At 41.9% G+C, this 144179-nt stretch overlaps 7 protein-coding genes and 2 long non-coding RNA genes across 13 annotated transcripts in view; 5 read left to right on the top strand and 4 right to left on the bottom strand.

Annotated features, from left to right (window-relative positions):
- The window catches only part of cdc25b (cell division cycle 25B), a 7808-nt gene extending 3612 nt beyond the window's left edge, over positions 1–4196 (bottom strand). Inside the window, exons 1-9 of the mRNA XM_056426307.1 lie at positions 3699–4196; positions 3469–3551; positions 2951–3002; positions 1645–1686; positions 1490–1523; positions 1040–1168; positions 604–723; positions 380–508; positions 205–282 (exon numbers count right to left, since the gene is read on the bottom strand). Coding sequence (XP_056282282.1) covers positions 205–282; positions 380–508; positions 604–723; positions 1040–1168; positions 1490–1523; positions 1645–1686; positions 2951–3002; positions 3469–3551; positions 3699–3913 — 882 coding nt within the window. The 5' untranslated portion in view covers positions 3914–4196. The remainder of the gene's footprint in view (positions 1–204; positions 283–379; positions 509–603; positions 724–1039; positions 1169–1489; positions 1524–1644; positions 1687–2950; positions 3003–3468; positions 3552–3698) is intronic.
- Positions 4197–31241: 27045 nt separating this feature from the next.
- noto (notochord homeobox) lies at positions 31242–32231 on the top strand. Its single transcript, XM_056427337.1, has 3 exons — positions 31242–31632; positions 31727–31914; positions 32025–32231. Exons 1-3 carry the CDS (start codon positions 31242–31244, stop codon positions 32229–32231), a joined length of 786 nt encoding a protein of 261 aa, XP_056283312.1.
- Positions 32232–42259: 10028 nt separating this feature from the next.
- Positions 42260–42634, top strand: LOC130201711 (homeobox protein EMX1-like). Its single transcript, XM_056426802.1, has one exon. The coding sequence runs from the start codon at positions 42260–42262 to the stop codon at positions 42632–42634; it is 375 nt and encodes a 124-aa protein (XP_056282777.1).
- Positions 42635–44787: 2153 nt separating this feature from the next.
- Positions 44788–50788, top strand: LOC130201410 (homeobox protein EMX1-like). The gene is given in 4 exon segments (XM_056426410.1): positions 44788–45133; positions 47122–47226; positions 47229–47305; positions 49874–50788. Coding segments are annotated over 4 exon segments (696 nt in total). The 3' UTR covers positions 50042–50788.
- Positions 50731–52685, bottom strand: LOC130201411 (uncharacterized). Its single transcript, XR_008833177.1, has 2 exons — positions 52308–52685; positions 50731–51871 (listed from the first exon to the last, which is right to left on the bottom strand). It is a non-coding gene; the product is annotated as an uncharacterized LOC130201411 (long non-coding RNA).
- A 396-nt stretch (positions 52686–53081) lies between these two features.
- Positions 53082–74241, bottom strand: sfxn5a (sideroflexin 5a). 5 transcript variants are annotated; one of them, XM_056425642.1, is made up of 11 exons: positions 74114–74241; positions 71942–72010; positions 70303–70380; positions 69881–69907; positions 67331–67385; positions 66854–66879; positions 66614–66667; positions 65010–65075; positions 63288–63378; positions 56395–56512; positions 53082–54786 (listed from the first exon to the last, which is right to left on the bottom strand). In XM_056425642.1, exons 1-11 carry the CDS (start codon positions 74159–74161, stop codon positions 54714–54716), a joined length of 705 nt encoding a protein of 234 aa, XP_056281617.1. In that variant the 5' UTR covers positions 74162–74241; the 3' UTR covers positions 53082–54713. The 5 variants fall into 5 exon arrangements, 4 of the variants coding, with proteins under 4 accessions (XP_056281617.1, XP_056281618.1, XP_056281619.1 ...); XR_008833124.1 differs by lacking the exon at positions 53082–54786 and adding an exon at positions 59060–59257 and having other exon boundaries at positions 56424–56512; XM_056425643.1 differs by lacking the exons at positions 71942–72010; positions 74114–74241 and adding an exon at positions 71594–71934.
- A 653-nt stretch (positions 74242–74894) lies between these two features.
- rab11fip5a (RAB11 family interacting protein 5a (class I)) lies at positions 74895–103313 on the bottom strand. The gene is made up of 6 exons (XM_056425641.1): positions 102242–103313; positions 87295–87803; positions 85978–86551; positions 81028–83448; positions 79047–79191; positions 74895–77852 (listed from the first exon to the last, which is right to left on the bottom strand). The coding sequence occupies exons 1-6, from the start codon at positions 102619–102621 to the stop codon at positions 77592–77594; spliced, it is 4290 nt and encodes a 1429-aa protein (XP_056281616.1). The 5' UTR covers positions 102622–103313; the 3' UTR covers positions 74895–77591.
- LOC130201024 (uncharacterized) lies at positions 103102–104699 on the top strand. The gene is made up of 2 exons (XR_008833125.1): positions 103102–103187; positions 104275–104699. It is a non-coding gene; the product is annotated as an uncharacterized LOC130201024 (long non-coding RNA).
- Positions 104700–134030: 29331 nt separating this feature from the next.
- LOC130201710 (G-protein coupled receptor 151) lies at positions 134031–137228 on the top strand. Its single transcript, XM_056426801.1, has 2 exons — positions 134031–134046; positions 135551–137228. Exons 1-2 carry the CDS (start codon positions 134031–134033, stop codon positions 136858–136860), a joined length of 1326 nt encoding a protein of 441 aa, XP_056282776.1. The 3' UTR covers positions 136861–137228.
- Positions 137229–144179: the final 6951 nt, after the last annotated feature.

Below are 144179 nucleotides of genomic sequence, written 5' to 3'. Positions count from 1 at the left end.
AGAGAGGGGCATGATCAAATTCAATAATCCATTTATATTTTGAGATTTTAAAAAACACATGGGCTTTTTAAGGCTTCTAGATTGATGTGAAACGGCGTGGGGGGCGACATTTACGCCAAGGAGCACGATGAAGCAAACTTCTGCTAAAATCTCACGAATAAATTCGCCGCGGATATTTTGTTCCCGAGTAGACGACACACTTACAGAGTCTTCTCCCGAGCCGTCGGTCACCAGCGGGGCCGTGAGCAGGCTCGCCATTCCCATCGGCATCCCAGCGTCGTTCTGCGGGCGACGAGGAAACAAGCGGCGAGTGAGCAGGGAAATTTAAAAAAGACGCACAAGACAGAAACCCCGTTTAACGGACGCGCCGCCGCCTCGCCTCCGTGTTGTCGTCCAGGACGTCCAGAAAGCCGTCGTCCTCGTCGTCGTTCGGAGGGGAGGGGCGCCTCAGAAACATGGGGCTGGAGCTGTAGAAGTCGAGCTGTTGGATCGGCGGAGGCGACGAGAACTGGACAGAAAGACGGGCGGCGCGTTAGCGTCCTTCCAGAAGCGGGCCGAGTGCACACGCTGATCTGAACGCTCGCGCGTCGCCGGTTGGAGTACCATGAGGGCCGGCGCCGAGCTGGGCCGGCAGGCAAACGCGTCCTTGGCCTGACCGCCGTGGAAGAAGCGCACGCGGCACCGCGACACCGGCTTGGTCGGTTTCTTGAATTCAAAGCCCTCCTGAGGACAAGAAGAGCGAATCCAGTCAACTTTTGTTTAAGAAACATTTGTTTACAACATTTAACTGAATAGTTAATCTGCTGCTGATCATCGGTACGCACCATAAACAAACTAAACAATCTTGTCCTGTGTTTAAGCTAATCTCCCTTAAAAAAAAACACCCGATATTGATATCAATATTATACTCGGAATTATTTAGCTGTATAAGGATTGGCTAAACTTTTAAGACAAATGATGCGATGCCTTTTCCACGGTAACAAAAACACGATTTCTGAGCATTAAAATAAGTTCTACGGTTGCCACCGTGTCCACTGACCTCCGGCATGTTTTCCTTGTTGTGGCGCTGAGAAGTGGAGGCCGTCATTTGGGACGGTGGCTGTCCGAATATTCCATAGCGGTGGGAATCCGTTTCCTGTCCTTTCAGAGATGGACTGCAGCTCTGGAGCTGATGAGAGGGGGGAAAGAGAGAGAGAGAGAGAGAGAGAGAGAGAGAGAGAGAGAGAGGAGTCAGCAGAGACTCAGCAACTCTAAACACGTCGTCCTGAAATAGGTTTACACTGGACAATGTTTCAAAATCATTAAATATGAAAAACTCAAGACAAATTCACAGCTTGATGTTCATTTCATTGTGACGCTTAACAGTTGGGATTCTTTATAAACTCTTTTGTATGTCTTATGTTTTATTGACGGCTCTGAACATCATCTCAAGCGTCGACTAAAGTAAGACGTGCAAAGCTGTAATAAAAGTAAACACAAATGTCCTTACTGGCAATGAGCTGATTCTTCTAATGGGCATCCTCCTGTGAGACAGAGGAACGTTTAGAAGAGTACAAAACAAAAAACGGGCAGTCGGGTTGTTTTAGTTAAGGCAATAAAAATACCTGTTAATGATTTCATGTTATTGACAATAGAGCGACTTACTCGTTGACGACTCGTCTCGACTTCTGAATGGCCCTTTCGAATCTAGAGCAGAAAGCATCACAAAAGATTCAAAATTGGCCGAAAAGGTTTCCGATATAAAAAGATTTTAAAAAACAATATTATAAAATAATAAAAAAACAGGGCTGCAACCAATAATTGATCGGTCATCTCATTCAGTCCCTTCAAAACCTTTGTTTGCTAATCCTTCAAAGTCAGAATTGTTAAAATTACTTTCCCGTCCAGGATTTCAGCCTGAACAAAAAGCGACGCGTCTTTTTAATAAAACCTGCCGAGGAGGTCGGAAGGCCCACAATGAAGAACACCGTGTGCACCGCGTGCCCTTAAAGGACAGACACAGAATCTGGAGCTCTATTGGACGAGAGGCAGTTGGTTGAATGCATAGAGGCGGTCTCTGCATTGGAGTGATGCCCACCTGTATGCTAAATGAGTGTGGGGTGGGGTGGGGGGGGGAAGGGATGCAGAGATCAGCTAATCTACCACATGCCTGCTGGAGCCAACGCCGCCAACCCCTTTTCTGCCAGAGCCTTTTGTTTGTCGAGGAGAGAGAGCGTGTCCCATTCAATGCAGACCGGAGGGGGGGGGGCTCCTTTCTATGTCCCCGACGCAGGAGAAACTCAAGCCCCCCCCCTATTCCTATTGATGTAACAGTGCATAGGAAGAGTGTGCCGAAACCCAGAGGGGGTGGCGAGCTATCATTAAACCCGAGCGCATGTCCTCCCCCAACATGGGAAACTCCTAGCAACCGAGCTGGAGGTGAATGAGGTCTCGAGGACCAAATGCTGCTGTAAAAGAAGTCTCACGTCACACAGCGGCAGATGTCTTCAGAGACTCACCCGGTTCAGACTTAATGGGCCACCCAAGATGAGCAGCACTGGGATGTGCTGACAAACTGGCCAAGATCACAAGGTAGACCTGCACGCTAATGTAAATGGTTTTTTTTTAGGTATTGAGATTCCTGGAGTAGAAATGCCGCATTACGGCTCGTCTTCATCGTTTACGCAAATAACTGAACTATGCACACGGATGGAAAATCTGAAGGATTGCCAGTTTAAGGAAAGTTAAGATCACGTGTCCATATCAGTTCATCTTCTTAAGAAGAAAATGAATGAAGTCGCCTTAAAGCCAACATGAGAAACAATAATCCTAAGGATGAGAAATAGTGCTTGGCTCAGCTGAGCCCAAGCAGCAGGGTGGAGGTGGGGGAGGTGGCGTCTGGGTACGCAGAGGGGCACAGCTTCACGAGCCGATCGAGTAGAACAGACACGACCAGGACGGAGCAACTTACGTGTCCTCCATTTCAACAGCGTCCATCGGGCTGGGGGGATCCATGCCGAGGCCTGGAGGAGGAGACGAGTTTCAGGTCAATATCCGCATCCGGTGGGAAAAGTGGCATCAACGGCAAGATGAATACCGAGGGATTAGAGACGAATTAGGTTAAATAGATTTCATTTTACACTTAAGAGTGGTGCGATTCAATTATTCTCATCAGCATTTAATCAATCTTTCATGAAAGTGAAAAATCAATGGATTTCTAAAGCAAACAAACAGCTTCACATAAAGAAAAGACATATTTTTAAATCCTCCAAATTGAGAAGTTGGGAACATGGTAATGTAGATTTTTTTTGTTTAAACAGGGTTTTTTTCTCACTTAGATTATTTTTCTGTACAGAAGAAAAAAACAGAATAGTCTCATAAACACATCTTCAGGACATGACAGGCGATACAACAGATGTGCATCGGGCCCTCGGGCATCAGTCCTAACAGCATCAATTAACTCAGACAATGGGTTTTAAGATGGCTCACCAGCATCAGATGAGACGTCAGAAGCAAATGAGGGATTCTTTTCAAGGGGTGCATGCTTTCTCCTTTTCGGGGTATCGCACAGGCTGTTTGGGGGGGAAAGTATTAATATGGGCATCGGTGTGGACATTAAAACAGACTGTGGAAGAAAAAAATAAACTAAGATTCAACCAATAAAAAATAAGAACAGCAGCTGTAGTTGAAGATCACAAGAAGAAGACAAGTTTCAATACCTTCCGAGTACAGCCAAGCTGTCCAGGTCCAGAGCCAGGTTGGTGACAGGAGACAACACCGCGGCGAGTCCGGGGGAGAAGAGGTCTCTGCAGTGCGCGGTCTTTGTGCTCAACTCCGGCAGAGAGAGCGAGGAAAGCCCGGGGATCCCATCGGGCCTGCGATTCAAAACGGTGCTCACGGGACTGGCGCAGACAAACACGTCGTCCGACTCCATCTTCAGCCGTGCGATGTGTTTAAAATCTCCCGCAGACGGTTCCGCTCTGCGGAGGATTTAGTTTGAAGTTAGCTAGGAGTTTGGAGGGGGGAGAAAAAGGACGCTCCAAACTTCGAGCTAACCCCGGAAGCTAGCATCAAGTTAAGAAAACATTGCCGAAGATCCGAAACACCGGCTTAAAGTGAGTCGGGTGGTTCCGCGTGGAGTACAGATTTGATTCGGTCCTAAGAACGACTAAAGCCACATCGCTTTTGTGTGCGTCAGAGAGCTGCAGCAGAGCGTACTCCCCCTCTGTCAGCCCCCGGTTTCTGAGAAATGAAAAGCTGCAGCAGCTCCGTATTTATGTTCAAAATAGAAGCTCTGGAGCGGCAATCCCTCAGCCAATCAGCGCCGTTGTTACACCCAGCGGACCAATCAGAGCGCGGAACGAGTCTGCGCAGTTGTTCTCTCACCGGATGTGGAGAGGACGGAGGACGTGACACAATCCTTGAAATTCATCTTTCTTCTCAGATGTCTTTTGTTCTCAACTGTGGCCTCCAGTTTTATTATTAACGGATCCTTTAAATTAGAATACATATATTACTGATAAACATACCTGGTTTTTGGACATTAAATCGATTTTAATTAAGCAAATGTGGAGTAAGATTTGGAATGAGATGGTTAAAAGCAGGATAGAGCAAAACATCTCACTTAAGTTACAAAATGGCTGCATTGCAAGTCAAATAAAGACACAAATAAACACCAGTAAATCATCTAAACGGAGGTCACACATGGGAGCTGAAATCAGATTCAGATGTGTTGCATAATTCTGACAGTAGATAGATAGATAGATAGATAGATAGATGGATGGATGGATGGATAGATGGACAGATGGATAGATGGATAGATACTTTATTCATTCCCACAGGGAGAAGATGCAACAATGGTGACTCTAAAGTGAGACATTTAGCAACTGGAGTCCCTGAAAACAGTCATAAAAAGTCACAAACATGTTTTAATTTAAAGAAGGAAACAATATCATCCTCACTGATTCTTCTGGTTTCCAATAACTCTAAACATTGGAAATACATTTTATAAGGAAGGAAACTGAGCAGCTTAGTTTCAGTGTATTTGTGGTTGTTTCTTTGTGTCTTGCTGCTCTTCAGGACTCCATTTTGAACGGTTAAAGCACTCGTCGCTCTGCAAACGGGGGTCAAAACTCCTGTCTATGAAGTCAAACACAAGATTAATGACAAACGGACACAGACATGCCTGTAACTAGTTCAACCAGACTGCTGAGGCAGTTCAAAGCGACACAACCGCACATATGTGACCAGTCAAACACTCCAGTATTCTGCCTGAGGTTCATGCAAGGATCTGGTGTTCATGGTTCTACAACTCTGTGTTTGATTCAAATTCTTCCACTAAGGAGTCCAGGTTTCTCATGCACAGTCCCGGCTGTATTTGCGATGCTAAATGTGCAGTTATACGTCACTCAGAATCTGATAACTTATCATGCAGGCAGCACCCATTTTAGGACAACACCAGTGCTCGAGTGTTCCAACGGGAAGGTATTTCAGATTCTTTTCTCGCTAACCTGGAGCTGTCGGCACGGGGGTGGACCGACCTCTGGCTGGCGGAGGAACCACCTTTCAGGCTTTGTCCGTATTAAGTATCTGCGTGATTTGCATCAGCGATGTAAATGAAGTTTAATGAACTTCCCTGGAGAGGGATGAGCACAGGCCTGGGAGTCCGGGCTCCACACCCCACATCTCAAAAGAAGAGACAAGGGGGGTGACACACATACACATACACACACACACACACACAAACACTCATCCCGAATAAAAACTTCCGCAAACCTCCCGACACCTTGTGTTCCCACCAAACCTGGAATGACGCCCCACCGCCGACCGATTTCCTCTCTACAGAAGCTCACACCAACGGACGTATTTATAAAGAGGAGGCCAGATTCACAATCTGTTGATGCTACCATAAAATACCATAAAAACAAGTGTGAACGATAACAAACTAACTCTCGTATTTCTTCACTCACGGTTTCATTATTATATATAAAGGCACTCAGGGGAAACTCATTCAAAATATGTGCCAGAGTTTCTCTGTTCAGAGTTCTTTAAAAGGAAAACACATTTAAAATGTCATTTATTTAATCCTCCTGTTACCTTTAGGGTCAATTTGACCCCATTCAATGTTTAACGTCGTCGGTGTTCTTTGGGGTCAATTTGACGCCAGGCTGTTTTTCACTGTGTCAAACATATAAGACATATCAACTTTTTTATTTATTTAAAGGGCTATTTAGGTAGTCAACAAACAAACATAAAGTACCTCACACTTAAACTTGGGAAACAATATTAATTCTAATAATTTTCTGGAGGTTTTAATTGCTGGGGTCAAATTGACCCCGAGGGTAAAATATGTCAGTAAATGTGAAGGTAACAGGAGGGTTAAAGAAAACTCAGGCGGAGTTACAACTAAGCTGAATAATAGTTAATCTATAGGAAATTAATCAACAATTTTGATAATCGATTATAATGTTTGAAGCAAAAATGAAATAAATACTCCGGCTCCAGTTCCTCCAATGTCTGGAAATAATATCTTGGGACTGTTGGTCGGACAGAACCACATCCTAAAAGGTCAGCTTGGACCCTAAATATCTAATAACACTAATGATACTAATGTTTGCATTGTTTTATCTATTGTAATGTCTGAGACTATTTGCTCGGCCTGGTCTCCCCAACAGAAAGTAAAAGTAGAACCAATATCATTTTATAAACGTTTGTAAACGCTGCAGTAAAAAGTGCTCCGTGGATAAAGTTTATTACGGCAGTGCGTAAATGACAGAGCCCATCTTATCTTTATTCCTCACACATTGTGCGGCTATCGGCAGGAAGGGTGTCGAGTTGGACTGAGGTAACCTGTAATTGGGACACTCATCGCGGACGCTTCCCCGCCGACGGCATCGACACTCAACAATTTGAGCTGCTTTCAAACAATCCATTTACAGCTGTGAGTAGCTTCAAGGGAGGGAGGGTTTTACACACACACACACACACAGACATAATTGCTGCCTTCTAAGTTGTGTAGGTGTGAATGACCTTTCTTCAAACGCAGAAGCTGGAGATGTTTTGTGAACATTTAAACTGAATTGTCATTAAGTCACTTTCTTAAACTTCTTAGACCATTGCACTGTTTTGCACTGTTTGTTTTGCACTGTTTGTTTTGCACTGTTTGTTTTGTATTGTATTGTATTGTGTTGTAATGTATATTTTGTGTAAGCACACTGAGAGTCACTTTACCAAGTCAAATTCCTTGTTTGTGCAAACTTACTTGGCCAATAAAAACCTGATTCTGATTCTGACTCGTGTTCAGTGTCTCACTCTGAATGTCTTCTTGTCGTCGACGTAGCTGCCTTTTAAAAGCCAGAGTAAGGAAACGATTTACACACAACTTGTTCTTTTGGAGATAGAGACGCAGAAAAGAATAAAGCAGCTTTGAAAACACACATTCAAAGTGCAGGGAGAATTAGTTTCAAGTTTTCCAGATGCAACACGAGAGTGTAAAAAGACGAGTCAAAGTTCTACAATTGAAATGATGTTATGAAAGTAAAGAAGGACAATCAGCTAAGTGGACTTAAATGCTAGAAAAAGCAACTTGTGCTAGTGAGAGCTGCACGGACGAGGACTCAAATCCCAATATTAAACAGCTCAAAGCCTCCGAGCAGCTCAATATAGAAGAATTAAAATGCCTGTCATAAAACTGATTAAGTATAGTAATTAATGAACGTGAGTGAGGGAGTCAATATAACAAGTTGAATTTCTAAAAAATGTTTTATCGTTTTTGGATGCCAAATCTTAATCACTCACTATACCTCTGTAACTACACAAGTACAAGTACCTCGAGGTTGTACTGGAGCAGAGTAATTGAGTAGAAGTACTTCCCACCACTGGGTTAGGGCGGGACAACGGACCGATGGGAGAGCGCTCAAAGAGCAGTTGAGAGAACCCTTACTTGAGCGTTTGCATTTGTGTAATCTGTAAATGGAATGAAGGAAAGGGCCCCCAAACATTCCTGTTGGCTGAAGAAAGTGTGGACACCAAAGCGCAAACCATTACCACATCTTCTGGGACTGTCCCATCATTAAAAACTTTTGAAAGGCGGTACACAATACTTTACAGGACATCTTTCGCGAGGACATTCCTTTGGACTTTAAGATTCTGTACCTTGGAAATGACCTCAAAGTTGGCTGAAAGGGGACAGACACTTGATAAATGCAATGCTTGTGGCCAGTAAAAAGACTATTACCAGAAAAAGGTTATGACTAGAATGTCCTACAATTACATCATGGAGAGACATTATAACAGAGATCTACAGAATGGAGCAGATGACAGCTCATGTTAACCAAAGAACGGAAACATTTCTGAAGCACTGGCAAAAGTGGTGCAACTATGTCGCAGATAAATGACTGTATTTCTTTACTCTATGGAAAATGATTTCTCCCTGATTTATTCATAGTTTTGTTACGATGGTATTGTTTTTGTTTCTTTATTACCTTCGCATCGAAAATGCGGAAGGTTATGTTTTGATCGCCGTGTATTTGTATGCGTGCGTGTTATTCGCATAAGTCAAAAAATATTAAACCGAATCGCATGAAATTTGGTGGGATGATTGGTTATTATCCGGGGACCATTTGATTAGATTTTGGGATCGATCGGCTCAAAGGTCAAGTTCAAGGTCATGAAAAGGTCAAAATCTTCTTTGAATCGCATGCACTTTGGTGGGATGATTGGTTATTATCCGGGGACCATTTGATTAGATTTTGGGATCGATCGGGTCAAAGGTCAAGGCCATGAAAAGGTAAAAATCTTATTTTAAGATTTAAATCTTGTGATATGCGAAGGTATGCGCTCTACCGAGTGCCCGTTCTAGTTACCTTCGCATTGAAAATGCGGAAGGTTATGTTTTGATCGCCGTGTTTTTATTTATTTATTTATTTATTTATTACCTTCGCATTGAAAATGCGGAACGTTATGTTTTGATCGCCGTGTATTTATTTATTTGTATGCGTGTTATTCGCAGAACTCAAAAAGTATTGAACCGAATCGCATGAAATTTGGTGGGATGATTGGTTATTATCCGGGGACCAGTTGATTAGATTTTGGGATCGATCGGGTCAAAGGTCAAAGTAAAAGGTCATGAACAAGTCAAAATCTTCTTGAATCGCATGACATTTGGTGGGATTATTGGTTATTATCCGGGGACCATTTGATTTGATTTTGGGATCAATCGGGTCAAAGGTCAAGGTCAAGGTCATGGAAAGGTCAACATCTTTTTTTTACCATAGCACGATACATTTTTGTCCAATTGGCATGCAACTAATGCCAACATTTTCATAATTCAATGCCCAATCTTGTGAGATGCGAAGGTATGCGCTCTACCGAGTGCCTGTTCTAGTTTGTATATGTGTCTGTTTTTGTTTTTGTTTTTTTACTTCTCTTCATACATAGAATCTGAAAAATTGAAATATGCGTATGTGAGATTCTGAACACTAATAAAATAAAATAAATAATTAAAAAAATTAATTAAAAAAGGAAAGGGCACCCATGGCGAGCGGGGGGGTACCATCGTAATTTTTTTTGAGCAATTAAATATATCTCTTGTTCTGCCTGTTTTGTCATGAAAGGTGCCTAATATTTCTATACTGAAATAATATCGGCATTATTATTATAATAATTATTATAACTGAACTATTATAAACTTTTTTTAGTTGACACTACGTGGCTTTCATTTGTTCACTGCAGAACCGAAAAATAAAGTACTTACAAATACTTTATCTCTGTCTCCGGTCGTGCAATTGGGTCCTACTTCCTAAGTGTCTGAGATCGTAACAGAACGAACTGACCACATTATGGACCCAGCCGACCCAAGAACGCTTCACGCCGCCTGTCGGTACAGGGCGTGACGATTTTTCATCACGAGGAAAAACTGGACAAAGTCAGCCGAAATACAAGAGCTGAGAGGACGCCAGGCCGGGTTCAGGAAGAATTATCTACACAGATGCAACAACTGGTTGCCCAAATGAATAATTTTTCACTCATCAACAGACTGCTCCTCTGGTGACGCCATCCACAGCTGAGAATTTGCCTGTCAATACTCCAGCTGACGACCCAGGTCAGGCTGTTTCCTCCCGTTACGGCTGGCTCTTCCGGAGAGATTTTCCGGAGACTCTTCGAATTGCAGAGCCTTTCTGGTACAGTGTGATCTGCATTTTCAACACAACCCAGCAGCTTTTTATCTGAGCATGGTAAAGTGGCGTTTATTGTGTCTCATTTAACGGGAAGAGCTGCAGCCTGGGCTACTGCAGAATGGTCTAGAGACACCGAACTATGTTACTCATTGGCCGATTTCATAGAGACTATGAGGCGCATTTTGACCACCATCGCCTGCTACGGAGGCCAGCAGAAGACTGTTTCAACACGCCAGCTCAACCGTCAGGTGGTTGATTATGCCATCGAGTTTCGTACAGCAGCAGCGGACAGCGGATGGAATGTTCCGCTCTTCGTGACGCCTTCATGACAGGACTTTCGGAACCGATAAAGGACCAGCTGGCTCCACTGGAGACACCCCGGGATTTGGAATCCTCATCGCTGTGGCCATCCGGATCGATAACCGTCTTCGAAAGAGAGAGGAGCGCCGACGCAACCGAGATGTTATTCCCAGCTTCCAGAATTCGCCTGAGGGTCGCGCCGCCAGCGGAGGATTTCCAGCTCATGTTACCGGACCATCTGAGGACTACACTTCGAATGACTCGTGAACCCATGCAGCTTGGAAGAACCAGGCTTTCTCTGGAGGAGAGGCAGCGCCGCTCACGGAGGGTTGCTGTTTCTACTGCGCCAGCCGGGTCATCAACTCGCTTCATGCCCGGAAAGATCGTGCTCACCAGTCAAAAGGAGGGCGCTGGTGAGCAAGTTTCCGCAGACTTCTCCTCGACCTGTTACTCAGGTAGACATTTGTATTAACAATCAGACCATTGACCAGGGTGTGTTAATAGACTCAGGGGCTGACGAAAGCCTTATAGACTGGGGCCTAGTCAAACAGCTAAAAATATAAACTGTCCCGCTATCTCATCCTGTTAGTGCCAGTGCCTTAGACGGCCGCTTGTTGTTCACAGTTACCCATTGCACTGAGCCCATACAGATTACTATAAATAAGGACCATACCGAGAGCATGCAATTTCATATTTTTGAGTCGACTCAGCACCCGATTATTTTGGGGTTTCCTTGGTTGAAGATCCACAATCCTCACATAGACTGGCCTTCAGGAAAGTTAAGGAATGGGGAGAGGATTGTAAGGGCAGGTGTAAACTTTCGCAACCTGTTAATGCACCAACAGACTCTAGTAGGATCATTATAGATCACCCTGACTATCCTGATCTACACAAGGTACCTTCCTGTTACCATGATTTAAAAGAAGCGTTTAACAAGTCTAAAGCCTTGTCGCTACCTCCTCACCGAGATTTTGACTGTCCCATTGATCTCTTACCGGAGCCGCCATTCCCAAGGGGAGAGCTTTCTCGATTTCGAGACCTGAGAGAACAGCAATGGATGAATACATCTCCACTTCACTCAAAGCAGGGATTATCCGCCCTTCATCGTCTCCAGCCGAGCGGATTCTTTGTGTGGAAAGAAAGACGGGTCTCTGAGACCTTGCATAGACTACAGTCCACTAAATGACATTACGGTGAAGAACCGCTATCCTCTGCCACTCATGTCATCTGCTTTTGAACTGCTTCAACGCTGAAGATATTCACCAAGTTGGATTTAAGAAATGCATATCACTTGGTTAGAATAAAACAAGGGATGAGTGGAAGACTGATTCAACACTCAGAATGGTCACTATGAGTACTTGGTAATGCCTTTTGGACTGTGCAATGCACCGGCTGTTTTTCAAGCTTTTGTGAATGAGGTTTTGGGAATTCTTGAATATTTCAGTGTTTGTGTATCTGGATGACATACTGATTTTCTCCCCAGACGCTTAAATCTCATGTTAACCATGTCCGCCAAGTTTTGCAGAAACTACTGGATAATCAGCTATATGTCAAGGCAGAGAAGTGCGAGTTCCACACAGAAGAGGTGTCTTTCTTAGGATACATAGTCTCACCTAATCATATCCAAATGGATCCCGAAAGTCAGTGCAGTATCCCAGTGGCCCACACCAGACTCCAGGAAAAAGGTTCAGCAGTTCCTAGGATTTGCTAACTTCTATAGGAAGTTTATTAGGAATTTCAGTTCTGTTGCTGCTCCTCTGCATGTTCTGACTTCTAAGGTTCCCTTCAAGTGGACCCCCAGCGGATCTTGCTTTCAAACTTCTCAGAGATAGATTCACATCAGCTCCCATACTCACCATTCCAGATCCCCAGCGCCAGTTTATGGTCGAGGTGGATGCTTCCAATGAGGGAATTGAGGAGTACTGTCTCAACGTTCTGCACAAGACAACAAGATGCATCCATGTGCTTACCTGTCGCGAAGTTGACAACGGCAGAGCGGAATTATGACGGGAAACAAGGAATTGTTAGCTGTAAAGCTGCCCTCAAGGAATGGAGACACTGGCTGGAGGGTGCAGAGCAAACTGTTTTAGTCTGGACAGATCACAAGAATCTAGAATATATTAGTAAGGCTAAGCGTCTCTACTCCCGTCAGGCCGGGTGGACACTTTTCTTTAGTAGATTCAACTTCACTCTCTGTTTTCGGCCCGGGTCACAGAATCAAAACCCGATGCTTTGTCTCGCCTTTACGATCCCAACCACTGCGTAGAGCCCAAGACCATCCTTCCACTTAACCGGTGATCGGAGCCTTTCCTGGCAAGTGGAGCTGGGACGTTAAAGAGGCAAATGTCATGTGAATCCAGCGCCTGTTCGGGGCCTTCACGGCTGATCCTAATCTCTGCAGCTCTGTGTGAGTCGGGGGCTCAAACTCTTCACACGTGATCACCGTCGTCAGCCACAGTTTCAAGATCAGCATCATCTTTTTTACCACGTTGAGATTCAGGGAAATAACTGTGATGTGTACTCTACTTTTTACAATAGAACACATTCGATTTATTACCCATTTTCTTTAGCATTCATAACTCATTTTAATGTGATCTTAAGTGCATATGAGAATGTTATTAAGTTAACCCTCCTGTTACCTTCAAATGTACTAACATCTTTTTCCCTTTTTGACCACAGCAGTTGAAACCTCCAGAAAATTATTAGAATTGATATTGTTTCCCAAGTTTAAGTGTCAGGTACTTCATGTTTGTTTGTTGAAACCTAAATAGCCCTTTAAATAAAAAAAGGTGATATTTCTTATCTGTTTTACACAGTGAAAAACAGCCTGGGCTCAAATTGACCCCAAAGAGCACCGATGCGTAAAAGTTGTGTTCAGGACATTGAAAACATATCATGTGAATTTTATGTTTTCTCGGTTGTCCCCAATAAATTAGGAAAAGTCATGAAATATGAAGCAGAAAAAATTATGTCAATAATTTTTTTTGAGACGTCAAACATTGAATGGGGTCAAATTGTCCCCAAAGGTAAGAGGAGGGCTAAATGTTAATCTAAGTCTAATCTGATGTGTTTGTCATCCATCATAACTCCACCTTTGTCGCATTTCTGAACAGCGTATGCATGGTTAATGAATGACTGATACCAGTATAACACGTAATCATAGTTAACGGCTTGTGAACAAACAAAGTGTGCATTTTTAAAAACTCAGATGTGAGTTTAAGACTATTCTAGTCTAAAGTGAAATCATTTCTATCTTGAGTATAGTGAATTCTTACCTCATGGTCACTTTACACGGTTTCCTTCCAGAGCGGTCAGCAGCGTCTCCAGTTTCATTTATTTTCTTAGCGAGAAAAGAAAAAGAAACAAATAAATACAAACCAAAATAATTCTAACTTATGTCTGCTCACAACTCCACGTCTGACCACATTCAGCTGGATCCAGGTCACAGTGTGTGTAGTACACGTTGTCTTACTGGTAATACTAGCAATACAATTGACAGCATACTGTTATATATTATTTATAAAACAATTCTTGAGAGTTATAAATGTGATTAAAAACGTATTTATATGGAAGATGTATGTGGTAGTATATATAAATATATTTTGTTTTTTATTTTGTTTGTTGTTTCATTCTTTATTTTATATAAATTTTCTGATTTATTTTTATTTCAATTTAGGATAGGAATCTATAAGCATTTTTTGCTTCTACCTATACCTTTTCAGTCTTTCTCTTTTGTATATTATATAGAATAATATAGTATTGTATTTGATTTGATTGACTGAATATAATACACAAACAAACAAACAAATATACTTTGTTCACAGTTGGTACCTGCTTTACATTTGTTTATTTTTTATATATCTCATTTATAGCGGTTCTTTCTATCACCATTCCATATATATATATATATATATACAGGACTGTCTCAGAAAATTAGAATATTGTGATGAAGTTCTTTATTTTCTGTAATGCAATTAAAAACACAAAAATGTCATGCATTCTGGATTCATTACAAATCAACTGAAATATTGCAAGCCTTTTATTCTTTTAATATTGCTGATTATGGCTTACAGCTTAAGAAAACTCAAATATCCTATCTCTAAATATTAGAATATCATGAAAAAGTATACTAGTAGGGTATTAAACAAATCACTTGAATTGTCTAATTAACTCGAAACACCTGCAAGGGTTTCCTGAGCCTTGACAAACACTCAGCTGTTATAAATCTTTTTTTTTACTTGGTCTGAGGAAATATTAAAATTTTATGAGATAGGATTTTAGAGTTTTCTTAAGCTGTAAGCCATAATCAGCAATATTAAAAGAATAAAAGGCTTGCAATATTTCAGTTGATTTGTAATGAATCCAGAATGCATGACATTTTTGTTTTTTTAATTGCATTACAGAAAATAAAGAACTTTATCACAATATTCTAATTTTCTGAGACAGTCCTGTATATATATGACATATGATATGATATGATATGATATTCCTTTATTCGTCCCACAGTGGCAACATTTTAAAGAATCACAGCAGCGGTGCACATCAGAGCATCAATGAAAATAAATAGAAAACACAAAACTAAATACTAAAAACTAAATACTAATACTAATACTAAATATATAGGGGGGAAATAAAGTAAAGTGCTGACAAAAGTAAAGTAAAGTGCTATATATAATATATATATATATATATATATATATATATATATATATATATATATGCTTTTGCAACCCTTTCTGGTTGGATGTCAGATATCAATCTGTGTTTTGTGGTACTGTCACTTCTATACAATGTGAAAATTAAACCTTAAATAATCGTATGATGTTAAAGTAAAAATGTGTTGGTTAAGATAAGTTATTCGGCGGGTTTAAAGAATCCTTTTGTCATGAGTTTATTTTAATGTAAAAAACACATTCTGGTGGACACATGGGATGAACACACGCATTATATTTTCACACAACTAACTAACTAATAATAATAACGTCCAGTGAGATTAGTCAATATTTGAATAAACCAAAGAAACTTAAAACTTCTCAGGAGAATCAATTATTTATATTTTAAGACTTGGTTCATAATGAGTGTGATGTTTGCAGTTTAATGCCTGATACACTGACTTTAAGTCATTCTCACTACTCTATTATATCCGCCTGCTCTTCTTATGTTAATGATTTATGTGTCACTATTTTACTGATGAAATAAAAAAAGAGTTTTGTTCCTGTTCTGAAATACGCCCTTGTGACAGTGACACTTGCCCTTTGTCTGACTGCGAAAAAGAGTGATGGGCACACGTGTGTGTGTGTGTGTGTGTGTGTGTGTGTGTGTGTGTGTTACACACATCTTGCATATTGCATGGAAAGCAGTTGTCAGCGGTTGGGCTGCCCATCTGTCAGAGGCTGAGCTGGGGCCTCATTTAAAAAAAGGATCAGACAGAGAGTTATTAATCATGGAGGAGGTCAGGGATTAAAAATGAATAAGTTCAACAAGTATCAAAGGTAACGTTATTAAATGTTCATCCACTCAGCAATTAGCAGCGCTTGAATATAATATCCTGATTGATTCTTTATTAATACAGCATTAATTCATCATTCCCTGCAGGGGTTAAACATCCGGTTCAGAGGAGTCAGCTGACTGGATGCTTTAGAGCCGATCTGTAAGAGAGTCTCAGCGGAGCGTTTGAGGTCAGGATGTTTCTTCAGGGCATTAAGTTACGATCAAATATAACCTCATAATCATATTTCACAGTGGCTGAAACAATGAACCACCTCCTTGTCTTGTTAGCATCTTTAGATGAGATGAATTTCTTTCATAAAAACATCTATAACGCTCATCAAAAATCCCATGTTTAGTTTTTAGTGTCTCTTTTTATTCTCCCAGGGAGTTAAAGTCTCCATGTTGTCTTGTTCTGTGATTCTGGTCTGCATGTGTGCCTTAAATACATGAAATCACATTTTAAATCATCCTTAAAAGCTTGTTTATTTCCTAAAGGAACAGACCAATGAAAAAATGCAACACATTGCACATTTTCTTCACAGTATTTTTCACCAATGCAACATGTAATACTATATATTATTTCAAAACATTACAAAAAGCCCACAACAACAAAACACAACGCAGCCTATTGTAAATGTCCTGATCTGTTACTGATCTGTAGTTGTGTGACTCCCACCTTAAAGCAGCAACATGCAACATGTTGAGCATCAGGAGAAAACAACGAGATGTAAAGATAGAGTGACGAGGCCGGTTCTGAGTGTAAGGGTTTATTTCACTTGACACTCTTGAAAGCTCGCTGCTGTTAATTAGATTAATTATTTAAAGTAAAATGTATATTTCCTGCAAGATTCATTCACAAATTCTCAGGTATTGTAAATTGAAAAATGCAATAAAAAGTTTGAAAGAGGCGGTGAAGTTTCAAAACATCTACCGTAACACTACAAATGAATATATATGATATTTGATCTTCTTTAACACTAATTCATTCATATGACAGACGTGTGTGACAGCAGCTGACAGTCTTGATAAACGGACTATTTGTAGCATGATGTCACCTGCTGGTCATTTGTGGGACTGCATGTTGGGTACGATATAAATTAGGACTACAACAATGCTGGACTGCAACAATGGTGGTGATTTATTTGTATAAGCTAAAGGAGGTATGAACCCCATCCAGAGGATTTATGGAGAATTACAAGATATTTAGAGATTAATATGTGTTTATTAATATATTTATTAATAAACACATAATAATCTCTAAATATATTTAGCAATATCTAGGTATATCAAGAAGCTCTTAGGTAGATCAAGAAGCTCATCGGTCCATCATAAACTTGCATTCTAATGAAGCATAATGATTGAATTCAAAAGAAATTTTCATAAAAAAATCAAAGACACTGTTTTCTGACCAGAAAGGGCCTATTAATCTCATAATGTGCAGTTATTTGATCTATCGGAGCATAACACATTACAGATATACAGAAATATACAGCATCAAGCATGTCAGTGTGGAAATACACTATACATGTAAAAATATTGATGAATTAAATATTGTGCAGCAAGACAAAATATATGACCGGATGGTGATTTACATTTATTTTTTGGATGCACAATATAAATCCTGCATGCTGTAAATACAATACATACAATCAGTAAATGTATATCTGTTCCGTATCTATTTTGTATGTGTATGTTCCTGTTGCGTTTTCAGTATTAATTATGGAAGCACCATTTGTTTCACTACTTGTGTAGATAGCTGTTATTTATATTTCTGTTGAAGAAGTATGGAGGACTCAAAATGACTTAAGTATAAATAAATAAATGCATGAATAAATATAGGAATAAATAAATAAATGCATAAATAAATGTATAAATAAATAAATACAGGAATGAATAAATATAAGTTATAAATCAACAGGACATCATTAAATAAATATATTTCTACATTTCTGTATTTCTTCATTTATTTATTTATCTATTTCTGTGTCCACATGTATTTCATCATTTATTTATGTGTGACATTTACATGTCCGTATATTCAAATGAGCTGGGGCGGTGGACACATAAATAGAGATATAAATAAATGAAGAAATACAGAAATGTAGAAATACATTTATTTAATGATGTCCTGTTGAGTTATAACTTATATTTATTAATTTCAGTATTTAGTTCTGTATTTATTTCTGTATTTATACATTTATTCTTGTATTTATTTATTTATACATTTATTTAAGCATTCCTGTATTTATTTATTGATTTATACATGTATTTAAGCATTTATTTATTTATTCTTGTATTTATACTTAAGTCATTTTAAGTCCACCATAAATAAGTACACATTCCTTATAAAGGTGATGCTGATTCATGTTGTTCTGCACAATGACCACACGGGGGCGGTGTTGACACTGTTCTGAATGTGTTTATACCTGATCGCTCCCCATCTCCTCATATTCATGACAAGGGAAAAGTTATCAAAAATCGGTGTTATTGAAATGAGTTGTGTGTCAGATTGATCAAATAATCGCCACGTACGTATTTTTCTTGAAAGTGAGGAGATTGTGAACATTCATTTGTCTTTTTGACAGCAGATTTTCTGACACGTCAAAGCAGGAAAAGCTATGACGTCACTAATGATGACCATCTGTCGTGAAAAAGGGTTATATCGGTCTCTTTGTTATGCCATTCCCTCCAGAGCAATCAACTGATATATTAATATGTATTCCAGAATAGTGTGTAATCTGTGCATATTGGTATTTGCACAGTTTGTTCTTTCTATTAAGAAAGAAGAAATAAATTCCATTAATTTGTAGCTGTTTACTGTTTAAAAATAATTGTTTTACGTTTGATTTTCGTAAATATATTTGCCATTGTTGATTTTATATAGATTGATTTTATCATTATAACAATTGTGCTCAATTTAAAAAAATGTGAGCACGAAGACAAAAACAATGTGACTTATTGTTGTCCAGGATTCTCCTCACTCGAAGTGCCTTCCTCTCTCCTCCACCAGATGTCCCCAGATGTTCACCAGATCTCAGCCTGTGTGTGTGGTCTCGTTTGAAGTGCTCAGCTCTTGTTAACACTAAATTAGCCACGGTGTCCCATGTCTTGTTGCATAAGGTAAAGGACGAGGAAGTGAGGTGTAATGTGCCTTTCGGTGGGCTGTCGCCACTAATTGTCTCTCCCAACGCTCAGAGTGCATCACGGCCCGGCCCTGGGAGCGTATCTGTCTTTGTCTGGAGTTTCTCCATGGCGACCGCTGCTTTGATGTGCTGTTCAGCTCAGAGTCACAATAGACAACAACCTGAGGTGCGATGACAGTAAACCTACATCACGACAGGGAGGAGGACCGCTGAGCACGGGCCTCTCTTTCTGCAAAGACATATACTCACACCTCAAGAGCAGCAGCAGATCATGAACAAGCATACAATACAAACAATTGTGTGATTTAAAAAAAAAAGTATTAAAGAAACACCTAAGAGGAACAATAGTAATGTAAACAGACGTTGTGGACAAGAATGAAAGCAGGAATAAAGTTGAATTAACAGGTATTCCCTTACATTTTGAAAACTAGAACTAAGTAGTGAATGCTTCTAAAATGCTGCTTTATATCTTATTGTTTAAAGGATAAATCTTCTCTTGAAACTATCCACACTATGCAAAACATTTAAGAGTAAGGCTGGAGATATGTCATTGTTTACTTCATGGTAAATATTTTTTTAAACCAAAACCAGCACAGGATGTCCTCAAGTCTTCTTCCTTCGAGCTAAAGAGCTCCATTAAAAACACACCTGTGAGCCTCTCTTCTTCACTGGGTGACCTGGTCCTTCATGATCATGATCAGGGTCCCCAAACTTTTTCTTGTGAGGGTCACATCACTTTTCCCTTCTCTGATGGGGGTCAGTTTGTAACAGAAAAAGTTTGACGATCGCAGGGGTGCCTAAATGTAAACATTTATTGTTTTCCAGAAAGCCACATAACCAAATATTAATAACCCTTTCTGGGATCTTCACAGAAAAAAAAGTCAGGAAATAAATAACACTATTTATGACATAAATAATAACCAAATACCCCTCTCTGGGTTCTTCACAGAAAAAAAGTTTATTGAACATTAACAGGTAAAAGTTTAGCTTAGTTTAAGGCAGGATGATGATTTTCCTCAACCTAACTGTTTGTTGTTGTTGTTGTTTTACCGTAAACACAATGAATAGATTAGTGAGACTGTGTTGCACCGGAGCACCAATGGATTCATCCGCCGCTGAAAATAGTCCTCCACTCAATGAGCGATGTGCTAAAAACTAAGTCGTCCAGCTTTTTAGGGACATTATTCCACCTTTTCTGAGAAAGGAAACTATATCATTTGTCATAATTTAAAAAATAATTAAATTCTCTGGAGGACTTAATGGTCTGAAGCCGGCGGACAAGAAGGATGGACTGTTACGTTTGGTCTCTCGTGGCATTTGTTATATTCCATTTCAAATTCAGTTTATTTTGTATCGCCCGATATCACAAATTCCAAATGTGCCAACATAGTAAGTTTTTATGAGCCTATAGAGTAAAAAGATGTTGCAATAATTTATTTGAAGTAAGACATTACTAAATTTGCCGATGACGACACATTACAGTGAAGATAAATTGATGCTATTAGAAAAACCACATTATAAACTGATAACAAATATACTGATTTGTAATCTTTAACATTTGCTTGACATATGAAGATCTAAGGTAACTAGTCATATTTTAAATTAGGAATTATCTCTAAACATAATATAATTATATACACAGTCTGATCTATTCTAAATGTCATATATTTCCATGGTAATTTAAGATATTTATTTACATTTAGAGCTGACATTTTTCCTGTATTTACTTGTGCCTGAGCAACGTTCAATAAAACTGAATTGTGTTTTTATGTTGGTTAAAGAACAAAAAGTCATGCTGTGTCCAGACAAACTCATTTACTTAAAAAAGTTTTTAAAATGTAGACCGATTTCAGTATCAAAGAGACGTTTCGTCTGGATAATATAACAAAGAAATAGACGCTGCAATAGTTATAGGCGAAATAGTTGCTGCTTTGTTTGTTTTTTCACACCAAACAATCATCTTTTGTCATCTAAAATAAATCTCTGAGTAAAAAACATCCCGTAAATCCTCTTCTCTCCCCAGACCGAAGCTGAGACCAACGGTCAGGTTGAATATGCAGGTTTGTCATCATTTTCCTATAAAAGGCCCGGGGAGGTGTGTGCGTGGGGGGTCGAGGAAGTGTGGCAGTAATATAAGCAAACAGAGAATGTGAGGAGAGGAAATGGCCTGTCCTCATAATCACAGCCCGGGAGCAGCAGTGCATTCAGCTCGCAGCGCCGGGGTGCTCGGCCGCTCTCTGTCTCCTTTCAATGCAGCGGAGGCCTGCGAGCGCCGCTTTATGGACAAGCCCCGACACCCACAGGAAGTGTAAACAGAGGTCAAGTGTTAAAGTCCAACCCGCCAATTCTCACCTCCATTAAAGAGGGTTTGAGGGGGTTGAAGGAGGAGGAGGAGGAGGAGGGGGTCTCCACAGAGCCCTCAGAGCACCTGGGAAGGGGCCCCTTTAAAACGCGACAATGATTGGTTTCATAAAGAAGCTTCGACGAATCAGCGAACGTGTGAAATGTCCACAGACGTTTACATTTCATCCATTAATCGAGAAACCGATGGCCGCGTGACCTCGACGCGCGGCGGGTATTAAAAAAAAATAGAACGATGCGTTTTCAAACGAATGCGCCACCGTGTGAGAACGTATTAACTTTCTGCAAAATGATTCATGAAATCTGTCCACAGGCCGACCTTTGACCTTTGACGTTGTCTCACAACAGACTGGCAAACACGACTCCTGTCTCCGATTAGGAATCAAACCATCAACTACGAAACATGTGCATTGCAGATAAATGAGGAAAAAAGGATAGTTGAAAAGAAAATATCATGGGGAAAGAAACTTTTTACACCTTTAATATTTTAGACGTTGTTAGACTTTGACATTTTGTTTAAAATACACTTACTGCCTTTCTTTCTTCAGAGTTAAATGAAAAGGTTGAAACCGCTACATCCATCAGATACATGTGGAGCTGCAAGTGCAAAAGGGGCTTTGTGAAGAAGAAGAACTTCTGGCTCCGACACATAAACACCAAACTAATCAAATGTGCTCCGTCCCAAAGTCACAGAACCCGCCTGAAGGTCAGGAATGGACGCCATTGATCTGGTTTGATCTCTAACAAAACCAAAGTTATAGAACAACACAATGTGGTGGAGCTGACTGGCTGTGGCTTTATTTAGGGACATTGATCCGTTCAGTGGAATCAGTGGGAAAAGCATAATCCACAAAATGTTGAACTCGTCTTTTAAAATGGCAACGGGTTTGAAACGTGGCCTTTCATCCAGATTGTAGATACTCGACTGATATGTCATCCCTGCACGTGAAAAGCCTTCAGAATGTGAAATAACCCTATTTATGATAGGAAAATAATTCTATTTTTTAGTGCAGGAACGTGTTTCTCAGACGCAGGAGAATCCTCAGTCTTCTGTGCCGCGCTCGGCTGTCTGTCCTCCAGCGGTGGACGGATAGCACCACACCGTCCGCCTCTAGTCGGCTTCGTGGCCTCCAGCTGCTGCTTAAAGAATCACGCATGTCCTCCAAGGAGACATGAACGGGTTCCTTTCCGTCTGGAAACCTCCGATGGATTTCACTGGCGAGGACTTATTGAAGAGGCTTTGCCATCTCGGGACCCGAGTGACTCTGAGTGACGGTGATAGTAAGTTCAATATGGAAGATGATGATTTATGATTTATGTTTGTGTTTTTACTTGTCTGATTGTTCGTATAGTTGGATGTTATGTAATTTCTATTCATTCGTTGTTGTTTTTGGTCGTCTGGTGTAACTTGTAAAAACTTTTTAAAAAATGATTGAAAGGAATGTGTAAAATATGTATGTGATGTGTCGGAGAAGATGTGTTTTTACACATCTTTTCCGACTATATCTGGATTAAAACACAGATTAGCACTTCAGTGGCACTTAAATAGCTCTTATTATGGTACTTTTGTAGTTCGACTATCTTGAAGAAATGTTACTTTCTGTATTCTTGTTGTTCTTAGTTTGTACTCTTGGTTGATGCACTTATCGTAAGTCGCTTTGGATAAAAGCGTCTGCTGAATGACATGTAATTTAATGTAGTGTAATGTAATGTAATGTAGTGTAATGTAATGTAGTGTATTGTAATGTAGTGTAATGTAATGTAATGTAGTGTAATGTAATGTAATGTAGTGTAATGTAATGTAGTGTAATGTAATGTAGTTTAATGTAATGTAATGTAATGTAATGTAGTTTAATGTAGTTTAATGTAATGTAATGTAATGTAATTTAATGTGTTTCTCCTGCTCCGTGGAGTTTGTGGTCTATGGAGCGTCAGACGGGTCCAATCCACACGCCGCAGGACATGACCGTCAACAGATACCGCTCAGGGAGGAAGTTAATCCCTCATTAAGTCGGTAATGACACGGACGCTCTGTTCTGTGAGAGGATGGAGGACTCTGGGAACAAGTGGCCCCTGTCAGGCCCCGAGGAGAGCAGCTCGTACAGTAGCGCTTCACCGCGCCGGTGTCGATGCTAATGCTAACGGCGGAGCGGCGGAGGTCCTCCCTTCTGCCACACGTGGAAATGAAAAACACACAGAATCTGCCTAGCGACGCTGCATCGATGCTGGAATTAGTCAGTTCATTTCACTTCTGGACCATTTAGCTGATGGTGTGAATGTACCTGGTTTTAAAGAGAGAGAGAGAGGAGGCTGAGAGGCTCCAGCTAAAGGAGCTTTGACAAGACAGGACAGCAAATCTCACTTTTATCATGATTTATAGAGCTATATTGTGGAATTACTGACAAAGCGTTAACGAGGAGTGGCGTATTGACGTATTAATTGTCTGCCAGCTATTAAATGAGCTTTATCGACTCGGGTTTGAGTTCAAATAACGACTCAGAGGCTTGAAATCAAACATATTCAAGTCTCAAGTTTCAGTTTGGTCACATCCAGAAATGACTGAGAGAATAAAGCTTCATACATGCCTCTCATTGTTTAATTTAAAATATGGATTTAAATATTTTAAGACCAGGTCTATAAAACACAATATTTACACGTGATCAGCACAACGGTCGGCATTGAAGGAAAGGTTTGACGGGACTTGAGACTTGACTTAAATATATATATATATATAAAATATATCATATATTTAACATTGGTATGTTAAAATATGACCTTTATTGTTTTATGTAAATATGTAGGTGTGTGTATTTATGTGCGTGTTTGTGTATGTATGTGTATGTGTGTGTATGTATGTATGTGTGTGTGAATATGTTTGTACACTACCGTTCAAAAGTTTGGGGTCACTTAGAAATGTCTTTATTTTTCAAAGAAAAGCACTGTTTTTTCAATAAAGATAACATTAATCAAAAATACACACTCAACATTGTTAATGTGGTAAATGACTATTCTAGGTGGAAACGTCTGGTTTCTAATGAAATATCTCCAGAGGTGTATAGAGGCCCATTTCCATCAACTATCACTCCAGTGTTCTAATGGTACATTGTGTTTGCTAATCGCCTTAGAAGACTAATGGATGATTAGAAAACCCTTGTGCAATTATGTTAGCACAGCTGAAAACAGTTATGCTGGTGATATAAGCTATACAACTGGCCTTCCTTTGAGCTTGAAGTTTGAAGAACAAAATTAATACTTCAACTATTCATCATTATTTCTAACCTTGTCAATGTCTTGACTATATTTTATATTCAATTTTCAATTCATTTGATAAATAAAAGTGAGTTTTCATAGAAGACACGAAATTGTCTGGATGACCCCAAACTTTTGAACGGTAGTGTATGTGTATGTATATGTATATGTATGTACATGTGTATATGTATATATGTTTATGTATATATATATATATATAGATATATGTATATGGTTCTCTGAAATAAGTTTTTTCGTGAAATCATAGGTTAGGGCTCTTATAAGCTCGACAGCTTCAGCCTCGACCCTTTCGGTCTGCCACTTTCTTCTTTTGTTGAATTTTGATTTTTTTATATTTTGCTGATCGAAATAATCTCAACAAAACTAAACTAAACTAAATATAGCGTACAAACTCTTTTTATTTTTATTTATTTAACCAGGAAATGCCTCATTGAGATTAAAAATCTCCTTTACAAGAGTGTCCTGGCCAAGACAGCAGCAGCAGCACGTCACACAAAGTTTATACAATACAACATAAAACATAAAACAGTGACAGACAATATATAAAACGAAAAACTAAATCACAGCATGAATAAAACCAAAACTAAGTCTCAAGCCAACACAACCCAGCTCACACAGGAGCACATACCGCCGTCATATAAAACATCGACAGCTAGATGAATTTCCTCCAATATTTTCAATCTATTTTAAAACACCTAAGGAGACCGCCCGGAGACCCAGGTCTGTCTGCAGCAAATTCCAAGCCGCAGGAGCAGCAAACTTAAAACCTCTTTTCCCCATTTCCAAACGGACGTGAGGGACGGAGAGCAAGAGGAGGCCTTGAGCAGAGGTCACAGAGCGAAGATGGTAGCTTCCAGGGTTTTCAGCTGAATTAGCGTCCAAAGATACGATGGAAGTACGTGGAGAATAGCCTTATAAATAAGGACATGCCAATGATTTTGTCTCCGGATGGACAGAGGAGTCCAACCAACCCTCGCATACAGGGAGCAATGGTGAGTCAGAGCCTTAAGGTTAGTGATGAACCTCAATGCTCCATGGTAGACAGTATCTAAGGAGTGGAGACATTGAGAAGATGCATGCATATATAAGACATCACCATAATCAATCACAGGCATAAAAGTAGCAGCAACAAGTCTCTTTTTAGCATTAAAAGAAAAGCAAGACTTATTTCGAAAATAGAAACCCAGCCTCACTTTCAACTTCTTAACAAGTTGCTGAATATGAGGTTTAAAAGAGAGAGTCATTAATCAAGAATCCCAGGTATTTATATGATGATACAGACTCAATCACATTGCCCTGAAATGAAATCATAGCTGGAAGGTTTAATGGCTTAGTTTTTGAGTTTGTAAACATCATCAACTTCGTTTTATCAGGATTCAACAATAATTTCAACTCATTAAAAGAGTGTTGCACAGTATCGAAGGCTGTTTGTAAGTGTAAGAGAGCCTGATGCTGTGTAGGAGCAGAGCAGTAAATGACAGGATCGTCTGCATAAAAGTGAAAATTGGCATTTGGCACATTTTGACCGATACTGTTAATATAAATTGTGAATAAAAGTGGTCCAAGGACTGAACCCTGTGGCACACCTTTTATTATATCAAGAGAACTCGAGGTGATGCCTTCAGCCTGTACACACTGTGATCGGTTTGATAAATAATTTTCAAACCAACAGACAGTATGTTTTGACAGTCCAATAGTAAGAAGTCTCTGCTTCATTACTGCATGATCGACATTGTCGAAAGCCTTGGACAAATCAATAAAAAGGGCTGCACAGTGTTGTTTATTGTCCAAAGATTCAATAAAATCATTTACTACCTTTAACGCTGCTGTGGTTGTACTACACATCAAAATGAAAAGACATACTTCACACGCAAAGTATGGAGTTCACCGTGGTCAGGTGTGCGTGTTCAGACATGTTTTAGACCCGTTGTTGCGTCATCAATGGCGAGCCGGACAGGAAGCTCGTTAGAGAACGACAGCGAAGCATCTCACGGATCCTACGATAACGTATTCTTTATTGGAAAAGGGTAACTTGCTTTTTTAAACTAACAAGAATAGGTGTCTCATGTGTTTATGTCCTTTTTTTGGAGTCGTTTGTCTTTGTATGCATCGAGAGCATCGCTTGTGGAGCGAAGCAGCTTCGGGGTCCAGTCAATTCAATTCAATTCAGTTTATTTGTATAGCCCATTTTCACAAATTAGAAATGTGTCTCAGAGTGCTTTACAATCTGTACACATAGACATCCCTGACCTTTGACCTTTGACCTCACATCGGATCAGGAAAAACTCCCAAACAACCCTTCAGGGGGAAAAGGGAAGAACCCTTCAGGAGAGAACAGAGGAGGATCCCTCTCCAGGATGGACAGGTGTCATAGATGTCATGTGACCAGAAGGAATCATTACACACAAATTAAAACACAGCAACAACACAATGAATATGACAGAGTGGATGAAGAGTTGGTAGTCGGCATATTCCACATCAGTCATTTACATCAAATCCAACTTACGCGTGCCGCTGAAGAAGAAGCGACACAACCAAACACAAATACACACACAGCCGAGGCTGAGTGTGTATTGGAGCCAGACGGAGCGTATACCTGGCCTTTTACCGGACTCCCTTTCATAGTCGCGGTGAGGGCCGAGGCCCACGGGTCCCAGTAATGAGCCCTCAGGACCGGCAGCAAGGTGACGGAGGCCGGCCGCTCCCGATCGTCCTGTGAATGGCTTCATAAACTCATTAGCGATGGATGTGCGTGGACAAGAAAGGCCCCGATTACAGTGGCTGTTAAATGTGTCGTCCAGGTGAGAAAACGATCCCCTTTCACCTCAATAATAATAATGATGACAGTGTTTCTTCATGCTTTTGTTTCATTCAATCACGTGTGAGCTGAGCTGGGAGGAGACACAGAACAGAGTTTCTCCTCTCGGATCTCACTGCTCCGTCACATATGCCATAACTCCTATATCAGGGGTCCCCAGACTTCTTCCTGTGGGGGCCACATCACTTTTCCCTTCTCTGATGGGGGTCAGTTTGTGACAGAAAAAGTGTGACGATCGCAGGGGTGCCTAGATGTAAAAAAAACAAAAAACGATTTTCCCAGAAAGCCACATAACCAAATATTAAAAACCCTTTCTGGGATCTTCACAGAAAAAAAGTCAGGAAATAAATAACACTATTTATGAAATAATAAAAATTTAAAAAATCATAATGCGTCTCTGGTATTGTTCAGGGGGCCGGGCCAAATGTGGAGGCGGGCCGTATATCGGCCCGCGGGCCTTAGTTTGGGGACCACTGTCCTATATTAATATAGTTTGGAGCGACCGTCGTTTAGAGATCAGGACTTTGATCTTTAAATCTCCTCACAGGAGCTCCAACATCTTCATTTTTAGAGTTTAGACTTTCCAAACGTGAATCTGATATTTCTTGGGAAATCTTTGCTCGAGATCAAATTAAACTGAAAGGTAATCAAATGTCTTCAGTACAACTTCTAAGACACTTTTTCTATTTCATGTCACCGTTTATTTCTACTCCACCAGATTTCAGAGGGAATCATTTTTACTTTTGACTAAAATCTTCTCTGAAAAGTTCATAAAATAAACTCTCCATTGGTACGTGACGCGATGAGCTCAGAACCACCCAACTGCAACATATTAACGCATCACGTTGCAGTAATATCGTGATTCTATAACAATGCTTCTATTTTTAATACTTGGAGATCGTTGTTCTCATAAGAACGCATTACTTTTTAACAGGACAAGTCACAAAGTGTTTGTATTGTTTTTACTCAAGTGAATGGAATCAAAATCTAAATATTTCCACCACTATCCGCAGGTCTAAATTCATCTGAAACAATACGGTTTATTATTTTTATTCCAGGGGAATGCTTGACATTAAATGAATTATCTGTCAAATCAGTATCATTTTATTTTTTTTGACAACTGTGCAGCTGTCACCGACGAGTTATTTTATCAACACGTACTTCTGCATCACAAAAACCAACACACACAGTAATCTACACAACACACTCTCGTATGTGTGAGAGAATTTGGCCATTTAAAAGTAGAATGTTATGTTTTTAATCTATATTTATCTCCAACCTTTAGTCTTTCTCTTGAGTGATGCTGCCCAAAGTGAAAACAAATCCTCATAAATGACCACTTTGCATGTTGCAGCCAACAGCAGAAACTGAATGAAGTGCCGATGAGCAGTTTCAAGCTGTCGGTGGGGAGGATGGCCCATCGAGCCGTTAGAGAGCAGCCCCTGCAGCCTCTTTCTCCTCGCAGGGCATGACTATGAAAAGAGGACACTCGAGGACAATGGTCCGTGTATTCCTTGTCTGGCTCCAATACACAAGGAGGACCTGATGCCTTCGCTGCAGCATCATTAGAGGACATGCAGGGTGCACTGCCGATATCATGAAAAAGACATGTCAGCGTATTCAGGCGGGATATTGGAGGGGGGGACTTGGCAATAACATTTCCCTCTTTAGTTGTTTTTTCACTTGAAGTGGCGATTAGGGGTTGCAACTCGTGATTATTATCGCTGTTGATGAATTCTTTAGGCTCTAAAATCTTCCAAAAGAAATGTAAAAATTCCCAGAGCTCAACGTGAGGCCTTCAGCGGTCTTGTCAAAACAGTCAAAGGTCAAATCTATTTCTTTATACAAAACAGGCAAATACAACTGGAACCATGTTGACTTGTTGGCTTTTTTTCTTTTTTACTGGAAGGATGAGAAATCAACAGGACAAATTGGTTTATATTCACTCTGAGGCTTTATGTTTTTTGAGTTTTGTTAATTCCAGATTAGTTTCACTTATTTTCTAAACGTGCTTCCCTAAAAAAAAAAAAACGTATTTGTCTTTTATTTATTTATCTTCAAGCTGGTTTGACTCTTCGTTCAACTCGTCATTCAGCTGCAAGCTTTCATCTTAACTTGAGGTTTCAACACTCAATGTGAAGTGAGTGATCTGTGAGCACGGAGGGTTTCTGCAGTGCGCGCCAGCAAACACCGCTGGGTGGTCCGGCCAGGTCGACAAAGTCTGTGTTTGCCCTCACCATTAGACATTCTAGTGTCAGTGAAAGAGGATAAATAAGAGGCTCCGAGGTCAAAGGGACCGGGCGCTTCGCTTCGGTGTTTCAATGTGTTCTAACAGTTACTTAGGGCTCCGCGGAGCCTCTCCGCCACCTCCAAATGATGGAAATGAGGCTGGAAAGTTTGCAGAGCTGGCAATAATCCGAGTTGAAAGAGAGACTGTCTTTGTGTTGCCGTGGTGTAAGAAAGCAAATCACTTCCTTTAAAGAAGCCGCGTCTTCATCTTCAAGCCTTTAATGAGACGCCGATAAAACAAAGGGAGATTATTTCCGGTGCAAAATTGCCTTTTCGTCATAAAAGGTTTTCTTATCCACGTGCCTATAATGAGACTGGCTGTCGTTTAATTCGCGTTGTGTTTATACACAACGTGTTGTTGTCCGGCTTTAGACGGGATTGTTTTAGGGAAATCAGCCGAGAGAGAGAGAGAGAGAGAGAGAGGCATTTCCCAGTCTGACAATCAAAGGATGGGATGGATGGATCAAGCTGTGGATTAACGCGGTTCTTGAGATTAGTGGAGTTGCGGTTTGGGTAAAAACGCACGCACACACACACACACACACACACACACACACACACACACACACACACACACACACACACACACACACACGCACACACACACACACACACACACACACACAAACAGCAGCACCACTCTATCGTCACACCCGACCCGCTGAATCTGACGCCTCAATTACGCACGGCAGTCCTTCCATTTGAAGAGCAACACCGCTGCTGTTAAACAACACACTCTGAACACAGGGCGATTCATGTTGGACAGAAATAAGATGACGAGCTGTTTACAGGAGGGACTCTTGGTTTACAGCAGGTTGATATGATCCTACGTCTTCATTATCCCTAAATTATAAAGGTTGGAAAAAGTTGGAAAGGATACCAACAAATAAGTGGAGTTCAACACAGTATCCTCTCTGTTATTGTCCAGCTTGACGTCGGCCTCCAATCGTTACGCTGCTTAAAGCATCTGTCGGCCAGCCAGAACTTAAAAGGCTCCAAATAGGATGATTTGGTAACATCAAGGCTTTCCCAGCGGTAATGATTACTTTTGGACTTAAGATCCATGCAAGAATTTGTAGCCCAGTAAATCTCCCGAGGTCCCTGCCCCCACGGCTCTTCAAAAGCCTTGTCATTCAAAGGGTTAGGATGTTTGACAATCCCAGCTTGTACTACTCCACCAATTAATTGGATACGTTGTCGGGGATGTTCGTTTCTCTCATCTGCTACTTAGAAAGACAAAGGGTCGATGGGGGGGCTGTTGACACCTCGGTGTCCGGCCGCAGTATAAATGAGGAGCCTCGCGGGAGGAGCAGCATTCACTTTCCTGCTGCACTCCGAGCAACAACTTCATTTCTGCAAAGTTTCGAGATCTTATTTCACCACAAAAAGAAGGAAAAAAATACATTCGTTAGAATGCAGGTGCCGAACAGACCAATTGGAGCTTTCGGATACTCCGTGCGTAATTACGCACCGCCATCGCTGTACCCGCAGTACCAGGGGAGCCAGTGCCCGTTGACAACGAAGCCTCCCAGTGGGAAATCGTTCACCATCGATGCTTTGCTTGCCAAGCCGGAGCGCGCATCCAGCTGCCGGGCGAGTCCGACTCCGTGCGGAGAGAAATACCAACCAGGAGTCCCGGTTCTGCCTCTCACGGGACACGCGGGCTTACCGATGGCAGCAGCACCTTACGGCTACTCTCAAAACATGTTGCACTCTGCGCTCCACGCGCAACCGGGATACTCAGTCTACTGCTGCCCGCCGTTCACGTACCAATCCTCGTGTCGTGGAGCATTTTACGCACACGGTAAACACTATTTACTATTTCCTGGATCTAAATGTCAAAATGAAACTGTTTGCACGTGGCAGTGTGATTAAATGCGTCATCTCTCCTTTTGCAGCTGCAATGTCCAAAGTGAGCGCAGGGCTGCATTCCTTCAAAACTAAAGGTGGCAAGTCGAAACGGATGCGCACCAGCTTCACGAGCGAGCAGCTCTCCCGGCTGGAGAAGGAGTTCGCGCGGCAGCAGTACATGGTGGGATCCGAGCGGTTCCTGCTGGCCTCCGCCCTCCAGCTCACAGAAGCTCAGGTCAGAAACGGAAGAGAGAGGAAAAGGAGTGTGAAAAGAATATGTTATTAACCCCTTGTGTGTCTCTTACTGCAACCGTTCTAACATGCGTGTTGTTTATCTCTCTCCAGGTCAAAGTCTGGTTCCAGAACCGACGCATCAAGTGGCGCAAACAGAGTCTGGAGCAGCAGCAGGCCAAGCTGGCCAAGCTGGGCCTGGCCGTCCCGCTAAAAAGTCCCGGATCTCAAGGCCACGGGGACGAAGGAGATGAGGACGAGGAGTTCTCCGACCTGGACGTGGACATCGACGGGTCCGATGACTCGACTGACCACTGTTGACCGAACACCACTGGACCTTTTGTACATAGTGCTGAGAAAGGAGGCCTGTGTCTCCAACTACGGATATTTAATAGATGTATAGTTATATATTTAAATGTTCTTGCTCTTTGATAAACTCACTTCACCTGTTCAGTTTTTGTGACATATTCAGAAATATATTTTATGACATTAACGCCAACTGTGTCGTGATTATTATCCTTCTCATTCAGCCGAGTGTTAAACGTTAACGGTTACATTTTGTGTTGTAAGACGTCAGAACTCCTCATTTAATATTTGGACATTTTACACTGGAACACAGTTTCTAACATTTCATATTTCTGGTAGTCTGGTGCTCTTTACTGGTTTCACATGAGGCAGGAAAACACGACATCAGGCACTTATGTCCACCAATCGGTTTCGGATTCAGCGACTAATGATGACCGCTCTGAGTTTGTTCAGAAAATATCGAATCAGATCAAATCACTCCAACAAAGTCCAGATGAAGCAGATCAACTTAGATAAACTTTTAACTCATTTATTTTAAAGATGTGCTTTTCTCAAACTTGACATCTGACTCGGGCTCATTTTGTCTTATTTCAGCTTCATTTAGTGCATTTCATGTCCAAGAAAAGTGTTGAAATGAGAAGATCTGGAACCGTCATTCATGGGTATTTGAAGAAAAACAGTTTAGCCTAAATATCAGACCAAAGATATGCGTTGTCCAATCATCATCTAATGAGACTAATTTAACAACTACATTTACATTTCAAGAGCAAGTTTAATTATTAAAGTGAACTAAAAGCACGATGTGTGACTCGATTCTGCTCGCTGAAGACAGGAGTCGGTGATTTAAATAATAACTGAGCGTGAGATATATACGTGTCTAGAAACTGATTTACCATGAGAGATAAACCGGTCTCCTCCCTCATGTATCCCAATCAAACCATCATCGTGCCCTTTGACCTCCTCTTATTGCTCCTCTGATCTGGCGAGGCGTTTCCTCCCCCCGGTTTGATCTAAGTTGGAGTCTGGGACGGACTCGGGTTCCCCTCTGGTTTGAGCTAAACAAATAAATATCCAGCTCAGGGATTATGTGAGGATATGTGTAACCCGGGGTGGTAGGGGTCAGTCTGTCTCGGGGCCGGAGAGCATCTCGCTGTTTAATCTGTTTAAACGGTCACTCCGCCTGTTCTCGACGGACGGGGCTCACACACGCCCTCCCGCCCCCGGCAGGTGTCCCCGTCTCCGCTCTATTGAGCGTCCTCGTCTTTCCTTCCAGGTGGAAGGGGCCTCCCGCCGTCGGCTGAAGCCTGCCTGGCAGACATGAGGGATAAACCGAGAGATCGGGAGGTACACGGCAAACGAGTCCATCAGAGCGGCTAATTGCACCGGTCAACCCGAAAGTCCCGTCCTGTGGAGAACTCTGTCACATCAAACAAAGACATCTGAGCCGTGTGTCCAGCTCTGTAATCCTCACATGTTGTTACATAATAAGTTAGTAAGTGAGTTAGTTTTTGGTAATAAATGTATTATCATTATTTATTTCGGTTTTATTTTGTTGTGAGTGCTGTATTGGTTTGTGTAGATATAAATGTGTACGGATGGGTGTAGGTAAACTGTGTAGAGACTGTGTAGATGTATAAATGAAGGGAAACTGAGAGCCAAACAAGGGGAGGGGTGGGATGGGGAAAAGTTTGTGTAATGTGTTGTCTTGTTTTTGTTGGTGTTGTTTTTTGTTTTGTTTTTCTCATTGTTTTCATCTTATGTTAAAAAAAAAAAAAAACCCCATCATCCTTGTGTGGTGATTTCTACAAGGTTATACATTTGTATATTTTCTTTTTGTAAAATAATATTTTCAGCATAACAAACTGTAAATGCTATTTCACTACGAATATTCTGTAAAAATATTTTTTTGTTTATAAAAAAAAATCTTACAAAATAAATAAATAAATGTATTATCATGGACATTTACCTTCCATTAACTTCTGTAGGCCGTCCCCGGAAGTTAGCATCGCCCTGGTTCCCGTGGCAAAAAAACAATGGGATTTATTTATTGCCCTGTATTTTGTGAGATATGATATTATGTGAGATACAAACCCGTACGATATTTAAACGTTTTGTTTCAGCGAGTTCATTTCTTACAGATGAAACACAACTTTTATGATTTTTGAAGCGTGAATGCAATCTCCAGATGTAAAAAGCCAAAATTAGGCCAGTAAGTTAAAAGCTATAACGACACAGAAGACAAGTCAGCTTGACGATGTTTAGTCGTCTCATTTAGCCACCGTTTTTTTAATATCAAGGGATAAAAAATGACAAGAGGGAGATTTACTGAAGTATTTCAAATCACAGAATAAAGACAATGCTCTTATGGTGAACAACAAATCTTATTTCAGGAAAAAACATTGACTTACTCAAAGAAAACGGACTCATGTCAAGGTTTTACCTCAGGCCCAATTTAGATGAATAAGAGAAACCTAAAGTTACATAAATCTGATGACTAATATTGACAGTCTAGCCTCATTGGAAGGTTGATAGTGAACATATCCAATGAAGTCAGTAAATAGTTGTTCTCCTGTGACCAGCACGAGTCCAACAGGTTCAAACTAAATCAGATCAGATACTGAGAAGATGAAACAAGCCAGAGAGCCTGAAGTGAGTCCGGATCACATTCACGTTCACAGTTTAACTATTACTGCTCGTCGTGTCACATCGGGGACATTTGTCACCGACGGCTGGTGACAGTATCAAAGAGAAGAAGTTTAATAAAATGCTTTTTTTCTCGCCCGCCACCCCCTGCCTGCTCTCTCTCTCCTGGTGTCTCTGCTCGGCCTGATGAGGGCCGAAGCGACGCTGAAGGAGCAGAATTTGTGTAAAAACCCCAGAGAGCCGTTTCTGATGTGATCAGCTCCCCCTCCTCCTCCTCCTCCTCCTCCTCCTCCTCCTCCTCCCCGCTCTCCACACCCCCCAACGTAATCCCATTGAGGGAAAGAAAGAAGCAGCCAGAGGCCTGGGAAAAGCCTGGAGAGTCCTGAGGAAGGGGGGTGATTGGGGGGGGGGGCATCCCAATTAGCACAGGGCACCTTACCGGCTGGAAACAATCCAATGCTGGCTGGGTTTCTTAAGATGCGGCGAAGCTGCTTATGAAAGGGAACTGTTGCATCTTCCTTCGCCTCTTGACTTGTTGCTTTTATTCCTTTGGCAACTTTTTGTTTTGGTGACCGAGACAATATGTTTTAAAATAATTGTTGACGAGTTGATTTATTGTTCCTTCAAGGGAAAGGATGACACAGACGACCATCTCAGCCTCTCCAATGTGAGGATTTCCAGCTTTTCTTTGTACTACAGCAGTGGTCCCCAAACTACGGCCCGCCTCCACATGTGGACCGGCCCCCTGAACAATACCAGAGACGCGTTCCGATTTATTTATTTTTTCACCTGGCCCGCTGCTGTTGAGATTTGCAGTGAGACGCGGAGAAAATGTGAAGTGGTGCTCTTCGCAATAAAACATCTTTGATGGGACGTGTCGAGTCTCGGCCAATCAGCGTTCAGATGTCGACATCGTTTGGGAAGTTAGGTTAGCTTGAATGTTAGTCCGCTACATCTGCTGCTGTCACGCTGCACGGTGTAGCGATACTAACAAAGTACCCATACGTTAAGAGCGATATGATTTTGCATACTTTTAGAATCGATACTTCATTAAAAGAGCGATCAGAGCGCACCGCTCCGTTAAATGCTGTCTGCACGCGCAGCGCTCACAGCGAGTGGCGCATCGCTCAACCCCCCCACCCCCGCCCCCCCGCTGGCCCTCCAGCAGACAAGGGAAACGTTATGTGGCCCTCTCAGGAAAAAGTTTGGGGACCCCTGTACTACAGGAAAGTCACTTGAAGTGGAACGGTCGGCCGAACAAAACAATCCCTTTGTTGACGTCGCCTCGGGCCGCGGGACATTGGGACGGGCTCTTTTTTTCACAGGTTCCTGGCATTCACAAATCAGAATTTTGCAGATTAACGGATACTGAAAATGATTCTGTTGCAGCGAAAGTATTTTCAATGAGGTTGTTCTCTTTTGGTCGGAATTGTGCTGCAATGCTTTAAAGATATATGATTAAATCCATCTGTTGTTGAGCAGTGCAGGCTGTTCTCATGCAGAACGACGTGTTGCCGGCTTGCGTATGAACTGTTATGATGATACGTTAAGTACACTCAAACATGTAAGGCAACATAACCTCAGAGTGCAAACTGTAAACAGCCTTAATAAAGACATAGTATGTTAGCAGAATCCTAAAAACCTGCTGCACACATGGACATTAAGATAAAGAAAAGGGCACATGAGTTATGAAATATTAGTTGTACTATTCTGATAGGTATTTTCACAATTGAAATGTCAAATAATTGTGAAACTTGCCCAATATCATTTCTTGGAATCTAACGTGACACATTCAAACTGCTTGTTTTGTCTAAACTAACAGTGTAAAATGGAATTATGTTCATTTTATACAATAATATCTGGCAAAGTAAAGCAAATCATCCTCATATCCACAAGGCTGCAGCCAGAAGGTTCAGTATTTGTTGTTGAAAAAACAACTGAATGTTTCAGCTCAATAAAAATGTGTTCTTAATGAAATACATTGTCTCTGATAGTTAGCGGAGGATGTTCTCATCTCTTTGTCATCACTCCTGTTGTTTTGATTATTGGCTGTTTCTTTATTTGAATACCTTTAAAACATGTCTCCTCCCTATAGATGTAAATGACCTTCATCACGTGTCTCAGCTCCTGCGAGAAGGTGTGAAAGTTCTCATGGAGAGCAATAACCTCCAGCTCCAATAGGAGAGAGCACTTCATTTGAATAACGCGCGTTTTAGGGGATAGGAGATTGTAAAAAAAAAAAAAAAAAAAATCCTTCTTTGCATTTTATTTGCAAAGCCGAGGGCCCCTCTACTCCATCTAATAGTCATTAGCTTTCATTACAAGCGTTTGAAGTCGAAGCCGCCCTTTGTCTCGCGCTGAAAGGGCCGCACTGGAGGCGCACAATGGCTTCTGACACGGAACTGATCGCAGCAGCCTCGGCAGGTGCGGGGGAAAGGACTCGTTTTCTCCCCGGAAACAGAAGGTCCTGTTCCCGTCGTGTTCAGCGACAGAGAACACCAAGGAGCTACAAATAGAAAACAACTAGAGCGAGGGAACACGTGAAGCGCTGGCTTCCAAACGACGCGTAATTGATCCAACGTGCGTCTTTTACGCACACCGAAATGAAAGGCGGGTAAATCTCAAATATTTCACAACAACTGATACTCAGCAGAATATACGTGTATCTGGATTCCATTTTCTAATAAGAAGCTAAACACACAGCGGTGAATGAAGGCCTTTCCTCGACGTGAACACGTATTTTGTCCCCAGGCCGCGTGTTGAAAGGGGGGTGTTTGTTTATGCTGAGGAGGGGTGCCGGTGTGGAGGGGCGGGGCCCAGTACAGGTGGCTAAACGACTGCACTTCTCGTGCAGGTGGCACAAACTCAGCGACGTGCTACTTTCCCCGTCTCGTTATAATGGGGTGACATTTTCCAAGTATTTAAGTGGGACAGATTAGCTGAACACACAAAGCTAATGCGAAACAAAATGGCCAATTAGTTTATTAATGAACGCGGGAGGTGAGAGGGGAAACCCCGGAGCCGCAGCTGCGGTTCCATCGTCATCGTGGAGGAAGAGGCCAGAAGTTTGTCCACGAGACAAAAAATGAATAAAGTCAGACTTTAAGATTAACGTCGAGCTGATCCCCCATCGAGTTGTGTCGAATCACACCAGTCATGTATCAAATGAAAATAAAAACGGGGCTATTTTTCAAGGAATGTGTATTGAATCAAGTTATATCAACTGATTTGAGCTAACAGATGTTTTAGGTGCATTAATTTAAATTAATTTGCGTAATTCAGTTCAGTGAAGCCTAACTTCCATTTGCAGCTGCTGTGCTTTTTCTGTTTTTCTGGAGAGCTGAGATTGGTTCTAATGTACTCTTACAAAACTACGACTGCAAGTAAACTCACATTTCTGTAACAAATTCAGTGTTTGGGCCATTTTGAGAATGTATGTTTCGGGTTTACGGTTGGATTCACGCTATTAGATGAAGTTCATTAATAAGTATGTATTAACTTATAGTTTTGAGTGTAAGTGAGGTAATACTCTTCATGTATCTCTGGGAACTGGAAGTGAACTAAAAGCCCACTGAGGTCAAAGGTGACCTCTGCAGGAAACCTTTAATCCTATTAGCATGCTCTGACTTCCTTCAACCACTGGATGGCAGCATCGGTTTAAGAACAACAACAGGAACAACAACACCGTGAACTGGTTTAGTAGACTGGGAAGTGATCTCCCACCTCTGTGGAGGAAGTCAATGGAGTATTTTTTCCATAACATTTTTCTCTGATTGAAAGTTTTATTTAGCCACAAACAATGGAAATAAAGATACAGTTTTAAGGTCCCTGGGTCCAGTTGAGTGCCAAGTTATAATGCACTGAGGTGTAATCACGTGTAGAGACACATTTCTAAATATTATAATAAATATACATTTGGGAACGCATATTTAATACTTTCAGAGAGAACAGAATGGTTAAATCCAACGTGTACTATAATTATATTACGACCGTTTGTTTTCATTCAGGCGAGTATTGATCCCATTTTTCTCCATCATTATTAATCAGACAAAAAAACATTATAAGAGCTTCTTGTTTTGGCCACTAGAGGGCAGCACTTGTATTAAATGTGGCGTAGTCCCTCTCTTCCCATAAAAAAATGTGTAGCTATTTGAAACAGACAATTAACCTGTGGAATGTATATCAAATTATATATCGTGGGATCGAAGATTTATTTTTTATTAGAGGAAACTTTAACGACATTTGAAGGACATTTTACAATATATGTTGGTTTGTTGAACTCACTTTTTGTATTATCTATTTCTGACACAATCTCTGGAAGGCAGTATTGACACCAAGTAAATCGTCCTGGTGAAATAAAGTAAATTTAAAATGTAAAGCTTGTTTTTGTCAAATGCAAGTACATAAGTATAGCCTACCAACGTTTTTGGCTTTAATACTTGTTGCGCAAAAACTATTTATTTCCAATGTGTAGTAAACAAGGAGCGGTGGTGAAGTGTCTCTGGCTATACCTCCCACAATGATAAGACACCGTTTTGGTGAATTAATTCTGTTTTATACATATATAAACTGGCCCTGTGTTGCAGAGAACACGTCAAGCACAAAGGAATGTGACTCCAACTCAGACCTGCTCTTTATGGTCTCTGATGTTAACTATTCCCTCTTTTAGTTCCCTTGATTGGCCAATGTGTAACGTGCTCCAACTACTGTAGGAGTGACATAATTAATATATAATCTGAACACATTATGACATCCAGTGTGATACAAAGGGTGTTAAATGAGGATTACGGTCTTCACACGACACTAATAGTCCCAAATCTACTACAATGTTAAACTATTAAGGAATTTCTCTTTTAAAAACAGAATGAACTCGCTTCTCAGTTTCACCTCTGAAGAGCCTGTCGGTCGGACTCTCAGTGACTCTCCTCCGGAGCCTCGGGGGGTAAACAACGACAGTAGCCTTCGGAACAAAGGTGGACTGCTCCGTTTCTGTTAATGCAGAGCGATCTGAACATCTATTAACCAGCCGCGATCAGGGTCAGTGCGTCGGGCCCGCGGGGTTTCATCATTAAGCTCCACCCGCAACTTCGTGCTGTTGCACTCTGGGTAAAAAGAAAAGGGTTTCAATATTTTCTTTGAATCCTGCAATGAAGAGTTTGTGTCCTCACTTTCCCCACAAAGACGTTAGATCTTTATGACAAGCAAGTGGTTTTACACAGGGGTTCTCACATGAATTTTAAAGTTAAGGACACGTGACCTTATAACCAAACATTGTTTTAAACATGAAAATTAAGTTATAAGGTGTGTCTTGAAACAACGTTTGATATCATAAACAAGCGTTTCTAATGAGATGGAATGAGTTGTGTGTGTGTGTATGTGTGTGTCTGTGTAGGTGTGTGTGTGTCTGTGTGTGTACGTGTGTGTGTGTTTGTGTTTCTGTACGTGTGTATCTGTCCAAATGTGTGTGTGTCTGTCTATATGTGTGTGTCTGTGTGTCCGTGTGTGCGTGTCTGTCTGTGTGTGTCTGTGTCTGCGTGTGTATCTGTCCAAATGTGTGTGTGTCTGTCTATATGTGTGTGTCTGTGTGTGGGTGTGTGTGTAGCTTTGGTATTTTGTAACAGTGTGATTGATGCGGACACATATTCCCAGTGAAGCTGCATCGAGGAGTTCATGGCTCACCCAGTAAATAAATAAAGATGTGTGTCTGTCACACAAGATGACAAAAAGCCGATGGAGCCTTTTTCCTGACACCAAGCGCCGCCGCCTTTAGGAGCCTTAAGGAGCTTTTCGGAGCCTTATAGGAGCCTTTAGGAGCCTTTAGGATCCTTAAGGAGCTTTTCGGAGCCTGTATGAGCCTTAAGGAGCCTTTAAGAGCCTTCAGGAGCCTTTAGGATCCTTAAGGAGCCTTTCGGAGCCTTTAGGAGCCTTAAGGAGACTTTAGCTCTAAACGCCTAATCAACAACTTGTTTCACCTCATCATTTCCATCGGTAATGATTTTCTAATGCAACCTCGAAACAAACGAGCGTATTAAGCGGATAATTATTAACCTGGTTAGTGCGCCGTGGGAGCTGAGCTAAGGAAGCCGACGAGCTCCAAACACCATGAAGGCGCCTCTGGCTCTCCACGTCGGTCTGCTGCCGAGCTGTCCTCGCGCAGGAGCCCCACTCGGTCTATGATGTTCATGTTGAAAGCCTAACACAACTAAACTCATCTCAAAACAAGACAAATATTATCCACAACCATTATTATATATTTTTTTATTTGTATTTAATGAATTAGAAAAGCCTATAGTTCTCCTTATTCAAAAAGTATAATCTAAATATCATAATAAAAACCATAGAGGCATATTTAATAACAAATTATTATTATTAATTAGTAATAACTGATTCCTAATTCGAAATATGATGTTGTATTTTTCATATTTTCGTTATTCTGAAACAGCCGTTCAGCATGTTGCATAATGTGCAGACAGCAAGAAATAGAATAAAAAATCATGCGTTCAAAATATAATTAAAGTTGACCAAATGTGCTCTTTGGAAAGGAAATTGTTTGCACCTCGTCACGCGCGGGGATTACATCGATAGTTCAATTTGCACCTTTACCTGTACATGTGCTTTTACACCAATGAACAAATCAATGGCACGTGGAATATAACTGAAATAAGGACCGTGCTATAGAACTGCGCCACGCAGCTGACCTTTGCAGCCTTTCAACGCGCATTTCACACAGAAAGGCCGCGCGTTCCGCACAGATTTTAGCGCATAATCACGAGTTACGACACGTCTAAACGTTATTATGACAACTAAAGCACGAGGCTGTGAAAATAACTCGTTTCCTTGCACGAGACATTTATCCACGTTTCATTTCCCTTCCCATGTGTTATTGTCACAGAGAATTCCTGGATGCTTGAAACGTCACTGAAACAAGTAGAACCCCCCCCCCCCCCCCCATCCGCAGTGTGTTTCCCTGAAGAAAAACGAGATATTACGGCTGAATGGGACACACAATGAGCCATTAATTGGAGGCACACATGTTTTCTCAGCGTGTCTCTGTAACTAAGCTGCCGGGTCTTGTGTGATCTTTGAAGCAGGCACTTGAGGAGACCTATTGGCAGGCGCTCTGGTCCAATCAGCGCCCTCCTCCCTGCGCCACGCTGAAGGTTGGGGGCGCTTTACTTGGTGCGCATACTTGTGCAGAAATCCTCCGAGTGCGCGCAGACTTCATGGATCCGGGTCAATTTGCAGCACCGCTGAGTTTTGAATAGCAGTACCATTGCTTTGGTCGTGATGCATCTCTGAGGGAGATTGCTGTTTGGGTTTTTTTTTTATTGCCAGCGGGGAGGGACAACACAAATCACTTTATTTTTTTTGGGTATTGCTTTTTCCATTTCTATCCAGAGATGATGTTTTCTTCTGCAGGCAAGCGCTGCTTCACGATCGAGTCTCTGGTCGCCAAGGAGAACCCTCTCATGTCGGAGGACCCCATCCGCCCGACGGCTTTAAGTTACTCCAACCCGGCGGCCGACGCCTTAATGAACAGTTACCAGGTTCCGGCGGCCAGGACCCTCTACCAAAGCCCGGATCTGGTGTTCCCGGAGAACCACCCCTCCCTCACCGTGGCGCCCCACCAGCTCGGAGGCTCCCACCACCTTCAGCATCCGCACTTCTTCGGGACGCAGCACCGGGACCCGCTTAACTTCTACCCCTGGGTCCTACGGAACCGGTTTTTCGGACACAGATTTCAAGGTTTTGACATATTTGTTTATTATAAATAACGCTCGTATACCACCTATTTGTGATCTCTGCAATTATTTATGCCAAAATAATCAGACGGAAGAAACAAATGTGAGCATATTCTGCCCATGAAAGGCTGTGAACTATTATCATATGATATAATTTGGTGGACTGCCTGACAAACACGGTTTGATTCAAAATAATCTAACGCAGTTTCATTAAATGTAAAGTGCGCTTCGATATTCCGGTGAGAGGCCAGATACCTGTACATAATAACACGGAAACTATTTCTCAGTTGAACAATAACTTCCAGCCGGATGTCGGCTGCTCTCATATTTCCATCTCGTTCGCCCCGCAGCTCTTCTCTCACAAAGCCGCAGCCGGGAGGAGATAAGCTGGGATGTAGATTGTTCTCGTTGTTCAATACAAGAGAACTCGCCCGAGGTTATGCTCATTTCATTCTAAATAATAATAATAAAAAGAAATCTAGCACGACAGCAGGCTGTAGAGACACGATTGATCAAATCAAGGATAATAATTTGAATATAATAGAAAGATCCTGTCAGGGTATTATAGCAGCAACGGATTTGAACACGGCCTGCAGTGATTTATTTAACAGGCAAACCTCAGTGCAATTGCACACGAATAAAAGCAAATCTATACCGTTTATGGCACTTTATATGGTGTGAGGCAACTTTTATTTTCATATCGCTTTTTATGGCATACAGTTCTGGAAATAAAAAATGTATTTATTGTACAATGAAGAAATAATGGTGCAAATCCATAAAATGCTCTGAACAAATAAACTAATATTATTTATACAATGGTAATTATATGTACATTTACCACAGGGTGGGAGCTGAGCTAAGGAAGCCGACGAGCTCCAAACACCATGAAGGCGCCTCTGGCTCTCCACGTCGGTCTGCTGCCGAGCTGTCCTCGCGCAGGAGCCCCACTCGGTCTATGATGTTCATGTTGAAAGCCTAACACAACTAAACTCATCTCAAAACAAGACAAATATTATCCACAACCATTATTATATATTTTTTTATTTGTATTTAATGAATTAGAAAAGCCTATAGTTCTCCTTATTCAAAAAGTATAATCTAAATATCATAATAAAAACCATAGAGGCATATTTAATAACAAATTATTATTATTAATTAGTAATAACTGATTCCTAATTCGAAATATGATGTTGTATTTTTCATATTTTCGTTATTCTGAAACAGCCGTTCAGCATGTTGCATAATGTGCAGACAGCAAGAAATAGAATAAAAAATCATGCGTTCAAAATATAATTAAAGTTGACCAAATGTGCTCTTTGGAAAGGAAATTGTTTGCACCTCGTCACGCGCGGGGATTACATCGATAGTTCAATTTGCACCTTTACCTGTACATGTGCTTTTACACCAATGAACAAATCAATGGCACGTGGAATATAACTGAAATAAGGACCGTGCTATAGAACTGCGCCACGCAGCTGACCTTTGCAGCCTTTCAACGCGCATTTCACACAGAAAGGCCGCGCGCGTTCCGCACAGATTTTAGCGCATAATCACGAGTTACGACACGTCTAAACGTTATTATGACAACTAAAGCACGAGGCTGTGAAAAGAACTCGTTTCCTTGCACGAGACATTTATCCACGTTTCATTTCCCTTCCCATGTGTTATTGTCACAGAGAATTCCTGGATGCTTGAAACGGCACTGAAACAAGTAGAACCCCCCCCCCCCCCCCCCCATCCGCAGTGTGTTTCCCTGAAGAAAAACGAGATATTACGGCTGAATGGGACACACAATGAGCCATTAATTGGAGGCACACATGTTTTCTCAGCGTGTCTCTGTAACTAAGCTGCCGGGTCTTGTGTGATCTTTGAAGCAGGCACTTGAGGAGACCTATTGGCAGGCGCTCTGGTCCAATCAGCGCCCTCCTCCCTGCGCCACGCTGAAGGTTGGGGGCGCTTTACTTGGTGCGCATACTTGTGCAGAAATCCTCCGAGTGCGCGCAGACTTCATGGATCCGGGTCAATTTGCAGCACCGCTGAGTTTTGAATAGCAGTACCATTGCTTTGGTCGTGATGCATCTCTGAGGGAGATTGCTGTTTGGGTTTTTTTTTTATTGCCAGCGGGGAGGGACAACACAAATCACTTTATTTTTTTTGGGTATTGCTTTTTCCATTTCTATCCAGAGATGATGTTTTCTTCTGCAGGCAAGCGCTGCTTCACGATCGAGTCTCTGGTCGCCAAGGAGAACCCTCTCATGTCGGAGGACCCCATCCGCCCGACGGCTTTAAGTTACTCCAACCCGGCGGCCGACGCCTTAATGAACAGTTACCAGGTTCCGGCGGCCAGGACCCTCTACCAGAGCCCGGACCTGGTGTTCCCGGAGAACCACCCCTCCCTCACCGTGGCGCCCCACCAGCTCGGAGGCTCCCACCACCTTCAGCATCCGCACTTCTTCGGGACGCAGCACCGGGACCCGCTTAACTTCTACCCCTGGGTCCTACGGAACCGGTTTTTCGGACACAGATTTCAAGGTTTTGACATATTTGTTTATTATAAATAACGCTCGTATACCACCTATTTGTGATCTCTGCAATTATTTATGCCAAAATAATCAGACGGAAGAAACAAATGTGAGCATATTCTGCCCATAAAGGCTGTGAACTATTATCATATGATATAATTTGGTGGACTGCCTGACAAACACGGTTTGATTCAAAATAATCTAACGCAGTTTCATTAAATGTAAAGTGCGCTTCGATATTCCGGTGAGAGGCCAGATACCTGTACATAATAACACGGAAACTATTTCTCAGTTGAACAATAACTTCCAGCCGGATGTCGGCTGCTCTCATATTTCCATCTCGTTCGCCCCGCAGCGCTTCTCTCACAAAGCCGCAGCCGGGAGGAGATAAGCTGGGATGTAGATTGTTCTCGTTGTTCAATACAAGAGAACTCGCTTGAGGTTATGCTCATTTCATTCTAAATAATAATAATAAAAGAAATCTAGCGACAGCAGGCTGTAGAGACACGATTGATCAAATCAAGGATAATAATTTGAATATAATAGAAAGATCCTGTCAGGGTATTATAGCAGCAACGGATTTGAACACGGCCTGCAGTGATTTATTTAACAGGCAAACCTCAGTGCAATTGCACACGAATAAAAGCAAATCTATACCGTTTATGGCACTTTATATGGTGTGAGGCAACTTTTATTTTCATATCGCTTTTTATGGCATACAGTTCTGGAAATAAAAAATGTATTTATTGTACAATGAAGAAATAATGGTGCAAATCCATAAAATGCTCTGAACAAATAAACTAATATTATTTATACAATGGTAATTATATGTACATTTACCACAGGGTACATTATTAGTGTATCTCATAATGACTTCTTGTTGCTTGCTGGGCTTATTTGGGATACAAGAGCACAAAAAAGCAAAACATAAATATATAATAAATAATTAGTCTTTAATTAAAACATTAAAGAAATACAAGTTGACTATCAACAGAAAACGAAAACGCTGTTCTTACATTTAGAAATCAGAACGTGCTACCTTAAAATAAACATCTCACAATATTTTCGGTTTCATGTTATATTTCCCCCCACAAAATATAGCATCGGGGTGATATCTAAATACGTTTTCAGTTATTTCGATATCAAATTCTAGTCAATCTTATTTACTATATTTTTTCAGTAAATTTAAATTAAATTAGTAGATTATAAAAAAATGTTATGAATTATATTTTCTGCAAAACTAAAACCGACTCGTCATTTATTTATGTTTAGTCGTAAAAAAAAAAACATTTTAAATTTTTTTTCTACAAGGCTTATAAAATTTGTATTACAAACTATTTTCAATCGTTCTCTGTGCATAATCTATGTTCAATTGTTTTCATATATAGTAAATCTAATTAAAGGGTAAGAGTAACTTTAGACAGAAGCACAATCGTTGCTTTGTTAAAACCATGAACACGAGTGTTTCTATTAATCTACTTACTAGCAAATATTATGATTGTATGATCATTAATAGGCTAATAAGTAGGCTACGTCTACTGGATATAATAATATTAAGAATAATATTTAGAATATTATTAAGAATAATAATATTAAGTGTGATGTGTTTGTATGTTTTATGTTCACTGCATGCACCTATACACAAGAACAAATTCCAGGTATGTGTAAACCTACTTGGCAATAAATACTATTCTGATTCTGATTAAGAATAATAATAATATTATAAATAATAATAATACACCATTTCTAAATAGATTTGAAGTTGTGCTTGACCTTTGCTTTTCATGCCCGTGCTGCTGACCCGCAGCATCATTGGCTCTGCAGAGTGGCGCGGACGACCTCCCGGTGCTCTCGGCCTCTAATACAGCCGTCAACGCTCTCGTGTGACAGCCAGCTCGTGCCGTCCAGATAAAACCAGCTGTGACGATAACGTGTAACGAGTTACCTCTGCCAGCCCCGTCTGACCGCCATGTTGTTTCCCTTCGTCTCCGGTATCAGGTAACGACGTGTCCCAGGACAGCCTGCTCCTCCACGGTCCTTTCGCCCGGAAACCCAAACGCATCCGGACGGCCTTCTCTCCGTCCCAGCTGCTCCGCCTGGAGAGGCCTTCGACAAGAACCACTACGTCGTCGGAGCCGAGAGGAAGCAGCTGGCGAACAGCTTGAGTTTATCAGAAACACAGGTGAGCTGACGTTACTGCTATGGACGTACGTGACAATGAGTAGTGCGTGGTGACGCAGTTAGTTACCGAGCTAATGTTGAAAATATAACTAACTTGACAATGAGTAGTGTTTGGTGACGCAGTTAGTTATGACCGAGCTAACGTTGAAAACGTAACTAACTTTACTCTGAAAGCGCTATGGCCCCCACGGTTGACGGTTTGGGGTTTTAACGTGACTCTTTATTTCGTGGAGAGCAGTTATTTCCATGGCAACAACATTCTCTTCCGCTAAATCCCCAGAATCAAACGTTTGCGTCGTCGCTGCTGATGTCAAATATCGCGATATTTTAGTTTTTTTGCAATAAAACACAAACGATAGCGCAAGAGAACACATTTAGATTTGACTGTATTTTAATGTTGATAAATGTGTTAAATAATTTGAGGATAATTCAAATTTGATTTCGGATTTAAAAAAAGGTTTTTAATCAATATATCCAAATTAAGCAGAGTTCTACCCGAACAATTACATTATTCCCCAAAAGTGGAAATTATAATTTTTAAATAACCTGTGGTTAATTTATGATACTGTGATTTTAAACAATTACAGCCTAATAATCAACTTAAATTCAAAGCAGCAGATAATCTTTTTTTAAATGAATGTTTCAAACTGTTATATCAGAAGGGAAATCTTTTAATTGTTCATTATTTTAGGTGTGCACAAAGAGGCCCAGTGTTTTTAATTATAGCTTAGTTGTCATTTACAAATAAGGAATCATCTAAATGTAGGTTATAAGTTGCCAAACGTGACAGTCGACTACAGCAGTAATGACACAAGTTATTTTAATGAACGGTGTGATATCGTCTACGGCTGTATTGCACCCTTTTTAAATCTATGCAATTTGATTTAAATAGAAAATCCATCCACACAGGCATGGCTGCAGCTTAGTCAGTTAAAGCGCCCCTTAAAAGGTGTTTAATTCAGACATGTTATGGGATAAAGGAGCATAAATGTTATTGATGGTTATGTTTAATGAGTCCACATTATCTGGGTGTCAATTATGCCTAATTGGCAATATAAAGAGAGGTTTCCTGATTCAGCGTGATGGGTAAATGCTGCTTGCAAGTTTTGTGTCAGTCAATAAGAGGCCCTTCAATTATGCACCAATAGCATCATAGCAATTTTAATGACAGTGAACTGAATGTTAAGTATCTCACTCGTTTGTGATTCGCATGGAGACGTGTGGACGAGTAGACCGATCAGGTGACTGAGGCCGTATGAAATGGGCATTATTATTCAATATCACCCTCAGCAGGTGAAGGAAGCGTCAAGCTGTGAGAAAAATAATGGTTGCTAAAGTAATGAAAAGCTGCTGCTGCACTTTTTCTGTGGCTGGTTCCATCTATCGATGTCTTGTTCTTAAAGTCTCCTGCCCCGTGGACAAATTAACAACAACACTCCCACCTCTGGGAACTAACATGAGCGCCTGTGTTGCTATTTAAAAAAATTCATCCTGACCACCAAGCTCATATTCCAAGGTCATACAACATGTTTAGTTTTTACAACAGAATCCTAATAAAAGAGCTTTCTGAGAGCAGTGTGCACGCTGCGATTCATACAGGCAGGAATATTAAACACATGTGGATTGAGACTTTGGTTGTTTTATTAGTTACCATTTAATGTAACGGTAAAAAGGGAAGATTTGATTTTAATAAAACACAATTTGAGAAGAAAAGAGAATATTTACATTGTTTTAAACACCTCTGCCCAGCATCCTTCTTGCTTGACCCCATTCAATCTGGAAAATAAGTTCTTTGGATGATGTTGAAGGCTGATCTGTCACTGTGTCAAACAGCCTATAAGAAATATCAACTTTTAAATACTTAAAGGGCTATTTTGGTAGTCAACAAACACACACACACACACACACACTTACTGTAAACATTATTAATTGTAAATAGTGTGTACTTGTTTTAATTCCTGCTGAGCATTGCCACTTTCATTTCACTGCACACCCTGTGTGTGTATGTGACAAATAAAACATCTTGAATCTTGAATCTTGAATCTTGATTAAAATAAGTGTAACATGAATTGTGAAAGTCATTTTGAAATGACTCTTGATATGACGCCACATTTTATTTGTCGAGTGTCCCACCAACACACAGACATTGTAACTTATCAAAATCACAGGTAGAACTGAAACAATTAGCCAAATAATTGATTAGTTGAATTAAAGAACATGCACGTGTTGTCGTTTCTCTGCATGAATATGTCTGGGGTTTTGAAATCCTGCATGTTGTTGTTGACACAATCCTTCGGCCAAGTTAGACCGAGCGATTTTCTCGATTAATTGAGAAAATACTGAGCAGAGATAATGAAAATAATATCATAAAAAATATGAATGACGGCTCCGTTACAATCAGACATTAAACCGACCGTCTAGAACTAAAGTCACACCGGCGTGACGAGTAAACGTGCACTTTGAGGAAGGGCTACTGCCTCTGTGAAACGACACTACTGTCCTCTTAGCAAGGATCATCACCACCATCATCATCCTCATCATCATTAACCCTGTTGATTTGTCCGTCCAGGTGAAGGTGTGGTTCCAGAACAGGCGGACCAAGTACAAGCGTCAGAAGCTGGAGGAGGAGGGGCCAGACAGCCAGCAGAAGAAGAAGGGAAGCCACCACATCAACAGATGGCGCATGGCCACCAAGCAGCCCGGCTCCGAGGACATCGACGTCACCTCGGAGGACTGAGAACCTCCGGCGCGTCAGAGGACCAACGCTATTTATTATGTAATATTATTAAGTATAACTAGGCACCTTAGAGGAAGGAGTAAATATGTGATCGCCCGCACTTCTCCTCATTGAGGTGCGACACTGGAGAGACAAAGAAGCATCTTATTTAATGACATGCGGATGAGGAGAGATCCGACCGAACGCGAAGGGACCCGACGCCGACCTGCTTCAGTCTGTTTTTTGAAAAACGTTGTACAGAGGCCATGTGTGAAGGTTTTTTTTTTTTTTTTTTCAAAGAGGCTATTTGTTTCATTTGATCTGTTTTTACCGCCCGGTTCGGGTCATCAACGCCTCACAGCTCGCCACCTGTGTACCATAATAATCAAAATGTCTCCTCGATGACGAGATGGCGCCGTCGCACACTTTTGAAAACCACTCGGTGAGTCGGTTGAGCGGGCCGGGGGGGGTTCTGGCCAAGAGGAACAGGAAATGAACCAGGAGATCCAAAATGTGCAGCGTGATTTATTTCTCTCTCCGCCGGTGACTCGACACCCGCTCCGGCGCCTCCGAGCGAAGACGCGGCGCAGAGAGGAGCAGCGTGACGGCGCTCTGGGCGGCGTGGGGCGACGGGCGACCTTTGCGTCCGCTTCAATAATCATGAAGAGCCGAGTGTAGGACAAGATAAAAACATACGAGAACGAAAAACGTCAAGCCCAATGTGTAATTACACAAAGATGTTTTAGAAATAAAAAAATATTTCTCCGACTTTTGTGTAATTCAGGTCTCACTTTGTACACACATGCAGGTTTTTGTATTTATTACAACCCCATTCCAGCTGCAGGTTCCCCTCATTAGTTCCTCCTCCGCATGTGTAAATCAGTGTGAAACATGCGGCCGCCGTGTTTGATTGGAAGGAAAAACTGAGGCCGCCACAAAGAGATCGACGGAAGAACCATTGTTCAGGTCGCTTTACGCTGCGAGACCAGAGAGACAAACGCGTCTGTCGTAGGTTGGGAACCACTGAGGTGTCAGGAATGTTGCAGGACATCTGCACAGGTGTCAGGTGTGTTACCTCTCGGCCAGTATTTGTGCTCTGAATTCCCGCAAAAAGGGGGACACGGAAATGACTCCCATCCAGAGGGGTGAAACCTCTGGTGGGGGGGGGGGGAGAAAGTAAAACAGTTACTATTGTTCAGCGGCTCTTTCACCAAACTGCCTCAGTAATCACCTGTCAGAAGAAACGGAAGGAATCTCCCCGTAAATACCCCGAGGCTTTAGTGATGAGCCCTGACGTCTGACCCCGACGTCTTGTTTTGTAAGCTAAGAGGAACAGAGAGGAACTGAGGGGGTGTGTGTGTGTGTGTGGGGGGGGGGGGGGGGGGGGTGTAGTCTGGCCCTTTTTGTCTTTTTCACAAACATCTGCAGCAGCAAAAGAGGCCACCTTGTTTTGGGTTTCCATGACATCCTATCCTCACTGCAGGTGCAAATACACAGTAAGAGAGATCCCCCTTTGTTGTTGTCCAAATAAACAGCATCAAAAGGTAACCGGTACAGTAGCTCGCTCCCCCCCCCCCCCCCCCGACCTCGGGTTAGGGGGAAGGTCAGCACGATTAACGAGAGCCGCGCCTCTCATTTGCCTGTTAGGAAAACAATTAAAGAGGGAAACTCACGGCCGTCTCCCTAAACGCTGCATCTCCCGAGTCAGCAGAGAGAGAGAGAAGAGAGTTCAGGGATCCGCCGGCAACAAAAACAAGAGTCTCTCCGGAGGAGCAGAGTGCTGCGAGGGGGGGGGGGGGAGGCGTCGCAGAGCAGAACTGAAAGACACCGGACCGGTTGATTACCCGTTTCCTGCGGGATGACAGAAGCATCCTTACTTTTCTTTTTTCTTCACCCCACGCAAACACGACGGATTACATGTGGTTTTTTTGGGTTTGTTGTAAAAACTGCACGGCGAGCGACAAATCATGCAGCGTCGTCGCAGTTGTCACATTGCGTCAGTTTCAGCGAAGCGGCACGCTGAATTACAATTACAGCCTCGTTACTGGCAAAGAAAAGGCATTCCAGATCATCTTCAAGACGACTGACACAACAGTTGGATTCTGCTCCGCGTGGACCGTGGCGGAAATGACCTCATTTGAGGTATTTGCATAGCGTTCTGACACGTGCGAGTGAAACTGCAGTGTGCTCGAGGTCAGAGAAAAGAATGAAACAAATGAAACACATTTATAAATGTTTGAGTGTTTGGCTTTTTTTCAAAATGTATGACAGAAAAAGATCTCCATACCAAACACGATGCTGATGACGAGAGAAGCTGAAGGTCTGGTGTGTGTGGGTCTCCCAGTTTACTCCCAGCATCCTCCACTGGTCCTGCGTGTGGCTTCTTGTCGAATCACCCGGCTGCGTTCCCTCCGCAGATCACACCTCGAGATAATACTCGAAGACAGGAAGTTTATGTAAATCAAGTGCAGATTCATACACAAAGCAGCATTTATAGAATAACAAAATACTTTTAAATATTTGTTTGAATATTGGGATTAGGAACTTAATTCGGACGTTTTCAATACAAAGATACAACAAAGTGTTATTGAATGATTTAAAAAGAGATATATTATGTAATGAAAGCTTTTGATAAGGTACAATATATCATGCAACCTAGGCTTGGTTGTTGGGTTGGCTGTTGCTCTATCTATCTATCTATCTATCTATATACACATATATATATATACTGTATATATATATTGATATATATATAAATATCAATATATATATAAATCAATATATATATATACAGTATATATATATCACATATGTAAATAAATATGTATATATATCACATATTTAAATAAATATATATATATATCACATATGTAAATAAATATATATATATATATCACATATGTAAATAAATATATATATATATATCACACACATCTAAATATATATATATATCACATATATATATTTATATATATATATCACACATATGTAAATATATATATATATTTATGTATATATCACAGGTTGGCAACCTCTTTATTTAATAATAAAACAAGACAAATATCTTTTCATAAAAATACATTTTAGTGATTTATCCTGATTTCATTCACAGTATTTACATAAACAATTCAGATCACAATGACCATCCTGCCGGTTTAAGGGAACTCGCCTCTTTTTCACCAAACACTGATCAATTTGGAGTGTTTTAGCCATTTTGCTTCCATGACAGGTGAAGAGAAAATATCCCCAAAACACTACATTGTCCATTCGTGTCCATCGATCCTAAATTACAAACACCACATTTGCATATTGAAATGTAACGTTTCAGAAAAAATGTCATACAAAAATGATTGTCTTAATGTAAGTAACCGACTGGGGGAGTTTAATGGCGAAATGTACTCGTTCAAATGTAGTGGATGAAGACTTTAAAGGCCATTTTCTCAACAACAACATTCTCAGATTCTCTGAAGATTTCTGCCTCAAACTTTACAGTTTCATTCCTATTTATACTACCGTTCAAAAGTTTGGGGTCACTTAGAAATGTCTTTATTTTTCAAAGAAAAGCACTGTTTGTTCAATAAAGATAACATTAATCAAAAATACACACGATACATTGTTAATGTGGTAAATGACTATTCTAGGTGGAAACATCTGGTTTCTAATGAAATATCTCCAGAGGTGTATAGAGGCCCATTTCCATCAACTATCACTCCAGTGTTCTAATGGTACATTGTGTTTGATCATCGCCTTAGAAGACTAATATCTGATTAGAAAACCCGTGCAATTATGCTAGCACAGCTGAAAACAGTTATGCTGGTGATATAATATATACAACTGGCCTTCCTTTGAGCTTGAAGTTTGAAGAACAAAATTAATACTTCAAATATTAATCATTATTTCTAACCTTGTCAATGTCTTGACTATATTTTCTATTCAATTTTCAATTCATTTGATAAATAAAAGTGAGTTTTCATGGAAGACACGAAATTGTCTGGATGACCCCAAACTTTTGAACGGTAGTGTATATTCAGATATTATTTTTTTTACAAAGGTTTTCATAGATTATTGTGTGATTTATACAATATTGAATTTTTTAAAACATGGAGACAATGGATTCTTTACAAAGATTCCCGACATGAAAAAAAACTTCGACGTGTCAACACAAATTATCACATATTTGATGACATCGTGAATAATTCCATATTCAAAATGTTACATGTCAGAAAACATGTAATTAAAAAAATAATTGCATTAATGAAAGTAATCAACTGGGGAGGTTTCATGGTTGTATCCATTAGTTCAAATATTTACCCTATTTACCTGCAGTCTCCCCTTCATCCACGTATTCTTCCTCTTTGTTCATGTTCATCAGTTCATTGTGAAAGAGAGAGAGAGACAGCATGCAGAGCTGCTCCATACGTCCTTTCAGTGGCTCAGTCTTTGGTATTATTTGTGACAACGGGGATAATTCTTTCTGAGGTGTCAAAAATACATTTTACTGTATCGCAATATGTCATCATGTGTTACTGCTTATTAAACAAGCCGGGCCTTGGCATCAACAACACATCTTCTGCCTTTCTCCGTAAACTTATGCTAACTTTCCACAGCCAAGTTTACCACGGTTCGGTCTCTGGCAGCCTCGGGGCGGTCTGAACCGCGATGAGCGGCGGGGCCCGGGGGCCGCAGAGGTCACTCACAGGCCTTTATTGTACGTCACAATCTTACAATCCGTTGCCGCGGCGATCTCCGGCTCCAGCTGATTCACACTGATCCGGTGGGAATCGAAAGCAGACAGGAAAAAAATAGGTCAACGCCGCAAATAAGAAAGCGCCCGTCGCAAGCGGCGGGAATATTAAATGTGAACACGCTGTACACGAGATGCATCCGGCGAGCATCGACACGAGCCGCGGCTCAAAGATCTGAAACAGTTTCATTTGTAGCTAAGTAATTCTTAAAGGCTTTAAATGTTCTGTATTTACGACTAATGTGCAGAAAGAGCCAATTTGGCAGACGAAGGTCTAATTTGAGATTTGCGTCTCCTAATATTTGAACCGGAGACAGATGGCTGTCGGAGTTGGAGGCAGAATCCTAATCAGACATCTTGGTAGGTGTGAAATGGCGAAGTGGGACAAATTGAGTAGGCAGGGGGTCCAAGGGGAGCAGCGCATTCATGTTGCTTTTTAGGGACTTCTCTCTTCTTTTCGCTTTTTTTCACCTGCTATCTTTGCAAATGTGCAACAAAAAAAAAGGACTTGTGAGAGAAAAAACAGGCCCCTCTGCGGAGCGGGGAGGCAGCTTTTCACAGGACTGTTGGCGACACATATGTCTGAAGTTGTTTTGCCATATGGCTGTCTGAGCTTTCTCCAGTGGTAATTAAATCCTACACATTTTTAAAGCCAGAGCTGGTTGGCTTGTGTCAGCGAGTCATTTGGCAGAGGGAAGACAAAGAGAGAGACGGAGGTAGAAAAAAGAAGAAGAAGAAGAAGACGTAAAAACCCACTCCATGGTGATTTCACGAGAAGAACGACACACTGGAGTTAGATCTTAGCCGGCGAGCCTGAACGCATCACTGAGAGCAGATCATGACAGAGCAGGTTAAGTCTCAGAGGGCCACTGAGCCTCTGAGAGTCACTCTTCTCTTGAGCACGAACATTTGATAAAATCAGAATCCATACTTTCAAATGATTTACCTCAATACTGGTGACACCTACACAGTTAATGAAAGCGCTCAACATAGCGTTTGTGGTTCGGTTGTATCTTAAGGTCACACCAAAAGCGAAACTATTTTTTCGCGCGACCGAATCCCATGAAAAGTCAACGTACAGACGCGTGTGGCTGCGATAGACGTGATATTTTCCCGGGCGGCGCGTTTGGGGCGACGCGATGTGGGCGACGCGTTTTCAGCGGCGCAATTTTCGCCCCGAGTTGAAATATTTCAACTTTGAGGCGTCATCTCGCAACTCGGGCCAATCAGCTCTCGAGTTCTCTCTCGTAGCTGGAAGCGGAAGTCTTCCAGACGTAACAGTGACTTCATCGGTGAAAGTGACCGAGCTGAGTGAGCCTACGGGTGATGTCATCAACCCAAACACGAGGGCGTCAGTGTGTGGGACGTCCACAACAAGTATAAAGCAGAACTAGTGGTGAGTTATTCTGGTGGATGAAGGAAATGATAACGGTCTCTACGGAGACGAGACACGGAGGTAAGCCCCGCCCCTCGCAGAGCATCTCGACGCTCATGGCGAGAACACGGCGAACGGTCGAGCGAGTAAACTCACGCGTTTTGGGCGACGTGAAAAATCGCGTGGCTTTTGGTGTGAACGCACCTTAAGAGGAAAGACACGCTCCTGAGAAAGTGTTTTTTTGGGAGGACGCACCTGGGACATCTGAGGGAAGAGACTGATGGCGAGAGGCAGAGCCAGGCCGAAGGCGGCGAGGCACGCCACGCTGTGGACGGGCAGGACGAGTCCCCGGCGCCGCCGCAGGAGAGGAAGCCTGGCGGGACACGGGAGGAGGAAGAAGAACCATCTTTATTTAGCTTACGCTCAGCAGACGGAGAGGTGTTGTTGTGGTGCTGGCGCCGGTGATGGAATGCATCCTCCACAAAAGGTGTGATGCAGACACCAAGACGACAAAGATATTCAAAAAGCAGGATGTTTTAAATGTTAAAATACAGATCAGCTAATGGGAAGAAACCCTGGCAAAAAGAGAAGTGACAAATCTAGGCAACGTATGCCATCCATTTAGGACAAAATAAAAAAATAAAAAGTGTGTGAAATGTTTTTGTTTTGTCTTGTCTTGTTTTGTTTTCTCTTTGTTTTTATCTTATGTTAAAAAAAAAACATCATCCTTGTGTGGTGTTTCTACAAGGTTATACACTTGTGTATTTTCTTTTTGTAAAATAATATTTTCAGTATAACAAACTGTAAATGCTATTTCACTACAAATATCCTGTAAAAAAATGTGTGTTAATAAAAATAAATCTTTTAAAAAAATATCAAGCACATTATAAAGTGTACACAGTATATTTCCTGTGGATCAGAAAATAATTGGAGAAACTTGGAAAACAAAACAGGTTTGCTGATCAATCGGATTCAATGGTATCTGCTCAGAAACCGTTAGCTTACACCTCTAAGGACAAAGTCTCTTTTCTCTTCATGCAGAGACCATTTAAAACCAGTCAGGCTCACACTTCAGATCGCTGCTTTTATTATCATTCGTTTAGAATCCTACGAGGCCGCTCGCTGTGGCGTTAACTCAAATAATCCCTCATAAATGCATTGAACCAACAGTTTGGACGACACGTCTCCATCAATCGCAGAAGCTGCGTTTTCTAACTAAACACACTTTTTAAAAGAGCCATCTCCGAAAATATATTTTCTCATCTCAGCCCATATTTCCTCCCCGCCCTCCGTAGTATAATCCCCTTTTCAGTGGGACAGTGAACTCAGCAGGAGCTTGAGAAAGAGCCGCTCCATCTCTCCTCCACCAGCGCCGCCTCTCCCCCTAACGAGGAGAGCTACTGCCTAATGAGGGAGCTCATTAACACATATGGCTTCTATGGTTTAATTAGGCTACACACACACACACACACACACACACACGCACACACACACACACAAAAGTCAATGGGAGAAAAGTTGCGAGGTTTGAGAGAGATGAGGGACGGTTTGGGAACAAGTTTGAAAATCAGGTGGAAAAACTTAATATCCAAACAAAATATCCAAAATTAGTGGCACTTTCCTGCCGCGTGGCGACCTGGCCGCCGGCCATCTCCCGGTGGAGGTCTTCCCCGGGTTTAACTGTTTACGTGAACCTCTGACACCGCGACTGAGCCTCGCCGTCGCCACGAGAAGACCAATTAACGGCATATTCCCGGTGACTTGAGCTTCTGCCAAATACGGATATAACCCTACGTTACCGTGGTGACCGTGACACAACACGACATTTATAAACTCAAAAAAGCCGCAGCGGTCGTGTCGGTTCTCCTCTTGGCAATGTGTTCTCCCGACTAAAATAAATGATTCGTCGTGGTTGTATACCGTCGCGTTTCCACGAACGCCACGCGTTAATGTCACGGCAAAGCAAGCATCAAATCTGGTGCTTTCTGAAACTAGTTTTTATCATCGTTTTTTTTCTTTTGTTCAGTTACTATTTAATATTTTTATATTTAATTTAATTTTTACACTGCAGGCATTCGTATTGTATTGTGTATGCATATATGTTGTATATATACATATATATTTTATTTTGTATTTTATATTTTACTTTGTATACTTTGCACAGTCATTGTATTATATTTGTTTGTGTGTGTGTATATATATATATACATATATGTTTCATTTTATATACATACTATATATATACTTCATTTTGTATTTTATATTTTATTCTCGTTAAATTTCCCCTTGGGGATTAATAAAGTATATATCTATCTATCTATCTATTTAGTCCTGCACAGCCAGAATTATCATTTAATTTGGGGTTATTCGAACGTCTAATTAACGTTACTTGTATTATGGTAGAACACCACTACCATTCGAGCATCGGTCTCTTATTCCCGAGTAAATATGCGTTCGCGAAGAGGAACAAATAAACTGTAACGCAGGTTTTTTTTCTAACACTAAACAAAACACCGTGTGAACGAGGTGGGGGTGACGATGAACATGAAAATGCAACGGAAGTCAAGAAAAGCCACGGGGCGTTTCTTTGTCAGCAGCTGAAGAAGCGACTGTTGAGATCTTAGGTTGTTGTTTTTGTTTTCAAGAGTTAACCGTCGAAGAGTTCATGTGCCGACGGAACTTAACGGAAGTATCCGGCCACTCGGAGCGATGCGGAGCGGGGGGGGGGGGGGGGTCACACGGGGAAGCTTTTAGTCTTAAAGCACGTTGGGTCGGCTAAAGTAAGAAACATGGCAGGATTAATAACACTCAAACCGTTAAGAAAATGTCTTATGGAAGTAGAAAAACACGCAACACACGTCACAACAGCGAGGTCTGCTTTTTGGTTATCACGTTTTTGCATTTGAGTGAATTTATGCACCTTGATGAGCTTCAATTAGTATTATTGGCAAAAACAGACATTCCCGTATTTTCCCCGTCCCCTTGTCCTCGCTCCGTTGAGAGCCAGTGATGCCGACGTAGAGGAACGCCGAGCGCAACCCGCCTGCAGCCGCCGGTCCGCCTCACACCGCCTCTCTCCGGCTCCTCTTCCCGCTGCTCTTCCCGCTCAGTCATGCAGCTGCCAGGAAGATCAGTCAGAGCAGGAAGAGGTTCAGTTGCTTGCTCAAGAGCACTGCGGTATAGAAGTGCAGGATTCAGGGCGTACATCCTGAAGAACGTTTTAATCATAATTTATTCAATAATTATTCAAACCTTATTTTGACGGTTTAGAGAAGTTGTGATGTTGCCACACATGCATCTCCTCCGCAGGATCTTAAAGAACCGTTTCATTTGCTCTATCATCAGCTCAAATATATTCTTTGGTCCAATATGTTGATTTAAGACCAAATACCGTCAAAGCAAATGGGTTCAGTGCTAGTTAGCTCGTGTTATCATCATAGCGCTGCGAACATTTTCATATTTCTGCTGTTGCCAGGTTCATAAACACGAGGCAGAGCAGCTTCTGGGGCATTTAGGAGGAAAACTGTCCTCGAGTCAAAGAACGTCACCGAGAAGACGACGACACGGCGACGTCACGGGGTTCAGAACCACAGACGAACGCTACGTCTCCGTGTGTGTGTGTGTGTGTCTGTGTGTGTGGGTCTGTGTTTGTGTGTGTGTTTGTCTTTGTCTGTGTGTGTTTGTCTTTGTGTGTGTGTGTTTGTGTGTGTCTTTGTGTGTGGGTGTTTGTATGTGTGTGTTTGTCTGTGTGTGTGGGTCTGTGTGTGTATGTGTGTGTGTGTGTGTGGTATGTGTGTGTTTGTCTGTGTGTGTATGTGTGTGTTTGTCTGTGTGTGTGGGTCTGTGTGTGTATGTGTGTGTGTGTGTGTGTGGGTATGTGTGTGTGTGTGTTTGTCTTTGTGTGTGTGTGTCTTTGTGTGTGGGTGTGTGTTTGTATGTGTGTGTCTGTGTGTGTATGTGTGTTTGTGTGTGTGTATGTGTGTGTGTGTGTATGTGTGTGTCTGTGTGTATATGTGTGTGTGTGTGTGTCTGAGTGTGTGTGTGTCTGAGTGTGTGTCTGAGTTTGTGTGTGTGTGTGTGTCGGTGTGTGTGTCTGAGTGTGTGTGTGTGTCTGAGTGTGTGTGTATGTGTGTGTATGTGTCTGTGTGTGTGTGTGTGTCTGTGTGTGTGTGTGTGCGTGCGTGCGACTCAAGTCAGTCAAACCAGCCGTCACCGCTGTGACCAGGTGACCGACGGGTCGACCCACAGCCGTCGTTAACAGCCGTGTTGTCGCTCTGTGATTTATTCACGGAGCCAAAGTGAAGCCAAATGTTTGTTCATGTCGACGGAGCTTTCTCCTTGACTCTAATAGGAATAAGAAAAACTCATTTTAGAGAGTTTAGTGGTGGCGCCGCGAGCCTTTTTAATTTAAGACAACAGCGTCGGGAGTTATCTTTACGGGCGGCCGCGGGGCTCGCGGGTCGCTTTGTGAGGGGAATTCAATTGACTGAGCAAATAGCTCTTTTTACCTACAAGGGATTTTTTATTTTTTTATCCAGACCAATTAACAGAGGGACAGATAGTGGGGTTTTAGCGAGGAATAACAAAAACAGATCAAATAAGGGAAAAAAATGATTCTAACTCAATTAATAAAAGGCATCAAAGTAATTATAAAATTGAATCAATTATTGCCAAGTCTGTACAGTTAAATGCCTAAAATCTGACTGCAATTTGTAATTATTTAAAAAAATTACATTTATCCACCGTCTAATTGTCGTCTAATACCTCGTGGTATACTGGGAATGCATTAACGATTTTTTTCACATAATTACGGCATTATGAATAAAAATTAAATCCTGATTATTATCTTCAAACGACAACAAATGATCTCCATAAATGTCTGGCGGAGTGTCTTTCCCTCCGGTTCTACGTGACGGTCTTCATAATCTAATTGAATGACAGGCCGCTGCTTGATTAGGTTATTACAAATAAATCTCGCCTTAAGTAAGCAAACAAAATGAAGCGGGCGAAAATTCAAACAGCGCTTTACTTTTGCTCGCTTCAATTAGCCAATTTAATTACCTTATATGTGGCCCGACCAAAACAACAACAACAACAATGAACGAACATAAATCAGGTAAATGAGGCCTTGACATAGACGCCACTTTAGGGGTAATTATCCAATTTGTTTGCGGCAGCAGAGTTCTAACAAGCAGCCAATTACCAGGCAAAGGCTGAGCTGTAGAAACCTGTTGATTTAATTAAAACAACCACCATGGCAAGAGAGGGGGAGGGGGGGAAAACCATTTAATTATGAGCCGGCAGCATTCTGGGACACGGGTCTATACCCCTGGGTGCGAGTTTGCGGGAGAGTGGCATGAAAATCATCTTTGTGGCTCCACATGTCTGACAAAGGGAGCTCCCAACACGTCTCAGACCCCGCAGACGGGAAGACGGACGGCGAGGAACCCGAAGCTGCGGTTGGCTCTCATGCAGCGATGTGTTATGAGGGAGCAAGACGCACTATATTCATCAACAATCAGGATTCTAATTCAGTTCATTCTGCGTCTAAAGGTTTATATTAGGGCTCCCGTTTTCTTAAAATGTGTCCAACATGAAAACAGGATTTGAAAAGTACAGCAATGATAAGTCTATTATTCAGTTTCATTACACGTACAGCCCTGTGGCCCCGTGGTCCCTGCGACTATAACGAAGGTCCCCAGAGAATAATCAACAGAAGGGATGCCCTGTTCTTCCATTGGGCCACTCCAACGCTTTAATGATGACAAGATACATAAAACCTATTCATGAACAATTTCTTAACCCTCCTGTTGCCTTTAGGGTCAATTTGACCCCATTCAATGTTTAACCCTCCTGTTACCTTTATATTTACTGACATATTTTACCCTTGGGGTCAATTTGACCCCAGCAATTAAAACCTCCAGAAAATTATTAGAATTAATATTGTTTTCCAAGTTTAAGTGTGAGGTACTTTGTGTTTGTTTGTTGACTACCTAAATAGCCCTTTAAATATGTAAAAAAGTTGATATTTCTTATATGTTTGACACAGTGAAAAACAGCCTGGGGTCAAATTGACCCGAAAGAACACCGACGTTAAACATTGAATGGGGTCAAATTGACCCTAAAGGTAACAGGAGGGTTAAACGGTAGCATGCTCCACACATGGAGTACTTGTTAGCACGCTGCTAACAAGCAACCATTACATAATAAACGTTCCTTGAGACTGTGGAGCCAATCTTAATGAAATAGGACACTAACGTTTTTCAGGGTTGTTTAAGCACATAATTCGTCGTCATCATTTTTGCTGATGAAGGTTCTGAGGTGACGGGGAGCTCAGCTTTAACATCATTCTGTTACACGTAAGAGATGTTTGTGTAATATCGTGCTGACCGCGAGTTGCTGAAGCGGTTACATTAGCATCCTGACATATTGGCATGCCGAAGTGCATCGAATTGTTTTTGTGCTCACAAACTAACTCATATTCAGACACTGCATACAATGCAACAAACTAATAGCCAATAGTTCACCTGCTAACCTAAAGCACAGGCTCTAGCATAGTTTGCGTTTCAGCTATAAGATGGTAACATACTTAAAACTAGAACGGGCACTCGGTAGAGCGCATACCTTCGCATATCACAAGATTGGGCATTGAATTATGAACATGTTGGCATTAGTTGCATGCCAATTGGATAAAAATTGACCGCTATGGAAAAAAGAAGATTTTGACCTTTTCATGACCTTGACCTTTGACCCAAAATCTAATCAAATGGTCCCCGGATAATAACCAATCATCCCACCAAATTTCATGCGATTCGGTTTAATACTTTTTGAGTGATGCGAGTAACACGCATACAAATAAATACGCGGCGATCAAAACATAACCTTCCGCATTTTCAATGCGAAGGTAAAAAGTATAATGAAGACATATTGATAAAGTTAAATAATAATAAAAAACTGTTGTATTGACAGGCAGCTTAAACCAGCCACAATGGAGGTTTTATTTTAATCATAGAGCAACTCTGGTCTCCTTATTCAGTGGGTTTCCCATTGTGAACTCAAACATCGACTAATTTAGTTTAAAAGGCCGTTTTGGAAGAGAACTGGGTTTAATCCCCCTCCGTCCCATTAAGGGAGCTCTTTGAACTTACCCACTGCTGGGAAGGGGATGAACCTCTGCACCAAAAGCCTGGTGGTTGGGCTGAAGCGGCCGGCTCTCTGGATTAACACGTTCAACCCGACCTGCAGGCAAACCAGACGCACACCGGCCACCGACCGCATGTTATAAAACCAATAAAACACAAATGGATTACTGTTTGAAAGAGTGTTCCTTCAGCACAGAAGTAAAAAAAAAAACAATAAAAAAAACAAGCACACTTTGTGTCAGGAATGGTACGATGGGGGAAGAAGAGAAGATGAAGCGTGAGATGCAGTCAAAAAGCTCCCAGATAACACGCCGCCATGCTCCTTCAGCCTCCGGCTCTCCCCCGGCCCGGCAGGGGGTCGTCACCAGAGCGGACGTTTAATTGGAGAGCTCCAGCCCCCCCCCCCCCCCCCCACGCCCGTCATTCTGCCCTCCAGACACCCTGTGATTTTTTTTCTCTTCTGTGCTTGTTGACGTTGTCAAGCCTGAGGGCAGCCGCCGGATGAGCGCCCAGCGGGACCAGTAATTGGCTCGGTTTGAGCGCCGTGTCCACACCAAGGGCTGAGTCAGGCAGGTGTGTGAACGTGTGTTACACTCTTTTGACATTCGAGTCTTTGATGACAAAAAAGGTAAAAAAAAGAGGTTCTACTGATAAGGGTATTGTGATGGCTGGTTTTCGAGGGTTTATGCTTGAAATTTGCCATTTTCCTGTCAAATCAAAAGAAATGATTAGGGGTTTGACCTAAATATGTATTCCAGTCAGCAGTTAACCCATTAAACTCTGCACTGAAGCCCAGGTTAATGACTGTGATTCATAATGTGTATTGGGAAAGGGAGGTGAGGTGGACCGTTGGAATAGATCACAACCAAACAGGTGGGCCACAATATCAGATGGTCTTTATATGATTATCATGTAATATCTATATTATCACTTTCTACGAAAAAATAAATTAAATAATAATGCTTTCAGTAAATCCATCTTTAACTTTTTTTTAACGTTTTGTCTCTTTTTTTGGCAAATTAATTGCACTCAGGGTACGAGTGTCGGGAGGTGGAGTGAGAGAAAGTCTGTAACCATAACTGTGTACGTACGATAATTTAAGAGGTACTGGATTATTTACACAATATTATCATAATGTGTATTATTACCATCATATCGATATTTTACTTTATAAATATCACGGTTATACTGCTATATCGAGACACCCCTAATTGCAGGTTTCACAGACTTTGTATGTGGTTCAACTTGCAAACATCCGTCAATGTCAACTCAATGTCAACATCAAGCTGATATATTGGTCTTTCCCTCAAAAGAAAGCATGGATCAACTAGAATGGGCACTCGGTAGAGCGCATACCTTCGCATATCACAAGATTGGGCATTGAATTATGAACATGTTGGCATTAGTTGCATGCCAATTGGATAGAAATTGACCGTGCTATGGTAAAAAGAAGATTTTGACCTTTTCATGACCTTGACCTTGACCTTTGACCCGATCGATCCCAAAATCTAATCAAATGGTCCCCAGATAATAACCAATCATCCCACCGAATTTCATGCGATTCGGTTTAATACTTTTTGTGTTATGCGAGTAACACGCATACAAATAAATAAATAAATAAATACACGGCGATCAAAACATAACCTTCCGCATTTTCAATGCGAAGGTAATAAGTGACTCAGCTATTATTGTGCAATGACATCACAGGCGCAGAAGCTTGAAACTCACAGCAATGGAGACTGCGCTGGTCACTGCTCCGACGTATCCCAGGAAGAATTTGGAAACTGGAGCCGGCTAACGGGAAAAGTGAGTAAAAGTACAATAAGAACACATTTCATGCAGCTCTGTATACAAAATGTAAACGTCAAAATGGGACTGTGTCACGTCACTAATCCAGTTCCTTGGAGGCGTTACGGTTGCTGTAGTTCACACAGGCATTGTGACTCTGGTTTAACCACTGAAAGAGGAGGAGTCAGAAGAAGAGGAGCTTACATGTGCAGTATTACTGTGTGATTAAAGCTGAGACATTCAATTATTTTCAATACAGCAGCAAACAAATCACTTAGGCACGACATAATGTCCTCGTCCGTTCCACACCAAGCCCGCCACCCGACTCCTCAGCTTTCCACTTCATATCCCAGCGAGTCCATGTGTGGATAGTACAAATACTTTAAGCTTAACATTATTTATTTTCCTGAGCCTTTAACTGCGGTCTAAAGTGAATAGATTAGCCAAAAGTATGAAAAATGCGTGTAGTTGATCCGTGAGTTTAATTACCTTCGCATTGAAAATGCGGAAGGTTATGTTTTGATCGCCGTGTATTTATTTATTTGTATGCGTGTTACTCGCATAACTCAAAAAGTATTAAACCGAATCGCATGAAATTTGGTGGGATGATTGGTTATTATCCGGGGAACATTTGCTTAGATTGCGGGATCGATCGGGTCAAAGGTCAAGGTCATGAAAAGGTCAAAATCTTCTTGAATCGCATGAAATTTGGTGGGATGATTGGTTATTGACAAGGTCAACATCTTCTTTTTACCATAGCACGGTCAATTTTTATCCAATTGGCATGCAACTATTGCCAAAATGTTCATAATTCAATGCCCAATCTTGTGATATGCGAAGGTATGCGCTCTACCGAGTGCCCGTTCTAGTTCTTTCTTGTTATTATTGTAGAATTGAGACGGTAGAAGTCTTTGTTTCACAACAGCAGTATTTCTATTTGTTTATTTAAAGGGCCAGTGTGGAGCATTTCGAGAAATGTGTGTTTTTGCTATGTTATAATGAGCCCTTCAGGTCCTCTTCTCAGTCTTCAGCAGTTATTTTTTGGTTTTGCACTCGATGGCTCACGTTGCCGCAGTCTAAAAAAGGAAAGTCGAGTAGACGGGTGTTCAGTTGGTTGCAATCTGCAACCTCACCGCTAGAGGTCGCCAAATCCCACACACTTTACCTTTAATGTAAAACCTCAACCACAATTAAAGGTGTTTAATGTAAAACTAAAATCTTGTACTTTTGTCAAGTAGATAAAAAGTGGATTTTATTATCATTAATCATGTTTATTCTATAATTGCGTCAATGTTAACCCATCGGTTTCTCTTGTGGCATTACTTTGAGAATGTTGTTGTCACTTTTTTGTGTTTTTTTTACAACGGATTGCCAGGAATGTGACACAAACATTGTCTGGCTGGTGAATAATCGAACACTTACAGAAATGTTGATTAATGCGTGTCATTTTTATAAATAATTTAATACCATTACATTAAATTGAAAAGAGGTCTTCATAATTTAACGTCCGACTGAGCTTTACAGGTCAAGAAGTCGGTATTTACCTGCCAGAAGATAGTTGACGCCAATGTTTGATTTGGTAGCAGGAGGCCAACAACCTGCACAAAGATGAAACCCTTAGACGATAAGATTACAAAATACTGATAGACTACTAAAAATAATACAGTGAAGGGAGAGTCTTGGTTTAAAACAATATATTTATGAAAGCATATATGCGTATGTGTGGATAAACTTTAATAAAGTAGTTACAGTGAATATTACGACTGGATTTGAAAAAGCCTTACCACTGGTGTGCCAAATGGGTTGAAACCTGTAAAAAGAAAAGAGTCAATCTTCTCACTGTTAATCATCTTACATTCACAATGTTTGCTTTGAGTTCAGATTTAAAGATCTTTAAAAACACACCGCTCTGGTTCTGTTAAATAGTCTGCACGTGTAAGACGGTAGATATCTACGATCCTGGGACACATACAGAAGGTGGGTCGGGACATATCAAGCCCCCCCCCCCTCCATGACACAAAAAAGGTGCTTTGAGACAGCACCAAAAATACTGCCTTTAGCTTCTCCGGAGAGCCTCGAGTAAGTTCTCCGTCACCGTGGGAGAGAGGTTTTAATCAGCGCCCAGCTGAGTGTGACCTTTTTCCGGGCCCCGAGACAACCTGAAGAGCCCCGTGGAGCTGTGACAGTTCCCAGGGTGAACGCTGCCTCCACGTTGGACCACATAACAAGCCCCCCGAGGCTTCCGCACCAAGCTACTGTACCTGACATCCGAAAGGGCATGAGGATCTTCTCCCCCGTGTCAGGGTGGATGATGGCCTGTAAGAACATGACTCGCATCAGAGGAGCGACCATTTGAGCTGGTTCAGTTCAAATTTTCTAGGAAGAAACGGGGTTCTTACACATTTTGACCAATGGATTTCCAGGACTTTTCCATGACTTTAAACCAAATGTCCATGACCAAACTGAAATCTCGGAATAAACATGAACAATTTTGAAAATGTTGCGTATTGAGAGCGTACGCCGGCTTATATTTTGAGCGTCTTTCTTTCGAAAACATATTAATTATTTCAAACTCTGCGTAAATGAACACGTGATTATAACAACATTTCCATGACTTTTCCAAAACTTTTATGATTTAATTTTTTTCCATGTCTTTTCCAGGCCTGGAAATGACCATTTTAAAATTCCATGACTTTTCCAGGTTTTCCATGACCGTACGAACCCTGAAGAAAGTTGAAAAATGGCCTCATATATTATTTAGTCAAACAACGGTTGCCGACTTACATTAAAAGCCTTTAAAACCTCTTATCCAGATACAGTGCATCTAGATTGCGCGTTGTTCTACTTCATGTTTCTCAAAAGCATTACGACGACTTGTGATCTGGTTCCACTGCTCACATTTAATTATATTTGGATGGTTAATAGTTGAGCTGATGGCGGTGCCCTATTCGTCATGTATGGGCTCCAAATTCGATAACTTCTGGCTCTGCAGACTCGTACGCGTCATTAAAGTCAGGCTACTTCAATATGTGGTGCTTCCCAGCGCAATCCTGAACGTGGTTTCAACAATCACCTTCAATTCCTAGGGCATGCTGGGTGAGATTTGGGTGTATTTATCTGTACTGAGATTTGATGGCTTTAAAAAAAAGAGGAAAAAAGCATTTTTTATGTGTAAGGGCTACTCATTACATGGGCAAATTAAATAAGCTAAAGCTATAATGAGCACAGACCTCCATGTCATACAGTTCAGTTAAAAACATAATTAATGAAATCCTTAAGTTGTATTCATAAACACCAGCTTTATAGCTGTGGCTGGTCACATGTAACTGTAAAAAGTCTTCTGTTGGTCTGACCACCTGCAGCTCACTCAGTGCGGTTACATGATGGTATAATTCGAATCTTGCTTTAGTCGGACTATGATATCTTTTGGGGGATCTGCTATTATCCCAATATACATGGCAGTGAGTAATTCGAATCATTGGCCGAAAGCATGTCATATCCGATACGATAGGTGGCGCTGTTTTCATTACAACTCGTGGTGATACAGCCATTTCCGCTTGACCTCTTCACCACCACCAACAACAACATCAACATTTCGAGAAAGAACCATGAACTTTAGTATGTTCAACTCCTTCAATACATTAAGCATAAATTCTGTCTGCTCTTGGTCCAGAAATGTGTGGTGGCTCTTGTGTTCTCCATAGCGTTGTTTGCAGCGCCGCCCCATAACGCGCACGACGCTGCCGAGGGCACCAAGTCCTGAGGGGGCTCCACAAAATAGGCAACTAATAAAATCCTCATAGTTATAATAATTATAATGCCGATATTATTTCAGTCTAGAAATATTAGGCGCCTTTTAGGCATGTATATCACAAAACAGGCAGAACAAGAGATATATTTAATTGCTCAGCACCCCCGTTAACACTTCTCGGCTCGCATCGCTCTGCCGTGATGCGCGCCGACACATCCGCGCACACAGACCCGATCTCAGGGGGGCATCATGAGGAGTTATGCTTAGGGGCGGGCACCAACATGGTTAGCAGCGGGACTGGTTATTTGTTTGTTTTCTGCCGGCCAGGTTGCCGGCAGTGACAATTTATCGTCTCTTTCGACTTCCGGGTCACGACATGGGAGGGAGGGAGGAGGGCGGCGGGATCTCGAGCATGCGCAAAGACGCAAAGTCCAGTTCCGAATCGAATTCAGAGTTACATGCCGCGAGAGTCGAATTATCAACTGGATCGGATCGAGCTATCCAGGGGTGTTAATCGGACCTAAATCGGACCGCACATAGTCCGACTAAGGTGTTTACATGAAACGGATAATTCGATTTCAGTCCGACTAAGCCAATAATTCGATTGCATGTAAACGCACTCAGTGTCTTTCAAAGCTGCTTATTGCAAATGAGTTAACGCCTGCTTTGTCATTTACATACAGTAAATCCACCAATAAAGGCTTTTTTTGTGGTTTTTGTCCAATCGTCTATTTTTTTAAACTTAAACTAAAAATGTAAATCAATAAAAAAACAATACAAATACTGTCTCGCACAAGGACACTTCCAGATGCGGAGACAGCCGAGGCCAAGGGTCAAACCGCCAAGCTTGTAGTAAAGAAGGACGCAGCCCCCCCCCCCTCTCCCTCTCCCCCCGACATGTAAACAGGTTTGTTTTGACGTAACGTTTAAAGACTGGTGCAAGTTCTGTTGGCCGATTCACTGACGCCATGACAACCAGAGATGACAGCGGACAGTGACCTTGCACGTGTGTGTTAGTGAGAGCGACGCAAAGGGAACGAATAAGAGACAAACGTCTTACCTGCTTTATTTTTTTAGCTTGCCAAAGCTGTGGAGACAAATACACGTCTTTCAATTTGGGAACAAAACTTGAATAAGGTGAGTAAAAGTCAGTTGTCAGTTTCTAACCCAAATAATGTAAAGACTTTAGAAATAGGACTTAAAAACGGCTCTGGATATATATATATATATATATATATATATATATATATATATATATAAATATATATATAAATGATCAGTTATATCCATAAAGCCATAATACAATGATAAGCAACATTTTAAAGTCTACAATGGAAATATTTGGCTGCTTTTAGCTGCCTCGCTCCCCTTGCTTTTCTAACATCTAAACGCTTCACAGGCACCTGGTTCTTGAACCCTTCTGTCGACCAATCAACACGCCGGGAACAATGTCCATGTGCGCTCACGTCTTTGTGTCTTTACCTGAGCGTCTGTCACTCCCGGGGGCAGAGTTCCTCGCTTGAAGCGGTCCAGCAGCTCCACTGACTCCTGCAGCCGTTTCTGATTCGACCAAATAGGTCAAAGTTGAAGTCAGAGCAGGTGAGGGATGTCTTTGCTGGAGGCTTAGGGGTGTTTTTATATCCTCCACTATTCAAGCCACACGGCTCAATGCGTGTTAACCGTGTTTCACAAAAACTTTCATGCTGATTTTCGGTTGACAAATGAGTTTCTTAAAGGGTAATGAGCAGCTTACTGTGGCGTGATCATTGTCTAATGCGGAGCAAAATACAAGATCATGTGGCCCAATTAGTTCTAATGAGCTTGCCATCTCTCTGTATGTGTGTGTGTGTGTGGGTGCGTGCACGTTCCTTTCTCTGCATTTGCGTGCGTGAGTGTTAGGTGTGCACTTTTGCTTGTGCGCACATGAGGTCGTGTGTGTGTGAGCGTGTGTGTGTATGTGTGTGTGTGTGCGAGTGTATGCAGAATCAAGGCCATCCTTGTTCCACTGTCATCATTAGGGGCAAGTTAGGGCTACGCCTGGCCCAGCAGGGTGCAAGGTGTGTGTGTGTGTGTGTGTCAGAGAGCATACACACTCTCCACCCCTCACAGCTGCCCCACATGTCCACACCTCATCACATCCCAGGAGCCACTGCCACTATTACTGTCACCAAAGAGCCCGCTAACAGCTTCATTACCCAGAGCACCAGAGCTCTGATGACTCCACGAGCAAAATGACCAAAACACAACAAAGACCTGGAGAAATATGACGACAGGCTCACCAGAAAGGTCTGACCACAGATGTGGTTTCCAGTTGCAGAGAATCCCTTCGCTTTCATTTTAAGAAAAGTAATTACCAAGTCAAACGCAATGGTTTTCAGGTTTCCTTCTGTTCATTTCTCCTCTGTAAATGTAAAGTGTTGCTTCATTTATCATTATTGTGACGACATTTTTGCCCAGACTTTTTTTCTACCTATATCGATTTAGTAAATCTAGGTTAAATAAAGGTCAAATAAAAATGTAAAAATAAAATAAAATGAATTCCTGGCGGTTACCTCACTACAACACAGAACCTCTGCTCTCGCTGTGGTCGTCAATCAGCAAACCAAAAACGTAAAGTAGTTTGATGACCTGCAGTTTTGCATTGATAGTGCAAAATTGGCAGGAAGTTCATAACAGATTCACTGTTCTCTGCCAGTTTCATCTGAATATCTCAAAGACTAAAAAGCATCTGCATGTATTAATGCGGGCGGTTGTAAAAAAATACACGATTTACCAGTTTCACTCGGGTGCAGACTGCGAAGAGTTTTTCCTGAATTAATCCAAATACAAAAATATTGTTTACGGTCATAATGATCATTTTGGGGCGTGGCTTCGGAAGGATGCCTGAAGGGGCGGGGCTGTCAGTGTTGACTTGGTGACTTTCTTGAGTTGGCTCTAGGCTGGATTATTCTTTTCAATATTTAAAAAAAAAATAGTGCTTAATTTAAAAAATGTCAACATGACCAACCCATGGCTTTATGCCATGCACACAATCCTTCATAACTTGATAGCAACATTTAATTACCCAGTGATAAAAAGATTAAACTATGATTCATCAGATCCATTCTTTAAGTGTGTGTACCTCTGTCACGAAGAGTGTGCTCGGGTCGATCACATCCAGGAAGTGCCTGAACCGACCAAAAAATGTGTTCTAAGAGAAGGAGAAGACAATGCATCAGACAAACAATTTGACATGCCACACGAATATATATACGAGTCCATTACCAAAACATAATGACAAACAAGAAATAAACACATGACATTTAATGCAAATTGTGGTCTTTTAAAGTTTGCTTTAACCCTCCTGTTACCTTTAGGGTCAATTTGACCCCATTCAATGTTTAATGTCGGTGTTCTTTCGGGTCAATTTGACCCCAGGCTGTTTTTCACTGTGTCAAACATATAAGAAATATCAACTTTTTTATATATTTAAAGGGCTATTTAGGTAGTCAACAAACAAACATAAAGTACCTCTCACTTAAACTTGGAAAACAATATTAATTCTAATAATTTTCTGGAGGTTTTAATTGCTGGGGTCAAATTGACCCTGAGGGTAAAATATGTCAGTAAATATAAAGGTAACAGGAGGGTTAAACATTGAATGGGGTCAAATTGACCCGAAGGCAACAGGAGGGTTAAAACGTGAGTCTGGATGAGAATGTTCACAAAATCTTTCTATCTCCAGGTAAAATAGGATGCTCCAATATAGGAAGCCATGTCTGATTTTGGATTGTGTCTTTACGCAGAGCGAGGCAGACGGATTCCAGCTGTCGGCCAGTAAACAGGACATTACAGCGTGCCAGCTGTTTTAACACACCAGGTGGAGCCCCCTCATTAATACCGCAGACAAACTGTTTCCGAGCTACATTTTTTCGAGACCCGAATCTACTCACACCATTTGCAATTAATTTCTGTAATGACTGTGCCAAAAATACCTTTTTCGATCATTTATTCATAACTGAGCATAAGGAATAATTTCGGGAGATACAGCAACACGCCACGCAGCGCTGAGAGGCGCCCGCCATACCTCCCTAACTTGAGTTTAATTACACCAACTGCTAATTTGGATGGAAATCTGGTATCTGAGTCACTGCTGTGCCTTGTGACATGCCGAACATATGGACGGCTGGTAAAAACACGGCATGGGGGAATAGTTTTTTAAAATAGTTTAATTAAATAATTCACCAGTGCAACCGCAACTTGACCAGTTGTAGCCAACATTGGTGAACAGTGGAAGAGCGGGGACACTTTGTACCTGCGCTCCAGGTATAACAGCAGCGCCGGTGGTACACTGAATTCTGTGACCCGTCAAGAGACCTCCTCTGGGCGTATTTAATATTCACTGGTTATCCTACATCCTTTATAAAATCCTATATCAAAGTGATATTGGTCACTCTCATTTACATTATATTTAGTCTAATATTAGTGCTTTCATTATTAATTATATTCTCTCTGAATGAATGTTAGATTTTGAACATGTGTTTAATTTCAAAGTATATATATGCCATATATATATACATTTATATATATATATATATACATATAAGCACTACATTCATATTTTTTCAGAAGAAACTAAAACATATATGCAAACAATTCTCACTTCAAACAATGCAAACTATTAAACCTGCAAAGTTATGTAGCTCCAGCATTTTTTTATGTAGTGTATCTATCATTAGTTTATTATAGCATTTCCAATTTCATTAAGTTATGGCAGTCGATTCAATGTTTGTTAATAAAAAGTATTTATGGGTTGAGAATAACCTTTTTCACAGTAAACATTTGGGCATGCCCAGTTGTATTTAATACTATTAATGATGCTGTATACCACTTAGACTCAGTGGAATAGTTCATTGGGACACTTAACGGTACATACATTGTTTGTTCAATTTCACTTGTGCTTTTTTTCCTGTTATGACAATATTCTGCCTAAAACACTCAAGTAGAGAACAAGTACCTCGAATGTGTACTGAAGTACAGTAAGTTACTGTAGTAGTCACATGTTATGTGAAGAGACTAAAGTAAACCCGAGTCATTACAAGACGACATAACCTACTTGGCCAATACAGATTAAGCCAGTGTGGCCTTCAGGGACAGTTAGGTTATTTAGTTGTTCGCAAAACAGACACATGACTAGGGCTTCACATTCGAGCATGTCAAGATGTCTCCGAGCGGTACCTGAAGTGCGCATAGTGAGTAAAGTTAGCATGTACTTTAATAGATATAACTTTAATCGATATAACAATATAAATACCTGGTCGTAACGACACCTGTCATGCTGGAATGTGACATATTCAGACATGCTGCTGTAAAAAGAAACACAAGAGTGTCCACCAGTCTGTTTCTTCTCTACGACAGAACCACGTTCGCCAACACTTTATGAAACCGCAAGCTGTACAACGGTTCGTTCGACGTTGAGCCGTTGGGCGGCCATGTTGGATTAGGGGTAATGTAGTTTTTTTGGGCTGCATTGCTCAACAGGATGCGGTTTAGCGGACTACACTTCCCAAGAGTAATTGCAATGTTTACGACGTTTTTTACAAGGGAAGTTAACGGGGTGAAAGTGTTAAGCGTCAAGTTTGGAGCACAGCAGGCACAAATGAGACGATTTGAGTTGTAATTTTGTTGGATGCGCTGAAGGAAGAATTTGGGTTTCAAAGAGTATAACATAGCCCTCTAGCGGTGGGTTTGTATTCAAGTCAGACAAAATAAAATGTGCAGGGGTTGGACAAATGAAGCATGGAACTATCTGCAGCATGGCATACCATGATAGCTTGTGGTAATTTTATTTAGGTTAATTTATTTGTAAATTCTGCATGTCTTCTTGGAATATGGGTACTTTCAATGCAAGGGAAGTTTTACATAATGTGATTAAAACCTAACAGCAAATAGACTGTGAAGTAGAATTAACTGTCTGACACATATTATACTCTATCCTGTGTGTGATTCACAGCATTTGTCACAATCACTGTGAGTACTGTGACAGTTCTGCCTGTGAGAGCTTCAGATTCATTCAATAAATAGTTAAACACTACTGCAGATAAATCACTTTAATTGTGTTTTCACATATTAGATGTAAGAAAGATAGCTAGAAAAAAAACGTTTGTTATCACTTTATCAAATGTGTTTCTGTTAGGATGTAGAAAACAGAGAAGTAAGATAATCAGCATCTGTATATCTGTAATTGTTCTACAAATAAGGGAAATAGTTAAACAAACCTAGGCTTTTGGGTACTTTGGAACCAGATATAAAATGGAGCTCACTATTATAAAAAGAACCTTAATGCAAACATCAAAATCCACTGGAAACAAAGAAAGATCACCGTCTGCCCTGTGAAGAAAACACACACACAAACGCCACCCAAAGAATGATCGACAACCAAACATACGGGGGGCAAGAAACACAAAATATTCTTTATTAAATATACAAAATGTGTGAAACAGAATTGCATCACGATTTGTAAACTTTCCAATCTCACATACCACCTTAAGCACATTCCACCGGCTGCATACTCATGGACGAAATACAAACGGTTTGAAATAGAGTGAAAATATAAGACATGGAAGAGGACGCTTATTCTTGCGTGTCGTGAGGGCCGAGTCACATTTAATACGCCTCTGCAGTCATCTATGCGCTTCATATTGCGATCGCGCTGCAGAACAGAGATGACAGGACGGTGTTGTGCGCTTCAAGCTCACTGGCAAACCATCGCTGTGGCGTCGAAGTAGGCCAAGTGCTTCAATCAGAGCGATTAGAAAGTGCAGTACGGTGTAAAGGAGATCCAACAATACCGATATCAACAGACAGGTACAGTAAAGGTATGTTCTGACGATTAAGTAGTGCAAGAACATACACGAACGCTGTTAAAAGTGGCATCATATCAGAATACTGCTCCGCAGGTTAAGTTTCAAGGCTCGTTTCATTTTTTGGCATTTCACAGGAAATCACTGTTACTGCTCATTTTCTATTGGTATGCATACAATTCAGTTTTGTGCAGTGATATAAACAATATCAAAACAAAGCGTCAGAAGAGGTAAAAAATAAAAGAAAAAAAGAAGTGACTCTTAGTGAGCAGATGGCTTTTCTTCAAAACCTGCCTCCAGCCCAACGAGTAAAATGAAGTGCTAGATTTCTTGACAAACGTCAAAACAAAAAAAAATAAGGCAGCGTGTGGCATTTCAACACGGCATATAGATGCTGTAAAATGCGGTATACATCCCTGTGTGACACCTGGAAGCAGCGGCGATGTGCGTGCTCGAGCAGAAGCGGATGTGACACACAGACACCGAGGGAGGGGAGTCGAGAAGACACACACACACACACACACACACACACACACACACACACACACACACACACACACACACACACACACACACACACACACACACACACACACACACACACACACACACACACACACACACACACACACACACACACACACACACACACACACATCCTGTCTTCACCTGATAACACATACAAGGATCAGTTAGCTTATGTGGCTGAGCATTATGGGTAACTTCAAGACATGCTCAAAAAGAACAGAGGAAAAGGCGGGTGGGCGCAAGCAAAAGATAAAACGGCACTTAATCGTGCGTCTGAAAGAAAAACCATTCACTTGCTGGCTAAGAACACTTTTGAACATTCAGACGCTACAGCCAGTCCCCGGTCATGTGCACGCGACGAGGCCGAGCGCCCGCGCCGCTCATTTGGTCTGCAGCTTCCAAAGAAAACGAGTCGGAGCGCTCGGTATTCATTGTGGGAACATTTGTAGAGTTTCAATCCAAAACAACAGAAACGCCCCGAGGAGGAAGCGGTGCCGATCACCGAGGTGACATTCAAGTGCGTCGTTGTGTTAGAGACACACTGGTGGTTTGGCAGCTCGTTTACCTCATTAACCAAACAAAACAGGAAATCTGAACGTCCCCTTGCGCTCTGATCCTTTTGTAAACCAAAAGATTAATCAAGAAAATAATCTGCAGTTTAATTGAAAATGAAAATAACAAAAGTGGCAGACCTTGCGAGAGCGTTGCCGTCTTGTCAACTGAACCCGTCCGCATTACTTTCTACAGCTTGGCTTCCTTCAGAACACGACGATGACATAAGAGCAAATGTTCACTCAATGGCTTCAAGTCCCTGCAAGTTGAGTTTCATGCTGCATTGAAATGAAGCTAAACCTAAGGCTGCCTCGCAGGTATAAAATCAGACTAAACCCTGATGTATGCTGCAGAAATGGCCAGAATTGATGTGAAAGTATGCAATTTGAAGTCAACGGTCTGGACCATGCGAACCCACCCGATGGCTCTCGTTTCCCTACAGAACTGCAACACACGCTCAGCGAGTTGTATATTCAGTGTTGTGGACTGAAACTCTGCCGTTCCTCTCTCCTGTGATAAGGTGATAGAAGTGAGGTGAGGTGAAAGGGAGGAATCGCTGTATTGACAATCAGGATCCATAAGTGGAAGCGTCTCAAAAACCTGAAAACAACCTGAGGACCCGCTACATTCAGAACCGCCCGGAACCAAAGCCTTCCGACGAGGGCGCGCTCTTCAGCACAGTTCAGCATGCCGGCTGGAAAACACCGCCTCGATATCTCTCTCTCTCTCTCGGTGCCGCCGAAATATTTATATGTATCAAAAAGGACAGCAGAGCAGTGAAAAGACCAAAAGAGCTGTTGTGGCGGACGGAGTGGACGGAGCTGAGAAAGCCCCGCCCCCTTCTCTCCGTCACTTTAACTTGGAGCGCACCACCTGCAGGAGAGTGGGCTTCTGCTCCATGATGCGCACCAGCAGCGTGTCAATGTAGTCCTCCAGGTCTTTGACCTGCGGCTTCAGCTTCCGCAGCTCCGCCTCCCGCTTCGCCAGCAGCAGTTTCTGACGCTCAAGCTCCGCCTTCTGCCTCGTCAGGTCGGCCTCCCGCTGCACCAGCAGGGCGACCAGCTCGCGGTGGTTCAGGTGGTAGTACGAGCCCGCCCCCTCCGTGACGGACTGAGGACGGAGACAGACAGGAAGTCAGGAAGACGGGAAGAGGCGTGCACGTGTGACCTAGATAAGAACAGCGTCGTGTCTTTTCATTGAATTCCCCGTTGATTCCAGAGTGTGTCCGCTCAGCCATGGTGGTGTTTGTGTTGTGTAGATACCGTGTAGCTCTCTGAAGCAGGGTTCCAACAGGAAATGCTAAATCGGTCTTAAACTGGGCTGATTTTATTTTTGTAACCTACATTTATTCAGGGAGGAGAAGAGTGACCTTCCACCTCGCTGACCTTGAGGCCATCGTTGCCTTAACCCTCCTGTTACCTGAACATTTACTAACATATTTTACCCTCGGGGTCAATTTGACCCCAGCAATTAAAACCTCCAGAAAATTATTAGAATTAATATTGTTTCCCAAGTTTAAGTGTGAGGTACTTTATGTTTGTTTGTTGACTACAAATAGCCCTTTAAATATATAAAAAAGTTGATTTCTTATATACAGTGAAAAACAGCCTGGGGTCAAATTGACCCCAAAGAACACTGACGTTAAACATTGAATGGGGTCAAATTGACCCGAAAGGTAACGAGGGTTAAATGAAAGTAATGAGTTCATTGTTTTACATTTTGTTGGAATCCAGCAGGTGATTTGGATAACAAGGGAACAAACCCTACATCTTGGATAGCTTTATATTATTATGTTCACTAAATTCACATATAAATGCTGTATTTATTTTGGTGCAATTATAGATGACACCGATATGTTTCAAGTACTTAATGTGGTGAATCACTGCATCCTCAGAGGGAAACAATGCAATTATCAAACTGAAACCAAACTTTGAATCTGCTTAAAATCTCTATAATTCAAATTAAGAGTACACATTTTGAAGTTACGGTTTAAAAAAAGATAAGTGTTGTGAATGTGTTTATGAAACCAAGGCACAATTGGATCTGTCAGCAACTACAAGCTATAGAGTTCAGCTTTTTTGTTTTTACTCCATAATTCTGATTATCCATAAGAAAATAAGTGTTTGATGAACCAGTAGAGTAATTTAAATTATATCGAAGTGCAGGTTGAAATGTTATATATATATATATATATATATATACTCTAAACAAGTCATGAGCATTACATCTCAAAACACATAGTTCCTGTTGTTTGTCTCTGAAGGGCAGTGTTTTTCCTTTTATGGATATAATAACACGGTGCACCTTCTTCCTCTCCGTCTCCTGCTCGGTGAGCTGGCTGACCCTCCCGGGGTGGATGGTGGACTTGAGCTTCTCCAGCACTGACCGGCCCTCCGTCCGCTTCTCCTCAGCCGGTATGGCAGTGGTCAGGGGCTTCACCGGGTGGGGGCTGGAGGGGCGACAACAAGCAGCACACAGAGTACACCGTCAGGTATCCCTCCTCTGTGGCTTTCTGCTTTCACCGAGCAGACTTTCAGGTGAGGTCATGACACCTAGGTGTCGTACTGGAGGTCCACAACTCCCCATTGTCCATCGTCTGTCAGCCAAGGAGGACTTGAATTTACAATTTGCTTCCCTTCAGTCCATGTTTGTATTTGATGAATACCGGAGGGGAAATCAGGGTTTTGTGCAGCAGGTCATTTTCAGAGTTAAATCCTTTAAATTATCATACTTTTAACTAAAATAAAATAAAACATACTTGTGTCGCTGTGGGTGTTAGAAGGCTTGTTTTAATTTACGCACAATATAATAGTTTTAGTGTTACTTAGAATCAGTGTGTATTTGCTTTTAAATGTAATAAAATACCAGCAAACTACAAGCATGTTTTGTCATTAATTAGGTTAAAACTTAGAGATTCCCGACCTTGGGTTGAGGAAGTTTCAGGGGACCGCAAGATAAATCTTAGGGATCTCAAGATGATTAAAATGGATAGAAATACCTTTTTTGACTTTTTTCAAATGTTTTCTTACTTTGTTTGAGAGACATTGGATTTGTTCAGAAGAAACAAATCACTTTTTAGTTAAAAATATGTGAGGCCATAACTTGCCGTGGGGGGGGGGGGGGGGGACATGTATAAGACCCTACTTAATTTCACAAGCTTATAAAGTGTTTTTTTCTTCTGAAAATCACACACAACTCACCCCGTAGTTTCCAGACAGACAAACGAATAGAACCTCAAAGAGCACCTCTACAGAAAATGATGTTTCATAACACAGAAGCAAATGACCCGCCGTCTCACTCTCAAATTCAATTAAATGAATTTGCGTGCTGGACAGTTTTGCCGACAAACGATCAGAAACCAGCTCTTTGTTCAGGTCAACTTGAAGTATTTTCTCAAACTCCAGCTGTACAATAACACAGGAAAGACAGTTTCCTGTGTCAGTGACCTACATTTCACAGGAACATCTATCATCTGGGGTTGGAATGAGTGCAAGTCACTGATGGCAGTGACTTGCACTCATTCCAACCCCAATCTCACATACATCTTTCTTTTTGCCATTTATTCGAGCACAACAGATTGGACCACCAGGGAGACCGGAATGCGACGGATCAACCTTTTTTCAAATCCCCAGAAAGAGTGAAAGGAGGTTAGACAATGTGTTAGAGGCCTCATTAAAAGGAAATATTGGTGAAAATTGAAAGACTTAATTGCATGCGTTGGTGCAATCAAACATGTAGAATTGTGTTAAATGTGTTATTACCCCAAGGTGAAAAGGAAATGCTATCAGTGACACAACAACACCTTCTATGCCTGATTTCAGGTTGAGATTTTGGCAAACAGTGTGGCTGTGTGAGAACACTAGTTGGCCCTGTTGGGAGGGGGCGTGAGTGAGTGAGTGTGTGTGTGTGTGTGTGTGTGTGTGTGTTGGGAGGGAGGGGCTGTGTGGTAGGATTCAGGGCAAAATAATAACTGCTAATTGGCCTGAGGCTCTGTTTCCCTTCCGGTTACCACAGAGCCAGGACACACACAAGACACCTGCACAGAAGTCCTGTTAACACCAGTATGTACTGTGTGTGTGTGTGTGTGTGTCTTAAAGTGATGAAAATGAGACGGTCACACCACAAAGGAGAATCCCCTCGAGAGCCTGTGGCACAGAAGAAAAGCAGGTGGAAGCAGAGCGGCAGAGGCAGACTGAAGAGACGACAGGACAGACATTTCTGGAAGTGCTAAAGAAGTGCTTCCTCTCCACCTTTTTTTTTTTTCACCGAGCAAGTGCAACCTCACCTGTTCTGCTGATTGGCTGCCTGCGGAGGAGGAGGCGTCGTCTCCTGAAGCAATGGCTCTCGCGCCGTGCTGTGTGGTGACCTCGCCGAAGCGTTGGCAAGAGGAGGCAGGGAACATAGCGTGACAGGGGAGCTACTACTTTGAGGAGTTAGACAAGGAGCAAAGGAGGTCAAATAGGGGAGGCGAGGGCCAGGCCCAGTGGAAAAGGACTCCTGTATCGCACCGGGGTCGCTACCAAAGCAGGGCAGGAGGAGGAGTTCGTCGAAGGCGGGAGTCAGAGACCCTTCGGACTGGGAGCGGTGTAGCGAAGCGCTCGGTGGCTCAGGGCGCGTCGGCGGCGCGTCGCCGAAGACACCGCGTCCCTCTGAGCGCTTCCCCAGATCACAGCTCACGTGAGAGTCCGTCAACGCCACGGGGAGTAAATCGAAGTCATCCGCCATCGGGAAAATTGGTTCAAGAGTTGCCGTCTTGCCCTCGGCGCCACAGATGGGTCCTCCAGATTGGCCGGACCGGTTGACTCCTTCGCCGCGTGGTTTCTCGCACGCATCGGCGGAGTCTTCTCGGCCCGCGGCGGCACCGGCGGTCGGACGCGTGTCGTTCAGCTCGCCGCGGAGCGTGGCGCTCGCAGAGTGCAGCGTCTCGTTCGGCTCCGAGCCGCCGGAGCACTCGGACGCCGAGCGAGACTCGCAGGTTTGGTAATCCTGCGAGTCGGCGGTGACATAAAGGCTTTGGGAAAAGCTGCTGGCGCTCCGATCGGACTCTCGGGCGTGCAGTAGCGCGTCGTCGGAGTCTTGATCGGGACCGTTTGCGATGCGACTGGTGTCGAGGAAATCGGCAAAAGGGCCGCGTGGGGAACGCCGGCTCGCATCCCGCCGCCCTAAACGAGTGCTCGCAACGGGCGAGTCCGACGACCTCCGCCGCACATCGGGGGAGGAGGTGATGATGTGTAGCGATGGGTGCGGGGAGTGGAGTTCATCATCTGGAGTCGTAGAAGCCGTCACGTCTGTAGTGTTGCTTACAGACTCGGGGGAATCATTCATCGCGGTCGAGAAATCCGGGAGAAATTCATCGAGGAACTTCTCTCCAATTTCATCGACAGGCTGTAAAGATTCTTCGGATTCTTTGGATTTGGGCTGTTCTGGTAACAAGTGAGCACTTGATGAGTTTGGTGACTGAGTAACAGCGTCCTCACTTGTATCGATCGCCGGCTGCTGATGTGGAAGTGATGGGGGCTGCAGTGCCAGTGAACCCTCTTCATCACCCGCACCGCGCTGAACAACAGTGTGCTGAGCTACATCGGCTGAAGATACATCGGTGGACCTGTCGGTAACGTCCTCTGAGGGCTTTGTGTGCTGTACAACAGATGAATGACATGATTTCTCAAAGCAGAGGATGTTGCTTTCAAAGTTCCGTGCCCCCGCTTCCTCGGAGGAGGATGCCGAGAGTTTGTCTGAATAAGACGAGAGGAAGGAGACAAAATCCTCTTCTGCTTCCGAACTGCCGATACCCGAAAGACTCGGATCCGGGGAGCTGCTGTTGAGCTTTACAAATGAGGAGCGACGGGGGGCCTGATGCATATTAGTGTCGGTTAAATCGTTTGCGTGAGTAGCACCGTTAGCTCGATTCGTCTCGGCGCAAGCGTCCAGTTTTGGCGAGTCGCTCTCAAAGCTCGCGTGCTCCGGGATCGTCTCGAGGAATTGTGCAAATGTGTCGGGATGACACGGGCTGGTCGCCTGGCCGACGGCCTTTTGTATATCGGATGCAAATCCTGCGCGAGGTTGACGCTGCGGCGCGTCGGCGGTCGGATCCGTTCTCGGTCGCGTCGCCGCTCCGTCGTCGCCGCGTTCCAGCGGACGGCCGCTCGGTGCGTTTGGCTGCGTTTTGCAGTCTGTGGTCAGATCCTCAGGAGACTGCAGCCTGCCAGCTGCAAACGCTTGGAAAGACTCGTCCCACTCCGAGAACGGGTCCAGCGTCAAAGTGCGGGGCGACTTCCCGCGGAACGGTTTTTCCCCTTCCGTCGGAACCGGGGGGACAGGTCGTTCCACGGCTTTGCCCTTTGCAACTGTGCCGGCGATGGCGTCCTCTGCGGGCGGGTCGCCGCGAACCGGGGTGGGGTTACCCGCCTGCGGAAAGAGTCGAGCTACAGGGGGCCGCGAACTGGAGAGATAGGGCAGAGGAGGCAGCGGAGGGTTTAGGGCCCGAGCGGTTAGCGCGTGGTCATAGAAAGGGTTGTGCTGGAGGAGAGAGAAGAAAGGGTTGCAGGGGGATATGGGAGGCGGTGAGGTCTGCGAGTGGGAGAAAGGGTTAGTGTGATGCAGCGGGGAAACCAGAGGGGTGAGCTCGACAGGAGGACCCGGTGGGTGGCGGCTGAGTGGTGGGTGGGGGTCAGTGCTGGGCTCTAGTTTAGGTGACATCACCAGGCTGTGAAAGGAAGGGCACACAGTCCTGTTGTTTAGCGTGGAGAGATCACACAGCTCAACCTCTGGTCTGAAGGAGGTTTCTCCGTCTCAAGTCACATCCTGAATCATACATTTTTACAGACTCGTTTGGCTTTCACCCGACACGTTCACAATGTGCGTTCATCTTTATTCCTTTGAACCCCCTTTCAAGTCATGAAATGCCACTCGTGTCGCTTCGTCGTCCGGAAAACACTCGAGAGCGGCGCCACAAGCTGTAAACGCAACTTATATCAGGCCACATATTTTCACCAGGGGTTTCCAATAAAACTAAGTCTTGCCGTCAGAACAATTTGGGAAAAGAATCATTAAATACCGTGAAACCTCTTCACATAGTGGCTTTGATCACACCTTCCGTTCAAACTTCAACAATCAAAGATTGCATAGAAATGATATGAATAAGTCAAACTAGAGAGTAACCAGAACCTACCAACGTCCAGAACTCCCCTCTCTGTGCCTCTTGTGGGTTTTTATTGGCCCACGATGTAATATTTTTGCGAGAAAAAAAGTTGACTGGTGTAATGATTACTTGGTGCTGCTACTTTCCTCAAGGATATAAAAAGGCATGTGGGTGTGTAGGCTGTGGAAATGTATAGTTACAGAGCTAGCAGAAGGGTATCGAGCGTACTATGGTCCAGAATCAGCAGGCGCTTATCGGGCAAATATTGTGTTTACGCCCAGTGTTGTTTCTCTAAACATTACGACACCTGCAGTTCTTTGGTCCTGGTCAGGTACACGATAACATACACTACCGTTCAAAAGTTTGGGGTCACTTAGAAATGTCTTTATTTTTCAAAGAAAAGCACTGTTTTTTCAATAAAAATAACATGAATCAAAAATACACACTATACATTGTTAATGTGGTAAATGACTATTCTAGGTGGAAACGTCTGGTTTCTAATGAAATATCTCCAGAGGTGTATAGAGGCCCATTTCCATCAACGATCACTCCAGTGTTCTAATGGTACATTGTGTTTGCTAATCGCCTGAGAAGACTAATGTCTGATTAGAAAACCCTTGTGCAATTATGTTAGCACAGCTGAAAACAGTTATGCTGCTGATATAAGCTATACAACTGGCCTTCCTTTGAGCTTGAAGAACAAAATTAATACTTCAAATATTAATCATTATTTCTAACCTTGTCAATTTCTTGACTATATTTTCTATTAAATTTTCAATTCATTTGATAAATAAAAGTGAGTTTTCATGGAAGACACGAAATTGTCTGGATGACCCCAAACTTTTGAACGGTAGTGTACTTTAATGAGCTATTCAAGGGGTCCCTATGGACTTGAATTAATAATGACATCTAATATAAAACAAACTGCAGGAGCGATGCACTCAAGAGAGAGGACAGTCGAGCAGGTGACACCCTCCAGATAAATTACCCACCAAAGAATGTGCTCGTGTTAGAAGTGGAAATCAAATAAAATCTCTGCCAACACACACATTATAAAAGCATTGACGAAACACACACACACAAAATCTGTCAGAGAACAAATATTGCTCCAGCTCGCATCCTCATCTTTCCAATGAAGCATCCTCCCTGAACCATGTAGCCGAGGCTTCAGCTTGATGGAGCTAATCTCACCACAGCAGCTCCCCTCCTCCATCTGCATTGCAGATCCCTGCTGTAACCAGAGACTGTGACCAGGAGCCGAGGAGGGAAGTGTGCAGAGCCGGTGGCGACTTCCAGCAGCAAGTTGACAGTGAACGGCTCCCTCACATCTGTGCGCTAAACAGCTGGAGCCAGGAGTCCGTTAGCTTAGCATAAAGACTGTGTGAACGAGGGGAAGCGGCTAGCGTGACTCTGCAAAGTTGAACAAATAATGCCGGGCGATAATTCCTCCTCCTTTATCTTTCAATTAAATAACATAGAGGGACTTTATAATACACAATTAGGTTTGTCTCAGTTAATAATTACAAAGACAAACTAACTTCAATATAGACCTATTGAAATAGCAGAACACATGCTATATATATATATATATATATGGTTATCGAGATATGAAATAACCTATATTTTGTGATTGAAGATTTACCTACCGACAAAGAGGGAAGTTATTTGTCGGACCGTGTCAGTGAGCTGATTCACTTACATGTTTAAAGTTCTACGTAGTTTGTTGTTGTATTGTTCTGCATTATATCGTAACGTTATTTTATTTTTTATGAGGCTTATTCAAATACTGAATTTAATTTTTAATTGTGATTATGAATGTTTTGCAACATATAAAGAAAAATTAATTATTTTTGTTTCATGTTTATAAACCTAGGTTATTCTACCCTGCTAAAAATATCGGCCTGCATTGAATACATTCTTTCATGCTTCAGATTTCTGCCAAATAAAACCAAAGTACAAGAGTCGCCAGCAATAAAAAACCCTCAGTCTGTGACTGATGATCCAAACGGTACGCCTACTTAATCCTCCCGATTCAATCCATATCCATATTCAAATGATAAGTCGTCATCGGTGCGTGTTAAGTCTAAGTCTCACCTGGGTTTGTTGTGCGAGTCCTTTGATCCAAACCATCCCTTGTGTTTCTCCTCGGCGGCGGCGGGGGCCTGTTCAGACTCATCCTTGGACTGATTCTGCCCTCTGCCCGCCGACTCGCTTCTCCCCTGGGAAGACGAGTTCATCCTCTGCTTCTTCCCCTGGCTCTCCGACTCCACCGTGGAGGAGGAAGAGCAGGCGGATCTGGGCGGAGCGTCCCGTCCCGACTGCTCCTCATCGTCGCCCAGCATGGGGCCGCTTTTCTCCAGGGCCGCCGCTATGGCCGCCTTCTCCTCCTCGCAGGGCTTGTCAAAAGACCAGCGGCGGCCGTCTCCGACGGGGCCTTTGTCGAGGTCCGCGGAAGGCCTGAGGTTCTGCAGGGACACGGAGTGAGGCAAAGAACTCTGCAGCGGCCCGAGGCCTAAAGAGTCCGCAGGTTTCCCCGAGCCCGAGTCCAGGGGCCGGACGCCGTACACGTGGCTTCCGTTAACGCCCACAATGAGCTGAGGCACTGCGATGGTGATGTCACCGTCGTCGTCGTCGTCACCAAACTCGCAAATGAGAGAGGACGCGTGATCTGCAAACACCAGAGCATAGAAACAAAACAGGGCGGCATGAGAAATGTGACATCAATAACTGACATGTGTCGGCAACATGATGGAGGACACACACCTACACACATGCAAGAATTAATGACTAATATCTTCTGAATAAAGGCTCTCAAATTAAACAATTTGCTGCTTCATAACCTGAATATCTTTGGGGTTCTGGGCAATTCGTCAAACAAAAACAAACCTTTAAGATGTCACACTGGACTGTAGAAAATAATGATGGGCAATTGTTCAAAATTATAACCTTCGCATTGAAAATGTGGAAGGTTATGTTTTGATCGTCGTGTATTTATTTATTTGTATGCGTGTTACTCGCATAACTCAAAAAGTATTAAACTGAATCGCATGAAATTTGGTGGGATGATTGGTTATTAACCGGGGACCATTTGATTAGATTTTGGCATCGATCGGGTCAAAGGTCAGGGTCAAGGCCATGAAAAGGTCAAAATCTTCTTTTTTCCATAGCGCGGTCAATTTCTATCCAATTGGCATGCAACTAATGCCAAAATGTTCATAATTCAATGCCCGATCTTGTGATATGTGAAGGTATGCGCTCTACCGAGTGCCCGTTCTAGTTTGAAATGTTATTGACTTTCGATTAATCAAAAAACTGGTTGCTTGCAAGAGAGGAACCTGAAGCGTTGAATATGAAGGACGACTGCGTAACACTCGGTGAGCGTTGTGGTGCATCTCTCCCGGTCATTCTCACCTGGGCTGTTGTCGGCCGTCAGGTTGCTGCTGTTGCTGGGCGAGTTGGACAGGTCGGAGACCACCACGCTGATGCCGGCCGTGGGGCTCAGGCTCCCTCCCCGCGACGACTCGCTGCTCTCCGAGCCCAGCGACGTGCTGGAACGAGCGTCCGACGACTTCCTCAGCTTCCCTCTCAGGAAGAAGGTCCTCATCTTGCTTCGCCGGGCCTCGCCCCCCTCGTCGTCCTCGTAGTCCTCCTCCCCGCCTCCGTCGCTCGGCAGCCGCTGCCGCATCCGGTGCAGCGACCCGTAACCGCTCGGCAGGACGGCCAACGACGAGTCGTACTCGCTGGGCCTCAGCTTCCCCTTGATGCGCTCTTTGAGCTTGCCGAAGGTGGAGGCGCCCTTGTCCTTCATGACCAGGTCGTACATGCTGGCCGTCAGGTTGTTGCGGGTGAACTGGACCGTGACCTGAATGTCTCCTCGCTCCTTCTCCTTCTTGCCCGTCTTGGAGTTGAGCTTGTACCACCTGCAACAGAGACGGGATCGCTCATGAGATTGACAGGAAACGCATTTAGCAGTTAGAACAATTAGTCATGTGATCAATTAGTCGTGGAGGTAATTCATCAAAAGAAATGCAGAACTGCCTGATGGATCATCGAGGTCTGGATCGTGGAATATGCCTACTACCAAGTATGCCACTGCCCTGTTGAGACTCCGGCCACAGTTGAGACTCCGCCCACTCCTCCTCTACCTCCATCTGCCTGATGGATCCTCTAAATCTGTCCTTCTGGTCACATGACATCTATTGTTCTGTCCATCCTGGAGAGGGGTCCTCCTGTTGCTCTCCTGAAGGGTTCTTCACTTTTTCCCCGTGAAGGGTTGTTAAAGAGTTGTTCCTGATCCGATGTCAGGTCAAAGGTCAGGGATGTCTGTATGTACAGATTGTAAAGCACTCTGAGATAAATTTGTAATTTGTGAAAATGGGCTATACAAATAAACTGAATTGAATTGAATTATTGGCGGGTACAGCTTCTGAAATGTATTGCTTTATTCCATTTCATATTTTTGCCATTGTCTTTGCTTTTTGAACTGTTGATTGGATCATATAATATAGAAACAACCATCTTGGGATATTTTTCATTATTTTCTGGCATTTTGTTGCTAAAATGGATGATGAATGAATCAAAAACAAATATAAATATAAATTGATCACGAGTGGAAACTAGTTGTTTGTTGCAGACCTTGACTGTGTGTCTTCCTCTCTCTTTCCCATTTCATTCTCAGTCATTCTCCAGTCTGATAAAAGGCAAAATAAAAGCCCTCAAAAAATTATATATAAAAGAAAATAGTCTGCAGCGTGAGCTCCGGTCTGTTGGTCCCTCCCACTTCACAGCTCTATCATGAAAAAAACACACTAGCAAATTAAATATTCTCAGTGGTTAGATTATTTAAAAAAACAAGTGTGAATTAGGATTTACAGTGTGCAAATAAAGTATTAAATTACAATACATATATTACATTTTTCGAGAATTTGCAAACTAATTGTAAGGTATACTGACAAAAACACTTTGAGTATGGGCATGAAATAAAGTGAATAATAAATGTGGCTAAACAGAGAGAGTGTCTTTGTCCTATTAACACCACAAGGCTGCGTGCGGCCAGACATCCCATGATACCTCGGGAAGGCTTCTCGTCTTTTGTCACCAGACCCGTTATAAGCAAGAACAATGAAGTCAAACAGCGAGCGTCCTCGATAAATATGACCGAGAAACAGATTGCTACATTCTTCCTTTTGTGTTTCTTAGAAACGTTGCATATCGGTGGGCGCGGCGGCGCCGACAACTTCCCCACGCCGTGACTCATGGGAAATGTTCATCTGCTCCGTTGTGACCGGTTTGAAAAGATAATATGACTGAGAAGAATTCCCCCAGTCGCAGGGCTCCAGACTGCGACCAAATGGTCGCATTTTGCGCCTAAAATTAGACACAGTGCGAGTAAATTTTTCATCAACTCGCGCATGCGCGACCAGTAAATTAGCAGATTTTTTTTTTTTTATTAAATATTTTTGTTGCTGACAAACTTGTTCTACACTGAAGTTAGCGGTAATGCCTGAATGACTGGTTTGCTAACCGACATTAACTCCAGAAGAAGAAGAAAGGAGACGAAAACCGAAGAAGAAGGCTGGCCTGTGTGTGAGAGCGGGGGGGCTAATGTGTGAAAAGAGGCGCACCGCAGCGGAGGGCCGCAGAGTGAGAGGTCAGAGGGGATCCTCACCACCGAGCAGCATCCCCGTCCCCCGAGTTGAATCACTGGGTCAACTCAGCCGACTCTCACATGTCTGCCCCTATAGACTGATGTTCACGGTAAACGCATTCGATCAGGAGCGCGCGAGGGTTTTGATAAAGTTAGCGGAAGGATTTAAGTGACAACATCCGGTTTTGCAAAGTTAGCGGAAAGAACCACGTGAAACAACATCCGTTTATCAAAATAAGATGTCGACAAATCATACACGAACATATAAAAGTAAACAATGAACTGATTTTGTATCTTTATAGATCGTTTCTGAGATTTAGCTGTAAAAGTCCTAAATGTTTAAAGAAATCGGTAATTTATTTAATGTTTGAGTTGCTTTATATATGTATTTCCTCATAGTCCTCATAGCAATAATGCTACACAATAAATAGAATGCTTCAATCAACACCGTGATCGGTGATCGGTATTATCGGATCGGCAGATACTGATTTCAGTGATCGGTGATCGGCACCAAAAACCTGATCGGTGCAGCTCTAGAAACCAATAAATGTTTTGATTGGCCACATCGAAGTGCAACATGCACATGCTCAAGGTATGTTTTCTCTTAAAATATGTTTAAACTCAATACAGTAACTTCTGAAGAGTTCTCTGTTGTGAATTTTTTGCAGTTCATGAAGGCAAACAGGCATAAGATTGTATATTGTCAAATTATTTATCAGTAATACAGTAAAAATGATGGGAAAACTTTGCAAGTCGATTTATAGTGTGCGCCCCTAAATTTTCAGTTTGCGCCCCTAAAATTTTAAGTTAGGGGCCACTGTGCTCCTAGTAAAAAAAGTTAGTCTGGAGCCCTGAGTCGACATGTGTTTCTGACACTTGGCTGCTGCCAACGTGAAGTTATCAGAGAAGAGTGAAAACTGGGCCTGAAACCAAGACCTGCTTCATTTGTTTCACTTCCTGTGCTGCTGGGCTATTTTCTCCTCACACCACAACCTCAGTTCTCTATTGTTCATAAAAAAGCTCGATGAGGTCGAGTGACACATACCTGCCAAATATCACAATACTTTTCTGAATGTAGGTTCAACAGTATCTGGGCTCTGAGTTCAGAAATCTGATTGTGTCTCTGAAAAACACTTTAATATACATAAAAATACTTTAAAAAATAGCCCTTATGCTTTAATGTGCAAATGCTTTACTGAACACAAATCGTTGCTGAAAATAGTTTTTATTTATTTATTTGTCTTTAACTGAATTAAATACAATCAACTGTAGCTGATTTTGTACTCCCTTTAAGAGGTTGTGAAATATTGATAAACGAGCGATATCAGTCCTCATGCACAAACATAAAACAGGATGTTAGGAGTCAAAAGAGGAAAGTAATCTAAATTCGGCCTCTTAAACAACTAAAAAGCCCCGGTCTGTTGAGTCAACAAGAAAACCGAAATGTCATGGGACGGAAAGTCAAGTGTGCGACTGAAAAAGAGTCTAAATAAATCAGATTTAAGATTTCAATGAGAGGCATGAAAGCTACGACATGAAAGAAAACAACAAAAACTGATGTAAGACACATCTGAGAAAGGACCCCCCCCCCCCCCCCCGCCCGCCAAAAAAACAAAGCTTCAGTATGACTCTGCAGAAACTCAGCGAGGCAGCACAAGAACACGAGGAACAACCCAAACGTCTCAATAAAGGCGGCAGACGTTTGTCACTGGAGTCGCGGGCCGTTGGACTGGTGACCTTTTGGTTGTGATTTTCTACTATTTATAATATTGTACTTTATTTTATGGCTGCTATTATTTGTTTTGATTAATGTCATGCTAAAATATATCCTCCACATTTTACCATCACGGTGTAAAACTTTTTTTTGGACCGAATGTATGCCAAGCACGTTGGCCACAATGAGCTCGTACACGTAGAAGTTCCACTCATAGCTCAACATCACACGCCAACATGTGTTGCTCAGCATATCGCCGACGGCTTAGCGTTAGCATGTTACGCTACGTGAGCATTAATCTGAAATGACACGCAAGGCTGAGTAGACGGGATTCACCATGTGGGTTTACGGAGTGTCTGTACCCGTCCTCTACTGACGCATAAACACATGCACATCACAAAAAAACATTACCGCACATATTGAATGAAAAAATAACAAAAAAACATGAAATACTTGTAGTAGTGGTCAGAACTGCCTGATATTTATTGAAACACCTTTAGCGTCAAAGGCCTCTGAACCCAGAGCCTCCATTTTCATGTCCTCTTGGATTTCAACACGAATGATTCCTTCTGTTTGCAAAAAGAAAAGCATTGGTGTAATGTAGGCTGCAGCACACACTTAAAACTAACTATTATGTAATCATCATCATCATCATCATCATCCTGCCACATACCAGCCCTGAAAACACGGTAACACCCAAGATGAATGCCAATGAAAACAATTAGTAGGCGGAGCCCCGCAGAGAGAGGAATGCAGATGCTTTTTTTTAAAGCTCCACAGGAGCCACCACGCATTGAATCTCACGTAAATGGACAGCTGTGTAAATGTGCCACAGGAGAAATGTTCAACATGTTCACTAATCCACATTTCATTCAAGGCGGCGGAACAAGTGACTCTCTCGTGAAGCTATTTGCATTAAGATCCAATTAACAGAGGCTTAATTATTCTCATGTGATTCACGTGGAGGATTTCAATCGATCAAATCCTGTTGACTATCAATCTGCATGGAAACAAAGTGCCCTCTTTTTTTTGTAGGTATGCAAACTGTTATTATGTTCCAGCTCACGCCTCTCATGTTGTAAACCGGGGCTTTCACATCACACGCCTGTTAGGTGTGGACTCCGGTTTCACACCCATGTGCCAACAATAGTATCAGTCCTGATCCTGACTCGGCGGCCAACTCCATGCAGCCAAATGGTGGATCCAATTGCAAATCCAGGACCTCCACGCTATAGGTTTCCTCGTTTACAGACAGACCTACAGTTGCTACGGCTACATCCACCATGCAGCGATTATTATACACACACTTTGCATTTTGCACACTCAGTCTATATTTAATTAAATTTTACACTGCAGTCATTAGTATTATATTTGTGTCTGCATATATGTTGTGTATATATATATATACACATATATATTTTATTTATTTGTATTTTATATTTTACTTTGTATACTTTGCACAGTCATTGGATTATATTTGTTTGTGTGTGTGTGTGTGTATATATATACATTTATGTTTAATTTTATATACATATATACTTCATTTAGTATTTTACTTGTATTTATCTATATCTTTCATCCCTGTTTTTTATATTTTATTATATTTATTCTCGTGTGTTTAGTTTATTGGTGCTGCTACTGTGACGACGAATTTCTAAATATTAATAAAGTATATATCCATCTATCTAATTTAGGGCACAGTACATGAAGGAAGTGTCTCTTAGCCACTACGTTGTGTCTTCAAATCTGTGATTTGGGTGCATTTGTGTGATTAGATTGCGGTATTTATTTGATTTAGGCAGACTTATTTAGATTAAAAGATGGTAAGAAAACATTTGTATGCTGACTAAAAACATTTCAAAAGATATTTTCACCATGGAAACTACGTGTGGCCTATTTACGAACATGCACCTGCGAGTCATGTGACTCGCTAGAAAGCCTGACAACAATAAATATAAACGTAAGTAAGGCGAGGCCTGAATACAGAAACTGCAACGCAGGCAAATAAGAAAACCAGCAGCAGACATTTTGAAGCCCACGTACTCAAGCAGAGAACATGTTAGTGAAGACGACCCCGTGTCCACGCAGACGCATGGATAGTTCAACAAGTGGGAATTATTCTTTGGGTATAAAAGTCCACTAAAAAGCATACGAGCATCCCTGTGCCACATCAAGCTAAATAACTCAATGTTCTGCCTGTTTGTTATTTGTGGAAGTCTGCACTGATCACATTTTTTTTCCAGAAACATTCTCATACCAGAGCTGCAGAGCATGACTGCCTATCTGCTTCCCTATCTTCCAAAACAGGAAATCACAACACTCCACCCCATCCCATGTTGTCCTTTCGGCCCCCTTCTTATTCTCGGCTCCGCTTCTTCTGTGGAACAAGTCGATCCCCAGAAAGCGCCCTTCAAGACAGGACAGGGCTGAAATTACAAGACGAGTAGGCTATCAACCTATTTTATCCAGCCTGTACTCTGCGGGGCGCCGAGGGGCATCTGAGCCACGCAGAAGAGACTCTCGGAAATAAAAAAAACGGCGCCAAGGGCGCATGATCTGTGTCGACGGCGCACTTTATTCACCAAACATATTGTTATTTAAGCTTATTTCACTCTAAGATACTTGTTTGTCTTCCTCTCAGAGGAGTCAGGGGGGCCTCTAAGGACAGATAGATCGTGATGCTCCACACTGAAACTGAGGAAAAACACCAGCAAATTTCACATAGGTCACATTTAGAAATGAAACAAACGTATATGCGGCTCTGTGAGGTCGTACTCGGGCAGAAAGAAGAATGGGATGTAATTTGTAGATACTCGTATGTAATAGATGTAATTATTAACCAGGAAGTACAAAGATTGCAAATACCCACAATATTTGTCGCGGGTCGTATGGGGAAAACAGAAAGTCTTTGTTCAGCATGTTGGCATTCAAATATTTGATGATTTAAAGCAACACACAAAGTAGAGCTGAGGCTGATGGGAAAATTGCACTGTTTTTGCAATATTTTGGCAAAACAAACAAAAAAGTGGACAAATTAAAATGTTGAGTCCATGAGGAAATGTCAAGGGATAACCTTCACATTCTCTGGGCATGTTACATTACATCACGTGTCATTTAGCAGACACTTTTATCCAAAGCGACTTACAATAAGTGCATCAACCTAGAGTTCAAACGAAGAACAACAAGAATACAGAAAGTAACATTTCCTCAACATAGTCGAACTACAAAAGTACCATAATAAGAGCTATTTAAGTGCCACTGAAGTGCTAATCTGTGTTTTAATCCAGATAGTCGGAAAAGATGTGTTTTTAGTTTCCGGCGGAAGAAGTGGAGACTTTCAGAGACTGTGGATCAAATTGCAATAGTTATTGAGATATTTATATATATATATATATATATATAATATTTATATATATATAAGTCTGGACCAAAGCGAGGGACCAACAGACATTGCCACAGATTTAACTATTGACCTTCCAGCTGATCAAACCACTGGGCATTCCATCTGAGCCAAGACACACAAAAAACTCAAGATAGAACTTAAGCAGCAGGTCAAATTTCTGTCCAAATAAATAGGGACTCATAAACATTAGATCTTTGATAAACATGAATGTTCTTTTAAATATCAGATTCATTGGGATAAACCGCAACGTCCAACGAGAGTCAACAGTGCTGAGCACAACGCGAAGACGACAATCTTCGCTCCGCTGAAGACGCTCAATGACGCCTAAAGAACGACCCGACCGTGGCAGATAATCGGCTTCGTGCGTCGAGCCACTCATAGGAGGTGCAAGAGGTGAATGGTGCTACTTCATTGGCATAATCAAGGGGACGCTTTCTATTGCATCTCTATCTATGAGAGAAGCCAACAAACCCGCCAGGAGCATTGTGGGTAATGCTGATAACGTGGCCTGTGATTCCTGCCTCATCAGCAGAAGACGGAGACGGGCCGCGAGACCCAGACCACATTCCACATCTGGATGTGATGAGCGCTAACCTGACCACCAACTTCCCTCTATCAATACTTCCACACAACCGAGCATTGTGTGTTAAAACCACACCTTCTCCGACCCGAAGTCATACAAAACCAGAAAAAGGTAGGATCAAAAATGAAAAAGAAACAACGGTCCGTTTGCTTACATAGGCTGCAACAAATAATACAACGTTCCTTCTATTAGATTGAGCTGTAATTATACAAGGCGGTCTTAAGTGAAGTTCAAGGACAATATATTCGTCGATGCTTCTGTCTGCAAAGTAGCAACCAGACCATAATCTCTGAACTAACAGTTTGAAATTAAATTATTTAAAGTGAGATCATCCTAAACGGTCAAAAATGCAATCATATAGGAAGACTTGAACTTCATATGTAGCATGAATGAGTAATGCATAGTACTGTAGTGAATTAGAATAGTTCCCGCTTTATATATATTTTTTTCTGTCTCCATGATGACACCAGAAAGGCTGATGGGAGATTTGTGATGCGACCGCACAGCCGCTACACGACTCAGGAATATAAATTAACAATATGAGCAAAATGTAGGCCGCTATATATCCCGTTATTATGTAATATTTGAGTTTCTGATAAATCGCTTTGTTTTCAACAAGCTGAGGTACATGTGTGTCCTATAGGATTGTCTGTCTCACTGTTATGTAGCTTCTAATGTCCATTAGACCATGTTCTCTCTCTGCAGTAGTCTGCACTTAAAAGAGACACACACACACACACACACACACACACACACACACACACACACACACACACACACACACACACACACACACACACACACACACACACACACACACACACACACACACACACACACACACACACAAAGAAGAAGAAGAAGAAAAGAGCTGAAACTTAAAAATGAGTCTCTTTGAAGAATACTTAATTATTAAAAGAAAATAATGTGAAGGAAGTTGAGGTTCAATGTTCAGCAATAGTGTTGCACATGATCCTGTATTTTGTTGACAACGTGCGTTGCTTTCTGTTTTTACTCCACTGTGCCATGATGTGTTTCTGCAGCTTCCTCCTGACAGACGCTGCAGGGGAACCCAACGCCCACCTTTCTGGGAACCTGCTCTCCACTGATAGTTCAACTGCATCACAGCCACTGCATCCTCCCATGCCACCCATTCAGTGGCAGCAGCTGTGCCTTTAATGAAGAGATTGCTGAATAACGATGAAATGTAAGGACAGTAAAGCCTTCATGGCTCGTTTTGCTAGTTTGAAGAGTCCGAATTCAACACTGGTCATTAGAGAGATTTATTTTATTTCATCAAATAGGGAAAATCCCCTTCTCAATACCTCAGAGCCCTGAATGAGTTCTTGAAAAAGCCTTTATGGTTTGACACAGTTATTTTACCGACTGAATTGACAACTGTCGCATAATGCCGTAACCGTGGCTAGCTTGCTGCTTCAGCTAATGTTAGCTCCATTGTGTGGTTGAATACAGTCTATTCAGCAGAATTTATTCATGTTTCAAAGTAACTTGTTTTAAAACATTGTAAAACAGGTTTGCACTTCTTGACTGCTACATACATGATATCATGCTAAAAGACAAAAAGTCTTCATTCTCAAGTTAATGATATTGTGGAAAACATAGAAATAATGGATAGAAAATTAGAAACAGCCTGGTTCTTGTATTGCAATGTAAAGTTAATAAGCCATATAATAAAGTAGCTATCTATCTATTTTTCTATCTATCTAGGAAAGGAAAGCATTGTTAACGTTAGCTTAAACTCTGATAGCATTGGGAAGTAGCTTCCACACAGTGACACATATTTCACAATGGATTTGCTGTTTACTTTTTATTAAGTAACCAGGAAGTTCAAATGAATTAAGTTATTGAATGATGTTCTCCTTTGAAGTTACACTTGGCAACAACAGCTGTTGTATGCTAGCTAGCCAAGCATGGTAACATTTGCGGCCTGTAGGCTATAAGGAGAAAAGCAACTTCCTCTTGACACTTTCTGCTCTCACATTTCTGTTTTCACTACTCGAGTCCTCGACCTCTGGCACTACTTCTTTCGATGTACCATCACTTTTTCTTCATCCTCTCACCCTGCAGAATACAGATATTCTCCAACATCATCAGACCTCCATTTAAACCCCATACTAGAACATGCTGATTCAGTGGTACACTGTGTGGAAACGGATGAATCCTAGAGAGAATAAAACAAGTCAGAGGCTCAGAAGAAAAGAGCCATTTCAACCTGACTTATCTCCTCCATTTGCTGAAATATACGACCCAGAGCACTACATCACTGCGACGGCCACCGACCTCTTCTAAAGGGGTTTATAAATATGACAAACTGTCTTGGCACAGTCCTCTCAACCCCTGCAATATAACTGTCCCACGACTGTCACTGGAAACCACAGACTTGAAATGAAAAATCACGTGGTCATCTGTATATAGATTGACTTTTACTGTTGTTTTGTTTGTCGCGAGTTGGTTTAAAAAGCGTTTTTTATTTCCTCTATCTCACCTGAACCGCTGATTGACTGCACTTTTATCATCAGATTTTACTGCCTCCGCATTCTCCGCTCCTTATGGGGTTTTGTCCCCATACAAATAACATCTTGACGAATGCAACAGCCTCAAAGAATGTATTATTACTAAATCATGAGAGCCCAAACATAACACAAATCAGCTTTACTTTTAAAGATGTCACTGGGAATAGCTCAAATTACAGTGAACACATACGTTCTTATAACACTGAAGAACTGTGCAGTGATGTGCCGTTTTGAGTCAGTTGACGTTCTTAAATATACAATAAGATAAAGATCCATTTCAACTCGTAAACTATTTTTCTGATCCAAAAGTATTCTCAGCTATGAAAAAATAAAAAATGACCTCAATACTTAACTTAATTATGTCTGTAGCTATAGCTGTTCAATGCAGCAGTAATCAATATTCTTATATTAATGTCATCTTGACATCTTAACAACTACTTTTGGTAATTTTCAACCACAGTTTGAATTGAGCAATTTATTTTACAATAACAAACTATAAATGAATATAATCATATATATATATACACACATACATATATATATATATACACATACATATATATATATATATTCCACCAGAAGATACAATAATATAAATACTGCCAATCTCCTTTTGAAAACTGTTCAATTATAAGTCAACTTGTCTTCTTGTTTATTCATAAGTAAAATATAGTTTAAACACTGGTGTATTTGGTAAGTCTTTTAAAAAGCATCATGAATTAGCGTTATGTCATCTATACCACACATTAAGTGCAATAACAACTTTCATAGACTTATACAATGATTTACTTAAGGGGAACTACAAACATGTTAGATATAAAACTATGTTTACAGGTCTTTGTGATATAGTACTGAGAATTTAAAAAAAATAAGTTGGTGACTCAGAAAGGAGCAGCACAAAGTCGGACTGCTTCACAGGGATTTATCTCCGCAGCATCACAAAACCGCAGGCTACCTTAGCAGCTACTAGCGTAGCATACCCAAATGTTCTACCAAACTGTTGCAGGCAGGGTTTTCCGATTGGGTAATGTAGGCGCCGGGTTGTGACGAGGAAGAGGAATTAAATATCTCTAGTTTTGCTCAAGCGGCAACTGTGGTTCTGAGTTCATGGTCTTAATCGCTAGTTTCTTTACATTACAATTCAAAGTGATTTACAATTATACACCAAGACACAGATACGGGGAGGAATTCAGGGTTAAGTGTCTTGTTCAAGGAGACATTCGCTGGCCGGGGATGAAGCTACCGTTCCTTTGATTGAAAGACAGACGCGCTAACAACTGAACCACTGTCGCCCCAAGTTTCCAGTCTTCTTCAATACAGCATCATGTTCATTTCGTAACTTCCGTTCACCGATTGCAGAAAGACCAAGATGGCGACGGGCGTAATCCAAAAGTGCGACGGCCAAAACGCAGAACTCAAGGCTCCAAAACAGCAGTTTGCAAACTAATGATGACATCACACTACGTCCACTTCTTACGTCTCTGGTTTAGCTGAATCAAGTATAAAGATGTTAAAGAACTGCACCACTAAAAATGGTGGAGTACTCTTTCAAGTAGGCCGTTAGCTTAACGTTAACAATACGTGAGGGCGGCTGGAGCTCATAGAGAGGGGTCGTCCTGTAACCACGAGGTTGCCGGTTTGACCCCCGCTCTCACCTTATTTGCATGTTGAAGTGTCCTTGAGCAAGACACTGAACCCCGAGTTGTTCACTGGAGCACACCGCTCCGGAAAAACTAGGTCAAATGCAGAGAAGAATTTCCCCAATAAAAGGATCAATAAAAAGATAAATGTTTTGATCGCCGTGTATTTATTTATTTGTATGCGTGTTACTCGCATAAGTCAAAAAGTATTAAACCGAATCGCATGAAATTTGGTGGGATGATTGGTTATTATCCGGGGACCATTTGATTCGATTTTGGGATCGATCGGGTCAAAGGTCAAGATCATGAAAAGGTCAAAATCTTATTTTTACCGTAGCACGGTCAATTTCTTCCAATTGGCATGCAACTAATGCCAAAATGTTCATAATCCAATGCCCAATCTTGTGATATGCGAAGGAATGCGCTCTACCGAGTGCCCGTTCAAGTTATTATATTGCTTCTGTTTCCAGCTCAGTCACATACATTTCAATCTGACCATCATCCCAGAGCCCGGTTTCAAAACCTATTCACACATTTAACTGTAGGAGTGGATTCTGACTCGTGAGAATGCATTAGCTTTTGTCGACAACAACATATATTGTAGCGTCAAGTAGGACGAAAACAAAAACAGTGGTTTCTCCTTCAATGCTGCTCATGTTTCAGTGGATGTTCTCTGTCAAACCCAAGATGTTTTAAGTGGGTTTTTTAAGCGGTGCCCTACGTGAGCGGTGTAGACTGCTGGGTGGTGTTGCTAATGACCATCCCAGATTCATTCAATACCACATGGAGACACTGAATGTACCACGACACCAAACTGCTGACACGTCAACATCACAGGCTGACTCTAACCTTCAAGTGACCAGCTCCAACAGAAGGAGGCTGGTTCCCTTTCAGCTCATATTCACAGGTCAATGTATTAAAATACATCTGCCATAAAGGACTCAGAAACTAGAGATGAGGAACATGTGTGTCTGTCATTGAGCTAAATTATTCAATCTGTGCTCAGGGACGGGGGATGTTTTGGATCAATCAATTTTGATTCATACTGCACTGCTGGCGTGAAAATACTCTGGCACTTGTACAAATGCACCCACCAGGTGATGCACATGTTATTGTCACAATAGGATGATGCTTGTGACACATTTGCCTTGAAAAAGACAAACTTTTCAAGTAATTTTTCTCTGCCTGGGATAATGTAAATAAAGCGCCATGACATCTCGCTATGATCTAATGGCAGGACATGTTTTAGCCGTCCAAAACATCAGCGGCCTTCTTTTGACATCTTTTGTCCATCAAAAACAGGAACAAACTAGAACGGGCACTCGATAGAGCGCATACCTTCGCATATCACAAGATTGGGCATTGAATTATGAACATGTTGGCATTAGTTGGATGCCAATTGGATAAAAATTGACCGTGCTATGGTAAAAAGAAGATTTTGACCTTTTCGTGACCTTGACCTTTGACCCGATTGATCCCAAAATCTAATCAAATGGTCCCCGGATAATAACCAATCATCCCACCAAATTTCATGCGATTCGGTTTAATACTTTTTGTGTTATGCGAGTAACACGCATACAAATAAATAAATACACGTCGATCAAAACAGAACCTTCCGCATTTTCAATGCGAAGGTAATAAATTAGCGAAGAAGCAGAAAGTCCAATATATGGACTCAATTAACCACAATGCATTGCTACCTCACAAAATGCTTAGGGTCTCACTATTTTTCGAGTTAATTTTGAATGCATACAATATCAACCCTTCATCTGAAACTAGAACGGGCACTCGGTAGAGCGCATACCTTCGCCTATCACAAGATTGGGCATTTAATTATGAACATTTTGGCATTTTGAATACCAATTGGATAAAAATTGACCGTACTATGGTAAAAATAAGATTTTGACCTTTTCATGACCTTGACCGTTGACCCGATTGATCCCAAAATCTAATCAAATGGTCCTCGGATAATAACCAATCATCCCACCAAATTTCATGCGATTCGGTTTAATACTTTTTGTGTTATGCGAGTAATACGTATACAAATAAATAAATGGCGATCAAAACATTACCTTCGCATTTTCAATGCGAAGGTAATGAAACAAGTGCACGCTTGTTTTCTACAATGTATTGAAAAGTGATATTAAGAGAACTAATTAACAATAGGTTGTATGGACAGTTGTCTGACACGTGTCTTTTCCTTCAGCTTTAAAACACTTGAACAAAACCCCATATTGGTCATTAATTCAAGTTATATGCAAATGTTTAAGATGAACCTCAAACTTTGCATCGGCCTCTTTGCATCCCATGCTCCAGTGGGTTGGTTGGGCTGTGGTAAAAACATGGTGTGCTTAAAATACCTTGGAGCTCTCGGATAATGAATCTGTTAAAATAATCCCTGGAATTGGGACAGGCAATAATCCCCGTCCTGCACTACGTCACGCCTGCCTATTGGGAAACAACTAAACAAAACACCTCTTGGGACGAGCCTGGAGGAGGTGAAGGTGAAGTTTCTAGAAGGACTGGTTTTGGGGGGGGGGGGGGGGGGGGGAGCCTTTCTCCTTAACGAGGTGAATAGTGGTCAGAAGAGTTGTGTGTCTGTGGGAGGAAGGAGGGTGTGTCTGCAGGGCCCTGATGCAGCACCAGAGACTTGACAGCTGTGTTTACATGTGAGAACAAACTGTGAAGCAGCAACAACAACAACAAAACACTAGACCCTGATGCGTTCAACGAACATGGGAAATGGCAGCACGAGCTGCATGCAGGTTTTGATCGCAATGATGCCGACACACAGACACACACTGTATCACACACATGTATAGACAAGCGGAACCTACTCGTTTTTCACGCATCTCGTCTCATTGAAGATCTTGTCCAGCTGCATCACCGCCTGTCCGAGGAAGACGTCCAGCCCCATGAGCGCCTGGTGCATCGCGATGAGGACCAGCTCGTTGCTCCCGGCCGGCGGACAGCCGCTCCGCCCGCCGCTCTCCGGCGCGCCGGGCTGCAGCTCGAACGAGCACTCCTCCCTCCACTCGGGCTCGGTGGTCTTCTCCGCCACGCAGGTGGAATATTTCTCCTTCCCCAGCTGGATGATGGTGTACACGTCGCTGGTGCCGTGCTTGCCCTTGCCCCGTAAGCCCCTTCCTCTCAGCACCGTCACCTGGACGTGTGTCGGTAACCATTTCTGGTCCTCCTCTACCGTTAGCGAGGACATGTCCTAGCTCCTCTCACCCCCCACCTCCTCCTCGGTCCGACCGACCGACCTGCCGCGCACACCGCGACGAGGCACCCGGGGGAGAGGTGGTGGTGGTGGTGGTGGCGTCCGCCGCGTCCTCCCTTGCTCCTGGGTGTGCGCAGTCACATCAGCTCCGGGGTCGGTGCCGCATTATGGCCGTCTGTCGCCTCTGCAAAGTTGCCGTGTTTGCCGGTTGTTGTGTGTAGGTGTGAACGCCTGTGTGTGTGTGTGTGTGTGTCCCGGCTGCCGCTCCTCCCCGTGTCTCTCCCGCAGCGGTCTCTGCTCTGCGGCTGCAGCAGCGCGCCGTCCCCCTGCCTCTCTGCCGCTGCCGTGCGGGCCTCTCTGCGGGCAGCGACGTCACGCCTCCTCCTTCTGCGGGACCAGGAAGTTCAGCTCGAGACGCCGGCACGTGCTTCGAGGAGCACGCTGGAATGTTTCAACCGAGCACCGTCCTCTCCTCTCTCAGAATGTACCACTCGACTCTGGCTACAAGGCCTCTGCACTACAACCGAGAATATCATTCCTTTGTGATCCGGTAAAGCCAGGTGAGACTGCCTGAACACATGACACATGTAGGCTTAAATAAACTCTACATGCTTACACATCATTTTTAATAGTGTATTAATACAAATAAATCAGTAAATTATCACATTTAAGTTTCAGGTTTCACACGTTGAACTTCCAACCACATGCTCCATTATTATTCTTATTGTATATGAACCAGAAACTGGTTTAATTTATCAGTTTTTAAGCAAATATTTCAAATATCCTTGCTGAAATACAAGGATATTTGAAATATTTGCTTAAAAACGGATTAATTAAACCAGTTTCTGGTTCATATACAATAAGAATAATAATGGAGCATGTGGTTGGAAGTTCAATGTGTGAAACCTGAAACTTAATTTCAATTTTTTTGTGCTAAAGTGCATATTATTTATAAAATAACCAGCAAAGTAGACAACTAAACTGATTACAAACTGATTAATTAAAACAGTTTCTGGTTCATATACAATAATAATAATGGAGCATGTGGTTGAAAGCTCACAAAGTGTGAAACCTGAATCTTAATTTCTTTTTTCTTGTGCTAAAGTGCATATTATTCATCTCACAGAAACAACATATTATTCTGAGTGACCACTGGTGATAAATGAGGATGATTTGTGATCAAAATCAAGTTTCATTTATTTGGATATAACATGAGTAGTAACTAAGACTTTAACAACTTTTTACCATCCACTTTAGAGGTTAAACTGCCCTTTTTAAAGCCGTTATATTCAATCTATATGTACGATCAATCTTACTTATTTAATATTAACACATCCTCATCGAGTTTATCATATTATGATGTATTATACGAGGCTTTAAGGGGAATCTGTGAAGCCTACAGACCAGAACCATTTTCTTTATTACTATCCAAAGCACCAAAGGTCGTGACATTAAGTCACCCACACCTGACGTATACCGGGGCTGATGAGCACATCCTTTCAGGGATTTCTTTTTGCACCATGGTGTCACTATATTAAAAGATGACACCAACACTATGATAAGCAGATATCAGAATCAGAATCAGAATCAGAATCTGTTTATTGCCAGGAATGTTGACACAAACGAGGAATCTTTTTTTGGCGAAAGGTGCAACATTTGACATGACAAACAACAATCAACGCGACAGCAACAGTGCAAAGTGTGTATTAACTTAAGTATAAGATAAATAAAGATAAACAAATAACGTTAAAGTGTTTAGGTGTGTGTTTCAAGAGACATGTGTGTTTTAAGTTCAAGTGTATGTTACATGTGACGTGTGTTTAAGTTAAAAGTGCATGTTAAAGTGACGTGTGTGGAGGAGGCCTCCAGGAGGGAAGAAGAAGAATATATTGCATTATGTAAAAAAAAAATTTAAAAAAAGTATTCCCCATGAGTCTTGAGTTAAGTCAAATTTGCCATCTTCATGTAACCGAACAGGTTCCTCTCTGCCTTATGTTTGCCGTTTGTTTTAATTGCTTGTAGGAGTGTCCTTGTGGTTGCTTGTGTCATTAATAAAGTTGTTTTAAATTCTGGTTTCTGCTATAGTAGTCCCCCTACCCCCCACCCACCCAAGCCTCCTCCCAGCTGTCATTGTGAAGAAATATAATTTGTTCCCAGTTGAATTGCTTCCTTAAGTCTCCCTGAACTTACTTCACGCTGCTGTGAAAGGCCTCGTACGACCCCGGGGCGTGGGAGGTTACGTCTGGCTGGGCGGACTGGGCCAGTTAGTGTCGCTGCTGGTGTTGGTGATGTGAAGCTGAACTGGTACACAGCTAACATGTGTGAAAAGTCAATAAATGAAGTGAATACTTTGCTTGTGCTGGACGCAAAGTAAAGTTATGTTTATTGACTGGTAAATTAATGGGGTCATTAAATTAGTTCAGAACTACTTTAGTGGTTAATTTACAGGCCTGAATGACGTTCGTTTGGAGGTCTGCCACTTAGCTCAAGGGCACTTCGGCACTGTTGTGAGTTGCTAAATATTTTTTGGATATTCATCAAGCAGCTGTATTTAATTCTGCAAAAATAGTAGAGCATAACATTTTTTTTTTTAAGATGTTAAATAATGGAATATAGATGAAGATAAAGACATTGGATTGGAAAACTAAATTAACGTGAATAAAAAGCTTTTTATAAATGATTTTATTGCAATTTGAGACGTGATCAGATGTTAACTTTATGCTAAAATCAAATTGCACGACACAAACTAGTAATTTAAAGATTAGACCAGTTGTTGGTTGGATATTTAACTTCCGACTGTTGTATAATTGAGTGACGCAGACGTTAGCTTGCTCGCGTTTGACCCAAATAGATTGAAGGTCAACACAGCTGACACCTGACTGATGATGTAAACTGGGGAAATGACGTTAGCTTTCACCAAAGTAACACAATAAGCTATAATAAATAGCGCTAATGTGTATTATGTAGCTAGCTTGCAGTTAGTGTATGGTTAGCTTAGCTTTATATGTTTCGGACAAATGTGATCATCTCAGATATTTCTCACCAGAAAGCGAATGTTTTAATAAATGCTGATTTTCTAACCTTATTTAGAGGTTATTCTCACCAAACTGGTTTCCAGTAGCTCCTCTGTAATACTGGTTCACCCACTGATATGAATAATATTTCTCTACGTCCGATTAGATATAAACCGTGGCGGACAGTAATTAAGTTTGTACTCAATAAAAAGTAAATACTTTCAAGGAATTTTGAGGTATATGGGTATAATTGACTTGAACGTTTCAGTGTTATGTTGCATTATACTTCTACACCCCCTCATTTCAGAGTGACGTGACGTAAATAGATTTGATAAAAAGCATTTCTGAGTTGGGAAGTCGCAGTTCCAGCTTTATGTGTTCATCTGTTCATTAGAAGAGTCGCTTTGTAAAAGTGAATATCATTTCTTTGTTATGCCTTCTGTCCAGCTGCTGCAAAGAGATGAGATTCAAAGACCACAGAAAGTGAAATTGAAGCCAATGTTGTCCACCATTTTGCGTGCGCACCTGAAAGGAGTTGCGTGATTGTCACGGTAAGGTGGGAGGCGCTACGGCCAAATAGGGGCGTGGCTTAGGTATGTGTGAGATGAAACAACTATGGCTGCTCCTTTTAACCCTCCTGTTACCTTTAGGGTCAATTTGACCCCATTCAATGTTTAATGTCGGTGTTCTTTCGGGTCAATTTGACCCCAAGCTGTTTTTCACTGTGTCAAACATATAAGAAATATCAACTTTTTTATATATTTAAAGGGCTATTTAGGTAGTCAACAAACACACATAAAGTACCTCACACTTAAACTTGGAAAACAATATTAATTCTAATAATTTTCTGGAGGTTTTAATTGCTGGGGTCAAATTGACCCCAAGGGTAAAATATGTTAGTAAATGTAAAGGTAACAGGAGGTTAAACATTTAATGGGGTCAAATTGATCCTAAGGTAACAGGAGGGTTAAAACAACAACCCTGGCCTCTGAAGAGATTATTGATGCTGCAATAGCTCAGTTATATAAGAACTGGAGAGTATTTCTGAAATGATGAAAGATGGAACAACAGCAGTCTGGCGTGCCAGATTATCTGTATTGTCTGTATTTAAGCAATGACAGCAATGTGGTGCCCATAATGGATTTAACGAGATTTGAATGGTTCATCATGGACTGGTTATGTAATTGTGACTACAAGTTTACACTCAGTCATACACGCCTTCTCATCCACTAAGCAGCTCTACTACAGCAGGTGTCATGCTCACATCATGCATGCGGACTCCTGCCGCCCATATGAATTACAATTTATGGACCACTTCGTGCTGCAGGAATTTTCTGTCTTTGAGGGTATTTTGACAGACGCACTTGAGATTCTCCACTCAGGTAAGGACAGAGTAAACAGAAGTGGAAAGCAAAGAAAAGGAGGCACTTAACAAACCTTTTTATCCACGAAATCTGAAGTGCAGGGACTTAAATTCCTCCCCACTCCTTCCTTTGTCGTTTCCTTCCGTCGGCAAACCTTCACGATGCTCACCTCTTCTGTCCTCTCACAATCATGAATTATCTTTAGCACAAAGAGAAACAAAGTGCCGATGAATGAGTTTATATGAGAACACTTTATGATTGTAGTATATGCTGATCTGAGTCACACATGTCCAGTATTGTCTCTCTCAGAGTTTAATTGATTCTCACAGTATTCCAGATAACAGGAATCTGTCCATGATGTTTTATTGGAAGTTAATTTCATTGAAGCAGTGAAGAGGTTTGAGAGTAAATTAGTTTTAAGTGGAAGGTGGTGGCAAAGCAACAGTGTGTGATTTATCTGCATTAAAAAACAAAACAAATGCAAGTAATGTGGAGGGAACATGTCTCGGATAAATGGTCCAAAAAAACAGGTTTTTGTGGATTATCTGTGACTTGGAAGATGAAACATAAATATGTTAGCGCTGCCAAGATGGAGTTTTGGCCATGGAAAGGTGATTTTGGCAGAGAGATGAAGCAGGTTTGTTTGGTGGAAGTCCAGGCCGGCGTCATGGTTGTTATCTCCAGAATAGATTCAAACTGCATTAGCAAATAAATGTAAATGTGTTGTTTTCACCTTCCTGTCATCAGTTGGTAAGAAGAAAAATGTGGTTGAGATGTTATTTACGAGGGAATTTAGTTTCGAGATCTTCTGTGCCGCTGAACTGTGATAACTTGCAAAATCCTCGTTGTGACTGTGATGACATCATATCCATCCCTGTGCTGTATCCATGCACATCATAACACAGCGAATGTGCAGGAAAGGCTGACAAGGTTTGCATGAATTATGAGGGCCTACTCAGATTTTCAAAACACATTTAAGAGATTTGATTGACATGTAAAAGAATAACACCCACATTATCTCAAGTCAAGAAAAACATTGTAATCTTCTTAATCTGTGTTCCCCTGCTGCATTCCCACTTCTGTAAAGACAAGCTCTCCAGTCGGCAGCCAGAAGCAGAGAACTCGGGTTGCACAGATACCAGCTGATGCAAACAGCGCCATCTATTGGGCATTTCACGTAAAGACAGTTATTAGTTTGACTTCTGTTTGGCAATGTGGACATTATTCTCTTCAGGGCTTCAAATAACCAGTTCTCATTTTCAGATCAAGATACCTGCGGCTAAAATTTAGGACGTCTATAAATTTAATTGACAAGTAAAATATTATGTAAAAATTGGTAAAACAGCCCACTCAAACTGCGATGGACCAGAATGAAAACTAACCTTTTAATGAAATCACTTTGATCATAATTTATTTATAATATAAGAGGTGTAAAGGAGCATATTCATTAATGTAAAAAGCTGAAATAACTTGGATGTAAAACTGTAGACATTATGTCTTTATTAGAAAGTTAAATCAAATAATGAGAAGATTCAAATTAGTTAATGTCTTAGTGTGTATATAAAAATCCCTTTATCCAAGGCTGGATTACCAACTGGGTAAAGGCAACTGCCCCGACGCCCTAGACCCTCAAGGGGAAAACAACTATTGAAATTGTGTATACATATTTTTTGTCAATTAATAATTAGATTTTTTTGTAAGGAAGCTCTACAATCAGAACATTACATTATTACATTACATGTCATTTAGCAGACGCTTTTATCCAAAGCGACTTACAATAAGTGCATTTCAACCTAGAGTATAAACTAAGAACAACAAGAATACAGGAAGTAACATTTCCTCAACATAGTCGAACTGCAAAAGTACCATAATAAGAGCCATTTAAGTGCCACTGAAGTGCAAATCTGTGTTTTAATCCAGATATAGTCGGAAACATTACTCTTCATTGTAGTGGGAGTTATAAACAATTAAAAATGGATATTATATTCTATATAGTTGTATAATTTCAATTGTGGCTGCTGGTATACAACGCATTGGGTAAAAAAACTTTCTCAATAATAATAATAATTTAGACTTGTATAGCGCTTTTCTAGTACACAAAGACGCTTCACATGGGACAAGAGGCAAACGGAACAAAACAAAAAGAAAGCAGACAAACAAACAGGACGTATGGTAACAATAAGAAAGGAAAGCAAACTGGAGAAGCTGTGGGTCGTATCGGGGGCGAGGGGTTGGCAGGAGAAAGCGAGTTGGGAGAGGTGTGTTTTGAGGGCTTGCTTAAATATTGGTACGGTCAAGATTTGCACGATTGTGATCTTAAAAGAATCCAAAATGTAAAATGCAAAGCTGCTCCTTGCTTTGTTGACATGCCGTGGCCGGCTGCTTCAAGCCGCTCTGCACGTCCCGGTGGTTCCAGCTGAAAATAAAAATAGCTTAGCTGTGCGCCACCGGCTCGCCATCGCCATGCTGAGAGCCGCTGAGAGGCAATCCAAATGCTCCCAATCCTGTCCTTTGGCTCCTTTAAGGCCTCGATCATTTCAGTGTATTGGGCCTCGTGCAATAACCACTCGATTAGTTGTGAATCGATTCAGAATCTTGGAGGAAACTCATCAATAGGACCTGGGGGAGTGGATTAATGTCGGCTGACACATGTATCATGTTCCAGGAAGACAAATAGATCAATATCTGATATGATTACCTTCGCATTGAAAATGCGGAAGGTAATGTTTTGATCGCCGTGTATTTGTATGCGTGTGTGCGTGTTATTCGCATAAGTCAAAAAGTATTAAACCGAATCGCATGAAATTGGGTGGGATGATTGGTTATTATCCGGGGACCATTTGATTAGATTTTGGGATCGATCGGGTCAAAGGTCAAGGTCAAGGTCATGAAAAGGTCAAAATCTTATTTTTACCGTAGCGCGGTCAATTTATATCCAATTGGCATGCAACTAATGCCAAAATGTTCATAATTCAATGCCCAATCTTGTGATATGCGAAAGTATGCGCTCTACCGAGTGCCCGTTCTAGTTCAGATTTGTTTCTCTGGATATGCAGTGGATATCCTCTTGTTATATCATCATATATTCACTTGTGTGTAGACTGGATACATTGCCTCACGTTACTTTGCTTCATACGTTATGTGAAATGTCGTGTTTTGAGAAACGCGTGTTGTGACATTTCCTCCTGCTTTGTGAGGCAATGTGTTCCGTGAAAGTTTATTTTTTTGAGATGTTGTGTTTTGTGAAACGATAAGGTGCCAAACTGCTCATTGTTTCCCGACGCGGGCCAACATGGGGTTTTAAGGCCGCTGAACATCCCTCGGCGTCCTCCAATCACTCGAGAGACAGAACTCGAGAGCTTTAAAGGCATCTAACAGGCTCTAAATGAGTGGCTGAAATGTTTCGCGATATCTTTTCACAAACTAATCTGTCTATTTAAGATATCATCCCCGCCGACCATGAAGACGACAAAGAGATGCCTGAAGAAAGCCTCGCTAAGAGCTCATCAAAGAGAGATTCCTCGTCTATTCTGGGAACCGAGCTGCCAATCATCCCCTCATCAGGCTCGCAGATTCATATCGGAACAGCTGTTACATAACCACAGCTAATCCACCACTTGTAGTACGGACACACACACACACACACAGTCTGGGCGACAACAAGGGCGGGCAGCTGCCTCACACACTCCGAGAGCAACCGATATAGACGAGGCCCTGAGATGGATCCAGTTCAAGCACCGCAGTGCAAATGGCCTACTTAGAGTTTAAACTGAACAATTAGAAACCTAATCAGGGCTCACTCTCTCACCCCCGCTGACCGTAATGAAAGGCTCCCGTCCTCGTACGGGCGACACCGGTTCACGGGGGCCAAAACAGCTGCGATTGCCTGTAAACGGCTCACGTCGGAATACGTCAACACCTGTGGTCAAACTCCACAAGAAGTCGTGAAAAGGGAGGAAGAATTAAGAATGTACTTTTGTCTTCTTAATCTCGTGAACACTGACGACGGAACTTCAAACTAAATCGCGTTCCATCCTCGCCGGTCCTGAGTTGGGTTTCCAGTCCCGCAGTCACGGGTGTTCACGTTTCCCCTCGTTGAACCAGCAGTCTGTGCACGTCTGTCACGCGACGCTCAGCAGCTGCTATTGGGCTCTGAGTACTGGTGATACTGGTGTTACTGGGCTTTATGTGAATCCACATGTTTAGACTGTGTGGAGGGGATCGGGTATCTGCAGGGACCGTAATGAGTTTTTATCTGGACCCAAACAGGAGATCATGGAGAGAGTGACCCAAACTTCTGAGTAAGACGCTCCGTCGTTTCCTTTTACACGGGCCATGAGATGCCAGCAGCTGAAGCCGGGATTCATTTCAGGTGTTTGAGGTTGTTTGGAGAGGTTTTTTTTAATAAAAAATGTATACAGAGATTATCGTATGCTGCAGATTGAATTTCTTCGTGATATTTTGCAGCTGTACATTGAGTCTCCATCTTGTCATTACCTTCGCATTGATAATGCAGAAGGTTATGTTTTGATCGCCGTGTATTTATTTATTTATTTGTATGCGTGTTCCTCGCATAACTCAAAAAGTATTAAACCGAATCGCATGAAATTCGGTGGGATGATTGGTTATTATCCGGGGACCATTTGATTAGATTTTGGGATCGATCGGGTCAAAGGTCAAGGTCAAGGTCATGAAAAGGTCAACATCTTCTTTTTATCCAATTGGCATGCAACTAATGCCAACATGTTCATAATTCAATGCCCAATCTTGTGATATGCGAAGGTATGCGCTCTATCGAGTGCCCGTTTTAGTTAACTGTATTCTTGCTCTGTAGTAAACATGCAGGTATGTTATATTCATATCCCAAACAGTTGAACAGCCTCACATGTGAAGCTTCAACGATGCGACATGTTGTCTGTTTTATGGCCTTTGTGTTGATAATTATTTTCACCTGCTGGTTGGTTATTTAAAGCACAATCAAAACACTGCTGGATCAATCAGGGACACAGGAAGTGCTTTTGGCTGTCAAAATAAAGGCAGCAACGTGTTGTGTAAATGATTGTCATCTGGTAATACAAACATGCATTTAGAGGAGCTTAATAATGCATTTTATGTTCATAAAAGAAAACATTTCATACAGGTACATGATTACGACGATGTTTTTATTCCCATGAGGTATGTATTCAGGAGGTAATGTCATGAGAGACGGTTTGAGGAGTATTTAAATAATAAACCGTGTTGAGTCGTATGAAGGTAAAGGAGTTGTGTTCTTTCTAAACAGCACAGGAGATTAATTCAGTGCCAAAATCCCAAAAGCAGCAGAGAAATGCTGCATTCAGGGGCACTCAGTCAATTTCACAGCTTCCAGGAAGAGGTTGGATGCCATGAGAGGAAGATGTTTGAGTCACTTTCAAAAGCAGAAGAGTGCAAGGAGAATACATGTGCATGAGTTTTAGGTTGTAAAGAATGTATTTTCCAAATAGTTCTGTTTGCATACTGACCACAGTTTAACTTTTACAGGAATACATTAACGAGTTGTGCACATTAGTGGCAACAAATGTATTTGACAGGCAAACTTCACCTTTAACAAGACACTGCATCACATGAGTATTACAATTCCACTATCTTCACATCTTCTAAAAATACTATTCAACATATCTGCTAAATGTTCCCTGATATCGTTTTATCATTAAATTATCTTATCTGGGTTCTATTTTAATTTAACTAAACATTTTAATGCACCATTTATGTATTAGTTTATCTGTATATGTTTGTCGTTGCGCTGCTGCAACACATTAATTTCCCCTCAGGCTCAATCTTATCTCAATGTGTAAATTACATTCATAGATAAAGAATTTGGTCCAAATAACAATTAAATGAATCAGAACTGAGAACAAGAAATATCATCATGCTCAGTGGCTCATAAGAAATGTGAACCTGTCAGTCCTGCACACTGTGTTTTAGACAGGCTGTACCTGGCCACCTATTACATGTGTTTAACATGTGTTGACCTTCATAGGATACTTTACCCATTCAATATTTATACATCTGCACTTTGTATTCATACCGAGGTCCGTCTATCTTCTTGTGAATACACCTGTGTACAAGCACATATGTAACCCTCCTGTTACCTTCAAATTTACATCTTTTACCCCTGGGTCCAATTTGACCCGAGCAATTAAAACGTAGAGAAAATTCTGAGAATTAATATTGTTTCCCAAGTTTAAGCGTGAGGTATGTTTGTGTGTTTGTTGATACCTAAATAGCCCTTTAAATAAATAAAAAAGTTGATATTTCTTATATGTTTGAAAAACAGCCTGGGGGTCGAATTGACCCCAAAGAACACCGATGCCTACAAGTTGTGTTCAGGACATTGAAAACATATCATCATGTGAATTTTATGTTTTTCCCAGTTGTCCCCAATAAATTAGGAAAAGTCATGAAATATGAAGCAAAAAAAATGATGTCAATCATTTATTTAGAGTTAAACATTGAATGAGGTCAAATTGACCCCAAAGGTAACAGGAGGGTAAAAACCGGAGTCGCATAAACTTGTTTGAGTTCACATACTTGGCCAATAAAGGCTTGATTCTGATTCAGGGTATCGGGTAGATTCCGGTGGTTTCCGACGGCCCCTGAACGCAGCGCGTCTCCCGCGGCCTGCGGACGGTTTCCGCGGCGCTCCCGCGAACACTTGCGGTAACAGCTGGCGGAGAGCGGCGTGTTTTCCTTTGCGGGCTCAATAATGCAGTGTTGGTTTAGCAGCTCTGGGGATGTGGGCTCTCCCTTTGTAACGCTTAACCAGCGACTTAGCGGTCTTTGTCCGAGTTATATTTTAATTATCTGCTAAACTGCGGCTGAGGGCCATGTGGGAAAGAGCCGAGCGCTGACCCCGGCAGCTGTCAATCACCAGCAAGGAGGAGGACGCGTCATATGCAGGCAGATACTTCGGATTTCACATAGCAGGAAACCATTTGCAATCTTGGGACCCGAGTGACTCTGTGAATGATGGTTATAGTTTGTTTAATATGGAAGATGAGGATTTCTGATTTCTGATCCATGTTTGTGTTTTTATTTTATTTTAATTTTTTTAATTTCTTTTTCTTCCTTGTTATAGTTTGTTTAATATGGAAGATGAGGATTTCTGATTTATGTTTGTGTTTTTTTATTTATTTATTTATTTTTCTTCCTTGTTATAGTTTGTTTAATATGGAAGATGAGGATTTCTGATTTATGTTTGTGGTTTTTTTTTATGTTACATTTATTTATTTATTTTTCTTCCTTGTCTGATTGTTCGTATAGTTGGTTGTCATGTCTTTTTTTATTTATTCGTTGTTGTTTTTGATTGTCTGGTGTAACTTGTAAAAACTTAAAATAAAATGATTGAAAGAAAGAAGTAAAGCACATTTAATCAGGATTGCATTGTGTTCATCAGGAGTTTCTACTATGATATCAAAGGTAGAAGTATTCCGATATTTTACAAGTAGAACTAGAGTGTAGAAAAAGTACATCACGTGCGTCTAAGTAGAAGTTTAAAGTTTGGAAATACTCAAGTGAAGTACTTGAATAGTGTCCTTGTGTGTACTTTCAATGCGATCAGTATCTGAAGAGGCGATCTAAGATCACGTGGAGAAGAAACGATCAGTTCAATATTAATATGTTTGTATTTGACGCCATCTGTTGGTCGTGAAATGAAAGTGACTCGAGATGACAAAGACACATTTTTTTTCAACTTTCTGAATTTCATTTTAAGAAATGAAAAATATAAAATACCTTTTTATGAATTCAGAAATATACATTTATAGTTTTTTTCTTCAAATGGAACATCTTATCTTGTTTCTTCTTAAAAAACACTTCAAATACACACTAAATCTTTGATATTTCCATTTGGTTAATTTACAGGAGGTCGGATATACAGGATATTAAGATTACGTTTTTTGGAATATAATAGACTGGCAGTCACTTAAAAAAGGTTTTTTTTTAAATTGTGAACTTCCCCCTACTGTATAGTTTCGTTTCAATTCATCACAAATCCAAACACATCAAAATGTGCCAATTATGTTATTATTGTAAGACTTAACATAGATTTGGAAAATAATAAAAGCTTGAAAGATGAAATGTGATGATAAAGATATAGCATCCTTTATGAAGTATATAAAAGCTTGTATGCATATAGTTTATCTTATTTGGGACGAGGTATCTCACTTCTATATGTACTTGATTTGACTTATTATTTATTATTCACAAACACTATTATATTGTAAGTTTCTATTTTATATTCATGATTCTTTACTTCCGTTATTGTGTATTTCCTTTTGTCTTTGTGTGCATTGTGACCGTTATGCACCAAATTCCTTGTGCGGGAAACCTTTTTCTGAAATATTGTACATCCTGTTATAGTCTACTCGTATAACCCTGACATAATAAATGCTCTTTCTTACATATACACCCTGCCTTTACACATCTATAAAACCTAAATGAAATAAAAGTCACAAATTCCTCCCGCCTTTGCTGTGACTTAAAACCTTTCTGCCTCCACAGACGACCAGCGACTAATAGAGATCGAGATGTGAGGGAAACAAAGAGGGGAAGAAATGGTAAATCTCCGTCTCCAGCTCAGAGGAAGCCCTCTCCTGCTGTCTGCTCGTCTGTGGTGAATATTAAGTGACGGCCGGATGATTTGTCCTTGTGTTTGTCCTCTTCTGATACTTCCTCTCTGGGCGTCACATCCCCCATGAAGAGGATAATCTGCTCCCAGCGGGGCTCCTCCCAATGGAGAGCTGAGCAAAAAACACTCAGGCATACGAGCCATTGTCCCTCGAGTCGACACAAACCGTCCGTCCTTTTCCCGCCGTTCCGGAGCTGGCACGTTCTCCTGTATTTAACGTGCCAGCTTGTATACCGCGTGTGAGATTTCATGCTGGTATACAGAACTGGACCTTCATTTGTGGTGTCTATGGATCATAAACAGGTTGTCATACTCAAGCAGACGGGAAAATAACAAGTGAATGGCTTGGTCCTTTGCGGAGGAAGAAAATATGCTTTTAATCATACTTAAACCGCACGGAGACCTTTGTTGTGAGGAGGAAGCCCACTTTACACCAACGGCAGCCTCAATACATCAGAATGCAACGAAATTACATCAAAGATAATCTCATACGCAACATTTTCTGGACTATAAACTCTCAGCTTTCTCTCAAACACGAGAACTAAATGCAACATGTTTACATTTATTCTGCCGAAAAAATGTAAAATAGAGTAAATGTAGGAAACAAATATGCACATTTCATCTTATACAGATGCTTATGATATTTGCACTAGTTTTGCAACCCCAGATAGTTTATGTTTATATCTCCGCATTATTTAAATGTTAATTTCATCTGTCTACTGTTTTGTCTACAACTTATAACCAATAGTACCAGGTCAGGCCTTAAAGTAACATTATGCAACAATTGTACCTTAAAATAACAGCTTGAAAAAAACTGTGCCGCTACAATGACTTTTAATATGACGATTTGCGCCTCCGCCATCGGGGGTCTGTGGGGAAATAACTCCGCTATGTAGGATTCTGGAGCTGCCCGATCCGGGGCGGATGGACTTCGACCTGCTTTCTGACAGTGATTACGCAATGTCATATAGTGCCAGTCCACGCTCGCAGCTCCAGTATAAGGGCGAAGCAAGCGAAGTCTCTTGTCATGAATTACACGTTCCAATGTAAATTATGAATATGTAGCTTTTTGGTGTCAACAATATTGTATTCGATCACACGTACTCCACATTCAAACATTTAGAAAACAACGTATATCGGCTGAAAACGCGATCGGTATTTCATCTAAACTAAATGTGTCATGATCTGGAGTTTGTGTCTAGTTTTGTGTCTTGTTTTGAAGTCCTTGTGTCGTCTGTCTCCCTGTGATTGGCCGCCCTGGCCCTGATTGTTTCCTTCTGTGTGATTGCTGGTCCCGCCCTCATTGTGTCCACCTGTGTCTCGTTCCCCGTTGTCCAATCCTCTCACCTTGCCTGTGTATGTAAACCCTGTTCGTCTCATTCCCAGTGTGGGTTCGTACTGTTTCGTCCGCGTTTTTGTCGTTCCTGTCTGGTCTGGTATTTTTGTAATTAAATAGTTTGTGCAGTAATGTCGGCGTTTGGGTCCTCTCTTGCTGCGACAACCGTGACCACACATGACAGAACGAAGCCACCAATAATGGACCCAGCCTTCAAACCCCAGATTATGGACTCTGCAAGATCCAGTTTCTGCAGTTTCCGCTGCACGGTTCCTGCCTGGCCAGCTTATGCTGATGTTCTTCTTGAGGAGATGTGGGAGTCCCTCCGGGCCCTGCATTCAGTGTTGGCGGTTCCTGTCCCCGATGTTCCAGTCCCCGGTGTTCCGTCACCGGCTCCAGCCCCCGACGTTCCAGTCCCCGGAGTTCCATCACCGGTTCCAGTCCACGATGTTCCGGCTCTAGACCCCGAGGTTCCAGTCCCCGGTGTTCCATCACCGGTTCCAGTCCACGATGTTCCGGTTCCAGTCCCCGGTGTTCCGTCACAGGCTCCAGACCCCGAGGTTCCAGTCCCTGGAGTTCCATCACCGGTTCCAGTCCCCGGTGTTCCGTCACCGGTTCCAGTCCCCGGTGTTCCGTCACCGGTTCCAGTCCACGATGTTCCGGTTCCGGTCCCCGGAGTTCCGCCGCCGCCTCCAGCCCCCGATGTTCTGGTTCTAGTCCCCGGTGTTCCGTCGCCGGTTCCAGCCCCCGATGTTCCGGTTCCGGTGCCCGGTGTTCCGTCGCCGGCTCCTGTCCCCGATGTTCCAGTCCCCGGTGTTCCGCCTCCGTTCCGCCCCATCCCGCCTCCGTCCCGGTCAGTCACAGTTCCCCGTGTACCGTCCCGTCCATCCCCGGTTCCCCGTGAGCCGTCCCGTCCAGCCCCGGTTCCCCATGTCTCGTCGCCTGGTCCTGGTCCCACAGGGACCCCATCCCCAGACCCCGGTACCCCTGGGACTTACTCTCCTGAGCCCGGTCCCCTAGCTCCCCGCCCTTGTCCTCCGGCCCGCCCTCCGGAGCGCGCCCCTTGGCCTGTTTATCGTCCTGCGGCCCGCCCCCCGGACTGCTTCTGCAGCCTTGGACCCTCCTCCGGCTCCCCTCCACCCACCCTTGTGGAACGCTTGGCCGTCTGGAATTCGTCCCTTGAGGGGGGGGGGTACTGTCATGATCTGGAGTTTGTGTCTCGTTTTGTGTCGTCTGTCTCCCTGTGATTGTCTGCCCTGGCCCTGATTGTTTCCTTCAGTGTGATTGCTGGTCCCGCCCTCATTGTGTTCACCTGTGTCTCGTTCCCCGTTGTCCAATCCTCTCACCTTGCCTGTGTATGTAAACCCTGTTCGTCTCATTCCCAGTGTGGCTTCGTACTGTTTGGTCCGCGTTTTTGTCGTTCCTGTCTGGTCTGGTCTGTGATTTTTGTAATTAAATAGTTTGTGCAGTAATGTCGGCGTTTGGGTCCTCTCTTGCTGCGACAACCGTGACCACACAAGACAAAATTTTGTCATTCTTTTGGTTATGTTAGCATTCATCTCCGATATCACAATGAATAAAACTATGCAGTCATATTTATGTAAAATCTTTGAATATTCTTACCTTATCGGTTGACATCATTTCTTGGTTTCTGACTTCGTCTGGTCATCAATACAAGTGTATGCGAGGCTGCATCTATCGTAACTGGGTATTTACAACACTGAAGTAAATGTTAAATACCTCCAAACCTGAAGGGGGCGCTAAAAGGGAAAAACTCCATTATGGGGCTTTAAGCCGCCCTCTTGTATAGCGCTTTATTTACTATAATCTGTATATCCTGTATTTATTATGATACTTTCTGTTGCACTTCTGGTTGGATGCCAAACTGCATTTCGTTGCTCTGTACTTATACATGTGTAATAACAATAAAGGTTAATCTAATCTTTAAAAAAAATTCTTAATAGCACTAGACGCATTAAAAAGGCACTTTATTCTAACAGGTGAGTCTGTTGGCCCGAGAAGATGTCATTTTCTAAGACAGCGTAATGAACCGAAGGAGAAGGAAAGCGCGTGGAGAGCGAGCGGCCTCCCGCGGCCGACCGGGGATTGAACTCACACAGTGGAACAAAAGAGAGGAGAAGATCTAAAGTGGAGCGAGCGGGCCGAGTTCAGCGGGCCGACCGTTTGATGTCCCCGGGGGAACGCAGGAATCATGTAAGCCCCTGTAATTTACTGTTTGGGGTTTCCTGGGTAGGGTTAATTCCCACGAGGACCTTCTCCCAGTGCTTTTATAAAGTCGGGATTTGTAGAGCCGCTCTCGTTGACCCCCTGGAGGTCACGGGGGCAGCGTGACACGGTGCTGCACACACGTCACCAACGGGGAGCAACGGTGACTCGCCACCCGAGCAACCGTTATAAACTAAAGGTCCCTTCTTGGATACAATTGGGAGATTTTTTTTTGTCTTTTTATTTATTATAAATACTGTGAAAGTATTTCTCACAGCGCATATTCGAGCCGTCCGGGTTTCCGCTCGGTCGTGACATCAACAGTTGCCTAAACCCGAGTCAGTTGTTTATTTTTAAAAAGACAACATGCATTATAATTTACACTTTTATTGATCCCACACTGGAGAAATAATTCTGTGCATTTGACCCATTCTTTGTTATTACGGAGCTGTGAGGCACCCGGGCAGCAACTGGGGGTTGAGTGCCTTGCTCAAGGGCACTTCGACATGCAACTAATGGGGAGAGCGGGGATCGAACCGCGTACCTCGTGGTTACAGGACGACCCCTCTCCCCGTGAACTACAGTCGACCCCCAAATGTATGCGTTTACGGATCTTTTTCGGGAAAATTAAGAATAGTTACTTCTTTATTATTCATAGGTACGATACTCTTGTCTCTATTATCTCCCCACATTTCCCATGATCCTCCACGGCCAGGCCCGTCTGTCTCCGTCCCCTGGACTTTGAAAGGGGCATCCGGACGTGACCGAGGAGTCGCGGCGCTTCTTAACCGTCACGGTCAACTGCCGGCTGCAGGAGGAGAGGGAAGGTCAGGATTACGAGGGTCTGTTTGCTCTCGGTGACCTTCAACCTGCCCTCCAAACCGACACAGCGACCGTGGCCGTCAAAGCCCCTTTATGTCCGCTGTGAGAGCGTCCTAATCTCACTCTTCTCGTCTTTGCAGACGTAGAGACGTTTATTTCGGACATTAGCATCAGCAAACAGCAGCATTTGGTCAGATTAATCCTCATCTGTTGCATTTTTTTTATACAATAAAAACACGCTTTTTTGTGTGTTTGCGGATTTCTGACCCAGTGGCTGCTTTTGAGGTCGATATGCATTTCATGAATACAGCGAAGCATGATTTCGCCACGCTCTCTAAAGTCGTTGCATCTCTAAAACAGTTTGCTATCCTTTCGTTACTGTGTGTTATTGTCTTGTAAATTGATGTTTTAATTAATTGTCTCTCAGTACATTTTCGTCAAAAGCGGATTTGCTTCAAATCTATTTTGTTTTGTTTCCTCAAAGTGAAATAACCAAAGAAATCCTGCAAAGCATTTTTCACTTGAACTCACTTAATTGCTCTTCTTCTTTATTTCTCTCTTCTCATCCGTGACACAACAACAAAGAACCTTTTACATTAATCACATAGCAGAAGTAATTGATTTTAAACACTGCAGTCTTAATATTACAGTTCGTTAGATTAAACTTCTGTTCCCCCCTCGATGAAACCAAAAGGTATAAAAGACAAACTTAAAGTCCTGCTGGTTCATGAATATCAATTGGAAAGAGGTTCTGTGGACCTGCGAACAATAATTTCAAGCTAATTATAATTGTCTTCTCCCAGTGTTTGGATTAATTACAGCAGACACAAATAATCCTTCGACAGTTTAGTCATTCATTAACAGCTTGTTCACTCCTATTATCTTATTGTCCTAATTGACTGCAGATGATTCATAATTCCTGCCACACACAGCATGTTCGATGTTTTAGTAAAGATGCTCAATACGTTTCTCGTTCAAGAAAAAAAAATATATATATATATTTTAATACATGTTTTCTGAGTGAATTCGTTTTCTTTATGACATGACTTTAAAATGCACGGAGTGGCCGTGCGTGGAAATATATATTTCCAAATAAAATGGCATTTGTTGACACAGTGAATGTAACCCGTAAACTTACAAGGACATAATTGGCCGTGCGGGGAGCTTAATGCAGCTGGAACGACCACAGAAATGATTGAGCGGACATAAACAGCACTAATCTCCCGGTGAGATGGACTCTAATCTGAATTTGAGCGGTGGCCAGTGTCAAAGCCAAAGGCGTTTGTCCGCGTGCATTCATTGACGGGCTCCCCGAGGTTATTTGTCAACACGACTCGTCCAGCCTCGATAATCTCCCCCACTCGCCTTTAGACTGATTGATAATTGATCCCTGTTCAAACAGGCTCTCTTTGGGCCACAGTTGCCTTTGAATCCCAAACCAGTGATTCCGCCTCCTCCTCTCACAGCGGCCTAATCCCATCAACAAATGGGAATGAGTGTCGTCCTCTGCTGATGTTAACCTCTCACTCTGCCTTTTATCTCACACTGTTTACTGATGAGGGAGCGGACCGGGAGACGAAGGTCTGACACCGACGAGTATTGTTTGTCAGAAGTATTTTGATGCTGTTTTACTTCGTACGATATCATATAAGCGTTTCATTTAGTTTTCTTCCGGTATGTTTGGGGGGCATATATCCTTGTGAAGGTGTAAGAGAAACAGACTTGGAGCAGCGGTGTTGCTGAATGATAGCAAATGTAGCTAACGTTGAGAGTATCGGCGCGATGACTCGTGCGAATGTGAACGGCGGCCATTGCAGCACACGGTCAAGTGGTAATAGGTCGGTCATGCATCTTGATGCAGCTAACTGGAGTTGAGTTATATGCAGCGGCTGGACCGACACCAATAACAAGGAAAACAAACTTGCTGTGTAGATAAAATCAATGTTTTGGATTGTGTCAAAGCCTTTTTTGTAACGCCCTGTTCCATTTCTCCTGTTTTTTATTCCCTTCACCTGCCCTCAGCCACTCCTCTGTCTCCTTGATTGGTTCATTCCCTTCACCTGCCCTCAGCCACTCCTCTGTCTCCTTGATTGGTTAATTCCCTTCACCTGCCCTCAGCCATTCATCTGTCTCCTTGATTGGTTCATTCCCTTCACCTGCCCTCAGCCATTCCTCTGTCTCCTTGATTGGTTAATTCCCTTCACCTGCCCTCAGCCACTCCTGTCTCCTTGATTGGTTAATTCCATTCACCTGCCCTCAGCCATTCCTCTGTCTCCTTGATTGGTTAATTCCCTTCACCTGCCCTCAGCCACTCCTGTCTCCTTGATTGGTTAATTCCCTTCACCTGCTCTCAGCCACTCCTGTCTCCTTGATTGGTTAATTCCCTTCACCTGCTCTCAACCAATCCTGTCTCCTTGATTGGTTAATTCCATTCACCTGCCCTCAGCCATTCCTCTGTCTCCTTGATTGGTTAATTCCCTTCACCTGCCCTCAGCCACTCCTGTCTCCTTGATTGGTTAATTCCCTTCACCTGCTCTCAGCCACTCCTGTCTCCTTGATTGGTTAATTCCCTTCACCTCCTCTCAGCCACTCATGTCTCCTTGATTGGTTAATTCCCTTCACCTGCCCTCAGCCATTCATCTGTCTCCTTGATTGGTTCATTCCCTTCACCTGCCCTCAGCCACTCTTGTCTCCTTGATTGGTTAATTCCCTTCACCTGCCCTCAGCCACTCCTGTCTCCTTGATTGGTTAATTCCCTTCACCTGCCCTCAGCCACTCCTGTCTTCTTGATTGGTTAATTCCCTTCACCTGCCCTCAGCCACTCCTGTCTCCTTGATTGGTTAATTCCCTTCACCTGCCCTCAGCCACTCCTGTCTCCTTGATTGGTTCATTCCCTTCACCTGCTCTCAGCCACTCCTGTCTCCTTGATTGGTTCATTCCCTTCACCTGCTCTCAGCCACTCCTGTCTCCTTGATTGGTTCATTCCCTTCACCTGCTCTCAGCCACTCCTCTGTCTCCCTGATTGTCTCATGCCGTACACCTGTGTTTTCCCCCCTATATATTGTGCCGGTCTTTCCCTCGTCTCCTGTCGGCTTGTTGTCTTCATCTCATTCTCGTAGTGTCTCAGTTTGGCTCATTCTTTGTTCGCATGGTGGTTCTTCGTGTTTTTATGTTTTACCTTTTTCCGAAGTAAAGTGTTTTTTTTGGTTTCACTCAAACCTGGAGTCCAGCCTGTCTCTCTGCACCTGAGCCTCACCCCGCGACAAACCCGGGACATTTTTTGAATAGAGAAACACAGATATGAAGGGTTATGAAGGGACTGGCCGTGTCCGATCCATGACGTGATGCTCACGGAGCAGCAAGTCTCGATGATTTCATTTCATTACTGTGTAGAAATTCAGTCAGTTAACTCATTTTTTTTGGGATCCTCAGATCAAAACACAAAGTATAAATGTTTTGGAGCCTACGCAGTTGTAGCTGCAGGTGATGTAGAATATAGATGCACGTTGTTATAACTCATATTGCATGTATACTTACGCTTGTTGTATTCTGCTCCAACCTTCCTTCACCCTGCTGTGTTAGATTTCTCCTCTTCCTCCGCAGTGAAGAGGAGAGGTCAGTCAGTGATCAGCTCAGGCCCTGAGCAACACTAGTTTTTTTTTGTAATGCGCGACACGGAGAATGACATTTAACTTGTTATTATTTCCCAGAGAAGATTAATGATAAATAGTCCATTATTTTTCCTTAAAAGTGAAAGATAAGACCACAGTCATTTGCCCTAAAGCCAGAGTGCCACCACTATGCAAAATGACAGCCAATTATGGGAGCCTAGTTTGGGATAATGACTTTACAATGAATCTTTTGATTGAAATGTAACTCGGTGGGCCCTGGGCAAAGAGCAAAAAAATAAATAAAGAATGAAGACAAAAGTTACAGAAACAATGAGCACTATATAACTATGTTCATCTCATTTTATAGGTCTCTCTCTCTCTCCCTCTCTCTCTCTCCCTCTCTCTCTCTCCACTCCTCTTTAGAAATAGCTATAGGAGAAAGCAGATATGCATATATTGATGGGAAAATTATTAAGTCGCAGAGGGCTTGCAGCGAACATAAATTAGCATATTCAGGGTAAATATGCAGACTATTTACGATAATAAGACCGGATTATTCAATTCAATGAATGTTAAATAGATGAGGAAATGGTATGTGTCTTATCTAGTCCGAGCTTCTATTCATTTTAATCGCCTCCCAATTGAACTCTTCATTTTTATTCTCTCTGAGTTATTGTTCCCATTCCAGCCGGCGATGGCACCTTTGGGTCCTGGGAGATTTCCGCCGGTCACGTGGTTTAAGTGGCATTCACCTTATTCTCGGCGGAAATGGAGAAAGTCGACGTCACCCCGAGGCCAGCGTCACGATAAGCCCCGTTTCATTATGCACACGGGCCGATGCAGAACAAGATTAGCGGCGCCTCGTGTGCACAAAGGTGGGAACATACATCAGTCATCTAGATTAAATAAGAACGAGCACAGGTCCATAAACAAAACACATTTGCTTTGTTATTGTGTGCAACTTTATTCAGTTGGATTGTGTGTGCGTGTTAATATAATATAGTCTAATAGACATTCTGTTACTGCTCGAGGTGTTTCTTCAGCAATTTCATAAAAAACATCATGGCAGACACATTTGAACTAATTTTTAATCCGCCTACATGTAGAGCTGATTGAATGTCATTTCCAGGTCTCAGAGGGGCGTCATGAGCAAAATGAAGTGTAATGTGGTTGTTATTTCACACTCGATGCACAAACAAGTGATTCAAGGCACACACAGTGGATCAATGAGCGTAATTCGTCAACAAATCCCATTAAACGACCAAAACTAACAACGTGTTCATTCGTCTCTCAACACTTTAAACTCTGTCATGAAGGATAACTTTTTTTTATTTTTTTAAGAAAATATAAAGCTCAATAATTTCTTAAAATAGTGGAGCACTTTAGTTTTTCGCAAACATACTTAAACCAGAAGAAAACACGATATTGTTGGGGACTATTTTCAGCTGCGTATTGATCCACATTTAGTGCTTGAGTATTAATGTCAGCAGGACAGTTTATGTTGGACTGAGTCAGAATGAAGTGCAGTGAGTGTGTTCCTGGTGATGAAGGATCATGAACCAGATGGTTTTAATATTGTTTTGAGAAAAAAAGAATCAGTTGATTTCCATCCATCTGACCACATGGAAATGACCTTTTAGAGGCCTGGAGAGGGTTATGTTATCATTAGTGATGCCAGTGGGGGTGCAGATAGATTTTTAAGATGAACTGACGACCAAAAACACATTAAAGCAACTTTACAATAAATGTGGAAGCAAACATTCATTTGTCAGTGATGGATTGTGTAACTGTAACAAATAATAACAGTTTGAAGTCCTAGCGATGATTTTCAACTCCATGCAAGAACAATACTCCTTTTATTTTGTGACTTTGTCATTTATTTGTTTGTATTACTTGTAACTGAAGGTATTTATCCTAACATTAAGTATATATATATATATATATACAGGACTGTCTCAGAAAATTAGAATATTGTGATAAAGTTCTTTATTTTCTATAATGCAATTAAAAAAACAAAAATGTCATGCATTCTGGATTCATTACAAATCAACTGAAATATTGCAAGCCTTTTATTCTTTTAATATTGCTGATTATGGTTTACAGCTTAAGAAAACTCTAAAATCCTATCTCATAAAATTTTAATATTTCCTCAGACCAAGTAAAAAAAAAGATTTATAACAGCTGAGTGTTTGTCAAGGCTCAGGAAACCCTTGCAGGTGTTTCGAGTTAATTAGACAATTCAAGTGATTTGTTTAATACCCTACTAGTATACTTTTTCATGATATTCTAATATTTAGAGATAGGATATTTGAGTTTTCTTAAGCTGTAAGCCATAATCAGCAATAGATCAGAATAAAAGGCTTGCAATATTTCAGTTGATTTGTAATGAATCCAGAATGCATGACATTTTTGTTTTTTTAATTGCATTACAGAAAATAAAGAACTTCATCACAATATTCTAATTTTCTGAGACAGTCCTGTATATATATATACCTAGCATTATCGTATTAAGAGGTAAAGTGGTAGTGACCCCACCCTCGACAAAACGAATACATAACCAAGGAGCTTTTCTTACCACTGATATGATGACAGTCTGATCTTCGGATCATTTTTGAGGACCACAAAATCCACAAGTCACTGACATAAATATGTCACTATTTAATTCGTATAATACCGGAAACATTTGAATAATTACTATTTAAATAATCTATTGGTGGTAATCATTTCAAATTGAACAACATCACTAACCCTTTTACCACTTCACTTTATGTACTTTATATACACTTGGATATACCATATACACCTTTATTATTTTAATTATTAAATGTAATATGCCCTGCTATTTTATTTTATTTTATTGTATATATTGTAAACATGCTTGGTGCTGTAACAAAGACAATAAAGTAATCTTATCTTATATTATTATTATTATATTATTATTATTATTATTATTATCTTGCCTTTTTTCCAAATTTTCGAGATTAAGTTAGCAAACTTGAAAACGTCAAAATTGGTATATTGGGTTCCATAAAATAAGTCATGTAAAATAGATGTATAAATTATGTCTATTTCATCCAACAGTCAGACAAACTCGATTACAACAGATTTCCATCAATTATCTTTCACAATTCATATATCAAAGTCTCCATCTAGTGGCTGAGGTGCTGTACGACTTTGCTGTTAAGTAACTGCCCTCTGCTGCCCCCTGCTGGTGAGATCACGGTACTGATATCTTCTTGAAAACAAAAGGTCACAAAAAGATTCATGTTATCAGAATGTCAGTAGGAAATACTTTCATCTTGTATGGTAGACATATTATTATTATAGGACAATTAGATACATATACACATTGCTGCACAACTGTACACTTTAAATATACACTTTAATAAGATGACATGTATGTTTGTTTGATTATCATATTTTACTGTACATGTTCATACTTTGGATTAAACTATGTATTTATACTATTGTGTTAGATTTCATTGTTCTGCACCAATCACCAAACCAAATTACCAAATTAAGTGCAAATATACTTGGCAATAAGCTGTCCCAGCTTCTGATTTGAACCATATCACACAATAAAGTAGATGAAAATGTGTAATAAAAAACCTTGTTTTTGTATTTCTATTCTGCTGCATGTTGTAATTGCTCCAGGATACCAAATATTAAGATAGGAGTGGACAGCCTCTGGTTGCGGTGTAGGTTCTGTGTTTCCTCCCTCTGGCACTAGGTGGCGCTCTTCTGTTGGTATTTACTTTGTCAACGACATGAAGCCAAAGGAAACCTCACAGCGTTCTGACTGCAGAGGATTCACAACCTTCATATGAAAATGTTTTGTTTTTTTAAACCCTTAAACTCTCTGATATGATGAGCTTTTATTTTGAAAATCATAGTAGCCTAGTATTTAAAGGAAAATTGTATTTTTACAAATGTATATTATTATAAAAAATTGTTATTATTATTGTTATATATTAAATACAGTTAAATATGACATTTTCTTTCCTAAAAAAGGTACGGCAGTATATTATGCTATATAGAACATTTTATTGAACAGTTTGTCCGACAACTGTGACAAACATACATTTAAGATTTTTATTAAAACACACACAAAAACACACACAAATTACCCCCGCACACACACAACCACTCACTACTAATATTCAGCCTTCATCCCATTCATGGTGTCAAACGTCTCTTTTGAGATGCACCAGGCTTTCAAGTATCTTTAATGTCAACCCAACCACGTCGTCATTACACCCTCAGAGAAAATGCACCGAGAGTGGGATATTAAAGCGTGAAAGAAACACAGAGGTCGATCGGTCAAACACAGACTGGACTTTCCACCCATTTGTGTGGGAGACGAGCGTCGGTGTGCGTGTCGTCGAGTCGTGTTACGTTGTCTACATGTTACTCGGTTCACGTCGGCCTACTTATATGAAACCCATTCATGGTGGTCGTCCTCGACCTAAGTGGCATTGGTGCCTAAACCTACGCGTTAATGTTTGAATCGAGGCGTCTGGGCAGAGCAGAAGCAAATTCTACATCCTGGTCAAACGGTGACATTTCAATGTCCGGGTCACGTGACGCCCTGGGGCCCAAAAGCTGCAGTGGAGCATCATATCCTGACACGCTGGGCTACTTAGTTAGAAAGAGACGCCACGGGGTTCGTTGAAAAGAAAACAGTTATTACATATAGGTATACATTTTTAAGCTTTGAATTTGGTTGAATGTTGTTGGCGTTCATTTTTCTAATTGTAATTTTTCATTTTTCATTTGTCTGTTGTATCCATTCGGCCACCCTGCATTGTATTCCACTGCACACACACTCACATTGTTTGAACACGTGACAAATTAATCCTTTTGATCTTTATTTCTGAATCTTAAATGTTGCAGCTGGTGGTGTGGGAAATCATTACCTTCGCATTGAAAATGCGGAAGGTTATGTTTTGATCGCCGTGTATTTATTTATTTGTATGCGTGTTATTCGCATAAGTAAAAAAGTATTCAACCGAATCGCATGAAATTTGGTGGGATGATTGGTTATTATCCGGGGACCATTTGATTAGATTTTGGGATCGATCAGGTCAAAGGTCAAGGTCATGAAAAGGTCAAAATCTTCTTGAATCGCATGAAATTTGGTGGGATGATTGGTTATTATCCGGGGACCATTTGATTAGATTTTGGGATCGATCGGGTCAAAGATCATGGTCAAGGTCATGAAAAGGTCAACATCTTCTTTTGACCATAGCACGGTCAATTTATATCCAATTGGCATGCAACTAATGCCAAAATGTTCATAATTCAATGCCCAATCTTGTGATATGCGAAGGTATGCGCTCTACCGAGTGCCCATTCTAGTTTATTTATGCTTTGGGTTGTTTAAACAATGACCATAAATCATAGCGTTTAAACTAATCAGACTTTTTCATATTCTGTTCTGAAAAGGGACTAAAGATTTAAAATGTGAAGTGAGGTATAATATTTCCCTCTGGAGTGTAAAGTAGCATTAAAATGTTAAGCATGCATGTAAAATAAAATAGTCTGATAGCTGCAGTCGAGTGCTTCGTTCCTTCCACCGCGGTTTGTTTTTCATTTCTTTCATCGGTCGCGGGGGCAGACAGCAGGAAGGCTCAGCGGGCAGCGGCATGTCGAGGGGTCATTAGTCTGCATTCAAAAGAGGAAACAATTAACCAATCATTGAAAAGCAGTTGATGGAAGTAATATACATGAATCATATAATATATACAGTGTCTACTGATTACATGTTTTCAGTTGCGTATGTCTTTGCTTTTTATGTATTTACGATTTAAGAAGAAAAGAAAATAGAAAAGCCTCCATCTGCTCCCACCCACATGCACTATTTTAAAAAAAGGAAAAAATCCTGACATTAATTATTTGCTATTTTGCAGGCGGGAGTCTGCCCTTTTGCTAAAGGGAGTCATTTATTATCTCTTTGCATGAAGCCTGAAACAAAACAAATCGAACGGTAAAGATATTTTTTAGATCGCAAATCTAAAAAAAAACACATTTATTCCCACGAGCAGGAAAAAATGAAAACTATGAAGAGAGGAAGGACGGGGGTCATTATGCTGACCGAAGCATGAAGACGTGTGTCACAAGCAGCTTTGCAAATCAAGGGGTTTCCATCCATAGGTTGTCATGGTAACTGTCAGTCTTTGCCACCGATGGGAGCAACTGGGTGACAGCAGCCGTCGCTCTCCGGCCTCAGCTGTGTTTTGATGGCGGTGTGCGACTTGAAAGCAGTCAGTTTTCATATAAAACAAGGTCGCCGCATTAACCACAAATTGCTAATCGCTTCTACATTTCTGAGCAATAACATCAATAACAACGCGGTTCATGTCTGCGGTTACCTGGGGAAACCCTTCTGCCTTTGATGTATCTGAATGAGGCTAATGGCAACAACACAAAACTGCATTTGTTTTCTTTGATCCTGTAAAAGCTTTTCTGCATCAAGGGATTTGAGACCCGAATGCACCACGGCGAGGTCCGCTTTACAGGGTGGATGCATCCCTGTGGTCGCAAGAGTACTCTTTGTTTCTACTGTGGAATATCTCCGAAGGGAACATTACTGGACTTTATATAGACTCTTACGTAGCTCTGGGTTTTTGTTTGTGTCTACCCCCCCCCCCCCCTCTCCTCTCCCCCCTCTCTAGCATATTCTTCTTCCCGGTTGTTTTGTCCTTCTCTGGCCTCGTAAAGCCTCGGGGGGAATGCGAGGGATCCCACTCTCACACAATACAGATTCAGTCTCGGCAGAGATGACAAAAAGCAACTCATGGGCATTTGCTCTCGTTCCTCAGCGGGTCTGGGTGGTTTCCCAAGAAAAAGACCTAAGTAGCACACAATACACGTATAGGCGCATGCACGTGATTCAGAAAGAAGTCTCTTTCATTCTCCCGAGACCCCGCGGAGGAACTGTTCTGTTCCAGGATGAGACTGGCTCACTTACTAAACTGACACACGGCAGAAAATGTAAAGAACATTAATGCAACTTTTGATTGATAATGGCTGTCATGATTGACAAAATGACAAAACCTCATCTTCTTCAAGTAATTTGAGGCCCCTCTATATCACAAATAGAGTTGTTGAATAGATTGTGATTTGTTTCATTCAATCTCAAACTATCTTATAGCGAGACCACGACTGCGCTAGTGGCTCAGGGAGACCGTCTTGGTCAGGAGTTATCCTCTGGGCACCATGAATGGCTATAAAATTGTAACCAATCCATCAAATAGTCGATAAGACATTTGAGCTCGGGCTAACGTTGTGGACAACCTAAAAGACCAACACGCCGCTATAGTTCTCTTTTGTTTTTAGCTTTGTGTGTTTTTAATGTGTGAGCCTCCATGATGCATGTCTTGTTAGTACTTGAAAATGTCTAAGGGTCTTCTGAACGATGATACTACTTGTAACAGTTTAGCTCCACACCTTCCTTTTTGTATTAGTGGTGTTCATCCTGTCTCTCTAACTATCACGTCATTCCAGATCCTGCTTCCCACCTCGTCAGTCCAGCTCCCTTCAGCTGCCTCTGGTCACTCCCTCGTTAGTCCCTCATCACCTTCACCTGGTCCTCATGCCCGTCTCACCTGTTGCTCATTCCCTCGTTAGTCCCTCATCACCTTCACCTGGTCCTCATGCCCGTCTCACCTGTTGCCCATTCCCTCGTTAGTCCCTCATTACCTTCACCTGGTCCTCATGCCCGTCTCACCTGTTGCCCATTCCCTCGTTAGTCCCTCATTACCTTCACCTGGTCCTCATGCCCGTCTCACCTGTTGCTCATTCCCTCGTTAGTCCCTCATTACCTTCACCTGGTCCTCACGCCCGTCTCACCTGTTGCCCATTCCCTCGTTAGTCCCTCATTACCTTCACCTGGTCCTCATGCCCGTCTCACCTGTTGCCCATTCCCTCGTTAGTCCCTCATCACCTTCACCTGGTCCTCATGCCCGTCTCACCTGTTGCCCATTCCCTCGTTAGTCCCTCATTACCTTCACCTGGTCCTCATGCCCGTCTCACCTGTTGCCCATTCCCTCGTTAGTCCCTCATTACCTTCACCTGGTCCTCACGCCCGTCTCACCTGTTGCTCATTCCCTCGTTAGTCCCTCATTACCTTCACCTGGTCCTCATGCCCGTCTCACCTGTTGCCCATTCCCTCGTTAGTCCCTCATTACCTTCACCTGGTCCTCATGCCCGTCTCACCTGTTGCTCATTCCCTCGTTAGTCCCTCATCACCTTCACCTGGTCCTCATGACCGTCTCACCTGTTGCTCACTCCCTCGTTAGTCCCTCATTACCTTCACCTGGTCCTCATGCCCGTCTCACCTGTTGCTCATTCCCTCGTTAGTCCCTCATTACCTTCACCTGGTCCTCATGCCCGTCTCACCTGTTGCCCATTCCCTCGTTAGTCCCTCATCACCTTCACCTGGTCCTCATGCCCGTCTCACCTGTTGCTCATTCCCTCGTTAGTCCCTCATTACCTTCACCTGGTCCTCATGCCCGTCTCACCTGTTGCTCATTCCCTCGTTAGTCCCTCATTACCTTCACCTGGTCCTCATGCCCGTCTCACCTGTTGCCCATTCCCTCGTTAGTCCCTCATCACCTTCACCTGGTCCTCATGCCCGTCTCACCTGTTGCTCATTCCCTCGTTAGTCCCTCATCACCTTCACCTGGTCCTCACGCCCGTCTCACCTGTTGCTCATTCCCTCGTTAGTCCCTCATTACCTTCACCTGGTCCTCATGCCCGTCTCACCTGTTGCCCATTCCCTCGTTAGTCCCTCATCACCTTCACCTGGTCCTCATGCCCGTCTCACCTGTTGCTCATTCCCTCGTTAGTCCCTCATCACCTTCACCTGGTCCTCACGCCCGTCTCACCTGTTGCTCATTCCCTCGTTAGTCCCTCATTACCTTCACCTGGTCCTCATGCCCGTCTCACCTGTTGCTCATTCCCTCGTTAGTCCCTCATCACCTTCACCTGGTCCTCATGCCCGTCTCACCTGTTGCTCATTCCCTCGTTAGTCCCTCATCACCTTCACCTGGTCCTCATGCCCGTCTCACCTGTTGCTCATTCCCTCGTTAGTCCCTGTCTACTCAGGTTCCCTCACTTGTCCTCTGACAGATTGTCTTGTGTTTTCGTGCCAAGTTCTCCAGCGTTATTCGTGTATATTCCTGACCTGCCTACTCTGACCTCTGATTCCCTTTTTGGACTTGTCTGCTTCTCGGACTGATCTCCCGAGTTTTGACCCAGCCTGTTTTCAACTAAAGACGTTCATCTTTGTTACTCCTGTCTGAGTCGTGCTTTTGGGTCCACTCTAATAGCTCCGTGACACTACTTATAAATATTAATATTCTCACTCTATTCATTGTTTGTGGGGAACGAACACAGGACAGTCAAAGAATAAGTGGAAAAAGATCAAAACTTTAATGTCGTCAGATATCACAGTTTTACAAAAGATTCACAACTCTATCGTTGAACGCTCCTCTTACCGGGTTTTACTTACATAATATCCAACTTTTTTGAACAAATACGTAAAGAGATAATAATGTCACTATCTCGACAACTATTAGAAGGGTTGTGACCATTTTTCTTTTACAGATATTCATGATCCTCACACGATAAATCCTGATGACTTCTCTGATCCGCTGACTTGGCCAACACTTTGATCTATCTTTTTTAATTTGCGATAATCCCAATTTTCAAGTCTAAATATGTCTTTATATGATTTCTATTGGTTTTATGGTTATTGTTTTGAATGGTTCATCATATTGTTTTAAAACATTATTCCTAGTGTTATAGTTTTCTGCTAAACTTAGCTTCTCATTGTGTTCAGTGAGACTAAAATGACTATTATGAATCTAGAAATATGTTGCAGGTGGGGACGCTGGAATATTACAAGTGGATCCCTGTCTTATGAAATGCTGAATTGAGTGTTACATTTGTGTTACACGTATAGAAACTAAACCAGTGGGAACTGAACATTAATTATATTCTTATCCTAACAAAGTCCATAACATAAATTATCTCTGATTGCTGCATGCTGCTCTGGCAGCATCCCTGCATGTGCTATTATCCCTCTAAATATCACCGGAGCCTTTTCCCCCTCTGCAATCCCAGCGTTGCTATTATTCATTCATTACATCTGAAGCTCCAGAGTCGCTTTAATGCCTCTCTATCCGTCCATATATCTTGCACTACTTCATGATGCCTCACATCTTCCTAACCCCATACTGTGATGGTGGCTCTGGTCTCCTAGCAACCAACTCTCTTAGAGGAGGTGACAGCATTTGAGTGGGCACCCTCACCTCTCCACGTACAACCCCCTCACCCTTCCTCCCTTTTATTATCCGGATGCTCTTCAAGTCAAGTAAACACACCTCACAGTCTGCTTCATGCACCATGAAAGACTGATAATGAGCCTTAATTGCCACTTCGTTTTTTTACTTCAACCGTAAATATTTGAATGTGTGAATACCTCTAACACATTACGTTTCATTAACATGTATTTGTGATACTGAATTAACGTAATCCACATTAAATACAGTTTGGTATTCAATGTCATTAAAATTAAAATTCAGTGTTTCCTCTATATCAGTCACATTCATTAGGTCACAGCAAGCCGTGAACACAGTGTCGTGTGCCGCATCGATCCCTCGTGTTATTTATTCAAAACAAATCCTTGCAAGGCGGTACATATATAGGTTTTTATTCAGGGAAAAGAGATAAGGTATCAGATATTCAACAGCAGATTCCCAGAGTTTCAAAATCGGTTTATTAGAAGGGAACATTATTTTGGATCCTTGCTTTTTGTTTGGTAATAATGACGTTATAAATGTCGGAATTCCATTATTACGTATATTCTCACCAGTTTTCCTACTTTCTGCAGTAAATAAATGTTGAGAAGTCCAACGCACATGTTTTCCAGAAGGTTGAGCAGAGCAACAGTTCACTGGAGAGGTGTCATGTTGGACTTTTCCCAATATGTGAGCCAATAAAGCCCCACCAATAGGGACGTTTGAAATAAATATGTCATTTTAAACATAAGCATGTCGAATGAACAGCAAAAGAGCAAGTTTGATGTTATTCCTTTAATTGCGTTGTGAAAGAACTGTGTTTAAAATGTGTAGTTGATGATTTTACATTGGAAAAATAAACTGGACACAAGAGACATTGTTATTAAATGACCTCTGACACATTGTGTATATCAGCTGATAGATCACAAGGATGATTTGGTGCCAACCCTAAAGTTGCTCTTAAAAACGTCTTGTAACTGATCTATAGAGCCGTAGTAACAGACTTATACCAGTGGTGTTGTTTATTCTTCTCAGTTTGACCTCTGGAAGGTTGATGGTTGGCCTTGACTGAAACTCTTTCAGTTTGCATATAGTTATGGAAATGTGAGGCATCACTTGTTCTGATGATGTTCATATATTGAGATGGCATTAAGACTATTTCAAATGTATTAAAGAGACATGTGTCCCTAATGAGTTTAAAGACATTACAATGTTTTGCAGCATGATATGATGATTTAAACACTTTGCATATGCACAGATTATTGCCATACATTCCTTACCAGTGCCTTCAGTCAAGGTCACATCGTGTTTTCCATTTGAACCTAAAGAGATAACGAACAGATATCCAGAGGAGTCAGATAATTGTGGCACTTTGACATATTTCTGACACGCCACACCAGCCGGGATCCCTCCGAGGTATAAAAAAAAAAAAAATGTAAATCGCATCACGCTGGCTGCAGCCTGGAGCCACACTGATAGAAAATGACGTGGTGGTTGACGATGCTAAATGGCAGCACTTGAAATAGCCTACCTGCCAGCCTGCTCACCCACTTGCTGATACGATCACGACCCCGTCAGCAGCGTCTCAGCAGCGCGGCGCCCTGGACAGCTCCTCCTGCCTTCTGCTCCTCCAGGATCTGACATCTGTGGAATCCGAAAGAAAACCAAAACATTTACTTTCCTTTATTGACTGCACATTTTTTTTGTCTTCTTCCCCCCCAACTTCGAGGAGCTCGAACTTTAACGTCTCTCGGGAGGAGATGGATATTGATCGACCAGCAAATGTTTCCTTTTTTGATTTCGTCGGAGGAGTTCAACTTCTCCAGGGGGAGGAGACCAGGACGGCCATACCTGTCCTCCTCATCGGGATCTGCGTGTCCGGGGCGGTTGGGAATTTGCTCGTTTTGCTGATTTTCATCCGTGACTTTGGAAACGGAAAGGGCTCCGAGGTGAAAACGCTCCTCGCCTCTCTGGCCTCCACGGACTTGCTGATCCTGCTGCTGTGCGCCCCAGTGCGCGCCGTCACCTACTACAAGCAGACCTGGACCCTGGGGAGTTTTGTCTGCAGCACCACGGACTGGTTCCAGCACTCGTGCGTAATTGCAAAAACTTTAATCCTTGCAGTCACTACCAGAGCCAAACACACGCTGGTGCCCAGCACCGCCGCGGGGCCCCTCCACAGCCCGACGTGGATCCACGGAGCCCTGGCGTTCATTTGGATTGTGTCGATGATGTTTCCGATCCCTCAGATGCTTTTCGCTTCTCTGGTGCCGCATGGCCGCGACACTATTTGCGTCTCTGAGATGCCGAAGTGCGCGTCCGACTTCATGAGTGTTTTCTACAAGGTGTATCCAACTGCGTCCTTTGTGGTGCCCGTCATCTTCACACTTGCCTACTACACGAACGCGCTGCACACCGCGGTGAACCACGCACCCAGCCCGCAGCACCAGAGCAAAGTTACCCTGGTGCTGCTGTGTCTCAGCGGCGCCCTCGGGCTCATGCTGCTGCCGGAGTGGGGGACGTTCACGTGGATCAGGCTGGGGCACAACCAACCTCCCGTGGGTTTGATCATCTTCTCGCAGATCCTCCTTTACGCATGCAGCTCCCTCTCTCCGGTGATCTTGATGACCATGTATGACGACGTGCGCCAAGGTCTGATCACCATCTGGTTCCTCGCCACCTGCAGAAAGCGGATCCGCCACGTCAAGTGTCCGAAGACGGAGGGGAACGCAGCAGAAGTCGGAGCCAACGCCGTCGTCGACGCGGTTTCGGAGGAGCAGGAGAAGACCATCCCGGACGTGGAGCACTTTTGGACAGGGCGCAGGAATACGCACGTCGAGGAGGAGCAGGATCCGGTTCCGTGGGAGAGAGAGGAGAAGATGTTGTAGTGAATCAGATTTGAAAGTGTCATTTGTATTGTTTCATTTATTTTCTAGCAGAAGAGTTCAACTTGTTCTGATGTGTGTTGACCCACAGTGCAGACCCTCGTTCAACGGCTGTTTGCTGTCGTGAGCTTAATTAGATGTAACATAAAGTTATACACTGTCGTGTTTTTTGATGTAACACATGTTTATATCTATTTTGAATATGTTCTTGTCTCCAGCATCGCTGCACTGTCAAGTAGAACACCTTTATTAGAGGAGGTGTGTACCTATAACACGGAGCCAATGTAAATATCCAGGACACTCACGCACCGAGGAGTGAGTTGTGATTGTACGTGTGGTGCATAACATATTAAAACATTCACAAATATGGACTGCTGTGTTTTTTTTCTTCTTCTCCAAAGGCTATACAATCCTCCAGTCTCCCTTAATCACGGATCAAATACAGTTCGACCATCAAATCTCTTCATTTAATTCAGAAGAGATGATATGGAGAGATCATTTCTCTTTAATAAAATCACAACTAATCCAGCTGCATGTTTTAGGTCAATCATATCATTTCAGTGAAAGCGACATTTTGCCCGTTTTAGTAAGTGGTGTCACAGCTGGTCAGTGTAGATGTCTTTATTCTTCCTCAGACTGCAGTCTCAGTCACTAACAGTCGAGTTGCCATCAAAGTGCATCGTGCAGGATCATTTTCACAGTTTAGATGTTAAAGTACCTCCAGGAAGTTGGACTTTAGTGACGTTTAACCCATCATGCATTAGCAGTGGTGGAGAAAGTACTCAGATCAGTACAAATACTACAGCGCAGAAATACTCTGTATAAATTCTGCATTCATAATGATATTGAAGTAAAAGTCCCAAAGTATTACGATCAGAATATACTTAAGTTAACAAAAGTAGGACTCGTTATGCAGAATGGCATCAATCCTGGATTGCATGCACCGAGATGTAAAAGTATAAAGTATAGCAACAAAATAGAAATACTACGGTACAAGTATCTCAAAATAGTACTATAGCTAGTAAATTACATAATATATATGTTTAAAGCTCAGTGGTCATTTTCAAATTAAGCATCTGTCAATTATAACTTCTCCAATGATAAATACATGTATCTGCGTACAACACCATGTGTTATAACACCTTTATAAAATATGTATACTGCTTAGATAGGGTCAGTTAAATTAAAGTGTTTATTTCAGTGTTTTAAATACATTAATAAACACCTTAAAATATCATATCTGCTTACAACTATATGTTAAAGTGTTATTAAGGATTTATTATATGTTAATAAATAGCTTGTAGCTGATGAATGGATTGAAGTAGTGTGTCACATTGTTTGTATTCAACTATTACAATGCAATAAAGGCACAATACAAATAAATAAAAGAAAACATAAAGTGATATAAATGTCTCTGAGTCTTCACTGAAGTTTAGTTTGAGTTAATTTCAATATATTGTGTTAAACAGTGTATTCTCAGTTTTACACAGTGAAAATGAGAAGCCGGGGACAACCCATTGTTTCCGGATCTATAAATAGCTTTGGTCATATAAATGTAATAGGATGGTCAGCTGTACAGCTCCAGCCCACATGACCTGCGTTAACAGTCTAACCTTTCAGCGGTTGTGAAAAGAAACCTGCTTTTAGTCGTCTGTGTGTTTACGAGTAAAGCAGCGGCCGCCTGTGATGGAATCTCTTCGTGACGCCTTTCATGACAGGACTTTCGGAACCGATAAAAGGACCCTGGCTCCATTGGAGACACCGGGATCTGGAATCCCTCATCGCTGTGGCATCCGGATCGATAAACCGCCTCGGAAAGAGGTTGTGTGCAGTGCCTTAGACGGCGCTTGTTGTAGTTGATTACCCATTGCACTGAGCATACGGATTTCCCGGGGGGCACATTTGGTCCTACTTCCTAGCCTGTGGCTCGACGCCCCAGCAGATTTGACATTTTAGTCTACCCGAGTGAAAAGAAAGGTAAGAGGTCAAAGAGAAAGAGAAACAAAACAAGCCTATAAAGCTCTTCATCATGATTGTGCTCCGGCGTATAATGTATTCATTGACAATGAACCGTGTCTCCAAATGTCTCCAAATGTCTGCCCTTGGGTCACTTGGTTTTTCATTGTTATTGTTCATTGTATTTCTAAAGCACCCCATCAGATCAGAAACTGAACAACAGACATCTTTCTTGCTATTTCCCTCATGTATTACTGTCGCTCGCTCAAATCAAAGATTTATGGTGTACAGCGTGGCCATTTTCCACCACACCGCCTCATGTGTTATATGTTTGGTATTGGTGATTTAATGAAGATTTATTAAAGGCGTTAGTTCAATTCAATTCAGTTTATTTGTATAGCCCATTTTCACAAATTACAAATTTATCTCAGAATGCTTTACAATCTGTACATATAGACATCTCTGACCTTTGACCTCACATCGGATTAGGAACAACTCCCAAACAACCCTTCACGGGGAAAAAGGGAAGAAACCTTCAGGAGAGCAACAGAGGAGGATCCCTCTCCAGGATGGACAGGTGTAATAGATGTCATGTGTACATAAGGACAGATTAGAGTTAAAACACATTCAATGAATATGACAGTTCTCCAGAAGAATCCAGGATCTTGGCTAAAAATGGTCAATTCATTGGCAAAAGTGAAATGTACGTTACTGTGTACTTTTCTCCGCTGCTGTTGGTGTTCTGCTGCCTTTATCAGGTTAAAACCCCAATAAAAAATCCAACCTCGGACCCTGAAGGAGTCAGTGCATATGCCAGCTATCCAGGATCCAGATCAGACACGTCAGGCTGACACAACCTGTGTGACCCACGGGATCTGAGACAACGTCTCGTTTGGTGATTCCTCCTCCACGTCGCTGAACAACGCCGCTCACAAAACTCTCACCGTCACACGGTGTGTCCAACTCTTTGCAACGTTGGTCTGATGTGTAATGTTCTCAGAGGTGCAAAAACAGGACCCAAGAGCACGACTCCAAAGTTCAGGGCAATCAAAAGGGTTTATTTAAACATGGGAAGTCCCCAACAATTCTAAGAAAACAAAGTATAACTTAAAGTTGCTGCTGAGCAGGAAACTAAGATCGGGTTTAGAAAAAACAGAAAATCACAGCTATGCTGGGAAAAAGACTTGATCAAAGTACAAACAAAATCACAACTAGAACGGGCACTCGGTAGAGCGCATACCTTCACATATCACAAGATTGGGCATTGAATTATGAACATTTTGGCATTAGTTGCATGCCAATTGGATAAAAATTGACCGTGCTATGGTAAAAAGAAGATTTGGACCTTTTCATGACCTTGACCTTTGACCTGATCGATCCCAAAATCTAATCAAATGGTCCCGGGATAATAACCAATCACCCACCGAATTTCATGCGATTCGGTTTAATACTTGTGTTATGCGAATAACACGCATACAAATTTAAAAAAAAGAATAAATAAATAAATACACAGCGATCAAAACATAACCTTCCGCATTTTCAATGCGAAGGTAACTATGCTGAAAACTGCAAACCAGGACAAAAGACTACACTAACATGAACAACAATTACTTAGACTAGACGGATCAGGACGAGACTTGAGACAAGACGATCTGACACAAGACACAGGTAGACACCGGCTTAAATACATGAGGAAATGGGGAACAGGTGGACACAATCAAGGGTGGAGCAGACAATCACACGAACGAGGAAACACCGGGGCAGGAAATAAAGTTTCTGAAACGAGAGAGGACAGTTACTACAAAATAAAAGCGGACATGGAAAACAGGACTAAAACCTCAAACTTAACATAACCGACGAGACATGACAGTTGTGCAGTGGAGCCACGATGCTTGGTTCACTTAAAAAGAAATTAAACCGCCTCTGGGGGAGAAAGTCTATAAGGCCCCATTTCTACTCTCCACATGAGAGAGCTCCCTTTAATGGGCACATGTTTAATGAAAGACATCTCATGCATCATTCATACAGACAGCTAGCTTCTTCACGTTTGGGTTCAGGGTTAGTCGTCTCTGCTGAAGACTGAACTGACGAACTTTAACCAAGATCTGAACTCGCATGAAGTGAAAAAGCGGTCATGTTGGATCGGCAGAGGGAATTAAAACAAGTTGTGACTTGAGTCTTCTCTTTTGATGCCACTTTTCTACTTGTACTCTTATTTTCCATACGTATTATTTTACAAAATACATGGAAAGGTTTCAAATTATTAAACTACATAACATTTCAAGTAATTTTTTGGGAAAAGATGCAAATTATTTCATCGTTCCAGCTTCTTAAATGTGAAGATTTGCTACTTTTTCTTTTAATAATTATAATCTTTTCAGTGTGTTTGAAATAATGTTGAATGTCAATATTTTCACTTTCTACAACTCAAATAATCAGTCGACTAATGGAGAAAATAATCCGCAGATTAATCCACATTGAAAAGAAGTCAATAGTCAAAATGAGCTCCACCTAAATCAACTACATCAGCAAAATCCTACTTTTACATTCATGCATCAGAAATAATTATCTAATGATATAATATATAATAGTACATTTTTACTTGTAATGCTTTATATATATTGAACCAATACTGAAGCCTGAGTTGGAATGACTGTGTGGTGCTAGATGAGATGCTTGTACATTATGACTCCATGTTTTTCTTTCTGTAGTTTGAAAGCTGAAGGCCTCTGAAAACATAACCGTCCTGCTCTTTTATTGAGATGTAGCTGGTGTTTTTTCTCCCCACTCAACCGTGATGGATTGTTGATGTTGCCTCAGGCCCTCGCGGTGGCTTTATTTGTAGCCACCGTCTCGCAAAGAAATTATTGCAAGATATGAAAAGGTCTGAAGCAGACTTGAGATGAAATGGGACTCTCTAATAGTTTCAGCAAGAGCTGCGAGGAGGCTTAGAAGATGCTTTACCACATAAAGATGGTTTTGTGTTCTCATATTCTCTTGTTTTCTGCCTTGCCGCTCCAATGTCTAGACTCCCATCCAAATCGGAGTTTTCATCAAATATAAATTAAAAATAACAACTATTTTTCCATCCAAGCACATCTTTGTTTTCCCACATTTGCTTTTCTAAGCACAGACTGTCTCTCCTGAACGTCGTCTGGCAGTGCCACGCTTTACATTTAGTTCAGTATAGTTAGAAAATAAACAAAAGAAGTTGAATAATAATGTAGAAAAATGATAAAGGTTAGATGTGCCACCTGAGCTGCAGAAACAATAAAAGGGAATGCATGGAAGGAGATAGTAATCATAATATACATCCTTTTTTGATCCCAGTGGGGAGATTTTTCTCTGCATTTGACCCATCCTTAATGATGAGCGGTGGGCTGCAGCGAAGCCCCCCGGGAGCCACTGGGGTTCAGTGTGTTGCTCAAGGACACTTCAACATGCAACTATAACTCTGAGGATGGAACCGGGTACCTTGTGGTACGGGACCGTTCTCCCCACTGAGCTGCAGCCGATGTCACAGGCGAGTACGGCCCACGTGGTTTTATCGACTGGAGATCTCTGAGATGTGCACAGGTGAGCAGCAACCACACTTTTTAATGGAAATGTTTTGTTTTGAGGTTAAAAACTGAAAGCGTTACTCCAGTAATTTAGAAGAATTTAAGATCAATATGAAAATATCAGCGGCTTAAAGATCCAGATGTTTAGTGCTGAATATGGGTCAAGCGGCAAAACCCTTTTGGTTTGAAAACTGAGGGAGATTGACATCCAATCAACAAGAGTAATGGAGGTGTTAAATCTCTTTCCATTGGTCACATTACCCACATAAACTGCCAATTGTCAAACAGAATATATAAATACAAATAATCTGCTAAAGAATCAGATTTGTGTCGAGCACAAAGGCAAAAACATTGTGATCCGGGGTTTTTCCTCTTTGCGTCATAACTCATGAGAGATGTATAGTTTTCTTTCTTGAGGCAATGCATTCAACATGAATAATGCAAAGTATTTACAGGCACGTTTGCAGGATAAAGAACATTTTATCATTGAAAAAAAGATAACTTTACATGGCAGCAGAGCACTCCTGACCTGTGATATAATGAACTATAACAGCCTGCCTGATGTCATTTTCCTTCCCATAACTCTCATGATTCAGATCACATGGGACCCTGTTCATGTTTTTAACTTGCTTCTTGCGTTAAATAAGATTATTGTCACACAAAAGATGGATGTCCTGTTGATGCCCATCAGTGGACGCTCGTTTTATTCAGCAGATGTTTTTATAAATACACACTGCTGACTCAGCGAGTGAGGAAGTGGCGCCACCTTGTGTTTAGAGATGGGCATAAGCCATGTCGCCACTCTGGTGCTATAAACTCGTGTTTTAGCCATCATTTAAACTCATTAACTTGTGTTTTTATTATTCAGCAGATCTTTAGACTACAGCTGACCTGTTTGTTGCCTCACTTATTGATTTCCTCCTTTACTCAGTCTACACTCCCAATTACACACCTTTCCCTTAATCACATCAATACAATTAATCTTATCTTGTTTCCATCGTAAAGTTAATAAAGAACCACGCAGAAGGTTTTCAGTAATAAGGGGTTTTCCTGGTTGAGAATGGAAAGCAGACAATTACAAGACAAAACTAGAACGGGCACTCGGTAGAGCGCATACCTTCGCCGAAACCTTTTCATGACCTTGACCTTGAGCTTTGACCCAATCGATCCCAAAATCTAATCAAATGGTCCCCGGATAATAACCAATCATCCCACTAAATTTCATGCGATTCGGTTTAATACTTTTTGAGTTATGCGAATAACACGCATACAAATAAATACACAGCGATCAAAACATAACCTTCCGCATTCTCGAATGCGAAGGTAATAAATGGTGATATTAAAGAAAGGACTATAATAATATAACATAGCTGAAACACACAACAAATGTTTTAGGAGATGGTCAAACTTAATATTTTGGCCCTGTCTTCTACTGGAATAAATGCCAGTATCGTGTTTATGTTTTTCTCTCACAGGTTCCAAAGGCAGCCGTGGGGATGTTTACGCAGAGAACCCAAGTATGGATTAATGCTGAGGTTAGGAGTAAATACAAATAAATAAATAAACAAATGATGCCACTGAGGTCGCATTGATGTTTCATGCAGATTAATCATGATTAAAGGAGGATTAGTACACTTTTTATTACATTACATTACATGTCATTTAGCAGACGCTTTTATATGTGCTGCATACTAAAATATGCATGTATAATGATAATAGCTATAATGTAATAATATGAGTGATAGTGAGATATCACATTAACTGAAGTATTGTCCTAAAGGGAGGTTTCAATGTAATGCTACTTTA

Source organism: Pseudoliparis swirei, chromosome 11 (assembly GCF_029220125.1).
Source record: "Pseudoliparis swirei isolate HS2019 ecotype Mariana Trench chromosome 11, NWPU_hadal_v1, whole genome shotgun sequence".
In the NCBI taxonomy this organism is placed as follows: domain Eukaryota; kingdom Metazoa; phylum Chordata; class Actinopteri; order Perciformes; family Liparidae; genus Pseudoliparis; species Pseudoliparis swirei.
The sequence above is the reverse complement of the archived record's forward strand: the minus strand, read 5'-3'. Positions and strand labels throughout refer to the sequence as shown.

What these genes read in the sequence shown, in the direction of transcription:
- noto (XM_056427337.1), top strand. Translation starts at nt 31,242, where the DNA reads ATGCAGGTGCCGAACAGACCAATTGGAGCTTTCGGATACTCCGTGCGT. An exon ending in TGGAGCATTTTACGCACACG is followed by an intron (nt 31,633 to 31,726) that starts GTAAACACTATT and finishes CTCCTTTTGCAG; the next exon opens with CTGCAATGTCCAAAGTGAGC. An exon ending in TCCAGCTCACAGAAGCTCAG is followed by an intron (nt 31,915 to 32,024) that starts GTCAGAAACGGA and finishes ATCTCTCTCCAG; the next exon opens with GTCAAAGTCTGGTTCCAGAA.
- LOC130201711 (XM_056426802.1), top strand. Translation starts at nt 42,260, where the DNA reads ATGATGTTTTCTTCTGCAGGCAAGCGCTGCTTCACGATCGAGTCTCTG.
- sfxn5a (XM_056425642.1), bottom strand. Translation starts at nt 74,161, where the DNA reads ATGTCTGAATATGTCACATTCCAGCATGACAGGTGTCGTTACGACCAG. An exon ending in ACCCATTTGGCACACCAGTG is followed by an intron (nt 66,668 to 66,853) that starts GTAAGGCTTTTT and finishes ATCTTTGTGCAG; the next exon opens with GTTGTTGGCCTCCTGCTACC. An exon ending in CCAGCGCAGTCTCCATTGCT is followed by an intron (nt 63,379 to 65,009) that starts GTGAGTTTCAAG and finishes GTTTGCCTGCAG; the next exon opens with GTCGGGTTGAACGTGTTAAT.
- rab11fip5a (XM_056425641.1), bottom strand. Translation starts at nt 102,621, where the DNA reads ATGTCCTCGCTAACGGTAGAGGAGGACCAGAAATGGTTACCGACACAC. An exon ending in GACGGCCGACAACAGCCCAG is followed by an intron (nt 86,552 to 87,294) that starts GTGAGAATGACC and finishes TGGTGTTTGCAG; the next exon opens with ATCACGCGTCCTCTCTCATT. An exon ending in GACTCGCACAACAAACCCAG is followed by an intron (nt 83,449 to 85,977) that starts GTGAGACTTAGA and finishes TTCCTTTCACAG; the next exon opens with CCTGGTGATGTCACCTAAAC.